Raw genomic sequence first — 144,179 nt, forward strand, 5'->3', positions numbered from 1 at the left:
CTGGACCATAAAGAAGGCTGATCGCCTAAGAATTGATGCTTTTGAATTCTGGTGCTGGAGGAGACTCTTGAGAGTCCCATGGACTGCAAGAAGATCAAACTTCTCCATTCTGAAGGAAATCAGCCCTGAGTGCTCACTGGAAGGACAGATCCTGAAGCTGAGGCTCCACTACTTTGGCCACCTCATGAGAAGAGAAGACTCCCTGGAAAAGACCCTGATGCTGGGAACGATGGAGGGCACAAGGAGAAGGGGACGACAGAGGACGAGATGGTTGGACAGTGTTCTCGAAGCTACAAACATGAGTCTGACCAAACTGCGGGAGGCAGTGGAAGACAGGAGTGCCTGGTGTGCTCTGGTCCAGGGGGTCACGAAGAGTTGGACACGACTAAACAACAACAACAAAAGATATCGTTTTGCATGGCTGTGCTGCCCGAGGCTAATGGGAGTGGTGGTCCAAAATATCTGGAGGACACTCGGTTGTTGAAGGCTGCTCGACCAGAGCTTTCCCCTTGCATTTCTAATTGTGAAAGTGCAATGAAACTATCCCTGAGACAACACAGGTGACTGTTAGGATATTTCCGTTCCACCTTAAAAGGGAGCAGGCTTTGAGAGTCACAGAGTCTGCGTATTTCCTGTTCACAGGATGTTTATGTTTCCTATTGCTTTCGTTTTCTCTGTGCTGGAGACACTGATGCAGGCAGTCATGTTTTTCTTTGTTCTGACCAACGCTGAATAAACTTGTAAATAATGCTCTCCTGAGTGCGACTTTTGCTGTGCATTATCTGCTGATAAGAGTGTGCATGAGCTCTGGAATGTGGCAAGATATTTTCTAGAAACTCATGTCGCTAATTGCTGATACTGCGTGCCTACGGGAGATCGATGGATCGTCCGGCAGACGGCTTGGGGCCATGATGGACTTTATCTCCCTGGCAGTATCCCAACAGTGACCAGATGTTCACATCACATGCTAATCCACCAGAGATGCTGGGGATCAAATGACTTTTTTGGTAGAAACTGCAAAGTAGCATGTGCTCTACCACTTTAGCCAAGTCCCCATTTGATTCTCCAGGTTGCTCAGCAGAGGAGGAAACTAGGAAGGTATCTCACACAGAACAGTGTGGAAAATAACTGAAGACTTTGTTCAATGCCATTAGTAAGACATGTTGTCTTTCACTGTTTTTTTTTTAAAAAAAGAACGCACTCTTTTTGCACAATTATTTTGGTTGTTGAACTGATGGTTGTCCACTCATTTTAAAGGGGATAGAAATGGCTGGTGATGCTCAATTTCTGCTGTTTAGATTTTATGCTCTGGTTTTGCATGGTGCATTTGGAATATTTCAGAAGTGTGACTGCAAGCTGTTGTAAAAATCCCGCAGGCTACCGGGACATAAATTTTAGTAATAAATAAACCCATCAAAGGGGCATCTTAAATGGCTGTTTAGCAGGTAGGAAACTTCCTTTTGAGGATTGTCAAACTGTTTCCTTCCTCACGTGATGCTAGTCCTTTCTATCTGAGCAACAAGTTTTTGAGGATTCTTGCGTTGATCGTCATTTCAGATACTGATAATGAAAATAGTTTTGATAGACTAAACTGTCCTGAAATAGAGTATTAAATGGATCATTTCCTTAACTGGATGTAGTAATGGTTAATCCCACTCTTCCCTATTATCAGTTTCACAATGTGAAACATTCCACCTGCTCTAGCAGTTGAAATAAATTAACAGGAGGACAAAATACTTGACCTTTTAATTAAGGGAACTGTTCTTTCTATAGATCATATCCAGCCTAAAGAATTGGTTGTCTTCTCTCTTACTTTTAAACAGTCAAATTTAAAGGGTTATTATCACACAGTATACTGTAAAACTATATTGCTTAAGAACTATGGAAACAGGTCACTGATTAACATTTTTATCTCCTGGTCCCCCCCCCCCCCGCCCCAAGCCACTGTTTAAAATATTGCCATTTTATTTTGAAAAGGGTTATTGCACTGAACTTCAATCTGTATGATAAATGAATTTGTAATTATAGGAAGCTCACAAGATTTAGCATATAATTGCTATTTGCCACTAGCCATTTATAAAAGCAAGATAGCATCTTCACTAACTTTCAAGACTATTTCCCCCTTTAGCATGGAGTGGGGAGTTAAATAAGAGAAGTCTTGGATCTCTGGAGAATGGCAGCTATTTTGCATTTGGGGAAATGATGGCAGATCTAAGAACATGTCAAAGAAAAATAGGTCAGCGACTAAGGGTACGTGAAGTGGTATGCTTCAATGACACACTGAACAGTTTTTCAGATATCAAAACGGTTAATGCTAAAAGCTTTAGGAGATTTTTTTTATATTTTAACCGTCAAAGTCGGGTTAATTATATTTTTTTGTATTCATGTTATTATAACTCTTATTCCAGACGGAATTCACTCTTCCATTGACTACAGTTAGTACCAAGTGGCAGAAGCTATAATAAAATTAGTTTCAGACTGTACACCTTTGATATCGGAAGGGGAATTAACATGCCTATTTTATATGAACTCCATTGGCTGCTGACTAGTTTTCAGGCTAAATTCAAAGTGCTGATGCTTACCTTTAAAGCCCTTTCTAATCAGAATCTGGTATATTTGAGGAAACTCAATTCTTGTTCAAGAGTGGAACTATTGTCTTAGGGCCCCCAGCCCTTTTAAGAACAAGATTCCCCCAGATATAGTCTTTAATCTCTGGAACAGACTCTTCACTAGAGTACCATAAAGGTAAAGGTAAAGGTACCCCTGCCCGAACGGGCCAGTCTTGACAGACTCTGGGGTTTGTGCGCCCATCTCACTCTATAGGCCGGGGGCCAGCGCTGTCCGGAGACACTTCCGGGTCACGTGGCCAGCATGACAAAGCTGCATCTGGCGAGCCAGCGCAGCACACGGAACGCCGTTTACCTTCTCGCTGGTAAGCGGTACCTATTTATCTACTTGCACCCGGGGGTGCTTTCGAACTGCTAGGTTGGCAGGCGCTGGGACCGAGCAGCGGGAGCGCACCCCGCCACGGGGATTCGAGCCGCCGACCTTTCGATCGGCAAGCCCTAGGCGCTGAGGCTTTTACCCACAGCGCCACCCGCGTCCCATACAATACTATAAAATGGGCACCTGTCTAGACAGTTAAAGAGTTTTCCTTTGGGGCAGGGTCTTCATAAACAATGCCCCTTTGCCTTTAGTTTTTTTATGGCTTTATGCTGCAATTTTTCATTTGTTCACACCGCTTTGGAGAACCTGGATTGAAAAGTGGATCCAAAGTAATCAAGTAAGAGAAAAAAAAAACTAATTTCCAGAAAGTATTTAATAAAAATGGTTTATCTGCATTTTAATTTGTGTTAACATCCGCAGGAACATTTTATTTACAAATATACAGACATTGCTCATGGTAAGATTCTTACTGAAGAACTGGTCAAAACGTAATTTACAAAACCCCCAAAGGCTTATTTTATCAAAAGGAAGTTTGACGTGGAAAAATCATTGAAGTTCCAATGAGATCTTCTGTACACAACAAGGATGTCAGCTCCTTGAACTCTGTTGTTGGGAACCACTGGAACCAAGTTTCCTTCTGTACACGGTATTCTGAAGAGTCCCTCCTTCTGGTCTCAGGAGGCACTAGTTGGGATGTTTTTGGAAGCTGCGAGCATTGCCCTCACCTTGGCCATAAGATCCTGCAACGAATACAGGAAACATTGAGAGCTTTTCAGAAAAGTCGTGCTGAGGATGTTTACATTGTACACAGCAAGAAAAGTCAATGTGGTGGCTCCCATAAGCCCCAACCAGCCGTCAGGGATGATGGGAGCTGGACTCCAGGAACATCTGGAGAGTAACATGTTAGCTACCTCTGATATAGAGACAGAAATTGCATGTGCCATACAAAAAAAGGAGATTTTCTCAATTGATAAAAGGCAAAATGTAGAAAAAGTAATACAAAGGGTGTTCCAGGCATTTTCCTGAACATACAAACCTGAATTTGTGAACAGGTCTTCCCTTTGTTGAGCGGGAAGGTCTGCTGGTGGCTTGTTCTTGTCTTTGCCTGAACACCAGCAGAACGCTGCACATGACTGGAGACCCTGATATATCAGGGCTCCCAATTCACGAGACGTCCTACATGAGTACCAGCCCCCTGCAGATCTTCCCCACTCAACACAGGGAAGCTGGGAACCTGAGTAGATGGGGACCACAAGTGTGGGTAAACTGATGGCAGGGCTTGTATGCGTGGCCCTAACCTTCCAACACCTGAACTTGCATACAGAATTTCTTGGCAAAGACACAGTTTCTAAATCCTGAGGCAAACAGGTGAAATGTGGAGGACTTAAAACGTCCACTGTAAAGTGAGCTATTCCAGGATGCCGAGAAGCATTTTCAAACAAATTTCTAAAGAAGCCAAAGGCACTGAATTGCAACTCAGTTTGCACTTTATGCAGGAGATAACCCAGAGCACAATGTAATCTTTTAGGTAAACTGAGAACTGTGGCAGTCTTAAATTACTTGCTATGGTCTGAAAGGTCTAAATTACTCACTATGGTTTGAAAGAGCCACACTTTTACTGAAGGCAAAGAAATGGGCTGCAGGACATGTATGCATGATGGTTTATTTCAGGGGTGAGGAACTTGTCTCTATGGGTAATACTGGCATGCTGGTGGAGTCCAATTTCTCTTTCTGCTCTCTCCCACCTGCCCCTTTAAATATCTGAACAAATGAGCAAGCAGGTGGCGGGTGGGGAAGACGAAAAAATATGCTGTACACTGAACCCCCCCACCCGCCTCCCTTCAGGGCTCTGCAAGTCTCCCCATGTTTCCCCTTTAAACCTCATAGGTTTAAAGAGGGAGTGTGGGGAGACTATGAAAGCCACGCAAGGCTCTCCAGGATCGGGCTGCATCTCCTTTAGAGGAGTTAATTCTCTTAATCAAAACTCCACCAAGTTCTATCCATTTAAGTATAAAATCTAACATCTAACAAAAACAGCAAGCAGAACGCTGCTTGTTCAATAATTGCACTCTTGAAAAATGACACAAATTATTAAAAGCACCAAACACAATTTCTCAAGACTAACATATTAAGAGAAATTCAAATATCCGTTTAGGAGCTATCCTGCCGAGTCAAATTAAATTTGCAATAAGCAAAACAAAAAGATGCATTTTTAAGACAAGTGAAACTGAACAGTGTGATCACAGAATTATTGTTTTCTTGACTATATTGCGTGAAGGAAATTGAACACATTCTATGCACTTTGCTTAGTGTGCCGAAGGCTAGATGTGATGATTCAAGGCACTGCACTAAAGCGGTGACCCACAACGAAGTAGGGGGTGCTCTTATTATACCCAGATCAGTAAACAAACCTCATTGTATCTTTTGACAGTGCAGTGGTTCTTGCACTGTTCTAGTTAACAACATATTATAATTATTTCCAAAGTACTCATCAGCTTTAATTAGAAATATTCTGTAAGTTTACAACTAGCAAAATGCTTATTACCATGATGAACGGGAGGGGGGGGGGGTCTGTGAAGTGATGTGTGTGCGATGCAAGGACTCACAGGGAGGGGTTGCAGCAAGCTGTGCCAGGTAGAGCTGGATTTGCCATGGTTGGGGAAAGAGAATTTTGTCCACGTGGTCTGCTTCTCCCAAGCAGGAGACTGGAAGCCACTTGCATATATGGGAAGAAGGGGTGCATGTGCTGGACACGGTTGGGGGGCTACACCCACTCTGTTTTCCTCCCCTCCCTGTGATCCAAGCCATTGATGATCAAGCTTACCTTGCTTTTGGGTCAAAACTACAGTGACACAAGAACCTTGGGAAAGAGGCTGTGGGGCTGGATACCCTTAACCGATGATCATTACAAAGACTTTGCTCTGTGTGTGTGTGTGTGTGCATGTGAGTGTTGGAGGGTATTTGTGGAAAAGCAAGGGTCTGTGGATGGGTTTGAAGCGGGGGTGGGGAGGGGAAGGGAAGGGAAGGGAAGGGGACACTATACAGTCGGGAGAGAATTCCAGGTGTAAGAGGCAGAAAAGGAGAATGGGAAGAGTCATTCAAGGGAGCAATACCAGAGACTACAGCTTTGTAACAAAACAGGTTTAAAATCTGGAAGCATATGCTGATTACATACCATTTGCAGTGCTCTTTTCAATACTGAAAACAGCAATTCAAACAAAATGCAATGTGAGCATTACAAAATTGAGACAATTTAGTAATCATTACTAAATGGAACGTTTCAAGTGGTACCTGAGTTATTTTACTCTGCACTGACGACACAATTGCTGAAGAGATCTGGCCGTCTTTTTCCAAAGAAACGCCCCTAAAAGAATTTTTAAAAGGGGGACATTCAGTCAAGACAATCAAGTAATAGACAATTAATGCACAGATATAATATATCCAAATACTTCAAACATGAAAAAATCCCCAAGTGAATGAAATGTATTGGCTAAGAGAATGAGCTTTAAGTTCAAATCTCAACTCTGCCATGAATTCAGCAGAAAGTCTTAACAAGCCCCTCAAAGCCTGTCATCCCACCGCCTCCCTGTCCCCGTACTGATGATACTGGTCTGCCTTCTAGGCTTCTTGTAAAGATTAATGAGACAATTGATGTGGGTACCTATGAGTAGTCAGGTTAAGGTTTAAGTAAGGCTAAACATAATTGGGTATCATCAAATGGAGGTGCCATGATTTAAAACATATCTAGATAAATGGAAGCCGTTCTGAGCTATGTGAATTCTCTCATCCTTGGTGTATTCTCATAAGCGGTTTATGACTGCAGTTGGTGCTAAGTTACCATTTTCCCCATGCACTTAAGAGATATGTTTTTATTTGTACATTGGGGTACTTTTATAGCTTTGTTTAGAGTATGTAATGTTTTAATAATATAAATGTTTTAAATCTTTTTTTACCAATTCAGTATATTTTCTTTTAATTGTCAAATAATTCTGTGTACATTGCGGCAGCCTTTGGCTATGTGCAATAAAACTGACTGACTGACTGACTGAATCCAGTGAGGTGGTTGTATTCACAGGACAGAGGCTAAGCATTTCATTCCTAAAATTAATGCAAGGAGAAGCTGCAGTTGCTTGGAAACAGTAGGTATAGATATGCTCTTGAAAAGTGAACTACAGGTATACCTTGGTTGCCGAATGCCTTGGAACTCGTACATTTCGGCTCCCGAATGATCGAAAACTGGAAGTGAGCGTTCCAGTTTTTGAATGATTTTCAGAAGCCAAATGTCTGGCGCAGCTTTTGATTGATTGGCTGCAGGACACTCCTGCAGCCAACTGGAAGCCGCGTCTTGGTTTTCGAACAGTTCTGCAAGTTGAACCGACTCCTGGAGCACATTCTGTTCAAGAACCAAGGTATGACTGTATTTGACTTCTGACTGAAGAAAATCCTTAATTAAATGCTATCATGCAAAAAATAAAAATTCTTGCAAGTAGAAAACTGGTACATCATGGAGAAGTGCTGGTTTTCCACTTGCAAGAAGTAGTCTGCTGTTGGAACTTTAAATGCAGGAGAGCTTCCAAAAATTATGACGCCTTGCCTGCTGCACAACATTATACAATCCTGCCTCATTTGCTGTGTGTATGAATCCTTCTGTATTATCCTGCTAAGAAGTAAAAAGGATCAAGTCACTGCCCTGGTTCCTCAAATTTCCCATCAACAGTCTAGCTGCAGTGTTTTGCATCAGGGAAGTGCCAGTGTATAGAATTTAGAAAGTGCTCATTACCCAGAACGTTCTTGGCTGGATCCCCTACTCTCCACAGGAGAGACACTGGCTGAATGGGTGGAGTTCTTATGTGCAGATTGTTTGCCTGGAGAGATGGATGGCGAATGAGACCTCGCTTTGGACTTGGTGTGGGAGTGAGATCTCCTTTTCTTCTTTTCATGAGGACTTCTGGGGGAAAAAGACAAAGTAATATATTGATTAATATAAAGCTGTGCCATCAGCTATAGAAAGAATGTAATTTTCCAGGTCTTTTCAGCTCCACCAAAACAGACACCCATTCTCGGCATCAAATACAACTCTTTTTTTAATGCCAACGTTAAAATATAGTGAGACCACAAAATATAACTTTAGTTTGGACCTTGAATAATTATTTACCCTTTTAACTTATATAATGAAAACTGCAATGATCATACCTAATCATCTACAAATATTTGGTTTTGCAGATGGCGAAAGAAACTGTAGCACAGAAACCAAAGCCTGTGGCAAGTAGCTGTATCAATAAGCAACTCCATCCCCTCCTGCTGCCTCCATATGGCACAACCCCCTGGTTTCCATGCCCTACTGCAGTGGTCTTCAACTGGACCACACCGAAGACCCACCTCTGACTCACAACCTGCAAGAGGGACCCACTTTCAAACTTTCGGTTTACACTTACTGGTGTTAACGCACTTTATCGATCTTAAAATGGCAATTCACAAAGCAATATACATAGTGTTACCTTAGCATTGCTTCTAAATAAAAACCCAGTGATTTTTATACTTTATCAAGAAGCAGTGACTTAAAAATAGACCCCCTCACAATTTCAGTGGGATGTCTATGTTCTCTAGATTTCATTCCGGAGAGTGGTGGTATTAGAAAGGCTAACTCCTATCCCCATTTCCTACAGCTAAACTCTGGGGCTTTTTTGTTTTGTTTTTACGGTCACCACTGTTGAGAAGTCTTGTTCACAAAGAGAGGTAGTACCAAATGGCAGCAGATGAATGGCAGCTTCCTGGGTATTCTTTACTAACAAAAATCCAGAACTTCAGTAATGTTAGCTGTTGAACTTGCACTTTTACACTTGTGTAACAAGACAGTTCAAGGAATTATTTCTGCAACTCAAAGCTTAATTCTAGTGACTCATGCACCCACAGTGAATCATGATCAGATCCGCTATAAATCTTCATACATCTTTTTGAGAGAAATAACATTTCTTTTGATAGAAGCAAAATTTACTGTTTGATCTTCATTTGAAACAACAGTGCAACAGTCAGAAACATGTCAAGGACATTTTCCAAATAGCACCTCAACCAAAGTCTCAGTATTTTTCTTTGAATGACTTAAAAAAATAAATAGCCCAAACTATAAAATTAGATTTGGACAGATCTGTGAGCAAAGTGGATGAGAACACTTCTTCTTCCTGTCATAGATGGAACAAAGTTTTCCTGCTCTTCAAAAACTAGTTGTCAATTTGTTGAAAAAATATCTCAAGTGGCTTGTTTGGAAAACGGGCACGCTTTGTTTCTAAATGCCTCAACAGCTTCGATCACTTTCATCTGCTGGCATCTTGCCACATTTCACACACCTTTAATAGTTCTGCCCTCTCTCTGCTCCCCTTTCAGTGATGCCTGTCTCTGATACAGAGCAAGAGGGCAAGTCATAATTATTATGTTTGTATTTTATTATAAAAATAATAATTTGAGGCATCCAACAGGATTCTGTGGTACAGTCATACCTCGGGTTAAGGTCACTTCAGGTTGAGCGTTTTCAGGTTACGCTCCATGGCAGCCCAGAAGTAACGGAACACATTACTTCCAGGTTTCGCCGTTCGCGCATGTGCTCAAAATGCCGTCACATGCATGCGCAAAAGCAGTGATGCAAACGGGGCTCCGGAACAGATCCCGTTCACATCCAGAGGTACCACTGTACAATGGGTCAGTGAATTTGGCTGTTAACCAGAAGATTGGTGATTCAAGCGCATCCAGGGCAGGATTCCTGCATTGAAGGGGGTTGGACTAAATGACACTTGGGGTCAGTTCCAACTCTACGATTCTATGAACTTTCCCTCATTTCCTGCATCTCCCCTTCCCTTCCATTTCTTTTGCCTCTGCCTTTCTTTCTCTCACTTTGCCCCTCCCTACCTCCTTGCACTTTTTGTCCTCTGTCACCTGTTCACACCTTCTCCCTTCTCTTTGCCTCCTTCTTGCATTCTCCCAGTCCCTTCTGTTGCCATTCTTGCCTTCTTTCACAATTCTCTACGCTCCAGCTGTCAGCCTGTTGCCTTTCTCTCTCTGCTGACATCTTATTCCACTTTCCCTTCCCACACATTTCAATCATTTCCTTCTCTCACCTTCTTCTACTTTCTTTCACCTGCTGTTGGATTCCTACAGGTATTCACAGCCATTCCGTTCCACTCCTGTGATTAGAACAGAGCCAGCTACAAATCTCTTTCCATCCTCTTCAACACACTAAAATATCCCTCTGACATACATTCACAGCTCTGTGCTCTTTCCTTCTAGCCCACCAGAATATATGAGACTGTCTGAAGTGGGCACAGCTGATACCTGCGCATTCTGGTCCCAGCATAGATTCCTATCAGAAGTTTACAAAGCTGTAGAACAGGGGTCAGCAAACTTTTCTAGCAGAGAGCTGGTCCACTGTCCCTCAGACCTTGGGGGGGGGACTGGACTATATTTTGAAAAAATAATAATGAATGAATTCCTATGCCCCACAAATAATCCAGAGATGCATTTTAAATAAAAGGGCACATTCTACTCAAGTAAAAACCTGCTGATTCCCGGACCGTCTGCGGGCCGGATTTAGAAGGCAATTGGGCTGGATCTGGCCCCCGGGCCTTAGTTTGCCTACCCATGCTGTAGAAGTTAGGGATAGGCAGAATATTGATATACCGCCCAAAACCGGTTTGAAGTCCAAATCGTGATTGCGGTTTCATAATTTTTGACCTGGCAATATATTGCGAATCATTGTGTGTGTATGTGTGTGTGTGTGTGTGTGTGTGTGTGTGTGTGTGTGTGTGAGAGAGAGAGAGAGAGAGAGAGAGACAATGTATGCTATGCAAAAATCGAAACATGGGGAAAACTGTGAAGCCAGCCAATGCATTTCTCAATTGCTCCAGCCCCTGTTAACTCTGCTGGCTCAGCTCTCGTCTGCCTGACATTCCTGTACATCCTAACCCTCTGGTTGAAGATCTATGTCTTACTGTAACCCAGTGTGAACTGAGCTTAAGTACATAAAACTAAAACAACTGCAAATTGCTTTCCTGTTTAGTCCTTGCCTCCCCTTCTCTGGTCTCCTCTGGGCTAAATTTGAAATTGTAAGCTCCTTGGGGTAGAGACCTTTCCCACTGCATATTGTAAAGTGCTATGCACACTTAAGGCACAATGGAAATTAAGAATAAATTTAGCAAGTGCAAACACCATGGCTTTTCAGTTTGACATGCTTCCAGGGTGGCTTATGATCAGTGAGTTATGAACAATGAATATAAAATAATAAAAACAATGAATTTAAAATAATAAAATTAACCAGTGCACAGTTGCCACCCAGAGAACACTGTTATTGAGCCGTATATAAATGCTGTCAAATAAGAAAGCAACTTCTTAATCAAAGTTCTAATCCAATAATGTAATGAAAAGACCCAGGCAGATTAAAATATATGTACCTGGAACTGGGTGGCATCTTTACAAGGGCAAGTCTTTTCTTTGGTTGTCAGACACCTAATCTATGAAGGCACCATCTGTGCCCCATTTTGGGGAACCCCCACACCTAGACAATATGGCCAACATGCAGACTTTGCAGTTTTGCTACACGTTGTGCACACTGTGTTTTTACATAAGATGGCCTCTTAAATCCAAGAAACACAGGCTTCTTCTTATAAAAAGCTTCCAAATAAAACAACATTTCGCATGGGAATATAAAAACACTAATTCAAACCATCTCGCTGCAGCAGTCAGCATGAGGTTGTTTTGAATTGGTAATGTAACTGGCAGACATAAGTGAAAATTGCTAGCATAGGAGGCAGAAGTTTTATGGTCACATAAAACCCTTTTTACTGTAGATTTAACAAAAGGACAAAACAAAGTACTCGGCAATCTATCACAGGGCTGAGACAGCTACCAGCCCTGTAGCATACAGCTTCCATGATAGTGTCTGTCTCCAAGGGATGACTCGTGCCACATACTCTTGGTGAAGTCCCAATTGCTTCATCAGGACATTCAACTCAGGGGCAGACCAGCATGCATTTCCTGATAAGGCAAGGGAAAGGCTAGCTCTGGCCAGGATGTGCAATTTCTTCTAGGTCCTGCCACCTACTGGACAGAGAGAAGACAACCCAGTATTCTGCACTACTGGTGGGCAATGAAGTAGCGAGAACCTCTAGATCAATGTTTCCCAAAATGGGCGATGCTGCTCCTTGGGCATGCTGAAACCCAAGGGGGGGCAGTAGTAGACTTAGGTGCAATAGGGGGACATTGAATAAAAATAAGGGGGTGGTGGAAACATAGAAAAAGAAGAGATTTTTTAGAAACCATTTGTACATGATTCATCTGGTGGCTTACCGCCAGGTCGGGCACCACTGTGGGACGACAACAACACCTCCCCTGGATACAGCAGTCATGCTGGAGGTGAGGGGTTTCCCATGCTTGGGTGAACACTTTTAGTCTTCACCCATGCCCAGGAACTGGACCACAGCCTGCCTGACTATTTGCCCAATGGCAGTTATAGTGAGGGAGAAAGAAGAAGAAGAGTTTGGATTTGATATCCCGCCTTTCACTCCCCTTCAGGAGTCTCAAAGCGGCTAACAATCTCCTTTCCCTTTCTCCCCCACAACAAACACTCTGTGAGATGAGTGGGGCTGAGAGACTTCACAGAAGTGTGACTGGCCCAAGGTCACCCAGCAGCTGCATGTGGAGGAGCGGAGACGCGAACCCGGTTACCCAGATTACGTGACTACCGCTCTTAACCACTACACCACACTGGCAGGGGATCTATTTGATCCCCTGCTAAATTTTCCCGTTTGCCCTCTGATGAAGAAATGACCAGTCCATAATTTTAATGGTAGGTTTATTGTAGCTGTGAGAGACAGAATAACAACAGGAAAACCCCCAGAAATAAACCTACCATTAAAATTATGAACTGGTCATTTCTTCGTCAGGGGGCAAATGGGCAAATTTAGCAGGGGATCAAATACTTTCCCCCCTCACTGCAGGCTGCGGTGCTGGCCCTGTGCCTGGGGTGGATCAGACTGAGCCAGAAAGCTTCACTTGGGTCCACCCCATGGGGCCTAGTCCCCATCCTCATCCAGCTTTGAAAAACCATGCGTACACAGGTAGAAATACAGATCCATAAAAGAACGCAACTTTGTCACTGCATTTTTCTGTTTGTTCGCTTAAAGAAGGTAAATTTGCAGGGGGGGCGCAGAGTATTTTTTTTCCTAAAAGGGGGGCGGTAGGCCCTATAAGTTTGGGGACCTCTGTTCCAGATATTGCACCTGAATTTCAAGTACCCTTTGAATGCCACGCTACAACAAATAGTAGCACAGCTAAAGGCTCAAGCATTTACAGGCGGGACCATGGCTGCAGTAGGCCTGAAGTTCAATCTCCTTGGCATCACCAGCACCACCACCTCAATTAATATGCACTTAAATAGGCTTCTGAGAGGTTTAAAAAGCAGGAACATAGAAAGCTGCCTTATAACTGAGTCATAGCATTAGAGGAACTGGTATCGTCTACACTGACCAGCAGTGGCTCTCCAGGGTTTCAGACAGCAGTACTCTCCCAGCCCTACATGCAGATGTTGGGGATAGAACCTGGAACTGTCTGCATGCAAACGAGATGATCTACTACTGACTTACATCACTTCCACAGCATAAAAGCCAGTTGTGTTTAAATATAACCACCCATAATTTAAATATAAAAAAATCAGCAAGAACTTTCTGACAGTAAGAGCTGTTCAACAGTGGAACGGACTCCCTTGGGAGGCTCTGAACTCTCCTTCATTGGAGATTTTTAAAGCAGAGATTGGGAAGTCACATCTGTCATGGATGCTTTAGCTGAGATTCCAGCATTGCAGAGGGTTGGACTAGATGACCCCCGGAGTCCCTTCCAACTCTACAATTCTATGATTCTATTGTTCGAATTCCACTCAAAAGATTTAAATTAACAGCCATATTTAAATACTTTTAAAAAACCTCAATCAATCATATTAAAAAATAGTACAGAAATGAAACAGGACACTCAGGTCAATAGGATACTGCGGGATTTGACATCTTTCCGCAGGGCCTGCAAGACGGAACTGTTCCGCTAGGCTTTTGGTCCAGGCCCAGTCCGACCCCCTTCATTCCATGAAACCCTGTATGTAAGTGGCCCCCTTGGCCCTTTCCATTGGCCCATATGGGACCAGCACGGGTGACCGGGCCTGGCGAATATTTAATATTCCTACCTTCATGGCTGTGATTCGTGGGTTGGCCACTTAATTTTATTCTGATTTTGAGCTGTGTTTTAATCAATTGTTTGATTTTGTGTTTTTAATGTATTATATATTTGGTGTTAACCGCCCTGAGTCCAGCTTTGGCCAGGGAGGGCAGGGTATAAATAAAAATTATTATTATTATTAGAGATGCAAGAGAAGACTGTGTAAACAGGCACATCTTCAAAAGTTGGTGGAATGCCAACAGAGATAAGAGCATAAGAATAGCTTGCTGGATCAGAACAACGGACCTGCTGATGCCCCTTGTATTTCAGCAGGGAGTGTAGTCATGAGGTCTCTATCTGAGATTCCGGGGAGCTGCTGCCAGTCAAAGCACGCAATACTGGGCTACATGCCCTAATATAGGAGTTCACAATGTGAACCTAGACCTGAAGGGGAAGAGCATCATTCACTCGTGCTCTCTTAAAGAGAAGCTGAAGAACCTGTCCTGGGAGCCAAGAGTGTCAACACTCCTTCTGGAGAAGTGGAACATGCATAATGATGCTCTAAATAAAACTAAACAGTAGCTCCTACACCAGAAACTCTGCAGGCTGACAGCACGCAACACAACCGTATTAGAGCTGCTTTAGCAATCCTGCTGTGACAGCTTCTTACACAGCCGGCTGATTGTGTACAGCTGCCACCACACGCAAGATTATAAGCAGGCTGTCTGAAAAATGGCATTTGTACCGATAAGGGGGAGAAAAGCCTGAATCTTGCACATGGTTGGCAGCTGCAGTTTCTTCTGTTGGTTTTCCAACACTTGCCCAGGTGCCCAACACATACCAGCTGCATAGACTTTTTACAGGCCACCCTGAGCTACCCAACAACTTGCCAGCATCAAATTACTTTTAATTAAGATTACCAGTTCAACCTTCTAAGCTGTAACTCGACACATTTACATTTCTCTTGCCTGCTGTGTTGTGCTTCCCCCCTTTTTTTACAAGTATGATGAACAACCCCAAGTATTAACCTTAGCTGTGGCAGCCAAGGTGCCTTGGCTCTAACCTTTTACAAGCTATACACTTGAGACAACTGTATGAGGTTGATTGCTTTAATGGTGCCCGCAAAAAACTGCGAAGTGTCATTTTCTAAATGTATTTGCGGCAGATGAAAGGAACCATCTCCATGGAATTGTCCCTCCTATTAAAATCCCAACTAATGAACTGTTTTAAAAGGCACTTGCTAACCAAAGGATCACCTTCAGTCTGAAAAGTCAGAGCTATCCATGGAGTGAGCATACCACCTCCTGCACATTTCTTTCTGAGCCACCCCAGTAGTTGCTACTGGAGAACAGAATAGTTTAAGGAACAAGCTAGATAAGCAAGTTTGCATAAGCTCCCGGTTTTTCTGAAAGTCACACCCACATCTTACCATTAAAGCACTAATAAGCCACTTTAACAGTAATGGCTTCCAGGGAACTGTCATTTTCAAACGTGCTGACAGTGAGGAGGCCCCGAATCCCATCACAGAGCTGCAATTCCCAGAGTGGTTTAAAAATCAATGCCTCTTCCCAGGGAACTCTGGATACTGTAGCTGAAGCATGGCCAAATTTGGCCCTCCAGCTGTTTTGGGACTACAATTCCCATCATCCCTGACCACTGGTCCTGTTAGCTAGGGTTGATGGGAGTTGTAGCCTCAAAACAGCTGGACGGCCAAGTTTGGCCATGCCTGCTGTAGCTCCAGGAGTGGAGCAGGAGTCTCCTAACAACTCTCCTTACATACTACATTGACCAGGATTCTTTGGGGGAAACCATGACTGTTCACATAGTATAGTGCTTTAAATATAAGGGGTAGATATGATTCAAGCGTTCGGAACATCACAACTGGACTTCTATAAGGCACTCTATGTGGGGCTTTGTTTAGGACTTGTTTGGACACTTGCAGCTGGTGCAGAAAGCTGCGCCATACTAAGCGTAGAATCTGGAGATGAACAAGTTGCACTTATGGTGAAGCAAGTGCACTTGCTACGGATGAGCTACTGGGCTGTGTTCAAGGTCGCGTTGCTATCATTTAAAACCGTAAACTCAGAAATAGGTCGCCTGAAGGCCCACCTGCTCCTGGAAAGAGAGATTTTATGAAGAAATTTTACTTGTGGCACCACAGAACATCATAGGGTGGTAACACAAAAACAAGGATTTTGGGCCACTGCCCTGCACTGTAACGATCTTCCCTCTACCATAAATGAAACATCATCCAGCAGTTGCCTCACTTGATTGGTAGGTTATTTTGCCTAGTCTTTTGCTGACTCGTAAGACTAGACTATTTTATAACTTGATTTCTGTTTTCTAATCTTTTTCTGTTCAAATGCTTGTATTTTTGTATACCACTTAAAGAGATATTAAATATTAAGAGGCTTGTAAATGCCTTTAAATAAATAATACTGCCTCTGATACTGGAGCTAGAGAAAACACCATTATGACGGGTAGCCACTGTTAAAGCCTTATCCTCCATGAATTTGTCAAAGTTCACTAACCAAGATGTACACAGAAGCAAGTACATTGGGAGGCCAAGTGGCTAATTAATAATAATGCTTCGCTACCCAGCTCACATTTCATTGGGAAAGCAACAGGAAAAAGTATATATAAGCCACAGGAAAGAACACTGCATTCCCCTCAACCTCTCAGCGGCTTCTGATACCATCAACCATGGTACCCTTCTGAAGCAGCCGTCAGTTAGGGGTTGGTAGAACCACTTTGCGGTAGTTCTGGTCCTACTTGGATGGATGTTTCCAGACGGGATTGCTTTGGGAGTGTTCTCCAGCGTCGTGAAGCTGTCAATGTGGGGTTTCTTGGGGTTCAATTTTACCCCCTATTGCTTTTAAACATCTACATGAAAACACTGAGTAGGGTTATCTGGAGTTTTGGAGTATGCTCTTCGTCTTACCTCAGTAATGGACTGGATGAGAGCCAAGAAACTGAAGCTCAATCCAGATGAGACAAAGATCCCCCCCCCCAGCCTCAATATAGTTTATTTTTTAGCCACCATTTGCTCCAATAAAAAAGTAACTTCAAAATATATTAACGTAAGATCATCACCTTTTTAAAGCTAGGCTTTCTATACCCTTTGCGTGTGATTTGGGCAGGGGCAAAGGAGGGGAAACAGGCAACAAGCACAGAACCCAAACAGGCCTACTTAAAATAAGTTGATTTCTTTGCTCAAGTGTGTCAGAAGCAACTTTCAAGAATGATATACCACATGCTGAGATGCAATGTCACATGAACAGAGAAAAGCAAACCAAGCACTAGCAGTACAGACAAGAAATATGCAGATAATTAGTCCATAATATACAGAAAAGGTTGAGGGAAGGAAATATTAATTCTGTTTCTATGGTGAATGTGATTTCAGCAGTATATGCTTACCATGGATGCCTGCTTGTAAAAACCCGTGGCATTTCTCAGAGATTACAGGGGGGAAGCCATTTTTGTTGTTGTTCATTTTCTTGCATGAAAAATTTAGCACTCTTACGATAGGGAAGCCAATCTAGGGCCTATGTGTGCCTTCTCCTCCTCCTTCGTCTGGATAGAAAGCCAAATATAATGCAATACAGTACCACGTTGAATCTCTAACAGGATATACAATCTCTATTGAAGAAAGAGACTATGAAAAATGGAGGGTTCTGGGAGATGAAGCTCAATATTAAAAAAAAACTAAGATCATGGCCACTGGTCCATCACCTCCTGGCAAATAGAAGGGGAATAAATGGAGGCAGTGAGAGGTTTTACTTTCTTGGGCTCCATGATCACTGCAGATGGTGACAGCAGCCACGAAATTAAAAGACGCCTGCTTCTTGGGAGAAAAGCAATGACAAACCTAGACAGCATCTTAAAAAGCAGAGACATCACCTTGCCAACAAAGGTCCGTATAGTTAAAGCTATGGTTTTCCCAGTAGTGATGTATGGAAGTGAGAGCTGGACCATAAAGAAGGCTGATCGCTGAAGAATTGATGCTTTTGAATTATGGTGCTGGAGGAGACTCTGGAGAGTCCCATGGACTGCAAGAAGATCACACCGATCCATTCTGAAGGAAATCAGCCCTGAGTGCTCATTGGAAGGACAGATCGTGAAGCTGAGGCTCCAATACTTTGGCCACCTCATGAGAAGAGAAGACTCCCTGAAAAATACCCTGATGTTGGGAAAGATTGAGGGCACAAGGAGAAGGGAACGACAGAGGACGCGATGGTTGGACAGTAGTTCTTGAAGCTATGAACATGAGTTTGACCAAACCGCGGGAGGCAGTGGAAGACAGGAGTGCCTGGCGTGCTCTGGTCCATGGGGTCACGAAGAGTCGGACACGACTAAACAACAACAATTGTGCCAGTTCACATATTATCCAAAGGCTTACCCTCTCTCAGAGTACAAAATGGTTCATGTTGGGGTATGTTGACAACCTAGCATGAAGAGAATGCATTCAAGTCTAACTTCTATTTGTTTTTAATGTCTAAGACAATTTACTGGCATTATGCTCAAAATGTGGATATTCTGTGAATGACACATTTATGTCTTAGATAAGACACATATTTATCCCGTCTGTTCCAGCTTGCTGCCAGTTAACTGGCAAGTGATTTCTGTAACTGAAAGCTTTCCAGAAAAAAAGAGACTGCTGGCAACCCACAAATACCTAGACATTGTCCAGAAAGCTGATAATGCAATGCACACAGAGTACTGGGATGGGTAGGCTCCTGCGTTATTAAGGACCCACAGCTATGTGTTCCTATGACCATGGTATTACCACTGCAGGATTTATTGTTTGGCCATTATTAATTATCCCCATTATCTCCTCAGCCATCAGCTTTGTGGCATGCATTTTGCTTGCCTCCATATCGGTCTTGTATGTACAATTAGAAAGATGAAAAAGGTAAAAGAATTTTTATTTACTTTCTGAGATCACAGAGCAAATCATGCAGTCACAATACAGCAGTTAGCAAAACTATAAAAGGGAAAGGACTTTTAAGCTGTCAGTGGCAGATGTCCCCAACAGATATAAAAATTAACAACTTGGAAAGTGGCAGTCTGCAACTTCAGGGGGAACCCCCCCCCAATTACTCACAACTCCACCACATACATAGACAGTGCTGGACTCTCAACAACACACTACTTTTACAATAGATCCAGTGCACAAGTTGTGTAACCAGGAAGTTGATAAGCCCAAGATGAATATAAAAACATAAGACCCTTTCTTCTGTTCAACTCTGCCAAGCAACTGTACATCCAGTTTGATAGTACTTTTTGCTTTTGTTGCACAGAAAAGACTATGAAGGCTGTGATGTTCCTTGTTACAAGGAACCACTCTGAAATTAGGAAGGTGCATTTGAAAGGAAGAAAACACTGTATTTTGTATTTAAGGTGATCCCCCCCCCCGATACTCTGGACTCCTAACTTCCAACATTTCCAGCCAGCATGCAAGCTGGAAATTAATGAAGAAAACCTCTAACATTCCGAAAGACAAACTTGTTTTAGAATGTTACAGCTAAATTTCTGTAATGGGGCTGCTGTTGCATTAATTCGTTTTTTAAAAGTTGCATGTTATGTAATTGCAATCTTCATACAAGGCTCCCTTGTATCTTTTTGTGCCCCCTGCATGACAGGTGTGGAGGACGGCAACACTCTCCCCCCCAGGGAGGTTCAGCTGGTGCCTTCATTACGTATCTTTAGGTACCAGGAAAAAAACATTCCTCTTCTTCTGGGCCTTTTGACTAATTAACCTACCCACGGCCTTTTAAGCTCTCTGTGTGTGGTGTGGTGTGGTGTGTTGTTGTTTTGTTTGTCATTATGTTATGGAACCTTGTGTTTTTATATTGTAAACCTCCCAATGATACCTGGTTGGAGGACGGCATATCAAACAAGCAAGCAATGCTGTAGGCCACTTTGCAAATAGGAATATTTTAAAGAAGTAAAAAGCCAAAAAAAGCCAGGGAAACCTTTAACTGAAACACAGCCTCATACCTGGAACGTGTGCGCCGCCTACTCATTCCTGGACTGTTGCTGACACGATATGCAGTTGGGACGCTCCTCTCCTCCCTGCGCCTTTCAGGTGTGTGAGCTCTTCTCCTGGGTGATCTTGAGCGAGACCTGAACAGGAGGCAGAAGAGGGAAATATTCAAAATCTGAGTGGGAAGGGATGGGCCTTAATTTCATTACCTGATTTCAGTAGGCGTGAATTATCTTCAAACCTCATTACAAGATGTACATCCTGTTACACCACAAATATATATATACATATATTTAAAGAACCAGCAGATAGGTGGCTCAGTTGGTTAGAGCGTGGTGCTGATAATGCCAAGGTCATCATGGGTTCCGATAACCCGTATGGGCCAGCTGATTATTCCTGCATTGCAGGGGGTTGGTCTGAACGATCCTCTGGGTCTCTTACAACTCTATAATTCTATGACAACATATTGTTCACTGGAGATACTGTCGGCTTCCTGAGGGTCCTTCTTCCACACACCCACACACATTTTGAGTTCTCAATTATTTGATTCCAAAGCCATATGCATTTTAAGATTTATAAGCAGTGATTTGATATGTTAAGTAGGTGAGCAAACGAAGCTGCCTTATACTGAATCAGACCACTGGTCTATCTAGCTCAAGACTGCCTACCCAGACTGGCAGCAGCACCCCAGAATTTCAGACACGGTTCTTTTGCAGTCCTAACCTAGAGGTGCTAAGAATTGGGGGGGGGGGGAGAGCTGCTATGTACTGCACTGCAGAGTGACTGCAGTTTCCCTTGAAAATCTGATCTTATCCCCGATCTTTCACAGAAGGACAGTGATAGCGGTAATAGTAAAGAGGGATAAAAACCAAGACTGAAGACGCTAGAGATCAGTCAGAACCTTGATGCTTTAGCAGGATTTTCCTCTAAAGGTTCAGCAGTCATCTCTTTGCACTAATGAAGCTGCCTGAGAGGTCTTGCACTCAGATGCTGCTCCCACTGATGGGCTGCTCAGCCATGGCTCCATGCTCTACATCCCTGCGGATTCTGGGATTAGATATGGATGCACACACTTCACCTTCATAATAATAGTAATAAATAGGCTGGTATGGGAAGTTAAGAAGGGTCACTAAAAGGGCTCAGATCCCTCAGCTGCAGCTGAATTTTTAAGGGAAGCGTGATTACAACTGTTTCAGCCTACAAGGGCTCAGACAAATAGGGAAGCTATTTGCTTAAACTACTTTGTCAGTAGCTGTGTCATGCTCTTTAATTTCAAGTGGTTCTGCTTTCTTCTGGGGGCACGCAGGGGTACACATACCCCTAAACATTTTGTGAATCTTTGTACTTTTGTCCATTTACTGTATTTATTTTCCCCGATTTGAACTATAAAATGGTGATTTTCTTGAGTCAAAATGAGAGTACTGTACCCCTAAACATTTTTATAGAAAAAAACCTCTATCTATCTGTCTGTCTGTCTGTCTGTCTGTCTGTCTAAAAACAAACACAGCTTTGACTATGGTACTTTCCCGCCCCACCCCACAGTATTAAATAGAGAAGAGCTGCTTTTACTAGCTTGAATAAAAGCCTTATTTTAACATGATAAATCGTAAGGATATTATTTGATAAGGTGTGAAATATTAATAAGGCCTTCCCTTTCAATTGTGTTGCTAAACAAGGTCTGTTTAAAGTTCTATTATGTTGGAAAGATTTGGCATATAATCCTACATCTTAAGGAGCAGCACTGGTGCGAAAAGATTTTGCCTCCAAGGGAAATGAATGGATTTTGAAGCAATGCAGCGCACAAATTTGCACCATTTTAACAAAGGGAAACCATTTTGCGCCCTAGCCTAGTTGATTCTTTGAAACTGAGACAATAAGCATGTTAACTTTACCTCTGCCAATCAGCTAATCTTAAAAGTAATCCTTTAATCATGCCTCTCTCTGCTAATTACTATACAGGGTTTGTTAGCTGGGTAAACAGAGTAGGTGGCTTAGCAAAGTAATCTATTAGTGAAACACATAAAGAAAATTAATGTGAAATGAAATTCTTGGCTCAACTGAAATGCAAACTTGGGAGTCTGACAATCCTCCACACCAATTTATCAGGAGCAGCCTGAGATAGATAGGCCCCCAGAACAAGTGTCGTATCCTTCTGTAGGTGGGACTTTGTGAACAAGTGGCCTGAGGATTTTCAGGTGTAAAATCTAACTGCAAAATTAAATCACTCACTGTGTAACCACTTATTTTTATGATCTTATCTCTGCCTCCACCCTTTGACATACAATGCCAACCTCATTCAACAAACTTTGTAAGCAAAAATAAAGAACATTTACATATTCATAATTAATATGTTCCTTATTTGTATTAACTGTGGGTTTTCTCAACCAGGATACCATGCATTAGGTATTCCAAGACTGACGATTCACAGCTACTAAACCACTGTAATGTTGAGATCCATTTTATGCTTATGTGTGAGGCCAACCAAGCAAACACAAGGATCAGGTGCTGGGTTCAGCTCAACAAAAGGGGCCCCAAAGTGATCATTTTTCCTATGTGTTAGGGGAAAAGATCCTCCACTGAGGCATGAGCCAATAGGGAAAAGCTGGAATGAGTCTAGAAAGCTGACAAGGAAAGAAAACTTGAGGTTTTCCTCACAGTAATGTATCTGAAACATATTAATATGGCCACCCAACAACAGGACATACTGATACTGTGGAGTATCTTGCCATGCTGAAATGCAGAAGGTTCACTTTACCAGCTGATGAAAGATAAGAGACATTTTTATTCCTGCAGGCTTTTTGCCTGCTAAGTATATTCTGTTTTATATAAAGGTTATGCTTTTATCTGTGGTCTGGCTGCATTTTTAATGCTGCCTTGCTAGCATACTTAATGTGTATTAAAATGTCTTTTATTGTTTTGTTATGACATTTTGATTTCAAATAGTTGTAAGCTGCCCTGAGTGGCGCTTCAGCACTATAAAGGCAGGACAAAAATTTCTACCGAAATGAATTCATATTTGCTATCCATGAATGGCTTTGCTATGCAGCAAAAATCTCTACAGGGAAAAGTTGATTAAAAAGGGTGCACGTATATGCTGCACATATGGCCTGATTTGCAGACCAGCACCTGGTCTTTGAGAAATCTGGTTAATATAAGATAGGAACCCAGAACCCCTCCCCCAATATCTTCCCGCTGGCAACAGGTCCAAATGGGAACAAGTGACTCAGCACTTGTACAGCCATTCCCTAGTCATGCTCTCTTTGTGTCTGGCCCTTTTAGGCAAATTTTCACACTTCTATCTACAGTGGTGCCCCGCAAGATGAATGCCTCGCAAGACGAAAAACTCGCTAGACGAAAGAGTTTTCTGTTTTGGAGAGTTTTCCGTTTTGGAGGTGCTTCGCAAAACGAATCTCCTATGGGCTTGCTTCGCAAGACGACAATGTCTTGCGAGTTCCTGCTGGTTTTTCCCCCCTCCCCCCTTTTTCTAAGCCGCTAAGCCGCTTATCAGCTGATCCGATCAGCAGATAAGCCGCTAAAAGCGCTAATAGTGCTAATCCGCTAATCTTTCAATGGTCTTGCTTCGCAAGACGAAAAAAACCGCTAGACGAAGAGAATCACAGAACGGATTCTTTTTGTCTTGCAAGGCACCACTGTACAATGGTGTGGTCCTTTAAAAGTTGTAACTATGGTTCTAAGCTAAGAGCTATCAGGTTTCCAAGGTGCATCTGAAGCTGCACGAGGTTTGACGAACCATTTGCTGCCAGAAGCCCTCTAGCCCCATATATGCTAGTGCTGGAACACAGGACGCTGCCTTTTATTAGGTTGGATTATTTGTCTGACCAGCTCAGGGCTGTGTACACTAGTCTTTCCCTCTAGATGTTTTGAACTACAACTCCCATCATCCCCGATCAAGATCCATGTTGGCCGTGACTGATGGGAGCTTTAGTCCAAAAACATGAAACACATCTATTTCAAGGGACCACAGAGTGGTAAATATATGCTGAGAACACACAAAGCTTTGCTAGGGCTCTGTTCTGCAAGGAATGCCCCTTGTTCCGAATAGCACCACATTCCCACACAACGTTGTTGGGTTTTTTTAGAACAAGACCATGCCTGCTTTCAAAACTGGCCTGGTAACTCAGCGAAGAAGAAGAAAAGGAGCAGCAGGATGCCCCTAGAAGGGCTCTGAATATCGCTTTGTGCAAGGTATGAATTGTGCAGTGCCATTTGTTCCAAAAGCCCTTTAATCTTCAGCTTTCAAACACACAGACTACCCGAACTTCAATTCATCTTCTCGAGGTAAATCAGTCCTAAAGGTTGTTTAATCAAATCAAAACAAAGTTTTAACACCAGTTCCTAACAAAATGTGTGCCAACTTATTAGAACAAAACCAAGTTAAGCTGTGCTCGTGAAAGTAAAAGCAAAACTGCTGGGTGGCTATGCTATGCCCAATTAAAAAAAGTTCAATATAGGTTAACACTCAGAATAGCTCAAGTACTGAGCTTCTGTAATCTTTATAGCAACCTGTTTTAATTCCCATATTACAATGCTAGAGGGTGGGGGTTTTTTTGGGTGGGGTGGGGAGGCTGAGAAATGGTGGCTTCTCTGAGGCCACAGAAGTAGTGCTTTATTTTAAAATGACACACCTTGCTTCCAAAACAGCATAAGGTGTGTGTGCCCCATGTGATCAGCTGCAGCTCTCTATAACCTTTTAATGTGTGGAAGACAGGGCACAAGTACAAAAATAAAACATGCATTTGCTTGAGAAATTACAGTTTTAGGCAATATATCATAAAGATCTAATCTGAACCTGGTGAATAAATAGCATGTATGGCAGCCTCACAAAGGCGGCACCTCCGAGGAAAAAGAAATGAGTGTAGAAAAGCACTTAACAATAACATCTGTTCAGAAAACCCACCTGGAATGCCGGACAGTTCTATAGGCAGTGGGAAGTGAGTGTTTGGCTTTTGAATGTGATCGAACCCTGGATTTAGACGAAGAGTGATATTTGGAAGGAGGTGACCTTGACCTTGACCGGGATCTTTTCTTGTGCTTTTTCTTCTTTTTCTCCCGCTCTTCTTCCCTGGGCAGATCTCTGCTTCTGCTTGAAGGCCTTTCAGGTGCCTTTGCTTCCAAGGTCGGCAATGTCCTGATGCCAGTCAACAGGGGACACTGCATGTTACCAACAGTCTGAAATAAAGCCAGGCAGGTTTTAGCATTGTGTCAATATGTACACAGTATTTACATTAGTTTGGAAGTCTAGGTTAAAATCGAAAACCCCCTCTGCAGTCCCTTGTTAATCTTTGGCCAGTTATTACCCTAAATCTCTTAACTGTAAAAAGGGATCATTAATGACCTATTGTACCATGGCTGCTCTGAGAATGGAGATGGAGGAAACATTTTGCATATTTAACAGTGATAAACTGAAGAAGTCAGCCCAGGATTTTTCAGTCAATCATGAATGAAGATGAGTTCCTGTGCTCATCAAATCAGACTCAATTCAACAATTTGGCCCATCACATGCCCTGTAAAGGAACACCAACTCAATGGTGTAATGTTATCGTTCCACAAGGGCTGACATTGATGCCAAAATCCAGCATCGCCTGAGCTCTGTGAGTGTAGCTTTCTCCCAATTGAAGTGCAGAGTGTTTGAGGACCAGGACATTCGCAGGGAAACCAAAATGCTTGTTTACAAAGCTACTGTACTACCAACTGTATGCTTGTGAAACATGGACTACATAAACCCCATCTCCAACACCTTGAAATATTCCATCAACGGCGTCTCCAAAAAATTTTTACACATCATTTGGGAAGACACGCAAACTAATGCCAGTGTACTGGAAGAAGCAAAGATCACCAGTGTTGAAGCAACTATTCTCCAACATCAATTTCTTCCAAAGCAATTACTCTATTCCGAGCTTAAAAATGGAAAGCATAATGCTGATGGTCAACAAGAGGTTTAAAGATTCTCAAGGCAAATCTTAAAAAATGTAGTATAAAACCAACAATTGGGAAACACTGGCCTGCGAGCGCTCCAATTGGAGAACAGCCTTTACCAAAGATGTCACGGACTTTGAAGACGCGCAAACTCAGGACGAAAGCAAGAATTGTTCCATGAGGAAGACACATTTGGCAAACCCTCACCATAATCAACACCTGCCCAGAAAGCTATGGCCTCATTGTGGAAGGACATGTAGATCCAGAATTGGCCTCCACAGTCACTTACGGACTCACTGTTAAAACCGTGTTCATGGAAGACAATCTTACTTGGCTACGAGTGATTGCCAAAGGTGAAAGAAAAGGAAGGCTTGTCACTAGCAATGAGCCCCATCATATTCAGCTTCCCACTTCGAAATCAAAAATATCCAGACAAGGAGTAACTACCATATTTTTCGCTCTATAGGACGCACTTTTTCCCCTCCAAAAATTAAGGGGAAATGTATGTGCGTCCTATGGAGCGAATGCAGGCTCCTTGGCTTCAGCGATAGCAACGCGAAGCCTCCGAAGCGCAGAGCAAGACTCTCCTGGCTTCAGTGAAAGGAACCCGAAGCCTTTGGAGCGTAGCGGGAACTCGCACTGTGCTCCAAAGGCTTCGGGTTCGTATTGCTGAAGCTGGGAGAGCAAGCCTCTCCTGGCTTCAGCAGAGAGGGGGAGCTGTGCAGCACCCCTTCAGCGAAGTGGGAGGAGAAATGGAAGGGGCTCCGTTTCTCCTGCCACTTCACTGAAGGGGCGCTGAGCAGAGAGGGGGACCCCCCCCGTTCTCCCCCTCGTATGGTCTGGTGTGTCCTATAGAGCGAAAAATACAGTAAGTAGGAACTGAATATGCTGAATCACTGGATGTCACCTGAGAGTTGGAACCCGGACGTGGGTCACACTTTGACCTAAGATGAGAGGAATAACACCAGTGTTGTATCTACAACTACTTCTCCTAACAAAAGTTTTCCATCCTTGTCAGAAGCGTAACTCAGCAGAGGTCCTAACAGGTAACGAACATGTTGCAAAACTTTACACCAGTGCACAAAAAAAAGTCAGTAGCTGACATCTCTCCACCCTTCCTACATTGTAGATCAGGGAAGTTTGTTGTAGTGACTTTGTACTGAAATGTGTGACTGGCTAGCTGAAGTTACTTTACAAAAAGAAGCAGAGGAGGTTTGCAATGGCAGATCTGGCATCTACTTTAGATATCTAGTTTCCAAACAAGAGTAGAGAGCAGAATGATTAAAGCGTTCTACTGCCTTCCTGCACATTCAACTTTCAACTGGAAATAAAGTGGGCACGAAGCTTAATCAGCACCTCCTGAAATCACATTTTTTCACCTATTACAGTTTCTTTCAGAATTCTGCTCAATGTATTGTTTCAGGATGCAAGCTGCCTTGGAATTTGTAAACGAGTGTATAATTGTTTTAAAGGAAATAAAATAAACAGTGCAGCCATCTTCCACTCTTTCAAACCCAAGGCCCATCTAGAACATCAAACTATAACATGGGATCCACATTTAATATTTTTACCCCACATTTCAACATGTTTTTGAGAGCTAGACAGACTAGAAGGAAAGGACCTTAATAACGTATAAAGTATTGGCAGGCAAGAATGAAAAGTTGTATTTGCTGAATTTTGATCTTTCATTGCTTCTTGACATTTTATGGGAAGAGACTCAAATACATAAAGAAACTGTCACAATTATTATTACTCTGTCTTTTTTTTGCATTTGGATGCTACTTTCTTCTCATTTTCTCAATCTTATTCTAACAAGGTCACTTTCTACAAGGGACTGAAGCGCAGCAACATTTATCTGCGACAGTAGTCTGCAAGGTTTGGGAAACTTGGACAATCTTGCTCAGAGCAAGAGCTGACCCAATAAAAAGGAATAATCTGTACTTTATGTGCTGGTTTTGATGAGACACCTCACGTCCAGCAAGACAGCATATAACTTTCTAATTTTCACAAGCATTGCATACATATTCAGCAGTAATTCCTCAGCCACATAAATGGTTTCATCTTCAGAAGCCTATGTGATTTCTCACCTGCCCCCCGCGTAAAAAAACACCACCAGGTTTCTCAACCACCCTTCACATTCAAATGGGATAGTAATGTAAAGTTATACTTGTTTCACAGTGCAGCTGACATATTGCTGATGAAAAAGTAAATTACATATAAAGCTTTTCTACAATGATTCAGACAGTCAGTACTGTCTACACTTGATGGTGGGCAGCTCTCCAGAGTTTCATAGAAGGGGCTTTCCCACTTCTACCTGGAGATGCTAATGATAAGCCTCTCCCCCATCCTGTCCACACATATGGACACCTGATGTTCAGCGAATGCAACAAGGTTAAACTTAAGACATAGTACTACCTCAGTCAAGTCACTGTTGCCACAATGATCCCCCAACATGAACCTGTGCTGGTACAAATATATAACAATATGTATGAGAGATACCCTAGAAATGGTTTTATCCAACCAACACCCATGTGAAGTTAAACATTCTAACATTCCTCACACTGGATGCACCGGCATTTCACACTAAACCGTGTTTTACTGCTAGTACACAAACTGGAATGAGTCCAATTTAAAAACCTAGGGTTTGGTCACTCCCCTCCCCCCCCCCATTCCTTCTGCGTGGCTGGGAGCAGCAATTCACTAGCATTTAGTCTCACTTTCCTCCGAAATTTTTCGTGAACCAAATCCAGGGCATATCACAAATTCTGGTTGGTTCAATAAGCCTGCTGATCAGAGACTGGCAAGAGTCTGGATTAAAACCATAGTCTCTGTTCATAGGCAGCAAGCCAATATTAACTGAAATGAAAGACTAGCCCAAGTTCTTATGCACACAGTGTAGGAGGAGGGAAAAGGAGCATGTGAGCCCGAGGTTTCAGTATGCCTTGTTCCAGTTTGTGCATGCAACTGATGTAGTGCTATGCGCAAACTGGACCATTAAGGAACACCAAAAACTGGTTTGTCACCGAACATCAACTTAAAGACCTGCAGACAATAACAGATCCCTGCCAAGTACACCTGTATAGCAACATGCATTTGTTGCATTCTCCCCTATATTTTTCATTTGTAAACTTAAAATAAAGAAGTGATAAAGTAATAAAATAAAGAAGTGTCCCTAAACTTCAGTCAATTTAATATAGCATAATGTACCAGGAAATTTGCAAAATGCCATTTTGTGCCTCTAGAAAGAAAGAAAGAAAGAAAGAAAGAAAGAAAGAAAGAAAAAGAAATCTAGCACCACAGGCCTTCCTCCTCCCCCAACAGCCACCTTCCATATGAAATGTTCCATTAAGATCTCATCTGCTATTTTAAGCTGGAGAAATTCTATGCATCTGCTATAAACCAGGACTGGGGAACATGTGGCCCCTTTAATTGTTGTTGGGGCTCCAGCAACCCCAGCCAGCCTGGACAACTGTCAGGGATGATGGGAGTTGCAGTCCAACATCAACTGGAGGGTCACTGGTTCCCAACTTTGCCTATCTTATCCTTGCATAACTTAACATGGAAAGGCTTAGAATAATTTTAGTAAGAATCTCTTACGATAAAGAAAACCAATTAAAAATGATGGCTCTAGGTTTGCCTCCTGCCTCTTCAACTGTGATTATGTTGGACAATACACAAAGGTAATGGAAAGCCAAATTTCAGATATGAGGGAGACACATCTCTCTTTGAGTGCTAATTGACAGTGGTTTTTTATGACCATGTTTGGGTCGTTGTACTACCACACAATAGTAAAGCTACCCTTTGGTAATTTTGCTTCAAGGACCATAAAGAATTTTACAGCATTGCCATGTGAATTAAATGCAACTATCCCCCTCATCTCAGGATGACTGGCTTACTGGAGGCTCCTAGCAAATAAAACAAGCAAAAATGGAAGGCACAAATGCTAGAAGCAATGAATCAGAACTGAAAGGGCTTCAGTGAAAAGAATATGAGATGCTGACAATGTAAACAGATAATTGAGACAGAAGCAGAATACACGGAATAAGTCCACTGGTGCACATATTATTTTTAGTAGTAACAAATGCTGAAGTTGTATTTGCATTTACACTTGTTTATAAATATCTGGATTGCTATTCATACAAAATTAGCAGAGCAGTTTGCAATAATCTTATATAAAACAATGTATTTTAAACTATATAAAGTAAGAGATTATCTATTACTTCTCATTCAGATGTTTTTTTCACTCTCAACCATATTTGTATCACCTCAAATGCTTTATATCCCCCTTTCAACTTCAGGATTCCCCCCCCCCCCCAATACTCTGTTTCAGTACACATCTTCCAAATCCAAATACAGTTGTACCTCAGAAGTTGAACAGAATCTGTTCTGGAAGAATGTTCAACTTCCAAAATGTTCTGAAACCAAGATGTGTCTAATTTGTGCTACTGCACTGGCCTGTTAAGCAATGCTCAGGATGAAGCGGGCAGGAAGACATGCTTGCTATTGCCAACCTTTTACTGTACACCTGTATCAAAGCAGGCACTCGTAACAACCTTAATACATCGCAAGACATCAGGAATTGCATCCAATGTTAGGCCTACTCAGAGAAGACCCCTGCAAAATAAATGCACACGGCCAACTTAGGTGGGTCACTGAGTATAACTTAGTTGGATAAAAAACCTCAGCTGATCTGCTGCGGCAAACTACTATTGAACAAAGTGCATTTAATATATTTATAAAATTTTACCCTGCATTTCCACTGATAGATTCCCCACCACGCGTAACATGTGATCTACAGCAGAACAGGAAATGGGTATAGCATTTATATACAAGGGAAGGGCTGTAACTCAGAGCTCCACCTTTGCATGCAGATGATCGCAGGTTCAATTCTTGGCATCTCCAGGTATGGCTGGAAGTGACTCCTGGGTCTGAAATCCCGGGGAGCAACTGCCAGCCAGTGTGCAGAATTCTAAGCTAGATGGATCAATGGTCTGATTCCATATAAGGGACTTCTCATGTTCCCCTGCAATGAGCTTGTGGTTTTTAAACATGGAAGGACTGCCTCAAACAAGGAAGCGAATAGGCTGCTTAAGCAAGGATTTTGATTCTGAGGAGTCATGCAGAACACGTAGCAGCAGAATTGGTCCTTCCAGACAACTGCCACCAAGCTGGGCAATAACAGAATGTTGTGGCTTAGCTTTAATATTCAGAGAATGGAAATGCTCTCCAAAGTCAACTGAAAAAGGGGGCTGATAGACAGTCTCTTGGTTTTCTAAGGTGACCTTTTCTAATCTAACACAAATGCAAACGTTCCTGCAATATTCACAAAAAGTGCTGACTTATTCTGATGCGAAAAATCTGAGGGTTGTCAGAAGGAGAACTTCAAAGCGGATATGCAATTTCCATTACTCTAGCTGTGCCCTGGAATTACTTCAGGCCTATGCTGAAATTCTACCCACTGGTGTGCCTTGAAGCTCTGCAAGACCTCTAAGGTACAGGATCAATAAGAAATTGTGTTTCAAAAAGCTGTAAGAGGACATGGTAATTGCTGGATGTATTGAACACTTCTAACTTTAGCCGCCTCTTAAGAGGTTCTTCTAGCACATCCCTACATTGAAAAAAAAGTGAAAGGTTCACCTTGCAAAGAAGGGTTAAAACCACAACTGCAAACACACAAAAAGATAACCATGTCATAGAAGAATTTAACAAATGTTCCATTTGGTTCTGCACAAGAGATGTGAATTGTTGCTATTATGTTTGCAGCCACAATCAATAATTTTTTTATTATTTAGTATTTCAAAGTCAGCAGGTGATTCTGAGTACCCCAGATAACTCAGTTGGGATGTATGCATCTTGGTTTTATGCGAAATATGAATGAGTCTCAGTGTAATGAGTCCCAAGACAGCATCCTGGAGGGGCTGTTTCAATGGGGGGCACCGGTGGGTTGAAGTGCCCAAAGATTACCCTGGGGAAGACCCCAGCAGGTTAAGGTAAGTCATATCGGGGCCCTAGGAGTCATCTGAGCTGTTAGGGAATTCGTTCGTGGGTGAGTAACTTGACCCTGAGGATGGGCCCACTAGATTGCCATGCTACTAGCCCCCACCAGCCTCTGCTGACAAGCCACCACCCACCCAGGAAGCACTCAATGTCCAGTATGAAACCTCTCCATCGTCTAGGATGCAAACACCAGTGTAAACAGACAGCCCAGCCCCTTAGATGGAGTTCCTGTTTGCAGGCACAAAGCCAGGTCCCACCTTGTTTGCTGTGCTAAAGTCGTGACCACCTCTCTCTATTACAGGAGCCCAGGGGTTGTGTCAACTGTTGGAACAATGTTTCAGCTCACCTGGTCACCTGTAACTGCTGTGTTGGTGATCCTTGCATTGATTTTGTACAGTACTGAGCAATCATACAGTAGTAAATGAGATCCGAGTTAAGAGTCGGATTTGCCAGAGAGCCCCTTCAGATATTGATATTGTAAGAAACTGGTCAAAGAGAACAGTCCTGAAAACAAAGTCAGATTTTAGAAACTTAAAAGGGCAGAAGACCAGAGAAATGGGAAGCTGAGATAAAGTGGTAGAGATTTTCGATATATGAAAGGAGCAGAAAAATTGACCCGTATTTTGAATGGCATTTTCTGAGGTTTCACAGCTGAATCTCAAGAAAGGCTGGGGCAGGGAATCAAAGTGGGTCCCCAGTGCTGAGATATCTGGCAGGGGAGCACAGAAGCTCTCATTAAAATGCCAAAATGTTCCCTGAAGTGTAGCTGATAGAACTGCACAAGAGACAAGTCAGGGCAGAGGAAGTATAAAACTGTGGGGGGGGGGCACAATAACAGAGTCACATAGAAGCTTTCCATTACTCCTACCACCTGTGGAAATTAGCTGTGACCAGAGTTATCTACGAGGAGAGGTGCCAAGGAATGCAAAGCAGCTATGTGAACAGTTGCCATGTTAACAAAATGCACAACTTGGTTGCTCTGTTAATACCTTTTCAATTTGATTTTCAGATTGCAGCAGAGAAATCAGGATTCATCCATATAAAAGTTCAGGGCACCCCCCCCCAAAGCCTTCATTTACCCCCCCCCACACAGCAGAATTCAGAAAATGCACTGTGATAAAACTTCTAAAGACAAAATGGAACCCTTCCCCACCTTATAATTTTCCTAGAGAAACTGATCTTATAAAGTATGAAAGAAAGTCACCCTTCATAGCAAAATCTGATTTTATAGGTTTTCCACTAGTGTGATGAGGCTTTACTGCCCCCCCCCAAAAAGAAACTGGTGCTGAGGTTGGGAGAGACAGCACAACAGCAGGCTGCGGAAAGAGAGAGGGGATTGTTCCATATGGCAAGATGAAATGTTTTTTGCTGACAGAGCAACTGCCCTAGGGCTACACTGATCCCCCCCCCCCAATATCTGAAGTTCAAATTGGGTCTAGCTATAATGGTCAATAGTCAGAGAGGGTGGGACTTGTCATTCAAAACATCAGGTTGTGGAAGCCTGGTTCCCACCAACTGGGGGGTTTCAGACAGGAGTTTTTCCAAGCCCTACTTAAGAGACTCTGTGGTTTAAACCTTGGACCTTTTGCATGCAAAGCATGTACTCTTCCACTAAGACATCCACTCCTCCTACAATTTATAATGCAGAGCAAAGTTCCTATTGAGGGGGCAAGGAGTATATTTGAGAGTCAATCTTGAATTGTGGACAGCAATAAAGGCCATCAAGAATACTAGCCCCACTTTCTAAGATTAGGGAGCAAGTCTTTCAGATGGGGTGGGGCTTCCAGACAAAGTCAAGTCTCAGCACCATTTACAGTTAGTACCTACGGTACTCCAAACTTAGTTTTTGCCACTCTTATTTGGAGTTCACTTTAGTAGAAGTTTGACAATACAGTAATGACTTGGAAATAAAGTAGCCTAAAAAAAATTGCTGCAGCCCTCTTAAAGCCTTGGTTTCAGCTTCTAGTGTAAACAATATATATTTTTTCCTGAGCAGGGGAGCAGGAAAGGCCTACTGTTGACAAAAATGTGGTGACAGCAAAAGCAAAAACCCAACTATTTTGTTTGGGAAATATTGTTTCAGGCAAGTAGTCCTGAAAATGTCAGAAACTAGAGCACAGAAACATTTTTATCAGTCGTCTCAGTGGAATCAATATTTTGTTTGAAGGCATAAAAATATTTGACACAGTTCAAACGCAAACAACGCTAGTTTTAGTTCAGTAATACTGTGGTAAGATCTGATAAGAAGTGCTTCATTTTGGCACCTTTCCACACAGCTGTGACATGCGTACCTTTTCGCCACATCTGGTGATTTAGAGTTGGGAGAAGTTATGGGTTAAAAAAAAGTGTCAAAACTATATGGAGTCCAAGAAGAAGCCGGATAGTTTTCATATTATAAATTCTTTCTCTCTCTCTCTCTCTCTCTGTGTGTAAGACAGACAGACAGACAGCCACTAAGAATGGATGGGAAGAAGAGAAAGGGATGAGCAATTAGCAATTACATAATTAGCAAGTAAGTTAGCGACAGGATTTCTGAGATAACTCCAATGTACTGCTTAGAACATAACTTCTGCTGCTTGCTATGTTAAAAGTGCAATTTTTAAAAAAAAATCTCCATTCACATGGAGCCATAGTGTACCACAAGCAGACCTAGACTGTTTCAGGTACCACTGCAAATTGACTGAACATGTGCTTGTGTACACACACATACATGGCCACACTGAAAATCAGGATTTTGTGAAGACACAGTTTCTAAGGATGAGGAAATGGGAAGCTGTAGCCACCAGAGTCCAGACGGACAACAGTAAGGATGAACTGAAAACTATTTACGGTTCCCAACCCTAATCCTGCTGAAAGCCATCTAATTAGATTTTAATTTGATCCTGACTTGTTTTTAGGAGGTAATTTAATTATTGTTTGATTTTATACCAATGTTATATATTTGGTGTTAGCCGCCCTGAGCCCAATCTCGGCTGGGGAAGTCGGGGTATAAATAAAAGTTGTATTATTATATCATCATCATCATCATCATCATCATCTCAGAGAGGTTAATGAAAAGCAAACACCAGAGAAGCGATAAAATAAAAGGAAGAAAGTTCCAAGGCTGCCCCATACTTCTGCACAAATATCTTACAAGAGTTATTTCAACAGAAAGTCAGGGGACAGATCTCTACTGAGCTCTTAGAGGCATTTATTTAATCAGTTCTCCTCCTCTGAATGTCAATTATTCCTCCTTTATGAGGAATGCAGGCTTTGCTCCAATGCCTATTATGGGCAGAAGCCATTTACTGTGGTCTAGTTATCGACGTACCTAGTTGATATACAGTGAATGGAAAGTGTAAGCTAAGCCTCAGATGTGAAGCAGGGTAAGTGCATACTAACATTTATAAACCTGTAGCAAATCAGGTTTATTATGACAGACCATTACTATATTAGAAAATACAAAAGACAAGTTGATAACAAAGACTCCCCCCCCCAAACAAAACAAAACAAACAGATGGTGTAAAGTTTATCCACTGCTGATGTTGGAATTTTAATTCGCTGGGTTGATAAGGCAATTGAATACCCTTCCAGAAATAACTGTTCCGGGCCAGGATCAGTTCCTGACACAGCAGCATATCATGACGAGTAAAGGGATTAAATCCAGCATACACCCTGTGGGTGGTAACAAAGACTACCATTATGAAGGAATACTGAAGGGTGGCAGGTCAAGTCTCTTGTCTACCTTCTCAAAGTGCCTTCTCAGAGAAGTTATGCACTGAATAGCATCAGCCTATAAAGATTGCAGCTGTTGGTGCATGCGGATACACACAGTCCTGCTTGGTGTTCACAGCTTTCTGTCTCATAACAATGAACTTTTATAAACCTGTTCCAATTCTGAAGGACAAGACCAACGCTCCAGTTCTTAGGGCAAGCATGTTAAAGGGTGTTGGGTACCGCATAACCAACGAAAGGCTTTAATCTGCCTAGGAGGATGGATGTACAAGCAAAATGCTTGGGGAGAGAGAAGTGAAATGGACTACATTCTTTCCCTCCAGCAAATGTGGTGCAAGGTGCCGTGGGCCACAACCTCTTCTTTTGCAGTGGAGAGAAACCCCCCACTACTTTCCTGCCTTCGAAAACTCCCTCACTCCCTGAAGCAACTGCTTTCACTAGAAAAAACTTCGATTCATAGAAGAGGAATGTACATAAGCAAGGAGCCTTGCATTGGGCCACTGCATCCCAATGACCCCCCCCCCCACAATAGTCTTTGAACAATATCTGGTAGAGATGGATACAGGGTGTTCTGCTTTCACCATGCAGCTTGCTAATCGCCTGTACCTTTTAAGGAAATTTTTAATGAATGTCACTACTATACTTTTAAAAAATTATATTAAGCAGAACAAAAAATTGTAACACATGCATCCTTTAGATGTTTCAAACTGCTCAATTTGATATCTGCAAATCATACTAGTAAGTCTGATTTTGCCAGATAAAGCCAGTGCTTTTTATCTCAATTTTCAAAGCCATTCCCACCTTGGAGAACAAGGTGGACTTGACTCCTTCATAATCATAAGTCCACTTAGGTCTTCATCAGGATGCAGCTTTGCTTGACTGTGTCAGATACATCATGTATCATTCACCCAAAAGCAGAAAGAGAACCAGAAAGATCACAGTGTGGGTACTGCTGAACTGGGTGATCAAGGAATAAGCTCTCAAAGTACTTTGGAACAAAGCAAAATTTCAGAACGGGGGGAGAACTTGAGAGTCGCTGGTGGCTAATAATATACAATTTGCAATGTCATTCACAGCAACCAATTTAATTACAAGTATTGTTGTTCGGGAGCAATTGAAGATATTCATTGTCTAACTTTAAATTTGCATTTCCATGTGCTCATTAATAACCATGAACAGTGCTATTAAAAAAACAAAAGCTATTAAGAAAGATTTAAAACAAAGACATCTCATTTGTATACAATTCCAGTTATTTTTAGCTCAGGCATGGAACATTTCTGAAGTCTCATTCATAGGACTAATTTTTCGTGGGGGTGGGGAGCTGAGCACTTAAGGCAACCTTTCCCAACCTGGTGCCATCTGTTCTGGTTGGAGCTGATGGGAGTTGTAGCCTACAACATCTGGCACCAAGCTGGGTAAAGCTGCCTTGCTTGGAACCGTTACTTGGCTAGGGCATTAACACAAGTCCCAGTTCAGTGGACACATAAGTGCTATGTAACTGGCTGTCACAGATACACCTCTCTTCCCACAGTTCAAATATTTTAGTCTCTTTTCTCCCAGGCCATTCACTCTTAAAAGTGAACGGTAACCTCAGGGATGCGTGAACAGTTTCTTGGAGAGACAAAGACACATTTATTCCCTTCCTATCTGTTAGCTGATTGAGTCAGGGATCACAGTGCCAGTCTTCTGCCATCTCAAGAGTTCTCTTTCATGCTAGAGGGAAATAAGACATCTCTCTCCAGCCCTCCCCCCTGCCCCAAAGCTTTATGCTTCCATTGTAAGCTCTATCCTCCTAGGCACAATAAGGTATACTTATGGGCTCCTGTGAGAACTCAAGAATGTGAGAGCTACCGATTAAGAACTAAAGTGAGCATTGGCTGTCTTATATACTTCAATTGTACTTCTAGTGTATTGGAACACTTTTGTAAACAGCTAGCTATTCCACATAAAATATGCAGTAGGTCACAAGGAAAGGAGGGGCAACAGCTTCATTCTCTGCAGGGTGATGCTGTGTTTTAACAAGGAATATATCCATGGGGTTCAAGGTCCCAACAGGTTAAAAATAAGCAAATACCCCTTTAACATGGGCTAGGGCAGAGCTTTCCAAACTTTTCATGTTGGTGACACTTTTCAGACATGCATCATTTCATGACAAAGTAATTCAGTTTTACTAGCAAACTGGAGGTTAAACTAGCTGCAGCCGACACACTAACATGTCATGACACACAGTTTGGAAAGCTCTGGGCTAGGGCTACGCTTTTAACCCTGATAACTCAGCTCTGAGTTAAGCATGGAGATTAGTGAAAAGGATTCATGCAGGGCTGGCATTTCTCTCTCCTAATAAAGAGCTACAAGAGGAGGGAGATGGTGCTAGGGAAAGGAGAAGGTATGGCTGAGCAAGGGGAATAGAGGTGGCCAATATCAGAATGTATATAGTTAATTTACTGCTTATTTCCAGGAAGGCTTAATCTGATTTGTAGACCGTAGCCTAAATAACTGTAAAATGCCATTGTGTTTGTCTTCCAACTTCACCTTCGTTCCGCAAGTTGACATTACTAAGCAATAAAAGAGTGTCTCCATTTTCCTTGACCCGTAGGTGGCTTCTGTGAGACTTGAATGCTGGCTGGTAGGCACCCTGAACAGAAGCACTCCCAGGTCCCACTTGTGATCAAAACACACTTTTCTAGGATTCTACAAGCAGCCCGTAAAACAAGAGGACTAAAAATGTGTGTGCTGAGTAGCAAGAGCAGAACCTAGCAGTAAGGAAATTCCACAAACATTGAAGGAAGCTCTTTTTCTAGAGCATAAAGAAGTGTTAGGAGCTTTCGACCAGCATATGATCGTGCCATAGGAGACAAAGCAGAACCGAAGAGCAGAGAACCCTATGACAAGAAGCCGAACGCTAAACATTTGTCGTATTTTTTACCATCATACCATCATACTTCCAAAGAAGCCAAGAATTCCTCCCTATTAAGGCTAACCTGATTTGTCAGAAAAAAGCAGGTGGGTCAGTGTTTTCCAGACACAGACTTGGGGGGGGGGGGGAGGGACCCAAAGGAAACCTTGTGAACAAAGGCCCAACAGGAGCCTAAAACCTTTGCTTCAAACCCAACAGATTAAGTGACTGCACATGGGTACAAATAAGGAGATATGCCTGTGTTTGCAAGTATGCAGACTGTGGCATTATCAGGCACCACAAGGCATGTGTTTACACTGCCACAGCTTCTTCTAATGAATGCTTGGAGTTACAGTTCTGCAAGCGTGTCAGGCACCTCTTAGGAACTCTCCTCTGCGCCTATGGGAAGTGCAAGAAGGGAAACCATAATACCACCCACACCAGCTGCATGCACATCCTTCATCCTCACCACCTACAGCCATCTCCCGCCTGTGAAAAGCAGAATGGGAAAGGGCATGTGTGAGCCTGAGCTGCGGTTTTGATCAGTCCTCAGAAGAAATCCCATGTAAAAATACATCTGGACAGCCCACTGCCTTCAATTATGAGACAGGAGCTGCCCTAGATAAAGAGAAGTGACATCCTATGGAAAAGGTAGCTTCCACCCCCGCTGTGCTTGCTAGTTAATGTAAGAGAAACACAAAGGTAGTCTACGGACTCTGCCTCAGAAGTATAATTCTCTGAGGCAGCTCATTAATAATTTTCATCCTTCAGCAAGAAAAGCAACTCTGGTTTAGGTGAATACAAGAAGGGAAGAGAAAGGTTTTCGAAAAAGATTCCTTGGCATTACCGTATTTTTCGCCCCATAAGACGCACCGGCCCATAAGACGCACCTAGATTTTTTGGGGGGAAATAAAGGGAAAAAAATTTATTTCCCCCCCAGGTGCGCTGCGCTACACCAGGAGCTTGGGGCGTGCGGAGCTCAGCGCGCCCCAAGCTTCTGCGTGCCGGCAAGCAGTCCGCTAGCCTTGGGAGAGCCGCGGGGCTCTCCGAGGGCTAGCGGATCGCTGCGCTACACCAGGAGCTTGGGGCGTGCTGAGCTCAGCGCGCCCCAAGCTTCTAGGTGCGCGGGAGCAGTCCGCTGCCGCCCCAAGCCTCGCGCACCCGGTGGGACCTCCTGCCGGGTGCGCGAGGCTTGCAGACACTCGCCCGAAGCAGGGGGAGCCCTCCCGAGGGCTCCCCGTGTTTCGGGCGACAGGCTGCCGCCCCAAGCCTCGCGCACCCGGCGGGACCTCCTGCCGGGTGCGCGAGGCTTGCAGACACTCGCCCGAAGCAGGGGGAGCCCTCCCGAGGGCTCCCCGTGTTTCGGGCGACAGGCTGCCGCCCCAAGCCTCGCGCACCCGCGAGACCTTCTGCCGGGTGCGCGAGGCTTGCAGACACTCGCCCGAAGCAGGGGGAGCCCTCCCGAGGGCTCCCCGTGTTTCGGGCGACAGGCTGCCGCCCCAAGCTTCGCGCACCCGGTGGGACCTCCTGCCGGGCGCGCGAGGCTTGCAGGCATTCGCCCCATAAGACGCACCCCGATTTCCCCTTCATTTTTGGAGGGGAAAAAGTGCGTCTTATGGGGCGAAAAATACGGTAATTAAAGACTTAAAAGCTACTGAACATACATTGTACGGACACAATTAGCAAATTAAAGTGGAAGGAAATTCACTAGCATACAATGGTTTCCTTCATTTAAGATAAAACGGCAATACCAGTAATAGTGAGCAATTTTTAAAAGAACTTTAGAGTGTTCAAAACACTTTATACATGTATCTTCCCCATGTTACAGATGTCTAACTGTCTTTAGTCAGAAGTGGGGCATTTATTATTGCCAGACCTACATTATAAACACTCTTGAAGCAGAGACTGGTTTTGACTTGTGTCTCTTGAAGGCTTTTTTATGTTGGCGTGCCTTTATTATTACCCCCGTATTGCATAGGGAAGATTCAAACCCAGGGAATTCCTTATTTGTACTACAGCCTCTATGCTACATGAGTTTACAAAGGTACAACTGAAAGTTTAATTTTCCATCACAGAAATATGTCAGGGTTTTGGCACAGCTCTACCTTCATTATTGTGAAATACAAGCTTGCAGTACAGATTTTCCAGCAACGAATCCCATAAGCATCACATTCTGTCCAAAATGATGTTTACTTCTCCATGATGGCAAAAAATCACTATACCTCAAGGACCGCCTCTCGCCATATGAACCCCTGCCTGGACCCTGACATCATCCACTGTGGCCATTCTGCATGTGCCTCCTCCGCTAGAGCTCCAGAGAATAGCAAAAAGAGAACGGGCCTTTTCTGCTGTGGCTCCCAGTTTGTGGAATCGTCTCTCCAGGGAGGTTCAGCTGGTGCCTTCTTTACATACTTTTAGGTGCTAGGTGAAAACGCACTTCTTTAACCAGCCCTTTGGCTGATTGGCATTTAATGCCCTTTTAAATGTATTGTGGAAAGGGGGGTTATTGAGTTGTCTTTGTTGATATTGTAATTTTATGTTGTAAACCACCCTGAGTTCTACGGGTGTAGGGCATTAAATAAATAATAAAATAAAAATTAAATTATATTTTGACTGAACCAGCTCAAGACATCCTTATCAAAAAGGCATACTGGTAGCTTCACCATTTTCTACATTAAAGAAAAAAAGGGGGGTAAACTATGCCACCAACAGAATGACTAAAAAAGAGAGGGGCAATATTAAAGAGTAGCTGTAGATTAAATAAGTGCTAGATTATGCCACTGCTGCAACCAGTATTTCATGAAATTGAATTACAGAAATTCTTTACTATTGATTTATAGGGCTGTTATTTCAAAATACGTCAGAACTAAAAATATACCTGTACAGCTGTAGACCCCTTTTTTTAGGAGATCATATACTATTTTAAAATCAATAAACCAGACGACGATCTGATTTAGCATAGTACACATGCTAAAATACAACACATACTTTCAACACAGGCAAGTGTTTAAAGCTATTTTTGCACAAAAGATTTTAGGAAAGCAAATGAAATAAACTGGGAATAAAATTATCCCCAAACTGGGTATGGTCAGCAAGATATCACAAAAGGTTTTAGGAGTATTGATCACAAGAAATTCTTTCAATATGGTCCATTAACTACAAGGAAGCTGGCTGTGGCAGCCGCCTGTAAAAATTGTTTAATGATTCAGTTTTAATTGCAGTGTGGTAGTTCTAATAATCATCATGTTCAGTAATAGAAGACAACTGCCCTTCTAGAAGACAACTGCCCCTCATTTCACTGACCCATAGTCGCTTAAAAGAGTAAATTGCCACACCTGTTTTACTGCCCAGAGTTATCATTTTCAAATTCTTGTTCAGTACTGCAAACATGTGCAGAATACTGAAAATATATCCCCCCAAATAAACAGGATTCTAGAAGCTGCCAGAAATTCTGATGTGTACTTCTGATGTGTACTTGCTTAAGTACTTAGAACAAGAATTTAGAATACAGTGGTACCTCGGGTTACATACGCTTCAGGTTACATACACTTCAGGTTACAGACTCCGCTAACCCAGAAATAGTACCTCAGGTTAAGAACTTTGCTTCAGGATGAGAACAGAAATCATGCTCTGGCAGCACAGCGGCAGCAGGAGGCCCCATTAGCTAAAGTGGTGCTTCAGGTTAAGAACAGTTTCAGGTTAAGAATGGACCTCCGGAACGAATTAAGTACTTAACCCGAGGTACCACTGTACCTTTTAAACCAGGCTTATAAATAAGCCCATAGTCTGCATCTGTATTTGAGCTATTTAAAATTTTTGTTATTGTTTTACATTTATTTTATGGTTGTGATAGTTTTGTTTATAGTTGCATACTTTATTGCTGCAACCCATCCTGGGACGTTGTGGTGAAGGGTGCATAAGAAATCTAGTAAAATAAATTAAATAAACGTTACTAGCCTCAAAAGCAAGAACAATAAACCTTAATTGCCTGTTGGGAGGGGATGTCGGCTCTGTTCCCTCCTCCAACAACCTGCCACATTTCTATGAGGGATATGGTGGACAACTTGGGAAGCCCAAGGTATTTCCTTGCTCAATACGAAGACAGTGTTTAGAGTTTAAAAAAACAACAGCAATATAGTATCCTAGATTTTTAAATAAATATTCCCATTCAATCTTTACTGAGTAAGACCAACCATCTATCTGCAGGGCTTGAGACCGGGAATCTTTCCCAGCCCAACCTGGAGATGCTGTGGATTGAACCTAGATGCAAAGCAGATGCTCTATCTCTGGACCACAACCCCATTACCTTACGGAGGAGGAGGGGCCATAGCTCAGAATATGCTTTGCATCGGAGGACCCCAGGTATAAACTCTGCTCTCTCTGGTCAAAGCAGATCAGGAAACTGGGTTGTGCAACGTATTTGCATGAAGACCGTGGGAGAACTGACTCACCTTACCCCACTTGCAACTTCTAAAGGAACTGGATCCCACACTTCATTAATATTTTGATTGGGCAAACCATGTGTCACAGGTGGAAGATGCTGACACTTACTGGTCAACACTCTCCCCACCCTATAAGTGGTGATAAACAGCTTGAAAACAGCTTGACCTACCACAGTAATGGCCTTTGCATCTGAGCCCACAAATGTCCTTCCACACAAATCCTTACATTTCCCCTCACCATAATGTTTTTTAAAAAGATATTCTCGAAATGATCACTTCTGTGTCAGATGCTGAGCTTCATGTATGCATAATTAGATACACCGTCCATGAGGAATACTCAGAGGAATCTCCTCTTCCCCACAACCTATTGATCTTAGTTATAAAACTGTTTCCTTCCTTCCTGTTTTCTCCTTCTTCAAACAGAAGCCCTTGGATGGCTGCTGCTAGCCATCCAATATTCACTTGCTCCAAAGACTGAGCAATATGCAGTTTCATCTTCTTACTAATTTAATTTGACTTTGCTAAATTTTTTGCCACATGCTTCCAACTTTCACCAGCTAGGCCTGCTCCAGCCCATCGGATATTTCAACTCCCAAGGATCTTCTGAGGTTGCTCCTGGCAACCTAGTACATTTAAGTGCTCATCCTTTGCCACTATCTCAAATATTATTTATTTCATTTAAGAGCCACCCAAACACAATAGTTCTCTGGGTGACACACCAATTTATTTTTTAAATACATTTTTAAAAACTCAACAAAAATTAGAGCAACAAACACTTTAATGATACAAAAAACCCATTTTGAAGCAGATATATCAAGATTGAAACATCACACACAATTAATACAGAGTCAAAGCACTAAATTTCACACAGCTGTAGAAGCATGCTAAAACCACAGTGTAATGCAAAGATTAAACGTTTAGAGATTTAAATCTAAAGATTTAAAAGGGCTGAGAAAATAAAAAGGCCTTTGCCTAGTACCAAGAAGACATTAAGGTGGGCACCAAGTGGAACTCTTGTGAGTACTCTGTACAAACAACCTTGGCAGATAAAAGTAATTAATAAAACAAAAGCCAGATGCTTACACTCCTGAATGCACAGACACTACTGAAATCAAATAATGTGCAACTGGCAGAGTGACTGCACCCCCATAGCCTCTCAGACAGCCCCCCTCTCTCACACTACTTGCCTAGGGCCAACTGTGTCCTTATCCTTGTCCAGAAACACCAGCAAAAGCTTGCATTTTGCCTTAAATGCCTTGATTCTGATAAAAGCACTTCTGAATCTTGAATTTAAGTGAAGCCTGAAGGAATTGGGTGTGTGTGTGTGTGTGTCTCACAACATTTGTAGCTTTTAAAAAGAGAGATTCACATAAAATATTCAGTTATACAACAATGTGAAATCTCAAGTTATTCAGGTACCATTTAGTTATTTGCGGGAGGGTGTTTTTTTTTGGGGGGGGGCACAAACTTATTTTAAACTACATCAGAATTTCAAATGCTAGCTCTAACGTGAGCTAGCCTTATTTTATGACACATGAGCATCCACCGTAGTGGTTAGAGCTCTGGACAAGGGAGAGCAGAGTTCAAATCCCTGCTCAGTCATGAAGCTCATTGGATGACTTCAGGTGAGTCAATATCCAGCTGAAGTTGAACTACAGGATTATTGTAAGGAAAAAATAGAATAGCCCCAAAATGAGCTCCATGGTCGAAGGGTGGGGTACAAATGTTAAAGAGAATGAGAAATTAACCATGGGTGTGATTCGCGTCAGAACACAAGATGCAAAAGATATACACATGGAATCTGGGGGTGCCACTGCTGAAACTTCAAAGGATGTATAGTGAAGGATGGGGAAGCAAACTTATCACTCTTTTAAAAAAGGGGGAACACTGGAAACAGAGAATATTGGCCCAATTTAATATTTCTTTTATATCATTTCAGCTACTTTGATGTAGCCCAACATGCTATTAATTTCAGATCTATTTTCCCTCTGGAAAAAGCTTTCATTTAAGTCTAATAAATACTAACATTTCAAGCAATGCTGGCTTCTCTCTCCTACCCTGCCCCAAGCAAAGTTCTTTGCAGTATATGCTACTATGGTTAAAAACACCTTTGCTTTGCTCACCTCTATATTGAAGGCATGCTCCTCCATTTTCTCAACCTCTGCATCTGCCAGGGGATTCTTCAGGTTCTGCAAGAACAGTGCTGCTTTTCGTTTTCGTTCCGCCTGAAGCTGCTTTTCTTTCGATTCCTTGGAGGCTTGGGCTAGCTTTTCCCTTGCCGCCGCCGCTAATCTGTCCTCTAGTTTCTGCTTTGCTAGGGGAAAAAGGGATACAGAATGTGGAGTTTACAAGGAGGTAACTTGCTTATCACATTAGGAGGTCAACAGTTTTTTAGCCTGAGCTGCACCCTTGAGTCTAGAAAATGCACATCTATGTAGCTCCTAAAGAGCACCTTGGGATATATATATGCCTTAAAATGCAGTAGAAGCTGTACAAAATGAAAGCAGAGGGGAGAAACCATTTGGTTGGGAGAGATTAAAAGACAAAGCAATGTAAGATTATGAACACTGGATTAGGAAGGAAGAAAGAAAAGATGAGTTTTGTAATAGAGTGCAACAGAAACTGAGAGTTCAGTTCACCAAGAGAGAGAAGTCACAGAAATGAACAACAGAACAGGAGAGGAGGTTTAATAGGAATGTCAGGACCACTGGCTCACCTAACTCAGAAATGTCTATAAAGACAAGCAACAACTATTCAGGGTTTCAGACAGGGATTCTTCCCAGTTCTATGTAGATACCAGAGAATGGCTTTTCAAATGTAAAGAACTGAACTACAAGCCTTAAATTAGTGTCTGATGAATGGAGAGACTGAGATGGGGAACAGGGAGCATGCAACATAGATAGATAAGAAGGCACAAGACCATGGCGAGACTTAAAGGTTAAAAGGAAGAAATTGAAACTTAATACAAAACAATAGAGGAAGCCAGTGGAGTGGAACATATAGAGAGTAACATGATTTAAGTAAGAAGAAGAAAAAGTTAACAGCCTGAGAAATCCTTTTGGATAAAGGTGCATGCTGCAAAATTTTGTGGGGTGCATTCATGCTTAGGAATAAATAAGACTGGACGTGATTTGCTCTGGATGGGGTCACACTCCCTCAGAAGCAGCCAATACATAGTGCACCCTTCTGGACAGGGACAGCCTTACCTCCACTGTCTATGCCCTGGTAACCACTAGGTTGAATTACTGCAATGTGTTATAGGTTAGGTTGCCTTTTAAAACAGTTCAAAAAGTACAGCTGAAGCACAATTTGGCAGCTAGACTGCTGGCGGGGGCAAGGCTGTCTGAAAATACAACACCATTTCTGGCCCAACTTGTTTCGGGGCTAATTTGAGGTGCTGGTTTTGACTGACAAGAGCTGTATGCAGCTCAGGCCATTTCAGTGGTGGCACTATGTTTGTGGAAGGGAGGCACAACTGGTGCCATCTTTATATCTTTTTAGGTATCCAGAAACAACTTTTTTCTTTACCTGGGCTTTTGGCCCTTGATTTGAGATCTACTTGTATATAATTTCATGCCCACTGACTCTCCCCGACTACCTAATCAAGATGGTTGGACAGGAATGTGGAGGGGGCTGTCCACACAGAGTTTGCAGTGTGTATGTATAAGCCACATGGTTCTAGAAATGTACCTGATGAATTAGCCTGGAAACCAATCATTTCAGAGCACAGATTTCTCAAAGCATTGATAAAACCTATCTCTTGCATTATGCAATAGTATTCTGTAATTCCTCAGTGTATACAGAGGCACCTAAATTCTTCACTCTTGAGTATCGTACAGACCATATGGCTGCAACAGCTTCAATACATCACCACTGGCATTTCAGAATTATGAGAAAGAGCAGCAGCATGTAAGTGCACCTGGAGACTTGCCACAAGTTAGGTTATAGAATTCCTTGTGGAAATGCTAGCCTTTTGCGTCCCCCAACCATTTTCATTTCTTTTTCAGGATCATCTCTGCATTGAAGGTGCCCATGGATAAAATTATCAGCTCCAAAATCCTTTAACTGAATTAAGACATCTCCCACATTTTGCGCATGTGTCTGCTGTTACCATCCCCCAGGAATAATTACATCCCTGGTTTATACCTGCACTGTTTACCCCTGCTTCTGCTCTGTCTGTTGTGCTTTTCATTAAACTCTTATCTTGGCTACTTTTAAATGTGCTTAATGTAATTTGTGACTATGCCAAATGCTTGCTGACATGAGGAGGACAAGAGAATAGCAAACTCTCCCCCGCCCCCGGAACTATTTCCAAACCCAGCAAAGAGAAGTCTCTATAGGAGTAGTTCCCAAAGTGTACTCCATCAGCTTCATTCAGGTGGTCTGCAGTGGTGACTAAGTTTTAGCATATATTGTTATAATTGATAAAGGAAAGGTAGAAAAATCATTAAGTGATCCATTAAGAGCCTCAGCAACTTTGAAGTGGTGGAGGTTAGGGGTTGGGAATACCCAAAACTGAAAATATGAGTAACTGGAACAAGATGTTCAGAATTACTGATGGACAAGAGATTACAGTGGGAGGGACAATGTGGTAATTTAGCCACTTGAACAATGGAATACCTGGAACTGTGGGCGGTGAATCCCAAGCTGTAAAGAGGTAATTGGTCAAATTCAAACCACATGCCAATGAACTTGAACTTCTAATGCCTTAAATCCCACTATTAGCTGAATGAAATAGCTTAATTGATTTGTGGATTATATGTTTCTTGGATTGTGGATCATGCTACTATGGATTAATGGGATTGCTCTTTTACACTAATTTACATGGGAATAAGCTCCAATGAATTGAATGGGACTGAACATATATGCCTAGGATGTGCAGTTACAGAATAATGATGTCTTCAGTAGAGTAAACTTTAACATGTTCCATGGATTAACAGCTCACGTGTACACATTTTCACAGAGGAACAATCATTAACGCCCCAGCAAATAAAACTGAACAAGGAGTAAGGGAAGTGTTTTCAGAAATGCACTGGGAACAGAGCTATTACCCTACATCCTAGCATTACTTTAAAAGCAAGAAGCACATTTTTACACAAGAACCCAACGCAAGAGCAGTAAAATATTTCTAATTCTGTGGCACCACCATCAACATTTCTAAGCAGCTAAATTCCTTCAAGCTCATCATTAAAGTTTCAAATATCACATTTTTCAGCATTTCACACTTTTGATTCTATAATGCTCAGCTGTGACTAATCAGAAGTATATTATGTCTGTTTCAATTTTCTCATTTCAAGTTTGGGCAAATGCTCACACCTTTTGGGATTTATATACATATTTAAAATGTATTTAATATGAGCATTATATATAAAAAAGAAACCACTAAATAGTTCTTTATTCACGAAGACCTACCATTTAACCTTGAAAACTAAACATACAGCTTTCCTGACTGTTAGTTCTCTTTCAAGAATGTTATAAAAAGTTTTTACAAAAGATTAGCAAATATATTTAAATATATTATAGATCCATTTTCAGAATGAGAAACATTCCTCCTTTAATTTGATGTTTAGCAGTTGTTTTTTTACCTGCAGACATGAAATAATGAATTCATAGTTAACTATAGAACCTGACACTCCAAAAGATACTTCCTGTAGGAGAATTTTTAATAAATAATTCTATTTGGAAGTGACTTAATTTTTTTTATTAAAAATCATATCTTTGCATCTCAGTTAGATGCCTATTTATAAGATCTGAAAGGCAACATATTCTCTGCAGCGACATTATGAATTCTTCATCAAATTAAACTTTTATATTTTACTGAATTAAGATGCACAGATGCAGATTAAAAGTATAATCCAATTCAACATAAGGTTTTCAGAAAATTACTGAAAATGAGTAAACAAATTCCCTTTCCCCCAGCTGCTTCCATTATTTGATTTCTAATAAATCAAATGTCAAAGTCTGGAGAAGGTAACAAAATTTACCAGCCAGAACTTTATAAGAATTTTGTTTGTTTGTTAAAAAAACAAAACAGTCTATGCTAAAACAGAGAATTAATATAATGCAAGCTTTGTTTGGCAGGGGCTTGTTTCTTTCTGTATGTGCTATACACACAAAAATATTATGCAACACAAGGTTACAGGAAAGAAATTAAAAGGTGAAGAAATTTCAAAGGGGTCAAGCATTGTAATCTGACAAAACTTGATATAGACACCTCTGGCTGCTGCCAATGAAATCTTAAGCATCCATGATGAGCAACAACAGGACCAGAAGCACCCTAGGGCTTTTTAGCCAAAACACCATCTATAATGTGCTTGTGTTTCCCAGATCACAAAGCATGATGACATTATGTCAGCCCCTTCAGTTCAGAATTGTGTTCTCCAACCACGTTAATGGGAAGCGTGCAAGTAGGACATGAGCACAACAGCAATTCTGTGGAGAAACACAGTGCTTGGTATTCAAAGATATACTGCCTCCAGCACTGGAGATAGTACAAAGCCATCACAGCCTCCATGAATCTGTCTAATTCTAAATTTTGTTGGGGGGACCCATATTTCAAGATCCGAAGGGGGATTCTGATCATCTTCTTGCTACTGCATTAATGTCTAAATCAGACCAAATCAGTCCAAACAGAGTTCATAATTCTATCCAGTCTTATCTTGCTGTTTCCACATCACATCTTGTTCATATATTTTCTCTTTTTTCTTTATGATCTCTTCTGATAGTCTCCTTAAGCCGATAAACACCAATATTAATCCTGTGTGAATTTTTCCGTTCTTCCAATCCTCAAATCGAGATGGTTTCCATATATCATCACCTTCATAGATAACATCGCTAAAAATTTAAAATTCGGCTTTGTAATTCGGAATTTATGTGATGTGCTTTGATTTAATTTGATTTGATTGGCCGGTTAATAAAAATTATTTTTTTAAAAAATGAATCTGTCTAATTCTGTTTTAACGCTACCCAACTTCGTACCATCCTGTGGCAGTAAATTCCAGTTTAACTTAGTGTTGTATGAAGAAGTACTTTCTTTTGCCTGTTCTGAATCTCCTCATCTTCAGTTTCACTGGATGACGAAAACTTCTCCTTAGCCACTGCCTCATACTCTGCAAAGTTTTGCTTTGCTTTTTAAATACACCTCTCTCATATCTCCCTCTACTTTTTTCCCTAAGCTAAAAATACCTTCACATATGAATCTTTCATTCACCTGCATCCAGTACCTGCTATGGACAAACTCTCACCAGCAGCATCAGGATCAAATTAAAGGCTTTCACAGTAAGGCTGCAACGTGCCCTTATTTTTAAAGTTTCAATATGACGTATATTGCCTCATTTTTCAAGGATTTACTTCCTTTAAGTCAAATTCATTTCCAGTAATCCTGGAATGGCTAGATTCCAACCCCTGCCCTTGAAAGAGCTCTATTGAATGAATTATCAATAATGACCCATTAGACCCAGGATGATATTCACATGCTGCTGATTGCTGAAAAGTGGGCAGAGAAGACCCAGGTCTCTATAGCAGAAGGCCAAGGACACTGCCCTCATCAACAATTTATTTGCCCACAAGTTGAGCATCTCCTCCACATAGCTCAGTCCCACCATTTATGTGGCATGTAGATTCGGAAAAGACAAAATGTAAGCATACCAGAGTATACTGCTTGAGCCATTACATGATTATGTTCTTCTTCTATGAAGCATTAAAGCAAATAGCGTTGGAGTACAAAGCACAAGGGCAAGGCCATAGATGGCCGCACCAGGAAATATACTCGCCAATTCAGGGTCTCTAAATTAAGTGGTATGAGCTAGAATTTTCAGCATGTAAACAGGATGTGCTACCCTGCTGACCAGATGGCTAGGGTCTTTGTAGTTTTGCCAGGTTTGGCCAAGTAGAGGCTTCATACTCTGAGGCCTGAGTGTGCAATGTTCACAGCTGCCAGGTTAACTCACAATGTCAGAAGTTCCTAACATTCTTAAATGAAGCACTGAGCACTTGCAGGGAGAACCTACCACCTGACCTAGTTGCTGAAGGAATAGCACCTAGCCAGGAGAATAATACACTAATTGAGTCTGTGCATCCACAACTCCATTGTATTTCATATCAGCCTGGGATGCAGTACATCCCTGGCCTTACAGATGAGTCCTCCAAAATTTAAAACGCACTAAGCACTGCCTCAGAATATTTCAAGACTTTGAAGAAATATGAAGTCTGCATTTTTAAGTTGTGTACCGATGGCTATAGTAATAGAGAGTCTCTGAAGTTATGCTGCCAAAGTGATGGTGGTAATGCATTTTGTGACAGCTACTATTCCAGACCTGAAGGAGCAATTAAAACTCAATTTGTTTAATTATAAGAACATTACAACACATATAAAATAGTTGAGTAGGAGTTTACAGACCAATTCTTAAATGTGCTTCCCTAGCACCACACACTAGATGCATGACTAAAACTACAGCTACTTTGACAATCAGCATCTCTGAAACACAATCCATTTTTAGTAAAGAAAAAAAAAATGAATGAGAAGCCATTATGGTCCAACTCAGCTCAAAGCTTGCAGTGCACGCTGTGGCCAATTCACAGTGGTCCTGCGGCCTTTGTACACCACTGCTGACAAGCCCCTGAGCATGAAATACAACATTTCAATGACATTTCAATGATTACATTTAGTTGGTATACTGTGGATAATTTTATTCACCTCAGAACGTCAGCAATTTATTTGTATCAGCCATAGGCCACTGTAGTTTACAAAAGAGTTCCGGAATTCAAGATTTTTTAAAAAATCAAATCATAACTATAAGACATAACAAAAAGTAGCAACTCCCTGGTTTTTTGTTTACTATCCATTTCCTTTCCTTTAAGTCCACCCTCAAAACAAGAAGTCTGTCAACAGTACACATTTACAAGCTCCAAACATTTCCTCTCCTCTCCACAATGCTGATCCATTTACCTTGTTTGGCTTCCAGCTCCTCCTGTGTCAGCTGAGGCCTCTTCTCTTCAGCAGCCCCACTGGACATGGCAAATGCTGAATGGCTGTTTGAGGTGCTACTGGCATTCTCTTGGCCTTCCTTGCCTTCTTCCCCCTCCTCGTCGCTGTCATCATCAAGTTTCACACGGTTTTTCTCCAAGGGGAGCATGTCATTTTCTTTGGCCCTGATTGCAAAGCTTATTGGTGCAAAGGATGCTATTAAAAAGGAAGTGACAACTAGTGAGATATTGTTGACTAGGCAATCTATGAATCATTTTGCAATGAAAACAGCTGCACCTGTACAGAAGAGGGGAAGTAGCAGTAGGCTAGAGACAACTCCCAAGATGTGCAGAGAACAACAAATACTTAGCTAACTTTCTCAACTGAAGACCCCCCCCCCCCGAGGCTCAGTGAAAACTGGCTTTGCTCAGTGGTACAGAATGCTATTTGCGGGGTGGGGCAGAATAGAGTAACCAGAAAGCAGGCACAACTGGCTGGCTTGAAACCTGAACAGGAGCATTCTACACTGCAACATGTTGCCCTGGGTCCCATCTGTGCTACATTGTGCAGCTGGTGTAGCTTTCTAACAGAGGCTGTTCATCGTCGCTTATGTAATAATAATTAATAATAATAATAATAATAATAATAATAATAATAATAATAATAATTATACCCCGCCCATCTGGCTGAGTTTCCCCAGCCACTCTGGGCGGCCTCCAATCAAGTGTTAAAAACAATACAGTATTATGGTTTTATCTCATTGTTTGTCTCTTTGTGGATCTTTATGGCTTAAAAGAGGATTTCAAATATTAAACAGAACAAATATTGAAACTAATAGTCTGCTATTTACTTCTATAGTTGTCTTAACAATCAAAACCACTGATAAGAAGGGTGGGGGAAGGATTGATTACAGGCTAGGAACTTGGTTTTAGTTCACTCTTGTCTCTGGAGAAAAGAAAAGAAATAATTTGCAGTGCCCTGACTTCTTGCTCCTTTTCTTCCCCCCTGCAGACTGAATGTTCTGTAAAGCACATTCTTTTGAGGCTGAAAATCATCCTGCTGAACAGGATGGAAGAGCCCGCATGTAAACCAGCACCAAAACATCTCTCTCCACCACATTTAAATGGTCCCGTAAAAACAGTGGAAAAACAAATGATCCCCTTAAGTTGGTGGTAGTGAGGGGAATCATTACCTTACCCTCATGGTTAAAGGGTAAATTCTGATCTGAAGATTTGGAACTACTACAAAAGCCTTTTAGAAGGCAGGGATAGAATGATGCTCGCTTTTAAAAGATAATGTCACCTGCCCCTCCTTGTATGCATGCAAGCAGTTGAAGCTTTCCTTATAAGCATTTGTGCTTTGAGCCCCAGCCAAATATAGGCAGCCTGCCTTTGTGTTTTGGAAAAAGAATTATGAACGGACACAAAGCATTTAGAATGGAAACTTTATAGAAGCCTTAACCGTGGAGGCCGCTAGGGCTAGCTCTATCACTCATTTATATAGCAGTCCTAACGGGCAACTGCTTAAAAAGCTTTGCCTTGTTCAGTCTTGGTAACGATTCTCAGGCAATTGGTAAAATGGAGCTGACAGAGAGATAAACTGGCCGTGAATGCCTGTAATGCTGTTCTGCTGCTGAAGCTTAAGCAATTCTGGCCCATCAAACTGCTTGGATGGGAGACTCCCTGGGAACCGTACTTAAGGTATTTGAGCTTTTTGGAAGGAAAACAAGGTATAAAGGTAGTAAGCTGACCCAGAATATGAAACCAGGTTTTCTAGATTCGTCTTTGATAGTCTAAAGAGATCTAGCCACACGTAACTCCTGCTTTATGCAACCTCTACCATTACTGATTTGGAGAGGGCATATACATCAGTGATAACAGAACCTCAATTGCATGTAGAACGTCCAAGGTTCACTCCTTGGCTCTCTAGTTAACAATATGTCAGGTAGCAAATCATAGAAATAACATTTTTCTGCTGGGGAGCCCGGAGAGCCATTCCCGGTCAGAATAGAAGATATCGGGCTAATTGGGCAAATAGTCTAACCTGGTATATGGCAACTTCATACATTCCTAATCCTCAAACCTGGATTCATCAGTTGAACTCCCCCCCGCTCCCGCTAATGCTACAAACAATGTAATTCAATTTTTGGCCCTTTGTGGTTTATTATCTTTTCAAAAGGCCATTTTCAAACCTGACCTCTTAATTAGCTTAACCCACTTGCAACTTTAAAAAAACAAAATACTTTTTCACCTTTCCCCCACTAAATCTGACATCAAGAGGATTTGCTAGCTCACCCAATGGTACTTGGAAGATTTCATTTAATACCAGCCTACAAAAAAATAATTACTTTGAGGAATTAATTGCATTGCAGCACAGCAGAAAGAAAGGCGAAGCCTATGCATTTCCTCCTATCTACAGCATTTCACAGCTTGCCTTGCAACTGGCAGAAACTCTTGTCGTATTGGAACATTTGTTCCCAACCTCTACCGGAAATGAAAACTGATGAACGACTCCTCCATCACTATGACCCCCCCCCCACCAAAAAGAAGCCAAACCATTTTACACAGCTATCGTCTGGCAGCAGCTTCCTCTAAATTAAACACGTGCAAGGGATTGCCTACACAAATTTCTTTCAGTTTAACTGCTGCCTGCTGCGAAAAGCTCCTGAAATTCAAAGGTTTGATTTTATTGGAACAAAGAATACAGGAGTTTCGTCTGGCAAGCGTTCTGCTACTTATCAAAATAGAGTTTCCAGCTCTGTGGTGCTGCAATCTAATCACTGGTCACATGAATACTTGATGCTTCATTGAACCAAGTCAGGCCATTGCCCCCCCACCCCCCACCCCAGGACTTAACAGAAGTTCTCTTGCGTTCCAGGCAGAAAGAAACCAATAATTTCCCAGCCTCGCTATACAACTCTTTACAAGGACTGAACTTGGGACCTTCTATTCCATCAGCAGCTGAGCTATGAGCCTCCGCTAAGCAGCTACACTACAGCCAATTCTCAAGCAGTCACGCTGCACTTGGGGAAATCGTTCTCTGGAATAGCTTCGATAAAGAACTGAACTAATCCAATCTGGTGCCCTACCTATTTTTTGGACTACAACTCCCATCAAACCCTGCTAGCACTGCACCAGGCTGAGGAAGGCTGCTCTCTATCAGCCTTGAATGAAAGACGAGAGATCTTTCAAGCAGGTATGTTGTATTAAGTTGTATGATATTGAGAGAGCATCAAGACACAAATTTGGATCCATTACTCAGTTCAGAGTTTTCCCTCCACCCTTCAGATGAGTGAAACATTCTTTAATGCTACTTATGGATGTATTTATTCATTACACACACACACACACGGTGTCGGGGGGTGTGTGTCTCTGGTTCCCACACCTACAGGCATACCTTTTATCAGTTTGCCATCATTGGAAATTTTAATGGCCAGTGCATCTTGTTTATCATTTCCTTGGGCAGCAGATTCTACATCTTCAGACATGTTGTCAGTGGGAAACTGGGCTTCTCCAGGTTCGGTGTTGGCAGTATCAGCAGGGACATCCTCCGATAAAGTTGCTACCTGCTTAAAGGCGGGAAAATACAAGACAACCTCACTTTCCAGCTAAAAATGAAAGCCTATGGAATACAATTAAAATGGATGGCATTTTTAAAAAGCCACAAAGTGGCACCTCTTGGACAGAACAGCACACAAAGCTCATAAAGAACTAGGCTTCAAGCATACAACCGAACATACCACATGAAATCTAGAATATGACATCCCTTTACATTTCATTCAGGTTTCTATGTATTCTCAATTGAAAAGAACACATCCCTGGGCTATTTTAAGTACTTCATAACTTTAAAGCACCTTTGTAAGAGGTCATTTACATGTTCAGAAGCAGCGCAAAGTAGTCCTTCAAGATCCTGTACTATAAAGCAGTACCATCATAGGAGTATGAAACTAGATGCTTCTTCCTGAGCAGTCCCTGGAAAAAGAGTAAGGTTGCAATCCTACATTTACTTATCTTGGAGTAAGCCTCACTGAAGTTAATGAAGCTTACTTCTGAGTTGACATGATAGGATTGCACAGCACACAGAATTCCTATTGTGGGGTAAGGCAACAAAAATACCTCACAGATAAAGGACCCCCTGACCATTAGGTCTGGTCATGACCGACTCTAGGGTTGCGGCGCTCATCTTGCTTTATTGGCCGAGGGAGCTGGCCTACAGCTTCTGGGTCATGTGGCATGACTAAGCCTAGTATGCAGTGCAGACTAAGTCTGCACTGCATACTAGGTTCCATATTTGATCTTATAAATTTCAAAGCTGTCTCTGTACATCACAATGAGACTGCTTTACATGTTACAGCCCCAATTTCTTATGCCAGCAAAATGAGGCCAAACATGCAATGTATGAGAGTGTATGATGTTACTGAACTACAACTCCCATTAGTTCCAGCAAACAAGACCAATGGCTAAAGGAATTGTAGTTCAGCAACATCTGGAGGACCAAAGGTTTCCCCACACCCAATGAAGAGAATACTATATTGGCTACAAACAATGACCTGACATGTGCAAATCAGAGACATGGAATTTGATTCTCTCCTATCACAGTCAAAAATGATCTAACAACTGCAACACAGTGGCTTCAGTTCTTCGTAATACAGCCTTTACCAAACTGATACTAGCTGACCTGCCCATTTACTTGCTGTGAAACTTTCATTTTATGTACCAGTTATTAATGAGCTTGGAGATTTTTAAGAAAGCATAGCAGCAGACCAAAAAGCTTGCGATGATTCAAGTATATTTGACATTGCTATTTCATGCCCATTATGGTAGTCAAGAGAGTCATTAAAAAGCACTGTACTAACAGCTTTGTAATAAGAATGTACAATGAAAGTCTAATATACAAAATGGCTAAGCGTAAAGTTTTTCTTTTCTTAAAAAAATGCTGAAATCTTTAAGGAACAATCTTAAAGTTTAGTTTCACTTATTGGCTGCAGCTAATGATACCAATAAAATCTAAGAGTATTTTTGGCATGGAGTTTTAAGCGTTAGCAACTACCACTGTTAGAAAAAAAAAGATGAACACATAATAAAACTTCAGTAGTAAGAATTTATCTTCAGAAGAGAAAGGGGCACTTGAGTTAATTGGTCTAATTTATTCATGGCAGAGCAGACTTATGCCAGAGATTGTTTAGTGTGTAAAAAAAAACTCCCAAACGTATGATTTGTGAAACACAGGCAATGGAAGCAATTTAAAACTGATTCTGAAAGGGAGTGGGGGGGGGAATGTGAATATTGCACAGACCCCTATCGTTTACTCTAACTGACAGCAGCTCTCAAAGGTTTCAGGCCAAAAGCTGGGAAAGTGCTGTTATGCTCAGTTCCTGTTTATAAGCATTCCCATGGACAGCATCGTAGGTCTCTGCTGCTCCTAGCAGCCTATTTCATCTGTTCACTGAGTAGATTCCTCTAATTTTAGCTGAATATTCAGAGTCCACCTCAAACTGTGCTTCCTTTGCTGCATGCAGGAGAGCTTATAAGCCAGACCTTTTATAATGCCCTGAAAACCTGCCAGCGTCATACGCTGGTAAATCACTTGCTGGTTGGCCTCACACTGCAAAATTCTCTACATAACGGGCACATTAGTCATTGCACAAAAAAATAATTTATGGTGCTCCCACCCTTTAAGGGGGTTGTATGTAAACTTCCCGGCTCGGTTATCCTGCCTGGAACCATTACAGAGGAACAGCCCAAGTTTATAAACTAATTTAAATAAATGCCTGCAGAATTTATTCATCTACAGATTAATATCCTCTAAATTCAGACCAAGCCTCTCACTGGCTATTGCACACTCATCATCCATTCCTGCACTGAAACCTCCCAGCACAATCATCAAGAGATGTTGGGAAGCATTGGTTAATCAATTTTAAATGAGATTCTAGGGCAGGGGTCAGCAACCTTTTTCAGCTGTGGGCCGGTCCACTGTCCCTCAGACCATGTGGTGGGCTGAACTATATTTGGGGGGGGAAATATGAACCAATTTCTACGCCCCACAAATAACCCAGAGATGCATTTTAAATAAAAGGACAAATTGTACTCATGTAAAAACATGCTGATGGAGGCCAGATTGAGAAGGTGACTGGGCCGCATCTGGCCCCCGGGCCTCAGGTTGCCTACCCCTGCTCTAGGGAGCCCCATATTGTATACTGAAATTATGATCTTTATAGAGTCTCTAGGCAGGACATACATATTTATGCAAATTGATTCAGATTCCCTATGTCTTTTCAGGTGGATAAAGCAAGATGAACTGGATTCAGTTACCTGCATATCTACACTTAAACTACTAACCGCCCCTAGAATAAGGCCACCTCTACTTTTTCCTTTCTTGCAAGAACCAATAAAGTGCTAAATCCCAGTAGCTCAATTTCTGGAGCCTAAGACCCCTGTAAACCAATTAACTGAAATTGGGGAAAACTTAAAAAAGCCAAAACCCCAGATCCTTCGACTTGTAACCCCACCCTGAGATAATCTGTGACAACAATTTTAATGATATTCTTTGGGGGCCAAAGCATATCTTTTATGCCACCTGAGAAGGCTGGAATGTTTTCTTTGATTGTGCTAGAGAGTACTGGAATGGAGAGTACTGCTCCAGAGAAGCGGACACGGAGCAATGGATCCAAACTACAAGAAAGAAGATTCCACCTAAACATTAGGAAGAACTTCCTGACAGTAAGAGCTGTTCGACAGTGGAATTCGCTGCCAAGGAATGTGGTGGAGTCTCCTTCTTTGGAGGTCTTTAAGCAGAGGCTTGACCACCATATGTCAGGAGTGCTCTGATGGTGTTTCCTGCTTGGCAGGGGGTTGGACTCGATGGCCCTTGTGGTCTCTTCCAACTCTATGATTCTATGATTCTATTCTATGATTCTATGAAGCAGATGGATTCAAGACTGGCCCTGTGATTTGCTACTCCCACCTAATATTCGCTGGATGAGTTTATCCCCTCAAAAATGAGGTAACTCACTAATGGAAAACAGCAAGGTGAACTCTGCAGGTTTGTAAATCACAGGTGTTTGAGCTTTGAGAAATGCCTGAAGTCAATGGTGTAAGTGAAATCATTACCAACATACTTTACTAACAAAACTGGAACCCTCTTTCTTAGGAACAATGAATATGAGCCATCAATGGTATTTTAGAACCTTAAAATGTTTTGAAAGTTCTCAATGGAAAGCCCTGTTATAAGAGGCAATAGTGGTTTTACTGTCACTTCAACAAGACTGGTGGAGAAATAAAGCGACTAAGAACCATTTGATTACCACAATGCACTGCTCAGAAAAGGCTCTCAGAAACTAAAAAGTTCAAGAATTGATGTACGAATTGAAAACTGTACTTTAGAAAAAGTAATGTTCCTTTCTTTAAAAGGTTCTTTGACTGCCTCTAAGTAGCGATTAAAAAAAAAATCTTCTACAAACAAGGTTTGAGGATTTTCAATTATGGAGAGGGGCTCATATTACAGGATTTCAGATTGTAGGCACTTAAACAATAATAATTTAAAGAACAGAATAAGCAGAATGCTTAGTTTTGAAGCTCCTGAAAGTGTTTAAATGACAGAAAGAAGGCAGCTCATGTTGGCCAGCACCTGGCAGTCAGCAGAAGCAATATTTTGAATGGAGCAACAACTGAAGTATCAAAAACACTGGCTTTGCCAATAAAACCCACTTCTGTGATTGATGATGGTGGTGATGATGATAATTTTATTATGTATACCCCACCCATCTGACTCGGTTGCCCCAACCACTCTGGGTTGCTTCCAACATATATAAAAACTTAATGAAACATAACACATTAAAAGGCTTCCCTACACAGGGTTGCTTTTAGAGGTCTTCTAAAGGTTATAGTGCTACTCATCTCCTTGACATCTGATGGGAGGGCATTCCACAGGGCGGGTGCCAATGCCAAGAAGGCCCTACTTTTTGTAGTGAGAGAACTGCCAGAAGGCCCTTGGCACTGGACCTCAGTGTCCAGGCTGAATGAAGGGGGTGGAGACGCACCTTCAGGTATACAGGGCCAAAGCAGTTTAGGGCTTTAAAGGTGAGCACCAAGACTTTGAATTGTGCTCAGAAACATACTGGGAGCAAGGAAACACACTGGCAAAAGGGTTCTTTAACCCCATCATGCACCTCACCTGCTTACTCTTCAGAATCTGCCAAATAGGGCAAATGGGAACAAGCAACTTGAGGAGAACAAGAGTGCAGAGGCTCTGCCAATATATATGGTTACAGGAGGGGAGAAGGAAGCTGTGTAGAAGCTGTCTAGCTGATAGGCTGCACAACAGAAAGCTGCTATGCACAAACCAAGGAGAAGGCAGTTGTGGTCACTAGGATTTATATTGAGCTCCCAGGCTCTGTCTCCAGCTTAGAGACAGAGAAAATCAAATAAATGCATATAAAATTTCAGAAGTATTTTGATATGTCACTGTGGTTTAAGTTGCCTTAAAAACAAGCCTGCCAGCTGTTTGTGTGTGTTCACTAGGGATCAACCAGTGTGTCTCCACCAGTTCCTCAACCATTTGGTGAGAGGCACGGCCAGGGCTTTGCATTCTCACCCTGCGGCTTAAAGAAGGTGAAAAAATACAAGAAGCCTCTCATAGTGTTCTCATCCAAAATCTCAGCATAGGTGAGAGTAAGGCATTACCTCTCTGCACATGCTAGAGGGTCTGGCTTGTGCTGGGCTATGGAGAATAAAAGAGCCACAGGAGTCTCCCTACCCCTCCTCATCTTTTCCATACCCCAGCACAAAAAAGAGAAACCTTCGCCTCCTCCACAAGCCCTCTATGTGTTTCAGAGAACTTGGAGTGGAAAGCCAAAACTGAAGCCACATCAATGATAGTGGACCTCAGCAAATTCTCTATTCAATTTCAAGGAGAATGGGCTCATTAATGGCTATCAGTTTAGAGTTGCCATATTTCAAAAAGTAAAAACCACGACACTCTGGAAGACCCCCCAAATTGTTGAGCCTTTTTGCTTTGAAAAAAACCAAAGGTTTTCGAAATCCCAGTAATGTCTGGGAAAATCCGGACGTATGACAGCCCTATATTAATTTTGATAGCTATATAGAATTCTGTCTGTCTCTTAGTGGAGCTGCAGATCATTGAGCCTGAACTTCCACAGCTGCCACCCACCATGAACCACCATTGGCAGGATTGGCAACAGCAGCAGCAGGTATGTACTATGCCTATGCTAATGTTTTATGCTCTTGTTAATAATGCTGTCTTAAATGTGCATTTTATAGTTGACTTCCTTTAGTAACATTTTCTTTTGGAATGTTTAAGATAATTTTTTTGTTAACTTTGCTGTGTTAAATGTGCATTCTGTAGTTGACCTCCTCTGTAATCTTTTATTTTGAAACCTTTAAGATATTATTTCAGTTTCTGTTAATTACCGTATGTTGCTTTGAATGTGTTGTTGCTATTGCTTAGATGTTTAGTTGTGTCCAACTCTTCATGACCCCATGAACAAGAGCATGCCAGGCATTCCTGTCTTCCGCTGCCTCCCGCAGTTTGGTCAAAATCATGTTAGTAGCTTCGAGAACACTGTCCAACCATCTCATCCTCTGTTGTCCCCTTCACCTTGTGCCCTCAATCTTTCCCAATATCAGGGTCTTTTCCAGAGAGTCTTTTCATGAGGTGGCCAAAGTATTGGAGCCTCAGCTTCAGGATCTGTCCTTCCAGTGAGCAACTACAGTGGTACCTCAGGTTAAGAACTTAAATTGTTCTGGAGGTCCATTCTTAACCTGAAACCATTCTTATCCTGAGGTACCACTTTAGCTAACGGGGACTCCCGCCGCCGTGTTATTTCTGTTCTCATCCTGAAGCAAAGTTCTTAACCCGAGGTACTATTTCTGGGTTAGCGGAGTCTGTAACCTGAAGCGTCTGTAACCCAAGGTACCACTGTATTTGACTTTCTTCAGTAATGTTTTATTCTGGATATTTTCTTGTTTTAGAGATATTTTTCTTAAAAATGTAGAGTGGTACAGAAATGAAATGAATAATAATAATAAAATTCCATGTTTCGAGGGAGTGTGCTAGTTGCTGGGGAAAGTTACAGCAGGAAAAAAGCTTTTGTCTTGACATTCTGCCTGTGGCATTTTGAAGGACTGATTGGCTACCATATGAAACAGGATCTTCAAGCAGAGGGTCAATCAAGTGAAGATGATCAGTCCCCTGATGGTATTATCCACCAGCACTTCTCAATTTCTTAAATCAGGAAGCCTCTTTGCCTAGTGCATAGAGACATTTGTTGAATTGCTACAGGTAACAAACTATTTGCAAGTCTGGCCTAAATCCGCCCTGAGCCCTCTGGCACCTGGCCGTTAGACCTTCCTGATCATGTACTAGCACCCTTTAGTCAACAGAAAATAAAATTCAGGTGGAAACTAAATAGAGGATTTTTAAAAAGATCAACATGATTAAGTGAAAAATATATTAACTATATTTCATATGAAAACATGAAGAGTTGTTATACACAGCACTTAAGTAGTGAAACTGTGTAACCCACTACTAATTTATTAGGACACCCACTACTAATTTCAAAACAAACCTCATCCACATTATGGGAAAATGTGTAAAATGGTTTCCTAGCAACTTTAGTCTGCTTTATAAACATGAACTATTCAATCCAAATAAACTGAAAATACAAAGGTAACTCATGCACAGGTTTCATTTAATGGAACTCTTTGTGTCGGTATGCCACTTCAAAATGCTACCTAGAAAAAGGTTATGCTGGGTATCTTTTCAGAGGGCAGAGAGACAACTTGGGCAAATTTTTAGCCTTGAATACAATTTTATAGACTAAAACACCACATCTTTGCTGGAAGGGCATATGCAGTTTATTTCAACTGGTGGTTTGCATGGCATCTGTGAGAACATGGAGAGTTAATCATCAGTAGTACATAAGACACCAGGAGAAGCTAGTATAACTCTGCTCCAGCTGCCCCGCAATTTGAGTTTACAAGTGGACACTTCACTCAGAGTGGACAATTGAATCCATCCTACATCTGCTACAGAACAGGTGGAACAATTCTCATATTCATCCTAGAGTACAGCAGTACCCTTTGAGCTTCTAAGGCACCAGCTATCTGTCCCTAATAAACAGGCACCCATCCAAACATTCCCCTATGGCCCAAAGTATGGGACATTTCTGACTTTGTGTTTTCTTTGTGTACAGTATTGTGCAATCCCAGTGGAGCTTTCAAATCAATAGAAGGGCTATTTGTATGGGTTTCTATCTTTATCTGCTGCTAACCCATGACTCCAGTTGCTGCTCTTTTAGCGCCAAACCTCTCAACAGCTATAGGCCAGAAAAACCTGCCACAGAGATATCCAATATCTACATATCTGACTTCTATCATAAGCCACTTTGGGGAAAATTTTTGGCTGAAAAGAGTAGCTATAAACAAAGTGAAACAAAAACATGTCAAGGAATTAAACAGGCTTAACATCTCAATTGCAGCATGTTTCATTTTTGACCCGTACATTGCAATATTTAATTCTCTTTGATTTAAGATGACCAACACCTGATTTACAATCACCAGCTTGGATTTATGCAATCACATACTAAAGTTTCTGAGTTACGATTTTCTTGTTGTGTCTGGCTTCTATTTATTTACAGAATTTATATCCCCTCCAACAGAGTGCTCAAGGTGGCTTTACTGTACAATAAAAGCAATACAAAAATACGATTAAAACTAAATCACAGCGGAACAAGAACACCCCACCTGGAAGGCAAAAAAAAACATCTAAAGATGAGGCAAGTCAAATGGTTCCTATAAAGAAAGGTGACTGTTCCACAGTCTGGGTGTTGTTACAGGGAAGGTACTTTCTTTTGCTTCACACTAGCTGTAGCTCAGCTGGTGATGGAACATGCAACAGGAGATGGTATTTATTGTCTAAACCACAGGGTCTAGGGCTTGCCGCTCAGAAGGTCGGCGGTACAAATCCCCGCGACGGGGTGAGCTCTAGCTGTTCGGTCCCTGCTCCTGCCAACCTAGCAGTTTGAAAGCACGTCAAAGTGCAAGTAGATAAATAGGTAACGCTCTGGCGGGAAGGTAAATGGCGTTTCCATGCGCTGCTCTGGTTCGCCAGAAGTGGCTTTGTCATGCTGGCCACATGACCCGGAAGCCGTCTGCGGACAAAACGCCAGCTCCCTCAGCCAGTAAAGTGAGATAAGCGCCGCAACCCCAAAGTTGTCCGCAACTGTACTGATTGTTAAATTGATTTAACTGATTGTTAAATCAGGGGTCCCTTTACCTTTACTCCTAAATCTATTTAGGGTGTTTAAAAGGTAATGACGAGCATCTTATATACACATGCAAACAATCCAGCATTGAGTAAAGATGACACAGAAACAAAGTAATATGCTGCTTAAAATTTGCTTTGATCTACAGCATTTTGTTTTTTAACAATTTTAAAACATGTTCATGGAGGAAGGGCTAGTAACAGCTGCTACCCATGATAACCAAGCTTTGCCTCAACAGTTGGAGGCAGCACCCATCTTAAAAGCCAGTTGCTGGGAATCACAAATGAAGAGTGTGTTGCTGCACTCAGGTGTGCCTTTTGGGCTTCCCAGAGGCACCTGGTTGCTGGACTAGATGGGCCTGCAGGCTCTTCTTATGTTCTTAATGGCAGACCCGCATAAAATGAATTGAAGCAACTTAGCCTTTATTACTGGGTTCATAGTTGCATGTTGCTAGCTCCTGCAAGTTGTTTGGCAAGGAAAAGTGGGATATAATTTTTTAAAAATAAATTTACTAGAGGTGGTTTCTCTGTTCCTGGCTGCTCTAGTCAGGTTCCTATGTACGTAGCATATAAAGCAAGATGTCCCACAGTTGCTTCCTACTCTTAGAAGCCTACCTTTGAGCTGTCACTGGCCTCTTTCTGAAGGAAAAACTGTTTCTTAAATTCATAGTAGGCATTATACTGGTGCCAAGGTTGCAGGAACTCAAACCTGTTAAGGAACAAAAATGCAATTTGTGGAAAAACACACCACAACATAGCAAACACCAACCATCATTTAATATTCCAGTACCCCAAGCACTGAAAAGCTGTCTGATATTCTGAAATAGAATAATTTATGCCTAAATGCCCAGAAGGTATACATTCAGAAGCACAAGCTTCAAGATTCTTAGGCAATAATGCTTTATCATTAACTTCAAGTAGTCCCTTGAATTTTAATAAAACAAATTACAACACATTACACTCAACAGCTTTCTTTGCAAAACAGACTGTCAATAAGAGAGGGACAAGCTGCTCACTTACACCACATCATAAAATGAAGTAATTAAGAAAAAAGGCACTTGCACTCACCTTAGATCATTCTTGGCACGGACACTGGTCTCAAATTTAATCCCATTCCTAGCAACATATTCAGCTAACTTGTCAATCACGGGCTGGATGTCTGGGGGTGGGGGGATGATGGTAACCACAGAAGGAATTGTGCTGAAAAAATTAGCACTTTATTATTTACATAGGCAGAGAACATAACATGCAGCCCTATTAAGCCAGAGGCGGCACTTACTTTTTAAAAATCACCACTGATTTTTAAGTTATGAAATATTTGATCCCCCAAAACGAGCTTATTAAAGAAGCCAGAGCTATCTCTTTGGAATTAGAAAAATCCAGGCAAACATTTAAAACTTTTTATAATCTGCCTAACATCACTTTATTTGAACAGGTCATTTTGGGGCACCAAGATTTATGGCTTTACAAGGTTTAAAAAGTTTTTCAACTGCAGTGCCGGGCAGAACGAGTGAGAGAAATCTGAAGGCCTCTTTAAAACCATTCCAATTTCACAACTTTCATCAGAAAACAGCTGTATACGTGAAAGTTTCCTGTGCAATCATAAAGGCCAGCAACTAACTTCAGTCCAAAATATTTTCATACAAGCTGGTTTGCACCATTTATACAATCCTGATCCCATTTTACAATACTATCATTTTTAATATATTCCACTGTTATAACATGGTAAGGCATTCAGAGAACCTTGACAATAAACAGGAATAACAACAGAAGTGTTGGAACACCTTTTACAGAAGTACTGGCATAACCACTGGTAGATTGTAAGTTGATGAGAATCTAAACAAAAGCCCACTCCTACTTGCGTAATGTGCTCTTAATGTCACACAGCTTATTGTTTTGCTAAATTAACACATTGACCAAGCAGAGATCAATTTCAAACAAGAAAACATTAGTGCTTGGAACAGATTTCAGACAACGATTAACTAGCTGAGGATTTATAATGGGGCCACAGCTACAATGAACTGAACAAACAAAGCTACAAGCCACTGCGGTCAAGGAAAAAAAATGTTTATGTGTACTGAAAAGATTAATTTGAGAACTAATAAACATAGAAAACACCCCTGAGTATGCCATGCATGAACCAAAGCAAGACAGCAAGGGTATGCTGACCATTTGGTGCTTTTTTCCTTAGACACATACCAAAGCCCAAACTTCTTAAGGCAGCAGGGAGACATCCTTACTTCCAGTGCACATCAATTAACTGCTATAATTCCCGGGGTTCTGTGTGAGGAGGGATTGTTAAACAACTCTGGGAACTGTAACCCTGGGAAGTAAATAGCGGTCTCCAAAACCACTGAGCCTTTGGGCTTGCCAATCAAAAGGTTGGTGGCTCAAATCCCTGAGATGGGGTGAGCTCCCATTGCTCTTTCTCAGCTCCTGCAAACCTAGCAGTTTGAAAGCATGCCAAAAAGTGCAAGTAGATTAATAGGTACCACTCCAGCAGGAAGGTAAACGGTGTTTCCGTGCGCTGCTCTGATGTCAGTGTTCTGTTGCGCCAGAAGCGGCTTAGTCATGCTGGCCACATGACCCAGAAAAACTGTCTGCGGAGTGGACAAACACCTGCTACTTTGGCCTGTAAAGCGAGATGAACGCCACAACCCCAGAGTTGATCACAACTGGACTTAACTGTCAGGGGTCCCTTTACCTTTACCCCTTAATGAGCTACAGCTCCTGGAATTCCATAATGGTGTAAAGTGGCATCACAGTGCTGTAAATGTGTGGTGTCAATGTGGCCTTTGTTGAACATGACCTGGGGTTACCAGAAACCATAGGAAATGCTTTTGCTCAAAGCCAAACTCAAAGGGACAGGCAAAAAATAGGATACCTTGTTGAAGTAGTCGTGGCAGGCATTACACCACTGGTGTCATCAGTTGCTTCTGAAGATGGTGGTGGTGTAGTGCCAGGAGGAGGTGGTGCTGTCATTGTGGCTACTCCTGTAGTGCTAGACACAGTCACCCCTGCTGGTAGTGCATTGTAATAAGTTGCCATGTCAATTCCTGGGGGTGGAGGGGCGAGGCAATATGATCCATCTGGCAGCATGTAGTAACTGTAATACATGGCTGCCACAGTTGCTGTAAAAAAAAAGGTTTATGATCAATATTTCAGGCAGTTTGAAGAGGGAGCAAAAAAAAAAAAAATCAAAAATGTCCCACAGCCCATCCCCTGCACTGTTGCTACCACAAGTGGAACATAGCTTATGTTAAAATTTCCAACTTCCTAATGCGTTATCCATTTTTCTTGTGCAGAAAATGAGAAATAGCATTTTGTCAACACATTCGGGTGAAATGAGGCAGACACATCCAAGGCCAAATGGAAACAGCACTGTAGTGAATGAGGAAGTGGAGAGACGTGCAAAGAATCTAAAGAAATTGCCATCTCCCCCCTTCACAACTTAATTCACTTTCGTGTGCCCTTTTAGGTATATTAAAGCCATGCTTGCATGATTAAAATTAGGAAAATGTAGTAGCTTTCTTTCTGACCGTATAAAGTTATACAGCTAGGATTTGGACTTTTCAGCATCATTAAAATTCTGCACCAAGTAAAGGTACAATTTGCATACATTGCCCAATGTGAACAATTTTGCATATAATCCAGTATGTGTCTATTCTGGAGCCCTGTATTCAACCACTAGAACTCTCCCCAGCATTAATTTCAGAAGGCCTTTCAAGCATGCCTGCACAGTGCTCAAAACTTGCTTTGTATATGCTTATCTCCTATATATTTGTTATGCATTTGGATACCTCTTAAAGGTTCAAACAAAATTTTGCAGGTTGCTTCCTAAGATAAAAAAGCAGGACCACACTGATTTGGGGTGAGGTTCTTAGAATTCCTGAACCATGTTAGGTACAATGCCGCTAATACATAAAGGAATCCAAAATTACTACACAGTTTTTATTACTACTTTCAATTAATCAACAATACAGAAATGTAGTAGCTACTCTTGTCAAACCTAGTGATTACCCAAGGGACGGTTATGATCCCAGCCCCCATCTGAAAAAAGGAAAGGAAAGGAAAAAGAACAAAAAGATTTTGGGTAGCTACTCCCAGCCAACAGGAGAATAAGTTAATAATAGAATAAGTTAAGAATAAGTTAATAAGTAACAAGTGTTAACAGCCAGCCCTTTCTGTTTAGACATGAATGTTTTTTAGGTGAGCATTTAGGATGATTAAGAGAGGACCTAGAGAAGTAATCAGATTGGGCAGAATAAGGAGTGGGTTAAGAAACAAAAAAGGTGACAGTGCAGGGATTTGAAACCCACTACTATAGTAACTTTAACATTGGCACTGCAAACTGGTTTTGACATGAGTTGGCCACCTTAATGCAAAACAAATTTTGGGAACCCTTTTCATGGATGTCAAAGTCAATTTTGCTAAAATGTCAAGAATGAAATTATAAAAGTGCACTATTCAGTCACTTTGGAACCAGCAAGAATTTCCAAATAATCCTCCCTTCCTCGTCTATCATGTCCAGACTTGTATGCATACTCTGATTCCATGCAGGCACATAAAAAGTGCAGGATTCATTGTTCTAAAAATCTCAGACTTCCCTTAGCTTTCCAGCCCTTGTGGTTGCCAAAAAATAAAATAAATAAAAATTAAGATGCATGGGATGTGCTTTCCAAACTCTCCAAAGCCAGAGGGATGGCTGATTAACTATTCTTGTTTTGTGGGTGGAGCCCTGGTGCCCTGCCCTGCTTCCTGCCCCCCTTCTCATCTCTAGCAAAACCAGACTAACATATGCAAAATAGCAACTGCTCCAAGATAAGTAACCAAACCTAAGTAATGACTACGTAGGTGGGTAAAATACATTAGAATCATACATTAAACAGGCTGACTTTTTGTTGTTTGACTTCGGTACCAGGCATGCCTACTGTACAACTGTTTCTTCTGACATTAATATTGGTTTGATAAAAGCTAGGTGGCTGAAGCCCTATGATTTGAATCACCAGGAATCATGTAAGGTATAGTACCTCTCACTAGAAACTTAATTTTCATCCCATGTTGGCTTGTATCCTCAACTTGCAAAAGCAGCTGATACTGGTGTTAGTTGTTGTTTCCCTCTTTTCCCACAGGGCAGCTGATTGTGATTTTGTCAGTAAGACAGAAAGTTACCTGTCAAGTTGGTTTGAAAATGTGTTATTCAACTTAGCTTAAGCTAGATTGCTTAGAAGTCAGAGTGGGAAAATGTTTGATTTCTTCCTAAAAGCCTTGCAATTTTGATGCATCAGCTCTGGATGGTTCTGAAACATGTATTTTATTTTTATGGCTTCCAGGTACCCTTTGTTTGCTTAAAATTCTCATGGAAACCTCACAGATTGGAGAAAGCTTGCTTAACAAGCAATAAGATATGTCATAAGCTGCCATGGGAGAAATTTGATGAAGGGCATCTAGAAATACTTTAAATAAAAATAGGTAAGTGTGTCAGGTTTGTTGTTGGCATATATAGCCTTTCTGTGCTATGGCTGCTAGCTTTACTTCAAGGAAAACTGGTTCCCCTGGAATCCAGTAGTTAAAGCATGAAGCCTCATCCTTTCCAGGCAGAAGTTGTAGCATTATTACATTTTGGGACAAATTGTTTTTGTCTGCATCTTTCCTTGACAAGCTTGTGAGCATAACAGCTGAAGGCTGACCTTTTTCTCATCTCTTAAAATGAAGTTTCTAGATGACTTGGTACTGGTAAATTCAATTCATTTTAAGATGCTGGGCATGGATCAGTCTCTTGTGACTCCACATTGCTTACTTTAAAGGAATGTGGTAGAAATGTGATTATCTTTGAGCAGGGAAATCCTTAAGCAGCAATTGGGCTGTTCAGATAAGACAGTTTTGAGTGGGAAACTCATCACACTCGATATATGAAAGATAGATAATGTCAGAGTGCACACAGAAGTTTTAGGTTTCCTGCAGGATCATTTTTCAGTAACTTGAGTTATATTTGGGTAAAGGATATACTCCTAAAACCCACCTCCCCCCCCAAAAAAAAAGAACAGCTGCAGCAAAAATTATCATTTGGTAGAAAAAGAGATGTTTGGGTTTTTTAAATGACCAATATGTGGAGAAGTGCTGGGGGCAACAGTCACAAAATGGCTGTGATGGGGAGCATGGCATAATACAAAATCAGAGAGACAGCAACCCATGATGAATTCTGGGCACCACAATTTGAGAAGGATATTGACAAGCTGGAACATGAACAAAGAGAGGGTGACCAAGATGAAAAAGCGTCCAGAAACCAAGCATCGTGAGGTTGAGGGAACCTGGGTAGGTTTAGTCTAGTAAAGAAGAGTCTGAGAGGAGATTATAGTATCATAGAGTTGGAAAAGACCACAAGGATCATCTAGTGCAACCTCCTGAAACACAGGAATCTTTCGCCAAACATGGGGTTCGAACCCTGAGATTAAGAGTCTCATGCTCTACTGATTGATCTTTCATGATAGCCATCTTCAAATATCGAAAGTGTTTGTCACATGGAGGATGGAGCATCTTGTTTACTCCTGCTGCAGAGGCTAGGACCAAAACCATTGGATTCAAGTTATGAGAAAGGAGATTCTAACTAAACACCAGGAAGAACTTCCTGACAGCTGTTCAACAATGGAACAGACTCTCACAAGAGAAGATGGACTCTTGTTTCTTGGAGGTTTTAAAGCAGAGATTGAAGGGCCACCTGTCATGTATGATCTAGCTGAGATTCCTAAATTGCAGGGGGTTGGACTAGAGGACCTGTTAGCTGCCCTGAGCCCGGCCTCGGCTGGGGAGGGCAGCATATAAATTAAAAAAATATTTTTATTATTATTATTATTACAATTCTGTGATTCTATGAACCTTATACTTATCGTAGGAAGTCAGCTATGTCCTGATAACATAAAATTGATTTTACACGCACGCACGCACGCACACACACGCACACACACACTTGCTGTAATTGTGTTGTTGCCTTAATAGCAACACGGAGCTTCCACACAACCAGGATAACCACATCACACTCATTCTCATTTCACAGAAATCACTTAGAAGGTACCTGCACATTTCTTTAGGGGCTAGAGATTTACTTTAATAATAAAATAAAAAGAAAGCTTAGGGTCTGGAGCCCCTGCCCATGAGCAGAAGTAAAAGCCTTTGTGGGTCCCATTGCATCTATGGGCACTGGGTTGGTGACCCCTGATCTAATCCACTCTCCCTGGACTTTGACTTTATCTGCCTGTGATTATGATTAACTGGAGATCCCAGGACTGGGCCTGGGACCTTCTGTGTGCAAAGCATGTATTCTGCCACTGAGAGATGGCTTTGTCATGTCAAGTGACAACGGATTGTGAATTGATATTTGCTGAATGACTTATTTTAATCGGGAAACTTTTTTTTTAAAAAAAAAGCCTTTGAGTTAATGTTTGTTTGCAGTGGCAGAGTATTGGCTGTGTAAGTTATTTAAAAACTGTAGTCTGTTCTCTCTCTGCTACCAACATTCAGTTTTATTGAATAACTCAGTGTTACTGTGTTTGCACTATAGATGCCAAAGTAGCCGACTCACCATACAAAATTCTACTTTTTCCAGCAAGAACAATATTTTGTTAGAGATTCATTGTCTCTATTCTTGCAACACTTATACTGCTGTGTGCTCAGTTGTACAGGTATCTCACATCTTACGCTTATTTAACTTGCATGATGACAGCTTACATGGATGGGCGGAAAATAATTAAATGAATGGAGGGTGGAAGAAACCCATTCTCCATTTACTTGTTTCCACATGCCCCTACAAAGCTGCGATCTTAGGCTTACCCAGCTTAGGGAAGTCAGTGCAAGGGCTCTGGCAGGGTGCCACAGCCCTTGTGCCTCCTTCCCAAAGCTGGGGAAGTGCTTAAAAGACTTTGGAAAGGTGGGAGGACTCCAGGACGCTGCCAGAGCCTTTACGAATTCTCTCCCAAGCTGAGCATGTGCCTTCCCGAAGCCAGCTAAGCAGCCCTCCTTGCTGGGGGTGGGCAGGGTGGTTCTGCAGGTTTCTGTCTTTAGGCATTTTTGCGAATATGCGTGGCTTCCCAAAAGCAAATGCTCACATAAGATGGAAATTACCTGTACTCTGTTGGTTGTGTTTTTCCAATGGTTGTATTTGTTAACTCAGGAGCGTAATTTCTAGGGGGGTGGGGTGTCTCCCTGTTGCCCAGTTTGAGAAGCTATAGTTCAAAGGAATCAATTTCCACGAGCAACAACTGATTTCAGTGACATACTAGTTCACAAATGAGGAATTCCTACATGCATATTTAATTGAATAGCACGTTAACAGCTGTGAACTTAAAGGTCCTTTCTTTGTCTCAGGAGGGTACAAACCTTCATTTCTTTTGTGCCTGTAAAATGCCTGAATTATGCAGACCTTTTGCTACACATGACAGCAGGGAGATTATTCCATAAACAGCTGGGCTATCGTATATTGGCGTTCCTGTAACAGGTAGCAGTGATGATAAAATAACAAAATGTTTGCAAACATGGACATTTTAGTCATGTCAAGCTTTGACACTGGGCTCATTTGTACTTTCCCATCCTGTTTGCCTTCCATCTTGTGGAGTCCTGAGATGCAGCTGCATTTAATTCACCAGGAGTGCGTTAGCTATGCATTTTGTTTTGGAGGTGTATAGTTTCAAATTTCTAGGAATTCTGGGTGAACTCCTAGAGCCAGATTGCTTGATGAAAGAACAGCAATGAAAACCTGTGGCCCTTAATACTTTTTTCCTATAGTGCTTAGTTCTAGGGAAATACTGGACATTTTCTAGAGAGTACACCAGTAGAGCCCAACTTGCCTGGCTGTCATCCCACACAAATTGGGAGTACAACCTTGATCACCTTCAGAATCCTTGACAGTGTAAACTGTGTTATAGTTTAAACTTTTTGTATGATTGAAAGTTTTATGGCTTGCTAAGTCTTCTTTTATTAAATATGCATATATGATGTGGCCTAGTTACAATTTTTTTTTTACACCAAAGCATGTGTTAATTGCTCCTTAAAACTACAGGTTTTAAGTTTAAACCCAGATTTCAAGCAGGATTCCTTTACTGCGGCACACTCTCTATTCCCACCCTCTTTGCTGAAGAATTTTAAGACTGAGAAGGTGCCACATGAAAGAGATTGAAGTGTTACAATTTAAGATTCATTTCAGTTTCCTATTTGCCATTGAGCAATATTCTCTTAAGTCACTTTTTAAATAGTTTTTGTTTTGTTATTTTAAAAAAATGCAGCTTGAACAGAGTGATTACTGGAAGATCCCTTGTACTAGGTCAGACTATTAGTCATTCTAGTCCAGGGTTGTCTACACTGACCACCAGCAACACTTCCAAGTCTGAGGCGGAGGAAGGATCATTCCCATAGTTTGCAGCCTGATCCTTCTACTGGAGGTGCCTGAGACTTACACTAGTACCTTCTGCATGGAAAGCAGGTGATTTACCACTGAATTATGGCCTCTCTGTTGAAAACACATGCCTTTTGTACAATTCACCATGAATGTTACAGTGTTCCTGATGAAGATGGGTGTGTGCACACGCACAAGAGCTAAGAACACACCCATTTAATTAGGTGCTCTAAGCAAAACAATTCGCTAGTATGTATACAAAGGCTTTGTTCCCAAAATACAGCATGGTGTCAAGCTAAGCTCCGCAGAGTTAACAGTAGAAGGCAATCTCATGCTGTGCCATGTTGACAAACCTACATCTGCTGAGTTCTGATAAAAATGAAGTCTCAGAAGCAAAATAATTTTCAAAGAGAGAGAGAAAAAATCCCCCTTTGGGCTAAAGTGTGCCATACTTCTAATAGTAAGAAAAAGGTGAACACTGGACAAGAAGCCTTTTACAGGCAACAACATACACCAGCAATGAGTTATTGGCACTCGAATGCAACTCTGGGCTGTGAATGATTAGAGACAAAAGGAACTAACAAACACTTATTTGCCCTTTTAAGAGGAGGCGCACAACTTAATTTTCAGTGCTTTCATCAAGGAAATCATCAGGGTAAATTGGTTTGAGTACAGCATACTTTAACACCCCATCAAATCCAGTAAGACATCACCAAAATGTTAACTGAATCCACATAGCAAGTCTATCAAAATCATCTTCTTTGGCAATCCGTAGCCGAGTAAGATTGTCTTCCATAAACACAGTTTTAACAATGAGTCCGTAAGACTGTGGAGGCCAATTCTGGATCTATCAAAATATTACCATTAGGAAGGGGAGATGTTGTAACTTGTATCTGTGTTTGTATTTTGTTTTCCCCTCTCTCTCCTTTTTCATTTGGTGACATCTCTTTCAGATTTAACTCTGAGGGAAGGCACTGTTTGCTTTCTATTGATTTCAACTTTTTATTAATTTCATCCAGGGAAAACTTTGAAGCAGTGTTTCTCAAACTTGGATCCCCAGCTGTTGTTGGACTACAACTCTTATCATCCATAGCTAGCAGGACCAGTGGTCAGAGATGATGTAGTCCAACAACAGTTGGGGACCCAAGTTTGAGAAACACTGTTTTAAATAAATGAAGCTATTTGAACCATCAGACTGTTTACAGACTGTGTAAATGAACCAATATTGCTGCTTGAAAGAGTGGGCAAAGCATCAAAAGCATGTTAGCAAAAGCGAGTGAGTGCTTCTTGCTGGGACCAGCAAGTTTCTCATCTGCACTTGAAACTGAAGAAAGGTGTGGAGAAGGTGAAGGACCAGCCAGAGCTTAAGGAAAGGTAAAACTGAATGACCTGGCAGTAGCGACAGTACTCCAAATCTTCTGCTATTTTGGCCAAAGTACGAGCAAGGCATTTATAATTTGGGGGGTTGGGGGGGATAACATATACCTCAGTTTCATGGTACCTCACACTGTACTTGTGAATGCGCTCTGACTGGCTGCACACCTTCAGAACAACCATTAAATTTAGGAGAGGGGCAAATATTTGACCTCTACAAGTTTGGAATGCAAAAAAACACATTAGAATTTCTAGACAAAAGAAAATACAAGTTCAGCCCTCTAAATAAATGGTCAAATGTGAATCACACCCATAAGCTTTTATAGTTAAAAGAATTCAGTGTAGGAATACACAGTAGCCTGGAAATTAGAGAAAAGCACCTCTTTGGTTATCCAAATTGGTATTCCAAATGCATAACATATTCCAGTTATGCGCTGTTAGAAGAATTCTTAGTTTTAAGTCAATCTGAAGAAAATCATATGTTGTATTTATTATTGTGACAAATGATGCATATTTATTACCATCAATCCAAAGAGTGTGGAGTTTGCTTTCTATCTCATGGAGAAACATTGATCATTACCACCTGTTGCTTCTGGAAATTTCAACAAACCAACTCTGTACTGAAATGTAGCCCTTGTCTGTACTGAAGTGGTCCAGATTAATGTATTTGGCAAGTGTACAGAGAACCAAAACAGAAATCCATTAATTTCAGCTGCCCTGTTCATCTTCAGGTATAAAGCATTAGCGCAAAAGCCATGTAGGTTTTGTTTTTTGATTGAGTTCCTAGGTAGTGTTAAGGAACAAAAAGTCTTGTGATAAAAGAAAATGTACGCTGGCATTCCAGTGCATTATAATACATTCACAAAAATTTATGTCTGAATACATCTATTTAGTATTTAAGGTACGGTATGACAATGCTGTTTTTGATGCAACAGCCTAACATGGCCATTCCTCCAGAATTTAGTAGAAACGATTTACAGTTGTACCTTGGAAGTCGAACAGAATCCGTTCCAGAAGTCCATTCTGACTTCGAAAACCAAAGCACGGCTTCTGACTGGAAGCCATGGAAGCCCCGTCGGACGTTTGGCTTCCCAAAATAGTTCATAAACCGGAACACTCACTTCCGGGTTTGTGGTGTTTGGGAGCCAAAATGTTTGAGAACCAAGCTGTTCGAAAACCAAGGTACGTTTGGTTCCCAAAGGTACACTTGTACCTTGGTTCTCAAACAGAATGCGTTCCGGGAGTCCGTTGACTACCAGAACCTTTCGAAAACCAAGGCGTGGCTTCAGATTGGCTGCAGGAGCATCTTGCAGCAAACTGGAAGCCGTGCCAGACATTCAGCTTCTGAAAATCATTCAAAAACTAGAACACTCACTTCCAGTTTTTGATCGTTCAGGAGCCAAAATGTATGAGTTTTAAGACGTTCAGCACCCAAGGTACAACTGTAGTTACAAACCAGAATGTTTTGACTGCTGTAACCACAAATATACCCTTGCTTGTCAAGGAACAAAGTAGGAAGTTTTATTCAAACTGTTGATTTAAAAATACTCCTTTTCCTTGATTATCTTAATCCCCCTCCTTAGAGAGACAGAGAATGTTGCTCACTAGTGGTTTCAAGGGAGGCCAACCGTTCCCAAAAGAGTAAGTATCAATACATGTGCATATGAGTACAGGGGGAAGAGATATGAGAAGGGAAAACAGGAATTTAAATACTTATCATCTTTCATATCTGAATTACTATATTTGCAAAAACAGCATATGAAGGACTACTTATGCTGACAGACATGTTCAACATGCCAGAAATAGCCATGGGAAAGGGGCTCCAGTATGTGAGCCTAAAACTGCAAACCAAGCTTGTGGGGAATATTCAATATTTGACTCCATACACAATAGCATTACATGATTAAAAATGCATAAGACCCTATTTGCATGTTTAATTTATCATCTGGTGCTGACTGAATCATATTAGATTGCATCTGAAGTTTTTGCCGAGAGTGAGTTGCAGACTGAATTATACAACAGAGTCTGGCAGGGTTCAGACCGGCAGTTTCCTATCAAATAACACTGGTCTTAGGCACTGGTTCTGGTAGGAAGAATTTGGACCTTGTTTTGCTTAGTGGCGGTTAAGATAACCTAAACCAAATAGAGTGATATACCCTGTAATAGTTGGGAGTGTGTGGAAATTGCTCTGTATTATGAGTAATTCAATATGCAGAATTTAGCATTATGGGAATCTTAGCTACCATATGCTTTTTAAGCCCTCTAGTATGGGGTCATTCACTACATACAGTGAATGGTCAAAAACCAAAGAATGATGGGTGCTTACTTATCACTGGGTGGATTTTCAGTGGCTCATGGTATATCCATTATGAGAATGGACCATAGCTCATTGGTAGAGTGTGAGCTTTACATGTTTACTCCCCAGCTCTCCAATTACAGTGGTGCCTCGCAAGATGAAATTAATCCGTTCCACAAGTCTCTTCGTCTAGCGGTTTTTTCGTCTTGCGAAGCAACCCTATTAGCGGCTTAGCGGATTAGGGCTATTAGCAGTTTAGCGGCTATTAAAGGCTTAGCGGCTTAGAAAAAGGGGGGGGGAGCGAAAAAAATCGCAAGACTTGCAAGACGTTTTCGTCCTGCGAAGCAAGCCCATAGAGAAATTCATCTTGCGAAGCGCAACAAAAAACGGAAAACCCTTTCGTCTAGCGGGTTTTTCGTCTTGTGGGGCACCACTGTACTAGATACAAGAAAGTAATGGGAAGTGCCTCTGGTGGAGACACTGGAGATCTAACAGACACTACTGGGCTAGATGAGCTGATCCCCATCATGGGCAACTTGAAGCCCATCAATGCACTTCCCATGGTCACCTAGAAATACTAAACTAAATAGACCCTTGGTCTGATCTTAAACGGCTCTTATCTTCTTAATAGGCAAACCTACTATAAGGTTTCCTATGACTTTTCAGTGTCTGCATGTACAAATAGCAAACATCTCCAACCATTTTGATCTTCAAGCAAAAAATTGTTAAAGCCTTGAAAACCAAATGTTCACAAACCCACACAAAATACAACTCAATTCTCTACAATGTAGACTGGCATACTGAAATTAAAATATATGCTTTGTGGTGATTAGACTACATTTTCCCATTCTGTCTTTCAGATACCACTTTCATTTTATTATGTCTTCAGGGATTTTTTATCAATGCTGTAGGAAATTAGCATAACTAAGAAAATTAGGTTTAGGCAAAATGATAGAGGAATCACTTATTAAGACAACTATTTGGTGATTAGCATTACGACCTTCATTCATTTGGCCCTTAACTCACTATAATATTTAATATGCAGTAAACGACTATGCCACTGATAATACAGAACAGATAGAAATAACATGGTCACATTAGTTATTCCTTTGAGAAAACTATAAACACAAGAAACTCTTTCTTTGTCTTTACTTAAATCAATATCCTTCTCAATGGAAACAAATGCAAACAATAAAGAGAGCAAAAGACACATTCTTCACTTGAAAGAAGACTGTAAGAAAAGGAGTAAGACTCCAGGGAAATGCATCTATCATTTCATGCTTTACTCTCAAAATGATAGCACCTATATGGTATATTATATGAAGATTATGGATATTTAAAATTTCTTGCTGAATAGCCAACTTTTAGGAAAACAATCTGTATATGCTCTGAAGATTAACACATTACAAATACAATACACAGAGTGGATGCTCCTGGTCTAGAACAATAGAGTACACTCGAACAGTTCCTTGTTTTCATGAGTTTTCTTATCACAGGGTCACAGCTATATCACGAAAACCTTTAAATGCAACAAATCTGCACCCAGCCTTCCTTTCTATAGAAGAAATGGCATCCTAAACATCAATGCTTCAGAAAGAAACAAGAATGAACTATGAACTAGAAGATTGATTTTAAAATGCCCAGGACTAAACTGTAATGCAGTGACTGCCAAATTTACTGGGCCCATGGGGTCATCTACAAACTGCAGAAAACGCAGTGAGCACCACCACCACCACAATTCCCTGCAACCTACTTTACCGGTTACAATTTGATGCATCTTTCAAGTATCAACATAATTTCAGCAAGAGGTAGGCAGGGTATCCTGTGGGCAGCACGAACTACCTTTCTAGGCACACTGCATTTGAACCCCTGCTATAAAAGGGCACTTACAATTAATAAAAGTTACAGAAACCTTTTAAACAGCAATACTGTTAATGTAAACATATCCCCATAAAACTGATGTAACAGGAACTAACACTAATTAGTAAACTTTTGTAACCACATTTGTGTTTGAAGTCCAGAGTCATTTCTGCAGAGCAATGGACCAATATTTAAATCATTGCAGTCAACACTAGTTAATCATTTTTGTTGATTATCATTTTAAACATATGGGCTTAAAGCAGACCTAAAGGAGGGGCAACTACCTATCTTTGTTGGACTCAATTCCAAATTTCTGCTGAGTCTAGGGAAGGATTTAAAAAACTTGACAGTTTACTCCATTTCCCATGCAATCTCCACTTATTTAATATAACAAGATGCCATATTATTTCCTGCACATCATGCCCAAAGATGCATCACAACAGACATTACTACAAACAGCAGTATCTGCGAAGCCAATTCCTTCTGTGGCTGCAAGTAGAGATGAAAATACCATGTGTAAATGGGACATTGCCTGTCACTACTATAGGAAATTCTTCACTGTGTCATCCTGTTCTCACTGAAGCCAATGAGAAATTTACTATTCGTTGCAAATCACAGCAATTTTGTTAAAGGCCTGGAGAGACAGCCTTGTGGATTATGCTACATGCTTTTAAAAGACCGATTTGCAGGTTGACATTCCCCCCCCCAACTGAACTCTTCCATTTGTCTCGAAATATCAGCTGCAAGCACTTTCTCAATTGATTTATCCATTTCCCAAGGTTATCTTGTCTTACTGTAACGTGCAAGTTTGTCTAGAAGTATTATCTACAAAAATGCTAGGCTGTTACTTCCAACCAAGAGCAACGTTCCATGAGTATAAAAATACACACCTGTATATCACATTATCCTAGATACTTTATCCTTTCCTCAGTTAAACTGCTCAACTTATTTATAATATAATCACTTACACAGTATTACAGGCCAGAGAATGTACATTTTTGAACAAACAGGTTTTTTTTCAGAGGGAGGTGTATGTGTGAGAAGACCGCACTTTGAAATCATTGATAGGTTCTGAATAGTTTTGAGATTAATTTTCTATCTTTATTTCCAAGCTGCCCAACTCTTCCATGTTTTAAAATACATATTGATTAGTTATTTAAATGAGACGCAAGTACTTTCAATGAGGCTACTCATTGAAACAGGGTCATGTGTACTTCATAGTGCCGTGCAAGTGGAAATTTGGTACTAAATGGCACCCAGAGTATATCAGTTTTTTTTCTTTTTATAATATTGCAAGTTTGCAACCTATAAAAGATCAAGTATCTGTATTAGGCACAGCACACCAAGTAGGATGGACGTGACATTCATTTACTCTTGTATTTATTTACTACCGTTCCTCTGTGATGGATCCGAGGACAGTTGTTCTTACTATAAAAGGTATTTCACTGTGAATGTACAAAGGGCACCACGTGGGTTGTGTTTTGCACCGAGTTTGTCCTCTCCCTCCTGACTTCCATTGCCAAACCTAGGGACTTACTGTTTGTACATCCCATTTAGAGACCTCTTACATCCACAGGTGGAAGAGGCATTGTATTCAGAACCATCCCTGCATAGCTTCAGCTGCATCATACACCATATGAGTATAAGAAGAGGCCTGCTAGATCTAGTCCAGAATTTCATAACAAGCCCATGTGAAGTCCACAAACAGGACTTGAGTGCCACAGCACTCTCCCCACTTGAGATTCCCAGTGACTGACATTCAGAGGCATACGGTCTCCAGCAGTGTATGCGATCCATACAAAAACTGTTTTGCATATAATTTGACAGAGTGTAATTTCATCTTGTTAAAAGACAAAGAATAGAAGATCTCTGGTAAAGGGATGAAGGCTCAAATGGTAGTGGGGCCATACCTTTTCGTTCCAGGCCATAGGTATTCTTCTCTATGGAGTGGACAGAACTTTGAGATGGAAGGAGTAAGGTGAATTGCCATGTTCTACCTCCACTGTTGGGAGACTGTATGCTTGTAGCCATTCACCTCAATCCTCCCACCTCAGAGTCCTATCCACTCCACAGAGAAGAACTGAGCTGAATGGGTAATGTCATGACCTGGGACTTAAACTGCAGATCAGCTGCAGATGACTGTCCAACACCTATGGCCTGGAACGAAAATGTATGACCAATGCATTGCAAAGCAGCAGCAATGGCTGTAAGTATACCAAGAACATACAGTCATCAAGCAACAGGGTTTCAGGACCCTATGTAGCCCCTTACCACCCCACTACCATTCGGTTAACTTATGTAGGCTACATCGTTGTGATTTATGGCACTCAAGTCATAATGCCTTAGCTAAACTGAACTATTGTCTATACAAGCACAGTACTGTATCTGCAGATCAGCATGATTAGTAACCAGAAATTACAACCTTCAGTTACTATTTTTTTTTAAGAAGAAAAAGAAAAGAACACCACTGAGCAAAGGAAAGGCAATGCATGAACCTTTGAGCCTTCATCCCTTTATCAAAGATCTTCTATTCTTCATCTTTTAACAAGATGAAATTACACTCAAATTATCTGCGGAACAATTTTTGTATGGATTGCATAATTAGAATCAGCAGCATATAAGCTGAGTTTGCACTCTTCAAATCACTTTGAAATCGTCCTATTGACTACAGTGAAATAACTCCAGAATTGCAATATTGAAGCACTTTAGCCAACTGCAGCCTCACCAATAAAGCATTTTTGCTACTGTGTCACTACCAAGATTCCACAGAAACCCCTGAGCCTCAATTTCTGACATCTGATTGAATGTTTGCCGGAAAGTATATTTTTGTGTACATTAAAAACAATCATTCAAGCAAGCTCTCTTCCTTGCAGCAACAGTCAACCTGAACACGCAGTACTGAAATTTATGTGCTGTTCAGAACAATTGCATGTTTTATTCTCTAGCTGCAGATCAGAAACATACTTTGAAAAGGAGGTCAGAATTGTTTTTCTGACGGTCTGACCAGTTTTGTTTTTCATAATGTGCTCATGAGATAACCATGCCAACTTTTATCAATGACTGTCTACTGTCGCAAGACAAGCATGTTTCTTGAGAGCTACTTTGATGAAAGTATTCCTTCTAGCTGACCTCTGCATGGTGAAAATGAAAGACTGTAAACTCCCTCGCAACCTCTCTTCTAATGTGCAGGGAAGGCAATAACTAAAGTACAAGAACTACACATTTATTTTATTCAAAATAAATGTCGGACCGCATGATTCAACCACTGCTTTCCACACCGGGTGAAAGCATGCAAAACAGGGGGGTGGGGGCGGAGAGACACCATGCGGTATTGATCGTTATTCAATTCCAATATACAGATAGTGACACCATCGTGAGATATTAACAATGCACCAAAATTGCATCATGCAACTAACTGATACATAGGGGAATCCTGAAATAGCACTATTGGCCAGAGCGCACAATCCCATTTCTAGGCACTGGCTGACTGACTGGGCAAAGGGTACGGTCAGATACTAGAAAGCAATATTGAGTCCCATATCCAGGGGCTCTGAAGAGGTGCCTGCCTTTATCTGGGATCTCATCAAGAAAACATGCTTTCATTTGAGTGTATAAGGCCTCCTATTTCAACCTATTTTTAAAAAATTACCACACATGCCCATGGAATCCAAAGTCTGGTACACATAGCCCAAGGTTTCTTGAACAAGTTAGGAACAGAAAACTAAATTATGCTCTTGAGGAAGAAAGAGTTTGGATTTGATATCCCGCTTTATCACTACCCGAAGGAGTGTCAAAGCGGCTAACAATCTCCTTTTCCTTCCTCCCCCACAACAAACACTCTGTGAGGTGAGTGGGGCTGAGAGACTTCAAAGAAGTGTGACTAGCCCAAGGTCACCCAGCAGCTGCATGTGGAGGAGCGGAGATGCGAACCCGGTTCACCAGATTACGAGTCCACCGCTCCTAAGCACTAAACCACACTGGCTATCCATTTTTGCTAAAGTTTCAAAGCCAGCAACACCTCTTTCATGCCTTCAAGCACAATCTGAAAACACTCATCATTCAATCAAATGTTAATTTTGTCTTTCACTGAATACATTAACCACGGCGTTACCTACTTCGCCCTACATGCCTGAATACATTTTCATACAGATCAAATATCCAAGTCACTCTGAACCTCTCGGAAAACTGGGAATATATATTCCCAAAGGAAAATTGTCAGTGTCTCCAAAGCAAGCATCAGTTTGATCTTATACACAATGGGCACCTATGCTCCTGCTGAAAACAAAAACTGGCCTTTAAAATGCAACTTTGCAGAGCAGACAGCAGATCAATTAGAAACGACAAGAGAATTCTATTCATGTCTCCAAACCTGACAGATACATTAAGGGAGCTTGACTGAACATGTGAAGGAAAAACTGTTGAGCCAACAATGGCACATCTACTAAATACTATTTAGTGATTATTAGTACTGCCTCTCCTAGCTCCTGTTAATAAATAAAAACCTTCTCACATGTTTAATCCGCTTATCCCAATGTACTTACGATCTGAAGAATATTCTATTTGTGACGACTGAACAGCTGCTCCTTCAGCTGGCTGTGGGGCAGCCAAGTTATTGTCAGCCTGAGCCTTGCGAACAAGCACTGCCAGTGGGTGATCAGGGTCCACCACCTTTAAAGGCTGATGGGAGAGGAAAGCAAAGCATGAAAAGTTCAGAATTTCTTTCTCGTTGCCCCCACCCCACCCAATTCCTTGCCACTAATTTACCACATTGGAATTTTAAAAGGTTGAAAAAGGGGCACTTAAACTTTATATGCCTCGAATTGGTTTCAAAAGGCTTTGTAGAGTTGTGAATGTGATTATTATGAATTTGCAATAAAAGCTGTGAAGTTTATTATTCCCCATTAATACAATGCTTTAAAATTAAAATTGGCACAATCTTTGCCCAACCCATCCTACAAAGCACATCCCAGTTATGCTTTACAAATTGGATAACAGGACAAGTGCAAGCACAAATCCGTACTAACAAAAAGGTCACAAAGATGTCAGCAAGCTTTCAAGTTCATTAAAATGCTTCATCAGACTGGACTTTAAGAAAAAATGGGAAGGAAGAAAAAACATGTTGTTGGGCAAATCTTTTAAAAAGCCAAGTGTCTGCAAAACAAACGTGAAGCAGTGAGTGGGACAGACCATAACATCTAATTCTATTTTAAGACTATTGCAAGCTGCAGACTTCTCCATTTTTGGTTTGTTTTTTAAATTGCTTAAGACTGAGCAAGAGTTCCGGAATACTTGAAAGTTTGCTCACTAGCATTTTAGTTAGTCCTACTACCATGTATTTATCCATTAGTGGATTTTCTAATGGAGTAACATGCCTATCTGCAATTTTTGTCTACTTTAGAGGAACAGTAATTTCAAAAGGCCACAAACCGTGGATTTAAGCCTGTCCTCAACAATATATGTCCCATTGTATTTGATCCAGGTCTACTATACGTATCCTAGAAATAGTGCAACTGAGGGATGGGTTCTTTCACTGACATCTTAGTCCACAGAAGCTCAAAGATGAAATCATACTATTTTGCAAAGGTGAATTACACACTGGCTCTATATACACATGTATCTTACTGCACTTGATTGATCAATATAAATGTTTTTTTAACTCAGTCATTCTAATCAAGAAGAACCTTCTGTTTGACCTTGTGATTTATGACAACATCTGAGTCAATGAAATTATTTAAACAGCTATTTTATTTAAATATGTTTAATTAAAATAAAAAGTTTCTGATGGCAGCTAGAAAACACTGTGTTATCACTAGTCAAGATTCTAAAAGCTACACAACTCATTAAAGAACTTGTTACACAACCCAAGTTAGGCTTTCAGGGCTTGTATATTCTAAAAAACATTTCCCCAAGCTGCATGGAAAACCCACTTGGGAATTTCAGAAACAGCTTGTAATACACTATGGGGAGCTATAATTCAGAGTATAAAATTCCAACTTAGGATTCGGGGAACTACTCTGTTTGTGAACACCTATCAACTGAGATGTCTCACAAAGAAAACAGGTGCTCAGCAAGATATAAAACACTAAAATGAAATTTTGCATGCCGAAATACCTTCATAAGCTCTTCAAGTCTACTGTGCTTTTTAGAAGCAAAGAGGCTTGGGTGCAGGTAGTTATCTCCATCGTAGTCATCATCTTCATCATCAGTACCTCCTGCATCTGTTTAAAAATTGTATGGTTGTGTTTTATCATTTCAGAGATATGGAAGGGAGTGACTTGCAGGATGTTAAAATGCATAGGCTATAGGTTTTATAAGGAAATCAATAATTATATCAAATTCATTCCGTAAGCCCTATATCTAAATCTTTCCAACGTATGCATTAGAAAAGTTGCACAGGAATGAAGTGTGGAATCCAAGGCTGCTGTCCTGCTCATGGAACAGCTTTTGTTCCAGTAAAGGCACCTGCTAATGTAAGAGAGGATAAATAATTCTCTCCTATTCCCCCTTCCCAATGCAGCTTCCTCTGCTCTATGAAAAAATCTGTTCCAGAGGATTAGAGGGCTGCCCAGAACAGCACAGAAGGAGGAGTGGAGAGCTGCAGGAAATGCAATATTTCTTCTGAGAACAAACCTAGCCTGCAAATAGGAGGGTTACATTAGATTTCCCTCAAAAGCCTTTTAGACATTTGAATAGTGTGCATCTTATTTATGCCACCACAAGTGGCCATAGCTGTGCATCCATATTTGCTCCTTGCATAACTTGCTTCCTGTATGAGTCCTAATGGGTCTGCAATGATGTAGCCATGCAGAACAGAATGAATGCACAGTATTCTCAACATTATTATTTTAGAACTACATATTACATACATTTGCCATGTTATTTAAATGATCTAACTTAGTTTTCTAACTGGAGTGTCAAGTACAATGCTCCCTGAAGGCACGCTTTCTTATACCTTTAGGGGAGCAACATCAAACAGGTAAAGACTGAAGTTACTACTTTAGGTATTTTCAGAACAGATTTAAATTAAAAAGCAGCTTAGCTGAATATTAGGCTATGCCCTGGAAGCCCATTATTCTAACATACTTAAACTTCTCATAATTATCTGCCAGCAAGATACATAGCCTTTGGTAACTACATGTAATATTTACAACAATAATTAAGAGAACACTTCTCTTATCCATCAAGATGCTAGAATGATTTAGAAAGAAATGCATAAGCTGCTGCACAGCCAATGCCATTTTTAAAAAGTACTAAACTTACTTTTTTCCTCCTCTTTTTTCTTTTCTGAAGTGGCAGCATATCGCCCCTCCTTCATAGCTTTCTGAATAAACTTGTAGTAAGGGTTGAGGTAGTGGTCAAACCGCAAAAAGTCAAACTGAGAGTTCCGAGCTTGTTTTGCCTTCAGCATAATCTCAAACTGAGCCCCCTGCTTGCAGACGAAATTTGCTGTCCGTTCTATGATTGCATGCATTTTGGCTGTCGGTGGCTAGAAGAAGAAGTGAAAATGATAAACTTGTGCAGTTTATATTTTAGAGAATCTGTCCACAGTTTCCCCACCCCTACTGAAGCAAACACACTCTAAATCAGAAGGATGTATCCCCACTTTTGAGAGCTTCACCACTTGAGATGAAAATAGCTAGTCCATTTTCTTAAACTCTAATACAAAGGCGAACATACGGTTTACAACTTAAGCTACTGGTGCCCACAGTATCTAGTAGCATTTAGAATTTCTGACTTACCAAACCTACTGGACACATACAAGCAATCATATTTCAGCTTAAATAGAGTGAACCTTATTTTGCCAGAGGCAACCAATCTGAAACAAGCCAGGATAGTTTCTGGGTTTGGGTGTACAGTGGTACCTCGGATTACATACGCTTCAGGTTATAGACTCCGCTAACCCAGAAATAGTACCTCGGGTTAAGAACTTTGCTTCAGGATGAGAACAAAAATCGTGCTCCGGTGGCGAGATGGCAGCGGGAGGCCCCATTAGCTAAAGTGGTGCTTCAGGTTAAGAACAGTTTTAGGTTAAGAATGGACCTCCGGAACGAATTAAGTACTTTACCCGAGGTACCACTGTAATGGGATGTTTTCTGGCATGTTTCCCAAATAGGGTGAAGGGAGGAGCAAATGAAACACATTGTTATCTCAATTTATTAAGGCATTATCCAAACTATTAAAAAAAAAGGTATGGTAAAGGACCCCTGGACAGTTAAGTCCAGTCAAAGACAATTATGGGGCGCTGCGCTCATCTCGCTTCAGGCTGAGGGAGCCAGTATTTGTGCAGAGACAGCTTTCCAGGTCATGTGGCCAGCATGAATAAACCACTTCTGGTGCAACGAAACACAGTGACAGAAGTCAGAGAGCACGGAAATGCCAAATCATCCAAACTATGTTATTGAGGACTGGTAGAGACTCAAAACTCCTATCTACCTAGCACTGCAGAAATTCTACTTAATACACGGATGGTGGACCATGTTCAGCTTGGGGAGTGACAAGCTGCACAATACCTTTCAAACAATGCTCCTAGACCTCATTTTACAAAATCTAGATTAGAAAGCTTGGGTAACTGCAAATGCCAACTGCTCAGAAAGCAATCAAGATGCTCAAATTAATCACATTATTCATTTTTCTACACCCATTTTGGCTCCAGCATGCTTTCCCTCAACAATAAACAACTATGATTCTTTTCCAATACAGGCACAGCTACTATCTAAATGAACTTCATAAGGACATACTTTCTGATGAGCAGTATTTATAGCAGAACATTAGTTTCAGAGCTGCCCATCATCTGCATGCCATGCACAGAGATGAACAATTAGAAGCATAATGCATGTATATCCTAGACCCTCCTTAAATGGAGAAGAGAATGACTGCACTACTATCCACTATTGCTGACTATGACAACTTAGCCTTCTAAGAACTAAACCATTCAAAGAAATGTGTCATTTAAGAGCTTTAAGAGCTCTACGGCAGTACACTGCTCTGAGTTTTTGTTTAATTTTCCACTTCACTAGCTCTGTTTTCCTTAATTACTTACACAAGATGCATTTTCATCCTCCTCTTTTTTTAAAAAAATAAAACACCTCCATAATTCTAAAATGATGCATTGCTACTGAAATCAGCCTTTTGCACAATTTCTTTTACACAGTTGGCATCAGATTTTATATCGACAGCTTCATGTGTTTCTTATGTAACAACTCAGCATAACTCCAATTGTGTGGTTATTTTAAAAAGCAACAGGGGAACAATATTTGAGGAAAAGAATTACAAGATGATGAATCCATACTGACAAATCTAACTCAAGGACATGTGCAATAGTTGAAAAGACCTTAAAACACACATTTTTGTGATATATACCTGCTTTTGTGGCAAGATTAAGAAGAAAAAACCCCCCAGTAAATAGTCCGGATATTGACTGAAAGACATTACAGGTTGTCTTATATGGCAGGTATGATTGCTAGCACTACTGATACATCAGTGAAAAATGACCTGTAAAAAATGCTTTTGGATGCAACTACAGATATGGCAGAAGCCTACACACTACAACCTAATGCTGATTATCCCTGAACAGTACTGGGGACTTTGGCAGTTCCTAATGTCTACAGGAAACACACTGTCTTCAGATTTTTAAGATGGTGAAGCATAGCATTATTAAGCTGTGCTAAAACATTTGCACAGTCTACACACATAAATATGACCAAACAGCAAAACTATTTCCTGCAATTTATCGGAGTTAAAAACCACATTGTTCAGGCCTATTCATGTTGGACTTCACATGTGTAGGCACCATCCAAACACTGCATCCAATGTATGGGTGATCAGATTTGCAATAGGTGCTGAAAGACAGTAGGTGGGCAAAGACACAGAAATGACCTGATTTCATTGCCTACCTCTGCATTCTTTCAGCAAAATCTGCATCAATAGGACACTGAAGAATTTCCAAAGAAAAACATGATTAGATATGTTTGCTGAAGCACATCTATTGTTGTTATCTATATTAAAAAAGAAATCTTCAGCTCCTGCCTGTTCTACCCTAAGATACCTAATAGCAAATGTCTGTTCAGTTAAATTGTGGAACCAAGTATACTGCTGTTGTTTTTTCAATTTAAAGTTGTTAATCCATTCCATGCTGTTAATCAGCTTCACGCTGTTAAGGGAGCAATCCTGACAGCAGGTTAACACTTTTAGTGTTGGATTTGTCAAGAATCCACTTTGCAAGGTGTTTAATATACTGGAATTCATAAATGTGTATTTTACATTATTTCAGCTGTTCAATAAATATGCTAGACCAGCATTTCCCAAATTTAGGAAACTCTAAATTAACATGGACTTTTGGTTCATTTAACCCTCCAGGAAAGTCTGGAGTGTGTAAAGAATTACTCAACACTTGAGAAACAACGGAGAACCTTTTCCAGCCTGGTGCTCTATTTCCCATCCTGGTCAGCCTTCCCAGAGCTGCAAATATCCCCAACTGAAAACCTGGAGGGCTGCTGCCAGCAACGGTACACAATACTGAGATAGATGGAACAATGGGTCTGACTCAGTGCAAGGCAACTTCCCATATAGCAATATAGCAAGCAGCAGCCTCTACTGCGGACTCGGTGCAACACAAGTACTCCCCGCTCCTAGCACACTAATGTTTCCCCAGGAGACAGTTTAGGAATTAATACGTGAAACATTTAACAGCCAGATTCTGTGCATATTTACTTGGGAGCAGGTCACCCAGTGTTCAATGAGGAATACTGCCAGGTGTGTATATGATTTTATTTCTGCTGATTTCAATTAAGACCAAGCACTGAGCAGCATGACCTCTGATAAGATTCTTAGAAAGATTTTACAATACATTTTTTTAGAATTGGTTGCCAAACTCTTTCTGCATAACAAGTAATTCCAGAAAAACAAAAACTCAGTCATTTCAAAAATGTTTCAGATATGACATTGAAACACATACACATACGACACTTACCAGCTCCACGTCAGAAGGTACATTCAGTCCCAAAGGAGCAACAAATGGTTCTTCATTTTCCTCTACATGTTCTGCCTTGGCCGCAGCAGCTATTAATAAGAAAATGATATAACAGCTAGTTTTGCAATCTGAACACAACACACATAAACCATAGCATAAGCATTCTTAACATGTTTGACAGTCCATTTTTTCCTACATATTTTAATGCTTTTTATAATTCCAATTTTTGTTTCATAGTTTCTATTTGGTTGGCCTATCCTTGCCACCAAATTGTTTATGTACAGCAAATAAAGTCAGATTGTCAGGGTTTATTTACAACAGAAACATTCAAACCACCCAGGAACTTCATAGCAATTCCCACTCCATCCTCCACAAACGGCAGATAATCTAACTAAAAATCCACATGTGTTGCAGACAGTCTACTACATATATTGTCTTTGGGGTTCTTTTTTCTTGACTGTAATTAAGCTCTCAACCTCACCACCTGAAATACACACACCTTTACAAAGAAGGATGGCGGAAATTATATCTCTTTGTATCTCAAAGCAAAGCAATCACAGCAAGTCTGTGTTTCCTGGAACTGACATAGAACACCTGCAATGAAGTGACATTCCAGCATACATGGTTCATGGGATCAGAACCAATTAATAAGAGAAAAATGTTCTCTTCAAAGTGTATATGCAACCATATTATTTCAAAATGGCTAGAAATAAATCTTTTGTGAGAATCTTGATACAATCCACCTTCTGGCTTTTAAACTGATTGTTCTCCCTGCCCTCTGCCTCTTCCTATCCTACAATTCTCATTCCTTTCAACTCAATTAGTATCAGTAAACAGAGAGGCTCACCAGTACAATGGCACCTAGTCCTTTAATGCATGTAATCTTAAAGCATTCTTAAGAATACAACAAAAAGCACAGAGGTGCAGTTAATAAATAATGCCATTAAACTTCACCCAATGTTTACTATACTTCAAGCCAGATCTGCACTGGTTTTCACTTGCTTTTCTTTTTAAAGACACTTGCTCCCTCCCCTGCCCCCCTCCCCATCATCTGAAAGGCTTCTCCAGAGGGCGGGGGACCCTCCTGAGCCAGCATAGGATGGGCACAGAGGGCTGCAGAGGAACAAGAGGAAAAGTCTCTTTAAATCAAGCAAAGGCAACCTGTGTGAGTGCTTTTGTGACAACCTAAAACCACAGTGGGGACACATAGTTTTAACAACCTGAGTTCCTAACACAGAATTGATATGTCACCCCTTTGTGAATTCTCGCAGCCATAATTAACACCAATCCCACTCAACCAGAGTTTGGAGCTATCTAATAAGGACACAAAAGGATGCCAAACTTGACAACAAAAGAATTTCATTGAAATGTTTTTGACATTTCTATATCGTTCTAATACACATATGACTTTTCATTTGCTATAGAGTCAGATATGCCTCCATTTTACAAAATGGCTTCTACTGACAGATGGTATAGGTCAGTGTTCCCCAACCTTGGGCCTCCAGCTGTTTCTGGACTACAATTCCCATCATCCTTGACCACTGGTCTTGCTAGCGAGGGTTGATGGGAGTTGTAGTCCAAAAACAGCTGGAGGCCCAAGGTTGGGGAACACTGGTATAGGTCATATGATTATGATACACAAAATCAATGGGATCAGGAACACCTCAGAATAGGATGCCCTGGGATGGCACAGCTGAAAGGCATCACATTGGCCAGGGAACCAAGGAAGAACATAAAGGAAAGAGACAGCTCAACCAGCCCCATCCACTAGCCAGAGATAAAAACAGATGCAGGGAGCTTGTTTTCCACACCCAGAAATAACTCAATTCATTCAACTGCCAGTTGCACAGAGGCTGCAGAAACATGGGGAATGGGCACATGGGTCCCATCTATCAGCCAAAAGGAACAAGAACCTGTTGCTATTCAAATGAGAACTCAAGCAAGGGGGAAATCGTCCTGGGCTCATATGGCTACATGCCTGCTTACAGCATACTATGTAATTCTAAGTTGTGAAGAAGAGAGTTCCCTCTATCCTTTCCCATGACTCCCCTTCCCTTATGTGCCTTGTCCTTTTAATTTGTTAGCCTGATGGCCAGGCCTGATTATTTTGCTTTATTATTGATGTAAACCACTTTGGGACACAATTGTCAGAAAAGCTGGAGAAAGATAAAGCAGATAAACAATGAGATTTCTGCTTAAATTGTAGAATTCTGTACTGCACTGACAACTATTATGGTACAACACAAGCCAAAAGAGCTGGGAAGTGTTGAGTCTGCTTTTTGTCCTAAATCTGTAGGGACTGCAAGACATGGAGCAGATGAAGATACTTAACCTCCCTACACTTCTCCAATATTTTCAACAGTTTTCTGCAAAACTACTGTTCTACCTCCTGTTTAGGAAGACACTTTGAGACAACTAAGTTCACTACAGGGAGCCTGCTTTAATGATCTGCCTTAAGAACATGTTTCACTCCAGTGGTGCTAAAAACTCTAGAAGTGTGTTGTAAGATTTGACACAACAGTGAGTCTTGCCATTACTAAGTGTTAAAAGCATTTTGAGTTTCCCAAAGAGCATCTAGGGAGGGAAACCAAACATGTTAATTGAACAAGAAAACACCTACTTCTTTGCCCTTTAAAATTCTGACTCGCTATTCTCAAATAGGATTTAGATAACCTGAACAACCTGGGCCATAACTAACTAACTAACTGTCAGCTCCCCTTCCACAGGCAGTTTTGGCAACAACAAAAGCAGAACTTTTACCAAAAGCTGACAATCACTACAGAGTTCTCTTGTTTCTGACTGCACAGAAAATTCCTCAGTGTGTTTGTAAAAGAATACTGAGCTTCTGTACTGAATCAAAGCAATTCTCTCTTAGGAGAGGGTATTTAAAATAACCACACATTTGATATTCTATGACAAGGCAGAATCCTTCCAGAAAGCTTTTGCAGCCTTGAATAATTTCATTTCAGTTTGTCCATGTGTCTCCATTGATTAACATAAGTAAACATAGTCAACTATAACAAAAAATGAAATACTGAAGAAGGGAATTGTAATTCTTAAAGCAAACATTATACATTTGATAGATCTTGATTAATATGAGGTTTTCTGTTTTCGTATTTTATTACTTTTAGAGGCCAGTTGTTGTTTTTTTAAAAAAATACAACCTTCAAATTTCTAGGATGAATGTGTTAATTACATGTTATACAATTAACAAGCCCCTTTCCCAACTTTAAATAATTCTTGTCCAGCTGAAGTTCCCAGAAAAGAAACACAAAGGGAAATAAAAAACTTTGTGTTGAGGTTCATGCATGACTCTTTGATAATCACCAAAAGATTTTAAAAACTACTAAATAAATAAAGACAAGCAAGGTGAACTATTTAAAAAAAAGGCTTCAGAATGAAGTTCATGCCTTCCTTTGCAACTACATGTCTTTCCTCAAATCAGGATGGAGTATCAGTTGCCATCCAAATGCTGCTGAACTACAACTCCAAGCTCCTCTGATCACTGGCTATGTTGGCTGGGACTGATCACTGGAGTTCAACAACCTTTGAATAGGCACAGGTTTCTCATTCCTGCTTTAGAGGGACATCTCTGGCATCCATAACATTGGAGTCCCCAGGAAACACAGAAAATAACAGTTTGCCTATTTGCATAATGACAAAACTCCCAGTTTGCTCAGATAGTTTTACAAATGGCATGGGATGATAATGCATCTTCAACAAGATCTCTCATACAGTTCACATGCTGAGCTTGAAAGTATTTTTTCTGAAGAAAAATACTCCCTAATAATCCATAGAATCTTACCTTTTGCTTTTGAAGGCTGTTCTTCCTCCTCAGTGGGCTCCGAAGGATCATAATAATCACTACTGTAAGTGAATCCCACTGCATTATAGGTACCGTCTTCTGCCAAAGCTTCACTCAGTCTCTTATATTCTTCCTCTTGAATAAAAATGCAAAATTCAATTAAAAAATGAACACAAAACTCCCACAAGACTTTTATTTTTTCAAAGTATGTTAATGGTTTGAAACCTAACATTCAACCACAACCATTTACAGCAAATGCACCACACAGGTCATCTGTGGTCACTGAGACTTGTGTCAGCCCCAGGGGGCAGAAGGCATATGCTTTTTTTGGTTTTGTCTGGATGATCGGTTTTCTCCTGCTGAGATAAGTGTCTTAAGAGTTAAATCATTCTACTTAAAACAAAGACAAAGACATGAACTTTTTAATTGATACAATACTGTTAAAGAAGAACAGTTAAAAGTGTCTCAATTCTCAGCCTGCCCTCAAAACTTGGGCAAATTCTGTGTGGCTCTACATATAAACTATCCTGAGGTCCTCTCAGATACGCAAAGACGCTTGCTTTTCGAATCCACTGGGTACTGTCAAAATAATATCAGAAAGAGTGAGTATATAATGAGTGGGAACGAATTTTTTAAAAAGTTATTTTCAATTAAATGTGTTCTAACTCAGGAAGTTGTCCTTGAGCAATACCTTGCCTTGCCTCCTCCTCAAGCAAGTCCGTACGCAAGGCTAAATACCTCTCTTCATCACAGAGGGCTTCTATTCTAGCCTCCTCTTCAGACAACTGGTAATCTCTGTTCCATGTGGAATATTCAGCATCATATTCAGAAAGGTCATGCAGGTGACCACGCCCATCATACCTGCAACATGAAAGATATGGTCAATGGAAGAACTTTGGGCTTTAGTTTCTGCCACAATACAAATACTTACCACACACATTTGAAAAAGAAGAAGATTTAATATGAATTAAATCAGTATTTTAATCTGACTAATCACTTCTCACCCACTACAATTTTTTTTTAATATAGGTTTCAAATCCCCCTTTAAGACTATTACAAAATATCTCACTAGTTAAAAAAGAACCAATTCCTCCATTGTTCTTACCGTTTATGGTTCAACCATTCAACACCCTTGATAAAATACATATTTTTTGTGGAAAGGCAATATGTTACATTTACACAAACCCAAATACATAAATACCTATCCGTAAGAACCAAACGGTCGCAATTTCCTCGCTTCTTTCTGCTAGTCTCGAACTCTCAGGAGAAATCTTCACCAAAGAAACTTGCGTCCATTGGAGGTAAAATCATGGCTAGGCTCGGCCCCTAGCCATTTGGCTGAGGAAAGAAGTGCTGATTATGTGATAGAGAGACACACATATATAGGAACAGTAACATATGTGCAATTTAAGGAGGTTCTCTACAGAAGGTACTAAAAATACCATAATGCTCAAGAGATACAGAAGTCTCCTTAAATACAGCTAAATGGTTTATTTTGGGCTTGTAAACAGCTTTTCATTTAGTCACCTTTGGCAAGTAAGAATCACCCTCAGGCAATCAAATATATTTTTGTAAACTGAAATGTGTGCTATAAATGTATGATTGGCAAGTAACTTAGTAAGCATTTTTATTGTCTAATAATTTCTGTGGAATTATTTGTGCAACATTGGTTTAGCTTAGTTTATTGAAGAAGGTTAGTAATAATCCAATGGTTTCCATGTGATTTGGAAAAAGTGAGTTGACACAGCAATGAATTCCACCAGTCCGAGATGGACACTGCATAAAAGTCTGAACCAGCTTAAAATAAAAAATATCACAACAAGCAACAGATTACCAAAAGCATTTTCCCACAGGAATTTTGGCCTTGAATATCTCAATACCAATTTTATTTCATCTTCTGATGAAGATGAACAATTTTGGACTGCTCAAGGTAAAAATGAGGATTCCTAGAAAAATATAAAAATTTTCCTGCCCATCTGAAAGCTATTTTGTATTACAATTGTGTGTATGTTTGTCAAACCTCCTTAATTTACAAATGTAGATTGTTTACTTTATAGGCCATGAGCATATGCTACAATTTGCTCCCACCGTTCTTCACAGCTGATTCATTCCAGACTACAAGCTGCCCAATAAGTGTGTGTGTCCGCATCCCTAACCCTACTGAAAATTCCACCAGCACATAAGACACTTGAATTTACACTGCTATTCAATTTGCTTAGCATAGAACCGAATTCCAACCAATAATCAATTTATCACTTCATCACCAATCCTTCAAATTAAAAACACTTGTTTGGTTGTGTACCTGGAAAAAGAAACTTTATTATCTAGTATCTATAGAGGTTTTCTGTATACAATTCATTTTCAGTCTTTACTGGCATACAATGGTCCTTTACAGAAATTCCCACGGAAAGTAATTTGTCATGTGCTTTGCCTAGGTTCAAGAGTGCTATCACTTTGGGATTATTTATCATAACTTAAAAATTAGTTTTCAATTTGGGGCTTTGTGTGAAATTGAAACGGAAGGAGCAAACATTTACAATATGCCATGTGCCCCTTTTCAAACCAAAGTCATCCAGACTTTCCTGTGCTGAGTGTTATGGGGAATTCATCACTACTTAAAAATCTGGTTCAGTCTCCTTGTGTATTAGTATTCGTGAAAAAGTCCCTAAATAACCATCCACTAAAAGCACAGGCGGAAAATCCTCCAACACTGAGACTATCCAACCAGACACAAAGCTCCATTTAGAAGGTTTTGTTCAAAATTGAAAGAACTACCAAGCGTAAGGAAGACATACAAAGACTGCAGAAGCCATTACTTAAACATTGCAATCAGAAAGGTTTCCACAAGTCAAAAATCACTATCAGATTCTAATCCTACCAGTGCACCTCCAATCAGCAACATAATGAACCAAATTAGATAAACAGCAACATATGTAGCAGCTGCTTAAACATTTGCTGGCACATGCCAGAAGCAATACTAGATGTAAATGTTAAGAAGAAGTGATTGCAGGTTTGGGGTCCCTGTTGAGCTATGATGCTCATTCACTACAAAGCTATCACTATTCACCAACTTAACCTGCCTCACATGAGGTGTTGCAAAGATGTCACCTAGACAGCAGTGAAGGAAGAGTGAAACAGAAATAAGCTAAACAACAGAAGAGGCAGAATCTCAACAGTGATCTAGGGAAGAGGTCTTTTATTTTAGGGCTGACACATCACCAACAGCTGAGTCCATCAGTCTACAGGTCTTGCTGGAAGTTAGGATGGAAAGGCATTTTCCATACAAAACATTCCAGGTACCATCACAAAACGTTCCAGCCAACAACACAATACCAAAAGGGATACATTCCAAAATTAGGCTACTTGAAAACCCAAGGGAAAAGGAGACAAGTTATTTTGTTTATTTTCCAGTACACAAACAAAAAAGCTCGTCTTCGTTCAGTTCATAGGAGAAGCCATTATGAAGTTTGGTTTGAAAAGGAGATTATTCCCACCCCAGCATATATAAATATATATAACCATACACAACCCTCCTACAAGGGGGAGGGGGGCATTATATGTTAACCCTCTGCCAGGAAGGAAGTGAACATTGGGGGAGGCCAGAGGCTTCTAGAATTACCAAGTGTTATCAAAAGGCAAGCCTGAATCCTATGTCGCAAGGAAGCACTTCTACCTAAGACTGCCCACTCCCCCCCCCAACTGAGTCCTGTGTCATCGTCCCCATCACTTCTATGGATCATGTATGATCACTGCCACCACCAAATCCAGAGGGGTAGCCACGTTGGTCTGCCACATCAACCACAGTAAGGAGCCCAGTGGCACCTTAAAGGTGAACAATTTTATTGTAGGTAGACATCCATGGGCTTGAGCCCAAATATATAAAATGCTAGCCTCAGCTAGCAATGTGCTGTTGTTTTAACTTTAACCTAGTTGTTATTAATGGTTTTGTTCTTTTTAAATGCTGCTTTGGTCAAAAAAGATAAAGATCCAAAATTAAATACATGCACACACACACACAAATTCAGATATATATGGAAATTTGTCATTATCTGCCAAATGAGGACAAAGTGGGCTCCAGCCCATGGATGTTTATGCCTTGATAAATCTGTTCAACTTTAAAGTTAATTCCCTACTCCTTTTGGCATCACAACCAAATGACAGAAAGGAAGATTTTGCACCCACCCAAAAGTAAAATAAGGGCAACAGGCTAGGAACTAAAGAACACTACTCTCTTTTAACTGCTCCCTTAGTATAACCCTACACGTTTACTCAGAAGCAAGCACCACTGTACTTGATAGGTGCATAGTCCCAGATAATTCAGTGTGCAAAGGATCAGAGCCTTAATAAAGACACTGAGCCAGAGGTGGGGAAGGTGTAGCCTTCCCAAGATATTGCTGGGCTCAAACTGCATGGTCAGCAGTCAAGAACGATGGGATTTATAGTCCCAAAAACATTTTTTTGGTGGGGGCAACATGCAGATTCCCCACTCCTGCCTTACTGTTAACTTTTGGGGGTGTTTTATCTCCTCCTTCCCTCGGTCGCTTTCTTAAACAGACCAACACAACTGCCTGCAAAATTGGGTGGTGAGAGTAAAACAATACTCTTCTTGTTCAATAAATAAAACGAAGCAAAATACAGGTGCCACATAATACCCATTCGTTTAGTGTGGCAGCACATGCCTATTGAGAATCAAGCAGACACCTCCTTTTCACTGTACATTTTTCAGCGCCTGATGGAAACATTCCTGTTTAGACAAGTCTGCCCAGGTGCTTAGAAAGCAGAGGTGAATCTTAATACATGTAGTATTTTAACTTCTGGCACAGCTGTGATTCCCGCCCCCCCTTTCTTTTTCCTGTTTTATCTTTCTGTACACTGTTTTGAGGTACTTTTTAAAAATTCAAGCGGTGCATTAAATGAAAATAGTCCTTCATAGTGTATGTATATATGTATATATGTGTGTGTGTGTCGCCTTTTCCCTCTCTCTCCCCTAACCCCGCCCCCGGTCTCCCTTTATTGATCCTGCTTGGCAGAGGGTCGTTGAAAGCGTGACACGCAAGATACACGCATACACACACGCGCATACACACACACCAAAAACCACGACAGAAAAGGAAGAAGCGATAGGCGGGCGGGGGGTTGGCTTGCACCGACCTATCGATCATGATGGAGGGCTCTCCCATCCAAGGGATGAGGTGGCGGCCTTGCTCCTGCTGAAGGGCCTTCTCGTCGTCGCGGAACAGCTTGCACGCGTAGCCGAAGACGAGGAGCTCCACGCGGCCTCCTCCTCCTCCTCCTCCGTCGCTGCTGCTGCTGCTGCCACCGCCGCCACTCGGACCCGCAGCCGCGGCCGCAGCAGGGCGCGACGCCGCCCCGCCGACCGACAGGATGGTCCGCGGCGCCGGCCCGGCCTCCGCCACGCTGCCCCGTCCCACGTACATCGCCGAGGCCTAGTCTTGCTCCCGCCCGAACCAAGGGGGAGGGCGGGGGAGAAGTTAGCTCGCCCGCCCGGTTTCCCCTTATCTCCCCGGACTCACGACGACGACGACTCCATCCCCCCTGACAGGCTCCTCTCAAGGCCCTGCAGCGTCGCCATTGCCCGAGACAAAATGGCGGCTGGGACGCTTCCGGCGGCTGAGGCGAACGCCGAGAGGGCAAAAAAAGAGAGAGAAGGAAGTCAGGCTTCGGCAGATTCGTCAGTTGGACGATGCTTTCGAAGCCACAGCAAGAGGGGGTGGTTGCTTGAGGGGATGCTTGTCGTGCGGAGGGGGTGAGGGAGAAAAGCGTGAATCCGTACAGTACATTGTTAAAAGGAGCAGAGAGGGAGAGTGGTGGCGAAAGTGCCGTCTTGAAAACGGGGTTTAAGAAAAGGGGTAAGAGAGTAGAAAAGGTAAAGAGAGCTCCGGCGCGAGCCCGATGTTGTTGGACTACAGTTCCCAGCATGCCTGGCTGTTGGACATTGCTGGCTGGGGCTGATGGGAGTTGGAGTACAGGCATATCTGGCGGTCCATAAATTGCCGTCCTTGTTACAAAGCAGAGATGCCAATGTGGGGTTGTTGTTTGGCGCAGTATATTCTCCCCCCCGTGTTTATTTTTTATATATATTAATTTCTACTGTAAATAAATGGAGCAACGGAAAGGGGGATTTATTTTATTTTATTTTATAAATGTTGCCATCTTTCATCCAAAGATCACAGGGTAGTTTGTAATTGCAGCAGAAAAAATACGGGAATGGGAACTTTTCTACTGCAAAGCCTGCTATACGTTAAAAAATAATTTTATGAAAATGATATATAGGTGGTATTTGACGCCGAGCAACTTAGCAAAAAAGTGTAAATCAGAATCAGGTATTTGCTGGAAATGTCAAGAAACAGGGGGAACATTTTACCCTATGTGGTGGACATGTGAATTAGTTAAGGACTTCTGGGAGATTACATATAATGAAATGAAAAAAATGTTCAAAAGGTGTTTTGTAAAAAGACCAGAAGCCTTGCTTTTAGGAATAGTAGGATCAGATGCCCACAGAGATCGAAAGAATTCGTTTCTCTATGCAACCACGGCAGCCCAGATGAAAATATGCTCAGAAATGGAGGGAGGGAACAGTACCAACGAGGGATGGGTAGCAGGTGAAACTGATGGAGTATGTAGAATTCACAAACCTAACTCGTAGTGAGGCATCAGGCATAAGCCTGCATTTTATTAATGTTTGATCAGGACTTGTATATTAAAGAGAGAGCTTAGATTTTCAAAAGTTTCAAGCCAGCAGTTTACAACCTTGGTAATGTTTATTCTCCTAGACAAGGGCCCCTTTGATTGATAGCAGAAAACAATTCTCAAAGTCGTAAAAGCTGGAATTACAGACTGAGTGAGGACACTGACCCTATATGTTACAGAAGATAAAAAAGGCAGAAATAAATAATTAGGAATGAGTAAATAGTAAAATAATGCCAATGTGCCTCCCAGTAAAATGAGCCAGATCTTCTTTCCAAGGTTAAAGACCAAATGGAGAAGCATCTGGCTGGCAAGTCTTTTTTTAAAGCTGTTTCTTTCTTAAACTGAAGAGAGTTAAAAGGGCAACCACTGTGCCTCTCATTTATAAATGTTGGGAAGAGCTAATGGGAAAAGCAGCTGGCTGGAGAAGGGGGGAGGGAATGTAAACTGGAGAGGCTTCTTTTAAAGCGGTTTTTTACTGTGTTCCTTTTTACTAAGTTCCTTTTCTACTTTATAAAGGCCTTATTCCTTTTAAAAGGCTACCTATGTTATGTATTAAATATATTGTCTTAAATGTAATTATGCAAAGGATTTAAGAAATGCTAGATTTCATATAGTTGTAAGAGTTAAATTAAGTCAGCCACCAGCCTAGCCCTGCCAGACAAGAAGACGCCATCCGAGCAGTCCTGATATATTAGTTGTCAGACATTTGTTTATGTGAAACTCAAGATCCTTGACATATGTTTAAGATAAAAATTTAAGATTAACCATTTGTTTTAGAAGGCAATAGGGCAAGGAGGGCAAGAGGTGAGCTGGTAATTAAGATGCCTTGTTGAGACACATGTAAGATATATTACTACTTATTTGTCATTTATAGATGTAACAATATATAGCTCTTTGTGTTCCATATAAGGACAGGAGGATATGGGTGTATCTTCTAGGATTGGTTCTAGCAATCAGCCAATAGGAAATTCAACCAGGCTGATTGGACAGAGGTAGCCACAGGAGGAGCAAAGGGGGCTGGATTAAGGGAATATAAGTGCTGGCCATAATGGCAGGAGGCCAGGCCAGAGCTTGGTAACCATATACCACTGTGCCTCTCATTTATTTGTCTGACAAATAAATAATTATTTTAATTTCTCTATTGCTGCGTTGAATATTTCATTCCAGCTAAGCGTTAACCACAAGCAGGGTGCTACAGTAGAATAAGAGAACAGGAAGAAAGAATTTTCAGAGAAGATTGGAAAATGCTTGTAGAATATCTGAAGAATTATTGCAAACAGGTTAAAAGGTTAGCAGGGTTAGAGTAATTTCAGGAGTATCAGTTAAGCAAAGGTATACTAATGAGAAAGGGGGAAAATATGGAGTAATCAGAATGTGCAGTAATACTGGATAATTAAAAATGAACCATGTAAGGGGGAAGGGAATTTGATGACTAATCAATGGTTGTATTGGTTAATGTTTGGTGTGAAAATTTGAAAAAAAAAATTTAAATAAAATTTTAAAATAGATAAAACAGCTGTAGTCAGTCCAGTCCCTGTCCTATATTGACGACGTACTGGGATCCTGACAGAGCAAGTGAAAACAATCCCCCATGGCAAGATGGAGAACACTGCGCCCAACCTTCTCCAGGACCACAGCATTGCTGCCTGAAGTGAAAAAACTAGGAGGTGACTGGCCATGGGTCCAAATGAGTTTGGGAATGGGAAGAACCAGTGGGTGGTAGTTCCAGACTCTTTGGGTTTGGGGGGAGTTATTGTTTAGTTTTTTACCTTTGTTGCAGGTGGTGGGGGAGAGAGAGCATTAGGATGGTGACTTGAGTAGAGCTCCTATCAACTGAACCAAGTTTGTCCAGCTGGAGAATCTCCCCCACCCCCAAAGACTGCCCACAGCTGGCCATGCCTCTCCTGTCCCATTTGAGTCCCGGCAGTGATAGCTTCCTATGACCAGAGCGCTAACCCTTGAAAAAGTGTACCCAGAAGTCATAGAGGAGGGAACACCTGTGTGCAGCTTATTTGTGCTAGATTTCCTCCCCGCTCCCTTATTTTCTGTTACGCGAAACCAGTGGCGTTATCTGCTGAGTTCATACAAAACAATAGCTGGGAAGAGTAAGCAATAGCAAGTGAAGAAATGAAACAAGCCACCTGTTATGTACTGAGTTGAATAGGATCCAAAATTCAGAAGTCTGATTGGTCCTGGAACAATAGGACCCAGAATGCAGCAGTCTGATTGGTCCACAGGAGCCAGCCACCCAATCCAGCTCCAGGTGGAAGTGAATCCGCAACCTGACTGGCCTACAGGAGAATCCTGGAATTAGCCAATCAGGTGGGGCCCATTGTGTAAATAATGTACAGTGGTACCTCGGGTTACATACGCTTCAGGTTACACATGCTTCAGGTTACAGACTATGCTAACCCAGAAATAGTGCTTCAGGTTAAGAACTTTGCTTCAGGATGAGAACAGAAATCGTGCTCCAGCGGCAGCGGGAGGCCCCATTAGCTAAAGTGGTGCTTCAGGTGAAGAACAGTTTCAGGTTAAGTACGGACCTCCGGAACCAATTAAGTACTTTACCTGAGGTACCACTGTATGCAAAGCAGACATTCTGGGGGAACTTCCATTCCTCCTCACCATTATGAGCTGAATAAAGAGCATGAAATCCATTCTCGACTCCAAGTATATTTCACCACCCCTGTAACAAGACACCTGAAGCAAATAATTGATGATGCTTCACATATATGGCAGAGGGAAGGACATTCCCGAGTGCAGAGGCAATGGTAGAAAATATCCAGGTTTAGAGGGGTTGGAGCACTGTCTTGTGATACTAGACCTCCAGCTGAGTTCTATGGAGCCAATAATTTTGCACAAGTGTCCTAGGGATGGAAATCGGCTACTCATATCACGTCGCCCCTTCGCTAGGGTAGCTGCACTTTCCCTTGTCGCTGAAGGACTTCATTCTTTATTTAAGGATTGTAGGATTAGGTGATTTGCAAACATTGGCAGAGAGCTGGGGCAACGATGCCTCTTTGCATTAAGGAATCCTGCCAAAACTATGCGTTTACTTAAGAATAAATCAACGTTTGCCCTTGGGCCTTTCATTTGCTGCTCGTGTCATATGCTGAAGAATATTGCCTTCCACTTTGGTAAACATACCATGTTTGGTATGTGGGCGGACTAGTTCAACCTCCAGGGCATCTGAGGATGAAATATATCCATATAGTGTTTTTCAGTTCCCCACTTTCCTGAGCAAGAAGAAATTCCGAGGGGATGCAGACCAGTGATGGGCGAGGCCTCCTGGCTCAAACTGGAATTTTTCACAAATAAAACCAAGCTGTTTCCTCCAAAGCCAGGGAAGAGATCATCTTATTTCTGAACCAATCCGTATTCAGATTTGTTATGTACTGAGTTGAATAGGATCCAAACTGAAGCAGTCTGATTGGTCCTAGAACAATAGGATCCAAATTGCAGCAGTCTGATTAGTCCTAGAACAATAGGATTCAGAATGCAGCAGTCTGATTGGTCCTAGAACAATGCAGCAGTATGATTGGTTGGCAGGAACCACCCAATCCTGCTCCAGATAGAAGTGAATCCACAACCTGATTGGCTTACAGTAGAATTCCGGAATTAGCCAGTCATGTGCAGCCCATTGTGTAAATAATGTATATAAAGCAGATACTGTGAGGGGACTTTCATTCATTCCTCCTCACCACTATGAGCTGAATAAAGAGCATGAAATCACTTTGCGACTCTGAGCATATTTCAAGATTTGAAGCCACTCCCCAGCACTGAGAGTCCCCACATCCCTGCTTTCCCTCTCGATCTACTCCTTCCAACACCACTTGAGTCTGCTGGACTGGGGAATCTCAGACCTGGGGGCCAAATGTGGTTCTCCAGGCCTCTCCATTTGGTTCTCGAGACTCTTCCCAGGCCACAACCCTTTCCCAGCGACACTCCTGCCCCCATCTCCAGTTGCCAAACTAAAAGCACCCCATAAATAATAGAGACCAGTCCTTTAGTACCTCTAATTCAACACAATAGATTCGAAATTAGTCAGAGATCTACTAATCTTAACACCCAAGAGGTGTCGAGCAATACATCCCATCAACTTTTATAAATGTTGCTATGGAAAGAAATGAATAAATTTAAAATTACCATAGGAGTTTGCAGTTGGATTTGTTGATAATATCTGTTGTGCTTTGTGCGATGGGTTTATATATTCCCCCCCCCCCAAGATATTAAGAGCCCACAAGAGGAGTTCTGTTGTTTCCCTGTAAACAAAAGCACAAAGCTCTCACTTCATAATTAAATATTTTCAGTTTGGGCTTTGTCTTTCCCCTCTGATGCTCTGTTGCCATAGAGACATTCAAACCTTGTGTCCCACAAAATGCAAACTCCATATGGAGCTCTTCTGAAATAACGCAAAGGAATTTTCTGTGTTGCATCAAGCTGACTAAAAATAAAGGAAGCAGTTTGTCTCTGAATACCAGCTGCTGACATTCACAGAAGGTGGAAGTGCTCATGTGCTTGAAACCTGCCTATCACGCCTATCAACAACTGCCCGTCGATGATGCCACCGCTGAAGCCCAGACGATCGTCACCCACCGAGGGGCATTCCGTTGCTGCCGGTTGCAGTTCGGGGTGAGTGTGGCTCCTGGCATCTTCCAAAGCCTTATGGAGCGTCTCCTGCAAGGGCTTCCGGGTGTGGTACCATATTTTGATGACGTCTTGGTGTCCGCAGACTCACACCAGCAGCTGTTCGAGCGCCTCCGTGCCATGCTGACCAGGTTCCAGGAGGCTGGGCTCAAGGTAAAGAGGGAGAAGTGCCAGATAGCCATTCCACGGGTGGAGTTCCTGGGCTATCTTATCGACGCCTCTGGCCTTCACCCGACCACATCCAAGATCCGCGCTATCCAGCAGGCCCCCATCCCAAAGAACAAGACGGAGTTGCAGGCGTTCCTGGGACTGCTGAACTTTTATAACAGGTTCCTGGCCCCACAAAGCCACGGTGGCTGAGCTCCTTCACCGACTCCTCAGCACAAAGACAGCCGGGCAAATAATAAATAATAATAATAATAATGGCCATAATAATAATAATAATAATAATAATAATGGCCATCACAAGATGAAAGATGAAAAAAATCTTTTTTAATAATTCCAGTAATTTAGCTTTAGTATGTATAATGGGACATGAATCCAATATCTCCATTCAGACCAGGGCTGTCCATAGTTTTTAGTTTGGTAATGAGTTGTAATTCAGCAACTTCTCTTTCAAGTGTATTTCTAAAATTCTTCTGCAATAAGACAGCTACTTTAAGATCTTGTATAGAATGCAATTAGAAGCTAATTTTGGTCATCTATCCCTTTAAGAATCCCTTGCCCTTCCCTGTGGAACCAACTGGCCATAACAGTCCTCAACAGTTATAAGGCTGAAGTATCTGACAAAGTGTGTATTACACACGAAAGCTCATACCTTGAAAACTTATATTGAGTTGATCTTTAAGGTGCCACTGGAATTATTAAAAAAGATTTTTTCATCTTGTTGTTTATTATGACTATGACAGATCAACATGGCCTTCCACCTGAATCTGGTGTCCCACGCACACTGTCATAGGCGACTTATTCCAGTTTTCAACTTCAGCTTTTGATCTCGAAACGTTCTGTTTACCACAGGTGATTCCTCTGTTCGTCTTGATTGGAATCGGAGGGACCGGCCTGTGCACCATGCGCCTTGCTCTTCGCAACCCTGATGTCAGGTAAGTGCCACCCCTCAGGGCAGGATCAGCCCTTGGCATGGTGCTGACAACTGCCATCCCCGCAAAACCACGTCACGTGCTCCCTGCCTCCCAGTGGCCCCTGGGTGTCATTCACTGATGGATGCCAGGCAGCGCTTTTGAATGGGACCTCAGCTGGACTCCCATCCGTGGCAGCTGCCCACTACTTTACGCAACTCAGAATTAGCCCCAGGGATCCATGGCCTGAGAGGATGGGAGTGAGCTTGGCTTCTTTTCAGAAGCGACACTGCCACTGAAGAGCGTCTGGGGACCCAGTGGCAGGGACTGGTGGCCTGGCTGGGCCAGGCTGATAAGCACCCTTCCAAGCTCCTTGGGGGCAGAGCTTTTGCCACTTCTTTAAGTGTTGCCATCCTAAAGCGCCACCTGTGGCCTGCTGTGCTCCAGAGGTAGAATAATAATAATAGTTATAAAACAAATTATAAAACCACAGTAAAACATGAGCGTCAGCTTCTTAGCTTTAGAGTAAGAAAACCAACCATATAAGCATTGCCATTCCTCAGCCAAGTTGTATCCAAGGAATTGCAGTGAGCGGTGCAGCATAGCTAAAAGGGTATTTGGGAAGAGTGTAAAGGAGCACCCAGATATCTGAAGAGCAAATGAATCTGGGAGCTATAGTTTGGGTCTTTGGGTTTGATGCATTTGTAACTGGATCTGTAATGGCTTATAGTAAAATACAATAAATGATTGATTGATTGATTGATTGATTGACTGACTGACTGACTGATTGGTGAAAAAGTGCTTTTTTTACTGAGATGCTAACTTTCTCTCTGCATGCCATTCCTTGAACAGCAAAGATAAGGCTTGCTTTCACATTGCTCTGTTCATTTGTGCATTTGACTAGTGTTATGTGGAGGGAAATGCAGCCCCTGGGCTGAAAAATGCCCCCCTCCTGCCCCCTTGGGTGTCCGGTGTGGCCTTCACAGATATAGACACAGCTTGGGGAAGGGTGTTTTGGCTGCTGAGCTGCCCCCCCCCCATTGTGAGGGCTGAGGGTGTGATAGTGATGCCTCCCCATCTGCTGCCATTGTCTGTGGGTTGACTGTGATGCCACAAAAAACATTTGGCAGGTGAGTGGGTATAAATGTGGGCCAAGGCGCAAGCCTTGGCAATTGCCCTCTCCAGAGAGAAATGCCGTGAGGCTACGCTGGCAGAGATGGATGCAAAGTGGTTTGGAAGCCTTGTTTGTTAACAGGCAGCCAAACAGAGGAGGAGTCTGGGGGGACGCTGTTGGATGGGGGCCATCCCACTCACCTGTTTGCCTTTGCCTTACAGGGATGTCCGGAGCCGGTGAGGTTTTCCCCAAGTCCAAAGTCATGAAGAGAACCGCAGGACGTCCCTATTTACGTTGGAGAAATGAACGTGAAATACTGGGAACGAACAATGGACAAGGCCGTGGCCGTATCTGAGAGAAGGAACTTTGAAGGAAGACTGCATGCGGACATCTGCTGCATTGCAAGTGATGGGGCAGTGGGGAGAGAAAAGAAAATGAGGGAGGAAACATTAGGCCACCTTAGTCCATTGGAAGTGCTATGAAGACGCTTTGAACAGGAATGGCTTCCCCTCAGGGATTCTCGGAACTGTAGGTGGTTAAGGGGACAGAGAGTTGCTAGGCGGGTTAGGCTTAGGCTTAGGGTAGGGGTAGAGGTAGTGTTAGGAGTAGGGGTTGAGTTGAGTTGGGGTAGGGGTAGGGTTCCCTTCTTGTCAGGGAACTTTGGGAATTGTAGCTCTAGTTAAGGGTTAAGGGTTAGCGTTAGAGATAGAGTTAGCGTCAGGGGTATGGGTAGGGGTAGGTTTCCCTTCTTTTCAGGGAACTCCGGGAATTGTAGCTTTGGTTAGGGGGTAGGGTTGGGGTTCCCTTCTTGCCAGGGAACTCTGGGAATTGTAGCTCTAGTTAAGGGTTAGAGTTAGGGTTAGCGTCAGGGGTAGGGGTAGAGTTCCCTTTTTGCCAGGGAACTCGGGGAATTGTAGCTCTGGGAGGGGAACAGGGGGTCTCCTAACAACTCTCTTCCCCCTTTTCAAACTATAGCTCCCAGATTCTTTGGGGGAAGAAGCCATGAGTGTTTAAAGCGGCTTCATAGCACATGAAATGGTGTGGATGTGGCCCTGGCCTCCCTCACCCCACTGCCCCTTATTGTTGAGGATCAAAAAGATTTCCCCATGCAAATCTCTCGGAAACAATGTACCGTATTTTTCACTCTATAACACGCAGATTTTTTCTCCTAAAAAGGAAGGGGAAATGTCTGTGCGTGTTATGCAGCGAATGTGTGGTCGCTGGAGCCGAAAAATAAGGCAAAAATCAAACCGCGCTTCAGGGAGAAGGGAGCTCCGTGAGACAGGAAGTTGCTGCTTTCCTGCATTCTGCCTCAGGGTCTTACTGCCCTCCCTGCTCTGTTTCGTTACTGTGTTTGCTCAAACGGAACAAAGAGCAGGGAAAGCCCCTCCCCTCCAGGCAAGTAGAGAGGAAAGCAGAGCGTCGCTCTATCCTGTCCCTGCTCCGGAGGGAACAATGTTTGTGAAGGGAAGAGAGATTACAGGTTCGGCTTAAAATTCTGATTTGACTTCCTGCTTTTTGTTTTTGGAGACACACAGCATTCAAATATGCTTTCTTCCATTTAAAAGGATGAAATCCTTAAACAGTGGCTGGCTTGTGTGGGTGGGTGGGGGGAAACTTTTGCCTTCCTTTCCTCACGTTATAGCCCTCTCCTGCATTCTTAGCCTTCTGTGTTTTTCCTTCCCTCCCCACTTAAAATGTGGTTACAAAGCATGGATCCACATGGATCCTCAGGATCTTTGCATTGGGTCACCCCAAATTCACCATCAGAGCACACAGCATGTCCATGGCTACAGCCTGCCCCCCCCAAAATCACACACCCATTGTTGCCTGGGGCTGCAATGGTGCAAAAACGTGGTTAAAAAGTATGGGTACACATGGATCCTCAGGAACTTTGCATTGGGTCAGCCAAAATTCACCATCAGAGCACATAGCATGTCCATGGCTACAGCCTGCCCCCCCCCAAAAAAAATCACGCACCCACTGTTGCCTGGGGCTGCAATGGTGCAAAAACGTGGTTACAAAGCATGGATCCACAGGGATTCTCAGGATTTTTGCATTGGGTCACCCCAAATTCACCATCAGATCACATGTCTGTGGCCACAGCATGAAGCACAAAAATGATACGTCCACTGTTTCATTCAGAATATTTTTTCCCTTGTTTTCCTCCTCTAAAAACGATGTGCGTGTTATGGTCAGGTGCGTGTTATAGAGCGAAAAATACGGTATTTCATCTGGAAAACTATTTAATAAAGATTACTTTTTATTAAAACCTTTGAATGTGTTTGAACTGTGGGTGTTAAGTTGCGGGTGAACATATCAGACGACACAGCGATTCTTCAAACAGCTCTTGTTTATTCACAGGCCAGAACAGAACTGAACTGAAGGGTTCAGTCAGCCTGCTTATATAGAGCTCCAGTACAACATTACTGTAACAACTTTCTAAAACTATCCAATCACTGAACGTCACTTTCATTCCCTTAGTTGCATAGTGGCCCAGGGGGAGAACTTCAGTACATAACACTCCTCCCCACCAAGATAAGGCGTTAGTTACAATCGTAATGGTTTCCTTATATACAGCACTACACGTAATGGTTCAATTAGGCACAAAAGCATATTGGTTACATTTCACATACTTCCACATACTTAGACCAACAGTGTTACATGTCCAGCAACATAGTTCTTTAAATAAGTTGGGCGCTTAGAAACTCTGCCAGACTGCAGGGGACCAGTACCCAAGTCCGGGGGACCGTCCAATTCTTGCTGAGGCTGTGGCGCAACCCTAGGTAGCATTGAAACCAAGGCCCCTGGATCCGCTGCTGTGGGTGGAACCTCCGGAAGTGGAGTTGCCGGAATGTCAGGCATGGCAGTGGTCTGAGTCAGTGGGAAGTCCGGCAGACCCTCTGAAGTGGCTTGGTTTGGCTCCACCCCCGCAGTTTGTGAGAGAGGTGTAGGTGGATCCTCACCATCTGTAAGTGTCTGTTCCGGAGCCACGAGCGCAGTTGGGGGCACCACGGTAGTGTCCAAGTCCCCAACCCTGTGCCTAAGCTGGTCTATGTGCCGGCGCCACAAGCGTCTGTCTTCGAGCGCCACCTGATATGAGCGAGGTCCAGTGACTCCCACTACTGTGGCTGGCACCCAAGGAATGCCCCCCACAAAGTTCCTGCAAAGTCCTGGTTTCCTGGAACAAATGACCGTGGCGCGTTGGCACAGCCTGGGGGTTCGGCCACGGCAAAGTCTGGGTGCAGCCGGTCGAGCAGGGACCTGAGGCGGCAGCCCATAAGCAGTTCGGCAGGACTCCACCTTGTGGCCGCATGAGGTGGTGATTTGCTGCACGAACAAGTATTTGGCGACCCGCTCATGCCAGTCTCCCAGGTCCAGGTGCGCCAGTGCCTCTTTTGCCGAGTGCACCATTCTCTCTGCTTGCCCGTTGCTGGATGGATGAAATGGTGCCGTTGGGGCATGGTGGATGCCCAGTCCCAAAAGGTACCGCTCAAAAGCGCCTGAGGTGAACTGCGGTCCGTTGTCGGAGACAAGGACATCAGGACACCCGTGAGTCGCAAAGAGGCCTTGCAGCACCCGGATGATGGCCTCGGTAGTGGTGGAGGGCAACAGGGCCACTTCCAGCCATTTGGAATAGGCGTCCACCACTACCATAAAGGTCTGGCCGTGAAAGGGGCCTGTCAGATCGATGTGCACCCTTGACCAGGATGTCTTGGGCATCTCCCAGGTGTGTCCCTTAGCTGCCGGTGGTGCAGGCCTCAATTCTTGGCACGCTTGACAGGTGGAAACCCAGGCAGTGATGGCATCATCCATGTTAGGCCACCAGACGTAACACCGAGCCAACGCCTTCATTTTGACGATTCCCGGGTGGCCAATGTGCAGAGCCTCAAGGACACGTTGACAGAGTCTTTGGGGAATATCAATGCGGTCTCCCCACAGCAGACAGCCGCGATGAGCCGAGAGTTCATGTTGTCTGGTTGCAAACGGCTGGAACTCCAATACAAAAGGCCCTTGTGGCCACCCCCAGTTGAGCACACGGCTGATGGTGCGATCCTGGGCAGATGCAGAGGCTACAGTGGCAGCTGATACAGGCGCTGCCGGAAGATCCTCAATCAGGAGGAGCGATGAAGCAGAAGCCATGTCTTCCACAAACACTGGAAGAGGGCAACGTCTGAGGGCGTCGGCATGGTCCATCGATTTCCCCGGGCGATGGACGAGCCAGTAGTGTTAGGCAGCCAAGAAAACAGCCCATCGCCGCATGTGCGGCGAGAGGACCGGTGGAGTTGGTCAATCACCAGCGAGGAGGCCCAGGAGCAGCTTGTGGTCGGTGATGAGGTCAAAAGTCCTGCCGTAGAAGTATTCATGGAACCTCTTCACTCCAGCCACAAGTGCCAGTGCCTCCTTGTCGAGCTGGCTGTAATTCCGTTCAGTTGGAGATAGCGTCCTGGAAAAGTAGGCAAGCGGTGCTTCTCTTCCGTCTGGAAAACGGTGACTAAGGGCAGCGCCAATGCCAAAAGGTGAGGCTTCGCAGGCAAGGACCAGCGGCCTGGCTTCACTGTACTGTACCAGCACACTGTCCGATGAAAGGAGAGCCTTGACCGCGTTGAAGGCCGCCGTCTCCTGATGACCCCAGGACCAGGGTTACAATGCTGTAACCTTGATAGGCACGCTTCCTAGGCACACTTCCCATAGGCATTTGGTTGTCTACAGGGAAACACCTGACCTGGACTGGAAGGGCCATTGGCTTTTCTTACGATTTCCCACCCACCCCTCCTGTTATGAGTGGGGGTTACAGCTCAGTGACAGAGCAGTTGTGCAGCGCAGAGCAGAAGTCTAGTGTCTGGATCAAGGGAAGTACAGTGGTACCTTGGTTCTCAAACTTAATCCATTCCGGAAGTCCGTTCCAAAACCAAAGCGTTCCAAAACCAAGACGTGCTTTCCCATAGAAAGTAATACAAAATGCATTACAGACTTATAAAAACAACCCCTAAAGCAGCAACTTAACATGAATTTTACTACCTAACGAGACCATCGATCCATAAAATGAAAGCAATAAACAATGTACTGTAATCACACAATCAGTCAGTAGCTGAACTGGGTTACAAAAACAAAAAGAGCTGCCAAAACAAAAACGCAAGGCAAATAGCAAAATCAGACGGACCTCAGCGTAACACTTAAAACAGAAGTGTTGCCCTCAGAACAGAAGTGTGGCACTCAAACTGGAAGCATAATACTCAAAACCGAGCATGTTTGGCTTCCGAAAAAGGTTTGCAAAGCAGAACACTTACTTCTGGGTTTGCAGTGTTTGGGTTCCAAGTTGTTTGAGTACCAAGGCATTTGAGAACCATGTTACCACTGTAATAGTACCACTACTCTGCCTTGGCCAGACCACACCTGGAATACTATGTCCAGTTCTGGGTACCACAGTTGAAGAAGGATGTTGACAAGCTGGAACACGTGCAGAGGAGGGTGACTAACATGTTCAAGGGTCTGGAAACCAAGCGTTATGAGGATTTCCAGACTCGGACTAGATGGAGCCAATGCGGTATCATCTTGATGCTCTTTGACGACAACTCCCATGGTTATTGACCATTGGCCACGCTGGCTGATGTGCACTGTAGACCCAACAGCATCTGCAGAGGCCCACAATGGCTACTCTGATGATCAGGGCTGGCCCAAGACATTTTGGCACCTGAGGCGGACCCCAAAATAGCGCACAAACCCTCCCTGCCAGGGAATAAGGGGTGAGGGGAGCTCTACTTCAGGAACAGGAGCAGGAAGGAAGATTGATATTGGAATCTGCTGCCTTCTGTGGACCCTGCTGCCTCAGGTAGTTGCTTCACCTTGCCACATGGGTGGGCCAGCCATGCCAATGTTGACAGTTAATAAACACTGCCTGCCTCCAGCCTGCCCCTTGGATCCATAAGGAGTAACAGTTTCTGAACACTAAAATAAATCCCTTTCATTCATTAATGAAAAGTCAATCTATGGCATATGTTGCTGCAAGCTCTGATATATCTCCGGGGACAGTAATCTGTAAGCAGTTACTCAACTGGCTAATTAACTGACCAAATAATATAACTCTGCCTGTTTGTAAATGTCATTTTGCCAGACCATAAAGTAGCAAAGCCCCTCTGCAGGCATTACGATTTCATATGCCCTTAGCACTTGTGATGATGTACAAGATTATAAGATGCACAAGATTAACCCCACATTAAAGATGGGGGTGTAAATTCTTATTATTTTTTTTAAAAAAGGGCCCTGCATGGGGCAGACCCTCCAAATGTCCCTATTTTTCAGGGAAAGTCACAGATTCACAGAAGCTGTCCCAGTTTCTGATTTGATCCTGGAACGTCCCTCTTTTCCTTAGGATGTCCCTATTTTCATTGGAGAAACGTTGGAGGGTATGGAGTTATGCAACCCCAAGTCAAGGAGATAGGTAAATTACAACCTTTATAAAACATCTGAAGGCAGCCCTGTATAGAAAGGGTTTTTTAAAAAAATGTTTAATTTTTTAAAAATTATGTTTTAATATAATTATGTTTTAATATATGTTGGAAGCCACCCAGAGTGGCTGGGCATCACAGTCAGATGGGTGAGGTGTTGTTGTTGTTGTTGTTGTTGTTGTTGTTGTTGTTGTTACTACTACTACTATTATTGAATAGGACGTCCCTATATTCATTGGAGAAATGTTGGAGGGTATGGGGGTGTGGTTAATTAGGCCATGTCTGGGGAAACTTTCCTAGTCCCAGGACCGCATTTCCTTCTGGGGATCACATGCCAGTGGTGGATGGGGCCAAAGTCAAAAGTGAGTAGGGTCATTAATGCATATTTTACTGCTGTAGACGTGAGCTTGCTGCACACACCCTGCTTCCTCATCCAGGCAAGCAAGAGGCGTCATCAGAATCGAGGACACATTCCAGCCAGGCAGAAACACTTGAGGAAGGTGCAAAGCAAGGCAGCCTGGGGAAAAGTCTCAAAGGCCAAGCAGAGAAGGCTCCCTGGCTCAAGGTCGCCAACCCCTCAAGAACGGAGAAGAGGAACTAGCATTGGCTACTGACTTATGAATGAGATCTGGGTTTCGGATTTAGGCACGGCAGGCTGACCTGTCTGTCCAGATGGGAGCCCAGAGGGCAAATAGCTGCAACCACCAAATTCGTAATGGCAATGTTTGCTTCCCTGGTTTTGGGGGGGGGGTGTTGGAGCTTGAAACTATTCCTTCAGCAATAAAGCAGCTCAGACTGGGCGATTAGGGAGGAGAAGGAGGCTCCACCCATTCCTGGATCTCAGCCAAGTCCTGGCTCACCATCTCCTGTGGTCCAAGGGGAGATGAAGGAGGGGGTCAGAGAACTGCCCAAGAACCCAGGCAGCTGCTGTGGTCTTGGGACAGAGAGGTCCCAATCAAAGAGCTCTTCGCATATAAGAGTGTTTTGGTTTTGGCTAAGTCCAGGCCCACTGGGTCCTCCTGGACAGGAACAAGGCTTCCTGGCCCAGTTGAGCATTGCTCAAGTACTAAGGTCTTTCTGAACTCTGGTATGTTCCTGCCTGTTTGGCTAGTCTTTGAACTTTAACTACTGGCTTGACCCTTGACTCTGCCTCCTAGTTCATCTTTCAACCCTGCCTTGGCTATTCCAACATCTCCTGGTCCCTGGCTCAACTATTCTGCTACCCCAGGGATGGCCAACAGTTGGATCGTGATCTACTGGTAGATCATGGGGTGTCTGTGGTAGATCGCCCTCCAACCCTTCCTCAAAAAAAGTTCAACAACTTTGATTTCCCCCCAAAAGTTTGACAACTTTGGTCAATCCAGTGGGTAGATTAGTGGGAGTAGATTGCAGTCTTTTGGAAGTTGGGCAAGCCTGTGCCACTCTAACTCACCTGGCTGTTACCGATGGCCCAGAATTGCTGCGCTCGTACCTGTTAAGGCACGAGCGTCTTCTACCACCTGAAGTCTCGGGACAGTTTTCAAAGGCATAAAGCATATTGCAAAAGTCTTAATTTGGAGTGGCTTATGAAATTTGAAACTTTGGGGAGCCAGCTTTCACCCCTTTTTGTTTTTGAAGACGACTAAATGAAGTGACGCGGGTGGCGCTGTGGGTAAAACCTCAGTGCCTAGGACTTGCCAATCGTATGGTCGGCGGTTCGAATCCCCGCGGCGGGGTGAGCTCCCGTCGTTCGGTCCCAGCTCCTGCCCACCTAGCAGTTCGAAAGCACCCTTAAGTGCAAGTAGATAAATAGGTACCGCTTTATAGCAGGAAGGTAAACGGCGTTTCCGTGCGCTGCATTGGTGCTGGCTCGCCAGAGCAGCTTTCTCACGCTGGCCACGTGACCCGGAAGTGTCTTCGGACAGTGCTGGCTCCCGGCCTCTTAAGCGAGATGAGCACGCAACCCCAGAGTCGGTCACGACTGGCCCGTACGGGCAGGGGTACCTTTACCTTTTTTAATGAAGTGAATCGATAAAATGTGGTTCAGTGGAGATCTCCCAGGCTAAATGGAAAAGCAGTCCTGATCCCTGCCTTTCGTTTAAAATAAATGGAAGCTACGCCATTTCCCTTCGCGCCCCGCTTTCTTCGCCCCCTTGCTCTAGATTCTCAAGAGTCTTCCAATTGTCGGGCAAAACAATTATGGCTGCATTTAATGATCTTATTAATGAGCAGGAAAAATGACAATGGGAAATGGGTATTCAGTAGGCTGTGTAGCTGAAGTGTCTTGGTTGCAGGCCATTCATTTTCCACTCAGTGATTTTTCTTTTCTTTTTTGGGAATAACAAGTGAGGTCTGGTGTACGGGAGACAAGAAAGGGTGACGGAAGCTACAGTCAAAGCCATCAAAGCAGGAGGCACATTTCTCGGCGGTCATATGTTGCCTGGCAAAGTTCTGACAAATGAATAATGGCATTTCCCCCTCCATAGTCTACAGGGTTTGCAGCCTGAATTTATTACAATGCTAATGGAGAAAGCTCATCTTCAAATGTGCTCGCATTGGATTAATTGAAGTGGGTGCCTAATAAGCATCTCTTTCCAATGGGAGCAAGTTTGGGGATAATTTAGTGGTGGCATCATTAGAGAGGAGCGTATTAGGTGAGGATACCCCCCCATTTTTTAATATATTTTTGACGATGGCATGGGAGAAGTAATGGATGGTGCCTCTGGATGTGAAAGCGCAGTACTGATTCATTGGGCTTCCTTAGGTACAATAAAGAAAAGAATTGATGGCCTGGAAGCATGGCTGCCACATCCCTTTGGAGAATTCTTACCCCTTACCCCTTTCATTACTGTGGCACCTGAAGGGGCCACTAGGTAAGCTGAATTAGTTGGAGGAACCATGGATGGTCCTATCATTAGGCAAAGGGAGGCAGCTAGTGGAACCACTGTTAGATTTTCTACGCTCACACCCTCAAAATATGGCCTCCCCCATGGCTTTGCACCTTTCTTCTGCACTTACAGCTGCAAAATTCAGGTTTATTTTTTTCAGCTATTTATACACTTGACACGGTGCTAGTTTAGATAGGGCAATGGAAATGTCCACAAGATGGATTGTGCTTGGAGTGAACCCTGGGACATGCCCAGAAACCTATGCGACACAGGGGGTTGTGCTAGACACCTTTAAAGTTGCTTTTAGAGATGAGAGAACTGTAGAGGAGTCTCTTTCCTGCCCCAAAGCACTGGAATCGAAGAGTCTGAGCAGAGTCATTTCAGTCCTCTCAGTCACAATGGAGCCACATCTCCACCTTGGCATTTACTTTATTTGGTAAGGTTAGAGACAGTGGCGTCACAATGGGGGGCGGGCAGTGCGCCCCGGGTGCCATGTCGGGGGTGTGTGTGACAAGAAGGCACCCTGTGGGGACTCACCCCGCAGCAGCGGCGCAAACAGACATCGCGCCACCACAGCTGCATATGAAGGCTCCTCCATTTGCGGCTGCAGCCTCAAGCAGAGGATCCCAGCGCGGGCAGCAAACCGCTACGTACAGCACATGTGCAGCATCGCACACATGCGCTGTATGTAATGATGCCGCACATGCGCTGTACATAGCGGTTTGCTGCTATGTACATGTAGCCACATGTAGATGGTCCTCCGTTCACAGCTGCAGCCACGAGCAGAGGATCCCGGCACAGTCCGTACGGTGCTGGAGTGGCGCCGCCAGCAAACCGCTATGTACAGCGTATGTGCGGCGTCGCTATGTACGGCACATGCGTCGTACGTAGAGACGCCGCACATGCGCCCTATGTAGCAGCGCCCCATCCCAGGTGTCACGACGCCTTCGTTTGCCCCAGTTAGAGATCTTAGTTTCGCTTTTAAGAGATCACTTTTTTTTGCATTCAAGCCACCCAGGTGTCACAAAATGCTTCAAGAGAAATTGTTGTGCCTTAGCAAACCTTGTAGAGATCCCTCTTTGGCACGGATAAATACAGAACCCCTCCAAAACACTGCTTCAGCTTGGGATTTGACTGGAGCTGCTTCACACCCCTAGTATAAACCCTGAAAAGCATCCATCTAGGTCTATGCTAGTGTAGCAGAGAGGCATAAGCCATTTTTTTTTTAAAAAAACACCCCAAACCAAAACAATAAGAACTTGAACAGATTTTGTTCCACTGTTTAGGAGTCAATACAGAGGAGAAAGAAACTCACCAAGAGAAGGAGGTCTTTATTAATCCCATCAGCAACACGCAGGAGGAAAATCTCCTGCTTGTGTAGCGCTGGGGAAATCAATTGAAACATCAAACAAGATAGCTGTGTAATCCCTCATCAAGAGCTTTGAAAGCTGTGACTGGTGGCTGTCCTCAAGCCCCTAATACAGTACAAATGGCAAGTCTTTGACAAATTGTATTGTTTTCAATTTTGAAAAAGCTCTGGGCCATGAAACCAGAAGCTTCCTGTCTATATAGTGTGGGGAAGTTTTCTCTGCCCCACCCCACGATCCCCACTGAGGTGACTTGTATATTCCACATTTTACTATGGTATCGGATAAGATACCTCGTATTCCTGAAGGGCATTTGGACCCTCACATTGCCTCATCTCTGTAATCAGGTTACCCACTTCATTTTCTTCCCTGTCTTCCTCCCAGGCTTCATACCTCCTGCGATAAACAGAAGAAAAACAACAGGAGTCCTTGAGTTTGTCTTGTAGTGATACATGCCTGGTTTCCATAGCTTAGAAAGAGCCATGGGTGCTACAAAACTGAACCAGTATGAAGCTTGAGCTACCGCCAGAGCCATGAAACAGGGTGGAGGAAATTGTTAAGTACGGCTGAGTTAAGAGTTCTAAAAAGAAAATGTTCAGTGTGAGTTTGGGGAAATGGTATTTTGCCTTTTGGCATGGCCCAATTTCAAGGAAAGGGCACTGGCGGAGGAAGGGGGGTGCAGTGGGTGTGATCCACTCTGGGTGACATCCCTGGGGGGGTGGCATTGTGATGCCCCCCTGGGGCAGCAAGCATCCCAGGGATGCTCGCCCCACCCCCTGGAGCGACTAGCCCCGCCCCCAGGTGCACAGCATATGTGCCGGAACAGCTAGCTCTGGTGCCGGAACAGCTAGCTCTGCCTCTGGGAAAGGGCAACTGGGGTTGTTTTTAGATAGGGACATCATAGAATCCTAACAAAAAACAGAGATGGAGTGTTCTAGTTAAAGATAGGTAGCCATGTCTGCCATAGTCGAAACAAAATTTAAAAAATCTTTCCAGTAGCACCTTAGAGACCATCTAAGTTTGTTATTGGTATGAGCTTTCATGTGCATGCACACTTCTTCAGATACCTGAAGAATACTACAGATATCTATACAGTCATACCTCATGTCGCGTCCGCTTCAGGTTGCATTTTTTTGGGTTGCGGAATGCCGAAACCAGCAAGTACCGGAATGGGTTACTTCCAGGTTTTGGCAGTCACACATGCGCAGAAGCGCTAAATCGCGCTTTGTGCATGTGCAGAAGTGCTGAATCACAACCCGTGTGTGCGCAGACACAGGTTGCGAACGCTGCAGGTTGCAAATGTGCATCCCGCATGGATCACGTTCGCAACCTGAGCGTCCGCTCTACTTCTTCAGGTATCTGAAGAAGTGTGCATGCACACAAAAGCTCATACCAATAACAAACTTAGTTGGTCTCTACTGGAAGAGATGGAGTGGAAATCACTGATGTTTGCTTGTTCGTCCCATGTCTGGAGTGGGCAGTGTGTTGTAGTGGTTAGAGTGTCAGACTAGGACCTGGGAGAACAGGGTTCGAATCCTGACTCAGCTAAGAAGCTCACTGGGTGGTTTTGAGCCAATCACTGCCTCTCATCCTAACCTACCTCCCAGGGCTGTTGTGAGGATTAAATGATGAGCGGGAGAACCATGTATACTCCCTTGAGTTCCTTGGAGAAAAAAGGTGTATAAATGTAATAAATAAATAAATCCAGTGAGTATAATTGGTATTTGTTGTTGCTGCTTTCAGCCCACAAACGATATGTAATTGATTACGCCTCCTCCCCACTGGCCTTGCGTTGCCTCGCATTAACATGAATGGTGGTGGTGGTGGTGGGGATAATGTAATGACAGTGTGATATGTAAATCATGTAATTGATTATATAAGTTACATAGTTTTGCCACAGTGGACAGCGAGATGAATAACACAGTCTTTGGTGGAAGATGAACTGCAGCAGAAAAGAAACAGAGCTGTGTGTGACGAATGCGGGGTGGAACAGGGTAGAACTTACATCCCTGCTTCCAGATGCTTAATGGGCCTTCATTTCTATTAGTTTGTGGAGAGATTAGTCAATACAGCTTTAGACATGTGTTATCCACACATTCCAGTACATTTCTCCATCACTTATTGCAAAAAGTCTAATTGTTGGGGGGAGCAAGCTTGTTCTGCCAGAGGTCTAGCTTTAGTTGCCCAGTCTGAATTTCCCAGGATACGATTGATTCCCATAACAAAACAGTGGACCACCTGGAAGCACCCTAAAATGATCAGGGGGCTAGAGCAACTATCTAATGAGGAAAGGTTGCAACATTCAGGTCTTTTTATTTTAGGGAAAAAATGCAAGTGAGTGGGGGACATGATAAATGGGTATAAAATTGTGGATGATGTACCAGATGTGGATCAAGCGTTTTTCTCCCTCCCTTAAATTACTAGAATCTGTAGACAGCAAATCAAGCTGGATGTTGGGAAATTCAGGACAGACAAAAGGATAGATTTATTAAAGTATGGAATTCACTGCCACAATATGTATGTAGTTATGGGCATCAATGTGGGTGGTAACTGGAGAAATTAATAGCAGACAAGGCTGTCAGTGGCTTTGAGTTCTCATAACTGTGGATGATGATGATGATAATTTATTTATACCCCACCCATCTGGTTGGGTTTCCCCAGCCACTCTGGGCAGCCCCCAACATAATAATAATAATAATAATAATAATAATAATAATGCGATAAAACATAAAAACTTCCCTAAACAGGGCTGCCTTCAGATGTCTTCTAAAAGTAAGATACAGTGGTACCTCGGGTTACAGATGCTTCATGTTACAGACGCTTCAGGTTACAGACTCCGCTAACCCAAAAACGGTACCTCAGGTTAAGAACTTTGCTTCAGGATGAGAACAGATATCACGCGGTGGCGGTGCGGCAGCAGTGTGAGGCCCCATTAGCTAAAGTGGTGCTTTAGGTTAAGAACAGTTTCGGGTTAAGATCGGACCTCTGGAACGAATTAAGTTCTCAAGTCGAGGTACCACTGTAGTTGTTTATTTCCCTGACGTCTGCTGGGAGGGCGTTCCACAGGGCGGGTGCCACTACCGAGAAGGCCCTCTGCCTGGTTCCCTGTAGCTTCACTTCTCGCAGTGAGGGAACTGCCAGAAGGTCCTCGGAGCTGGACCTCATGGGGGTAGAGAGGGATTATGTCACTAAATACCAGTTGGTGGGTACTGCACCTGTGTCTTCTCTGTGGGCTTCTAATGGGCATCTGGTCGGGCGTTATGAGAAGTTTATGCTGAACTAGATGTGCCTTTGGCCAGTAGGGCCAACAGTGTGACGCGGCAGCTAAAAAAGCCAATGCAATTCTGGGCTGCATCAATAGGAGTATAGCATCTAGATCAAGGGAAGTAATAGTGCCACTGTATTCTGCTCTGGTCAGACCTCACCTGGAGTACTGTGTCCAGTTCTGGGCACCACAATTCAAGAAGGACACTGACAAAGAAGAAGAAGAAGAAGAGTTTGGATTTGATATCCCGCCTTTCACTCCCCTTCAGGAGTCTCAAAGCGGCTAACAATCTCCTTTCCCTTCCTCCCCCACAACAAACACTCTGTGAGGTGAGTGGGGCTGAGAGACTTCACAGAAGTGTGACTGGCCCAAGGTCACCCAGCAGCTGCATGTGGAGGAGCGGAGACGCGAACCCGGTTACCCAGATTACGTGACTACCGCTCTTAACCACTACACCACACTGGCTCTCAAACTGGAACGTGTCCAGAGGAGGGCAACCAAAATGGTCAAAGGCCTGGAAACGATGCCTTATGAGGAACGGCTAAGGGAGCTGGGCATGTTTAGCCTGGAGAAGAGGAGGTTAAGGGGTGATATGATAGCCATGTTCAAATATATAAAAGGATGTCACATAGAGAAGAAGAAGAAGAAGAGTTTGGATTTGATATCCCGCCTTTCACTCCCCTTCAGGAGTCTCAAAGCGGCTAACAATCTCCTTTCCCTTCCTCCCCCACAACAAACACTCTGTGAGGTGAGTGGGGCTGAGAGACTTCAAAGAAGTGTGACTGGCCCAAGGTCACCCAGCAGCTGCATGTGGAGGAGCGGAGACGCGAACCCGGTTACCCAGATTATGTGACTACCGCTCTTAACCACTACACCACACTGGCTCTAGAGGAGGGAGAAAGGTTGTTTTCTGCTGCTCCAGAGAAGCGGACACGGACCAATGGATTTAAGCTACAAGAAAGAAGATTCCACCTAAACATTAGGAAGAACTTCCTGACAGTAAGAGCTGTTTGACAGTGGAATTTGCTGCCAAGGAGTGTGGTGGGGTCTCCTACTTTGGAGGTCTTTAAGTAGAGGCTTGACAACCATATGTCAGGAGTGCTCTGATGGTGTTTCCTGCTTGGCAGAGGGTTGGACTCGATGGCCCTTGTGGTCTCTTCCAACTCTGATTCTATTCTATGATTCTATTCTATGATTCTATTCTATGATTCTATTCTATTCTATTCTATTCTATTCTATTCTATTCTATTCTATTCTATTCTATTCTATTCTATTCTAGGGCTCCTTTTATGCTCTCCAAGATCACTACACCCCAAGCAACGTGAAAGTAAGGATGTGTTCCTGGTTCATTCATCAGCAGACTTATTTGGTGGCAAATTTCATTACTCTCATTCTGGCTTTATGAGATCGAGAAACTGTGACGCCACTGGGGAATTCATAGGAAGTATTTGTCAATTTCCTCAAAGCTAATTCCATTATTGTGATTTAGCGCAGAGAATTTCTGACTGCTTGCCATCAAGTTGGACAGCTTCAGAGCACTTTCCCAATTTGATACCTTCAGCTGCGGGTGGCAGTGACCAAATGTATGAACCAGAGTTGTTTTTGTTGACTACAGTGGTACCTCGGGTTACACATGCTTCAGGTTACATACGCTTCAGGTTACAGACTCCGCCAACCCAGAAATATTACCTCAGGTTAAGAACTGTGCTTCAGGATGGGAACAGAAATCGTGCTCCAGCAGCACGGCAGCAGCAGGAGGCCCCATTAGCTAAAGTGGTGCTTCAGGTTAAGAACAGTTTCAGGTTAAGAACGGACCTCCAGAACGAATTAAATTCTTAACCTGAGGTACCACTGTACGAAGCTTTGCTTTCTAAGTGAAGAACAGCCTTTCCCAATCTTGTGCCCTCCAGATGTTGATGGACTCCCTCAGTCCCAGCCAGCATGGTTAAAGATTACAGGAGTTGCAATCCAAACATCTGGTAGGCGCTGGGTTGGAGAACATTAGCATAGACTCATTGCCCCATAGCAATGGATGAATGTGTCAAAAATACAACTGCTGGACCACAAACATATTGAGACCATGTTATGCATGGAACAATAATGTTGCTTTCTGACTTTAATTTCATAAGAAGTTAGCTCAGTGGTTCTCAAAGGGTGTGGCGTCCCACACTGGCGTGACAAGTGTGTCAGGAAGATTGAAGGACAGGGCTGGAGGACCATAAAGAAAGGAAGAACAGAGCATTGCAAAGTGCCTTGACGGTGTGTTAGATTAGATGGTTTTGTGGGGGTGGTTTTTTTAGCTGGCTTTCTCTGCTGTGGGAAACTTCTCACACATTTTGCAAAAGGACAGTGATTTCTGCACACATCACAATGGAAACATATCATTGCAACAGAAGGAGGTTAGCACGTTGTTGAATGTGCCTGTTCCCTAGTAACAAGGAATTGGCTATGATTCCTTTTTGTTAAAGCTGTTTAACTGATGAAAGCTTTTATGGAAACAAGTATTCCCATCTTCCTCTTTCTCACTCCGCTTTAGTTGTGGGAGAATGCAACCATGATCTCTTGCGGATTCACCATAACCAATCATTTCTCAATTGTCCTTTCTTATTTTGAAAGAGGCATGAGTGAGTGGACCCAATCAGTGCCGGATTTACATATAAGCTAAACAAGCTATAGCTTAGGGCCCCACTCTCTTGCCCCCCCCCATTCACTATTAATATACTTCTTCTTAATTGTATTTCAGTTCAACAATTTGATAAAATACATATTTTGTTATGTGCAAATGGCTTTAGATACCTATTAGGTCCATAAATTACCATATAGCATATACAGTCATACCTCAGGTTGAAGTAGCTTCGGGATGAATATTTTCGGGTTGCGCTCCACGGCGACCTGGAAGTAACGGAGTGCGTTACTTCTGGGTTTCGCTGCTCGCGCATGCACAGATACTCAAAATGACATCACGCACATGCACAGAAGTGGCGAATCGTGACCCGCGCACAGCAGACGTGGGTTGCGTTCGCTTCAGGATGCGAACGGGGCTCCGGAACGGATCCTGTTCGCATCCAGAGGTAGCACTGTATTCAACACACACACAAAAAACAGTGACAATTTGTTGTTGACAAAGGACAGCTGGACAAATAAATGGCCCCATTACCTTCAGTAGCTTAGGGCCTCATCAAACCTAAATCTGGCCCTGCCAGGAATGTTTAATTAGATTATTCCTCAGTGTAAAGAAGGGGTAGGGAACCTCAGGCTGAATCTGGCCCACCAGACCATTCTGTCTGGTCCCTGTAACTGTCCTAAGGCCACACTTGTCCTTGTTTTTCCACCCCCAGGGTTTTTGCTTGGCTGGAATGCATCTTTAAACTACTTTAATACTTCTTGCTTGTCTGGATGGAAGATAGAAAAGGGGAATGCAGGGCTTGGGGGAATGGATATTTGCGTGTTGAGTCCCACAATTGCCACCCCAAAAAAATCACACTTCACACATCAATTTTTGTTTAGGTTTTTGGCATAATTTTGGCCACAACTTTTTTCAAATACAAAAAATGTGGGTGGTTGCTTAGGCATTGGTTATGACTATCTGTCCATGCCCTCAGGGACAGAGCTGGCATTCCGGACACCAACGGAAGCCAGTGTGGGAAACAAGTATTGGGTGAGAAAGTGAAGCTGGGCATCAGTCTCACACTACTCACCCTCATGTTCCGGTGGGGCTTGCATGGCCGCAGGTCCGACTCCGGGGACAAGGACAAATTGTATGGCAAGCCCCTGGATTCCTTTAACGGAATTCCCTTCGCATCATTTGGAGGGGTAGGCACTTACCCCTCCAAGCACCAATTTAACCAATGCCTAACCGCCAACCTTACAAGTTGTGACGATTTGCTACGCAGTAGGCAAAAACCAAATGGCACCAGCCAATCAGCCAGATGGCAAAATTCCTACCAGGCCCCCGCACCAAGGCGGATGACCCCATGACAGGCATAGCAAGGTCAAGCGAACAAGAAAAGAACCCTATTAAAGGGAGGGAGGGCGGGTGATCCGATGCAAAACGGCCAAGAGGAAGTCCAATGTCTGGCCCCTGTATTTAAAGACTCTAACCCCTCCTCCAAATTTGGCAACAACAAAACTGCCCCAGCAACCCAATCTTAACCCCTTAGGAGGCTTGGGTCTCTCACAAATCTGCCTAGTCATGGCAAGGTAGCTTGTTACCCCAACCGCAACACGTGCTCTCTGTTAGGGAGAACACGCTTTGTAGAAATTAGCCTGCTGTACCACAGTAACATTTACATTTGTTGCTCTCCCAGTTTTTTCCTTGGGAACTGCCCACCCCTGGCATGTGGCCTCTGGAAGGTTGCTTGGAAGAAAATGTGGCCCTCAGGCTTAAAAGTGTTCCTCACACCTGGGACTATACAGTTTCAAATAAAGCGTTTTAAGTGTGTTGTAGTTTGACCATGGGTGGCGCAGGGGGTTAAACCGCAGAACCTAGGACTTGCCAATCAGAAGGTCGGCGGTTCGAATCCCCACGACGGGGTGAGCTCCTGTTGTTCAGTCCCTGCTCCTGCCAACCTAGCAGTTCAAAAGCATGCCAGTGCAAGTAGATAAATAGGTATCGCTGCAGCGGGAAGGTAAATGGTGTTTCCGTGTGCTCTGGCTCTCGGCATGGTGTCCCATTCCGCCAGAAGTGGTTTAGTCATGCTGGCCACATGACCCAGAAAGCTATCTGTAGACAAATGCCGGCTCCCTCAGCCTGAAAGCAAGATGAGCGCTGCAACCCCATAGTCATCTTTGACTGGACTTAACTGCCCAGAGGTCCTTTACATTTTGCCTTTACCTGGAGATGCCAGGGTTGAACCTGGGGTTCTCAACATACAGATGCTCTTTCACTGAGCTATGCCCTTTAATAATAATAATAATAATAATAATAATAATAATAATAATAATAATAAATTTTATCTATACCCCAGCCAAGAGCAGGTTCAGAGCGGCTAACAACCGATATAAAAACAAACTGATCGAAATACAACTTAAAAAACAAGATTAAAATACAGCATTAAAACATTAAAACATTAAAATGCAGCCTCATTTCAATGGAAACTCAAATCAAAACATTTTTTGGGGGGATGAAAACGTCCAGTCTTTACCATCTTCAGACTGTAAAGTTGCCCTTAATTTGTTTCAAGTCCCAACACACTTCAAGGAATGATCCAGACCTGTGTGGCTCTGGATTAACTCAATATGGGTCATGCATCTTTGAATTGGGAAGGGCTTATCATTTCTGATGCCCCAGCCCGCAATCAAATGCTCGCTCCATCCCTGCTTTGGGGGCATGGTTAAAACCGTAAAACAATTGCAGTTCTCATGAATGTACTTTAGTCTATCTTCACATCTAAGCCAGGCTTGCAGGCTCATTTAATCACGGGATCAACATGAGTCTTAAATCAAAGAGCACCGATTTATCTGGACTGGACTGCAAGAAAGGGAGGCTTGCTGCTTCAAACAAAATTGCTCTGTGAGATTTTAGATTTCATTCTTCCATCAAGGGGGGGGGAAAAGTAATTTCCTTGATGTCTCTTTCCTTTTTCTCTCCCCTCACCCTGATCTTTGATTTATGTTCTGTCTTTTAATATGATCTGACCTACTCAGCACCCTTTCTCGCTGGCATTTGTTCATCTTTGGTTTCGGCTGCTGCATATTGCAATTTCAGATGCTTGTCCTTTCGGTGATTTGAATCAGCACTGTTGCCATTAACATGAATAGTTCAATGCCACTTTTGCAACAACCAAAGACATATCTTTTCGTGGCTAGCAGTCCCACTTTCCTTAGCAGGAAGTTCCAAGGTAGCTCCTTGAGAGGAGAGGTCAGGGGAGATAAGGCTTATCCTTCCATCCCTATCACTTCTGGATTGGTATGGTAGAATGCAGGGAGCCTAGCGGTAAATGGAGTAGCCATGGGTAGATATTGTTGTTGTTGTTGTTTAGTCGTGTCCGACTCTTCATGACCCCATGGACCAGAGCGCGCCAGGCACTCCTGTCTTCCACTACCCCCCGCAGTTTGGTCAAACTCATGTTGGTAGCTTCGAGAACATTGCCCAACCATCTCGTCCTCTGTCGTCCCCTTCTCCTTGTGTCCTCCATCTTTCCCAACATCAGGGTCTTTTTTAGGAATTCTTCTCTTCTCATGAGGTGGCCAAAGTATTGGAGCCTCAGCTTCAGGATCTGTCCTTCCAGTGAGCACTCAGGGCTGATTTCCTTCAGAATGGAGAGGTTTGATCTTCTTGCAGTCCATGGGACTCTCAAGAGTCTCCTCCAGCACCTTAATTCAAAAGCATCAATTCTTTGACGATCAGCTTTCTTTATGGTCCAGCTCTCACTTCCATACAGCACTACTGGGAAAACCATAGCTTTAACTATATGGACCTTTGTTGGCAAGGTGATGTCTCTGCTTTTTAAGATGCTGTCTAGGTTTGTCATCGCTTTTCTCCCAAGAAGCAGGCGTCTTAATTTTGTGACTGCTGTCACCATCTGCAGTGATCATGGAGCTGAAGAAAGTAAAACCTCTCACTGCCTCCATTTCTTCCCCTTCTATTTGCCAGGAGGTGATGGGACCAGTGGCCATGATCTTAGTTTTTTTTGATGTTGAGCTTTAGACCATATTTTGCGCTCTCCTCTTTCACCCTCATTAAAAGGTTCTTTAATTCCCCCTCACTTTCTGCCATTAAAGTTGTGTCATCTGCATATCTGAGGTTGTTGATATTTCTTCTAGCAATCTTAATTCTGGCTTGGATGGGTAGATGTTGTTTAGTCGTTTAGTCATGTCCGACTCTTCATGACCCCATGGACCAGAGCACGCCAGGCACTCCTGGATGGGTAGATAGAGCCATGGGTAGATAGAGCCAGCCAATTCTAATTTCATCCCCATCCTCTTGTCTGCTGAGTTCTAAAAGGGGCAACAATGAGACTAAGAAAAAAGTTGACAGGTCACCCCCTGGACTGGTTTGTAAGCAAGGCTGAGGTTTTCCCTTATTTGCTCTAATGGACCAACCTTCACTGCTTGTTTAGCTTCAGCAAGGTGGATGCATCATGAGTCTTCAGACTGTAAGCCTAAAGAAAGTTCAAACAGAACATTAATACATAAAGAACATTCTGATGCCTTATTACTTGCCATTAAGGCATCACCAGCTCCTTTTTGAGAAATAATCTAGAAACCTACAGAAGATCTTTCCCCTACTGCATTAGACTAAGATGGCACGTGATGATATACATACTGCATAAAGGTAAAGGGACCCCTGACCATTAGGTCCAGTCATGGCCAACTCTGCGGTTGCGGTGCTCATCTCGCTTTCTTGGCTGAGGGAGCCGGCGTACAGCTTCCATGTCATGTGGCTAGCATGACTAAGCCACTTGTGGCGAACCAGAGCAGCGCACGGAAACGCCGTTTACCTTCCCGCCGGAGCGGTACTTATTTATCTACTTGCACTTTGACGTGCTTTTGAACTGCTAGGTTGGCAGGAACAGGGACCGAGCAATGGGAGCTCACCCCGTTGCGGGGATTCGAACTGCTGACCTTCTGATCGGCAAGCCCTAGGCTCTGTGGTTTAACCCACAGCGCCACCCGTGTCCCTTATATATACTGCATACACTCCTGTAATTAATAATTAGATCAATATTTTTTTCTTAATATAGACTTGGACATACATACTTTTTGCATCAGTTCAGTCCATGCATTTAAAGCATGGTGGTACCACTTTAAACAGTCTTGGTTTCAGCCAAAGAATCTTGGGATCTTCAGCAGTGGTGTCAGGGGACCCTGCCTGTTCCTCAAGATCCCCAATCTGTGTGGTGTCTGGTTCATCCTCCAAGGACTCAGTGTCTGGCACCAGATCAGGGCTCGGAATGACACCAACTTCTGTTCTCTGCGGCCATCAGCCATGTGGTCCGAGGCTGATGGAGGCTGGAGTCCAAAATGGAAACAGAATTGCTAGATCCAAAAATCAAGAATTTGTCAAGAATGTATAACTTGCTGTTGAAATGGAACACTCAGGATGAAATGGTGAAATCAGCTATGATTAAATGGGCACAAGATGTTGGACATAACATAATGATGGCTGACTGGGAACAGTTATGGACCACAGGTATGAAATTCACGGCATGTAATGCCTTAAGAGAAAATTTAATGAAAATGATTTATAGGTGGTACATGACACCAGTCAAGCTTGCAAAAATTTACCATTTGCCCGACAATAAATGTTGGAAATGTAATGAGACTGAAGGTACATTCTTTCACCTTTGGTGGACATGCCCAAAGATTAAGACATTCTGGGAGATGATTTATAATGAAATGAAAAAGATATTTAAATATACTTTCCTGAAGAAACCAGAGGCCTTTCTCCTGGGCATGGTCGGCCAAATGGTGCCAAAGAAGGATAGAACATTTTTTATGTATGCAACAACAGCAGCAAGAATGCTTATTGCAAAGTATTGGAAGACACAAGATTTACCCACCCGGGAAGAATGGCAGATGAAGTTGATGGACTATATGGAACTGGCGGAAATGACTGGCAGAATCCGAGACCAGGGAGAAGAGTTGGTGGAAGAAGATTGGAAAAAGTTTAAAGACTGTTTACAGAAATACTGTAAAATTAATGAATGTTAGAAAAATGTTGGAATGAAGTTATATGGCTTTAGTAGAAATGTTATAAGGAACTAAGTATAAATAGATTAATAGAGTATTAAAGGAAAAAATAAGGTTAGAATGTGCCAAGATAATTATAGGATAGAAAACAGAGGAAGATGGAAAGGAATTGCTGAAACAATTAACAGAAGTGGAATACAAAAAAGGAGGTGTGAGGAGGTCGTTGAAATAAGTGAATGAAAGATAAGATATTGAAATTGTTTGATGTGTTTTAAACGGTTTTTGTTTTGTTTTGTTAGTTTAATGTGTTAGTGTTAAGTAGTGTCTTTGTATTGTATTGTTTTGTCTTTTTTTGGTGTTTAAATTGTTGGAAAAGTAATAAATATTTTTTTTTTTTAAGAGGCTGGAGTCCAACAAGTCACAGGTTGGGTAAGGCTGGTTGAGGACTTTCAGTGCCCAAGCCAACACTTTAAACTGGCTGCTGCCACAAGGAGGTAGTATGAATGATGCACAGAACAGGTGCAATGTGATCTGATTTTTTTTTTGGCACTGTGCAAATAGTCCTGCACCTGCTTTGTGGGGCAGCAGTGAACTTGTTAAACCCACACTCTGGCTGGCCATGAGACAGTATAGATATGCACAGAGCCCCAGAAATTTGCTGGAGCAAGAGCTTTCCTTAATTGCCCTCACCAGCTTTCTCTATCCTTTTCACTTTGGTTCAGGACAAAAAAAAGATCATGCCTCATTCTACATTTTCTCCCCAGTGGATCAGAGGGGCAGAGGGAGGGAGGGACGGAGGGAAAGAATACAAGATGGAACGCTGACACCAGGATAAGAATGTGTCAAGCAAGCACTTTAGTGAATTTAAGAAAACGCTTACGCCATTAGGAAATGCTGCAGCTCGTGGTTCTCCTGTATACACAAATTGGCTCTAGCAATTAGAAGGGAACCTGAGCATGGGGAAAGTGCCTTTAAGTTCCCACTGGGTAACCAGAGCCAACAGGGATTGTGGGCAAAGCTTCTAGGACAGAAGGCATGTCTTCCCGCTTCTTCCTATTTAGAAATCAGCCTCTCCTATCCAGTGGTGCAGTTAGGTAACTTTTAGACCATGGTACAGCAACCAGTGGCCCTTCAGCTGTTGCCGGACTCCAACTCCCATCAGCCTCGACCAACACAACCCTTGGGATGATGGGACTTGGAGTCTGAAAATAGCTGGAGGGCCACAGGTTCCCCAGCCCTGCCATACACCGTTCAAGTTAATGTGAGGCAGAGAGCGAGAAAAATAAAGTTTTCCCCATCATCACAAATCACTCTCTTATGTTTCATTTTTAATAACCCAAAATCTCTCTCTAGGCAAAATATGAGACTTTGCAGCCTTGGCAATGCACATCGGCAAAATCCTCCTCATTATTCTTCTAAGAATCAGCAGCCACCATAGGTAATTAGGAAGGGAATGGAAGAGCAGTTTCTGACGTGAATGTTTGTCATGCAGCCACAGAAGCACAGTGACACCAGAAGTACATGGCAGTGTGTGTGTGTTTTATTTATTTATTGCTCCTCCACTCCCACCCTTCTGACTGTTTGTGCTAGGACTGGAGGAGCAAAATCTCTGTGCTGAGCACATTAGGGTGTGCACCCCACCCTTGGAATTACTACTACTACAGTGATACTTTGGGTTACATACGCTTCAGGTTACATACGCTTCAGGTTAGACTCCGCTAACCCAGAAATAGTACCTCGGGTTAAGAACTTTGCTTCAGGATGAGAACAGAAATTGTGCTCCAGCGGCACGGCAGCAGTGCCCATTAGCTAAAGTGGTCTTCAGGTTAAGAACAGTTTCAGGTTAAGAACAGACCTCCGGAATGAATTAAGTACTTAACCCGAGGTACCACTGTATTATTATTTTCAACAAAGGAAGGAAGGAAGGAAGGAAGGAGGGAAATGACAAGACAAACAAATAAGGACAAGGAAAAGGCAAGGAGGCAAAAAGCTAACAAAACAATTGCAACAAAAGTGGCCAAGAAGACGAAACAAGAGATTCTCCCTGCAGAGCAAAAGACCCATGCCAAGCTGACCAGAGGCCAGGGGGTTTAGTAGGACCAAGGGCAGGCTAGATCCTCCTCCTCCTCCTTGCTTGTGTGCTATGAAAGCAGTTGCTCATCTCTACAGATCTCTCTCCAGAAAGGGTGGCAAGCAGAGCTCAGATAGAGACCAAACCATGACACAGAGGCAGCTGCAGGCAGAAGAAAAAGGCTGGCCTTTGGTCCAGTATACCTGAAGGAGCGTCTCCACCCCCATCGTTCTACCCGGACACTGAGGTCCAGCTCTGAGGGCCTTCTGGCGGTTCCCTCACTGCGAGAGGCCAAGTTGCAGGGAACCAGGCAGAGGGCCTTCTCGGTAGTGGCGCCTTCCCTGTGGAACGTCCTCCTACCAGATGTCAAAGAGAAGAACAACTACCAGACTTTTAGAAGACATCTGAAGGCAGCCCTGTTTCGGGAAGCTTTTAATGTTTGATGTATTATAGTATTTTAATATTCTTTTGGAAGCCGCCCAGAGTGGCTGGGGAAGCCCAGCCAGATGGGCGGGGTATAAATAATAAATGATGATGATGATGATGATGATGATGATGTAATGGACCTGCAGCTTCTGCTTGCAATGGTGGGGTGATGGGCTCCAGCGGCAGCAGCAAGGGTGGAGGTGGGAGTTACTGCTGCTGCTGCAGCCAATCACTGTGCAGCTTCTTCCAGAAACAGAGGTACCACTGCAAATCCATCACAACCTTTTAATCCTGCTTGTGCCCCTCTCTGTCTGCTTCTCTTCTCCTCCCTTCCACCTTTGTCTCTCCGCTCTGCTATTTCCTTGCAGGTTGAGGCAGCTGAGAAAGCTGGATTGCTGCTCCACACACTCTCCTCCTCACCACATTCCCCAGTTTTTAAAACATTAGGCTATGTCTGGGCACATCTAGCACACATGCCTACGGCTGAGTAAAAGCAAAGTCCACTCTGTTAAGAGATGAATATTGGGGAACGAGCTAAGCCATATGTTTTAGCTCTTTTTTTTTTAAACATGGGTTGTTCAAAGCTTCTGGTTTCTCCCAAAGCATGGGGGATACGTGGTGGTCAAGGAAGGAGGCAGTTGCCCTCTGGATGAACCATAATCTCCATATCCCCAGCTAAAAAAATAAATAAATACAGCAATATTCTAGCATTTGTAGAACCTAACATATGAGGCAAAATGTAAAGGGACTATTCTTTTGTTTTTGTTTTGTTTGTTTGTTTGTGAGAAATTAGTTTGCTTTTGTTTCTGCATTTTACTCTCCCACTCCACCCCAGAAAAAATTGTACAGATGCACATGCCCCAAAGGCAAAAATAAGAGACAATATTCCTTCTGTAGCAGCAGCACCCAGGCACAAGAGGAAGCTGATGAGAGGCGTTGGGGAAACACCAGATTTAATCCCTTAAAGGGTCTGTGAAACAGCCCATTCAGGGCCGTGTGCTTCCAGTGGCTGTGAAACACTGAGTGACTGTTTTATTTGGGGGTGAGGGGAAAGGGATGGTAAATGACTGTAGCTGGGATCCTGAACATGGTGCCCTCCATACTGCAATGTTGGTGGGGCTGGCGGGTGGGCAGAGTTTGATTCAGCTTGTGTTTAAAGGGAAACCCACCTAATCTCCCTTTCCAAAACAATACACAAACCTAAACACAGCTGTGCTCCAAATTCTGCAATGCAATTCTCCACCGAAGCAAATGCATATGTGAAAATAGCATACAAAAATGTGTTGTATTAGGGGGAAATGGCTTTTTCGAAAATGTGTATATGAGGGGGAACTGCATATAAAAGGGGGAAATTCACACGGAAATGCTGATGGATCTGCACAACAATTTCTTTATTTTTTAAAGTAGCAGACTGATGAGGAAATGTGGGGAGCTGAACATAAGAATGGAAAAATGAGACATGGAGAGAAACCGAAATTGACAGGTTTGCCTGTCCCTGCCTGTTGGTATAATGATTTACCACAGACAGGGACCAGGAAATATAGATGGTCCCTGGCCAAGAGGATTGGCTGCAGCATGCCGAAATGTTGGGGATTTATGCAAAACGTGCAGCTGGTTTACTCACTTGCTCTTCCCAAGCAGCTGTTCTGAGACACCCCTGCAGTAATAAATCTCGGCACCCGTGGCAGCGGCAGCAAGTTGCCTTCTTTCCCCCTCCACTATGGAGTAGGGCTCCCTTTCCTATTGAGGAAATCTGATGCACTGTGCCGCTTATGAAAATAGGCCCTAATGCATGGGTAGGCAAACTAAGGTCCCGGGGGCCGGATGTGGCCCAATCGCCTTCTAAATCTGGCCCGCGGACGGTCTGGGAATCAGCGTGTTTTTACATGAGTAGAATGTGTGCTTTTATTTAAAATGCATCTCTGGGTTATTTGTGGGGCATAGGAATTCGTCCTTTTTTCTTCTTCTCCAAAATATAGTCCGGCCCCCCACAAGGTCTGGGGGACAGTGGACCGGCCCCCTGCTGAAAAGGTTTCCTGACTCCTGTCCTACTGGAATGACTCCATACATGCCTGATTAATGCAGACCTTAAGCAGAGCTACCAATGGACCCACGGCTCACTGCTTCCTTAGGAGCTTTGCTGGATCGGAGCCACCGCACCCCTCCAGTTTTTCACATTTGTATGTCCCTGTGGCATTGCCACTCTTATTTGTTAAATTTAGGCTCATTTTTCATGATGTGTGTGCATGTGTTTGCATACTCTCCAACATTTTCCCAAGGAAAATAGGAGAGTCCTATTCCATAACAGTAACAACAATAATTTTATTATTTATACCCCATCCATCTGACTGGGTTGCCCCAGCCACTCTGCCCAGCTTCCAACATATAGAAAAACTCATTCATTCATTCATTCATTGTTTTATATACCACCCTATACCCGGTGGTCTCAGGGTAGTTCACATAAAAAGGTTACAGTATATAAAATAAAAATAAAAGCAATAACCCAATAATACCCCCCTCCCCCAAAAGCCACATTTTTAAAGGGTATGGGATGTCGATCAGGTCAACCAAAGGCCTGGTTAAAAAGGAATGTTTTTGCCTGGCGCCTAAAGGTGTGTATTGAAGGCGCCAGGCAGATTTCCCTGGGGAGAGCATTCCGCAAACAGGGAGCAGCTGCAGAGAAGGCCCCGTTCTCATGTTGCCCCACATGGATCACACTCGCAACCCGAGGTTCCACTGTATTTTTAATGAAATTTGTGAAAAACTACTCTTCCCAACTTAGGCTGCCATCCATCGACCTCTGGATGAGAGGCTGGTGGAATGTCCTCCTCTGCTCCAAGGGAGAAGGCAAGCATCTGACAGAAGCCAGAGGCTGAACAGACCCATAGGAAAGTGTTTCCAAGCAACGGAGATCAAGGTATGCTGCTGCATTTTTGGGCGAAAAGTGTGAACGCAGGTTGATTAATTCCCTGGTTCACGGGGGAGCTGCGTTGGAAAAATACAGCTCCGGGAGAAAGGCCTGCAGCTTGGAAGCTGAAGCCTGCATTCCACAAATTCCTGTGGTTAAGATAAGAAGTCCTGAATGCACTCTTGAGTGGAAAGTTACAGGCTACGCAGCTGCATTGTGAGGCTGGGAAAGCGAAACTAAGCCATGGAATGTTTTGGCTACAAGCTTTAAGAGCTCTTGGAGGGACTTTCCAAAGCTGCCAGGTGCTAAAAGCATAAACAACTTGCAGTTTTGCCTGCCTGACTGAGAGAGGAAAAAACAACTGTTGGATTTTACAGTTTGTTTGAGAGTGTGAGCTGGAGGCTTGGCTTCAAGATGGATGCCAAGAAAGCAGGAGGTTTGCCTTACCCACCTCCCTTAGACAATGACAATTATTCATCTTGGTCTGTAAAGATGAAGGCCCTGCTGCAGAATCAGAGGCTTTTTGATGTAATTGAAAACCCCATCCCTGCAGCACCAACCGGAGGTTGGGAGTCACGGAACGTGAGGGCCAGGACTGCTATAATTCTATGTGTCTCAGATCAGCAGTTGGTGCATATCCAGCATTTAGAAAATGCGAAAGAGGTTTGGGACACGCTGCGTACAACGCATCAGAGAGATGCTGGTTCTTCAGCGTTGCTGTATTTTGAGATGTTGACCAATCTGAGACTTGCGCCTGATGGAGATGTTCAAGCGCACCTGACAGAGATGAAGTTTCTGCGTCAACAGATGGTGGAACGCAATTTCCGTCTTCAGGAGGAAGTGTTTTGCTTCATGATGATAAACAGCCTTAATCGCACCTACAAGGTTGTTGCCAGTCAGCTTGGTTCCCTACCGGCCGCGCAGCTAACCGCAGAGAGAGTGTGTGCCGTCGTCCTGAACGAACATGACAGACTTGCTGCACTGGAAGTGAAGGACAGGGGGAGGGAAGAACAGAGTTTGAATCTTCCCACTGCTGATGCTACTGGAGAGCATGGAGTAGCATTGAGTGCTGTCCGATGCCACAATTGTGGACAGACTGGGCATCTACAGCGGAACTGTAGAAAGCCACGCCAGTCAAGAGGAGCAAAGAGCAGCTCTACGAAGCCTGAGGCATCAGGCAAAAGCCGTACCAAGTGCCAGGTGAAACCTGCAAAGGCTATGATGGCGAAAGGAACCACGCCAGATGTTGGGAACGCCTTTATAATCGACACTGGATGTACAAAACATTTATGCCCGCACAGACGACTGTTTTCGACGTTGAGGAAGCAAAGCTTCACTGTGAAACAAGCCAACGGTCAAGAGTTGGAAGCAACCGGAATTGGGACTGTGTATCTTGAGAGTCTGAACTTGACTATAAGCCATGTTTACCTGGTTCCAGAACTGAGATTTAATCTGCTGAGCGTGTCGCAGATTGCAAAGAAAGGACTGAAACTGTCCTATGATGCTAAAAGCTGCAAGATCTACAAAGATGGAGAACTGTTTCTTACTGCCAAAGAGAAAGATGGACTGTATTTGTTGACTTTTGATCAAAGTGATTACATGAAATGTAATTCTTCTGATTCTAACGTAATCTCTCTTGCAGGTGTGACCAAGAGCGCCCGGAAGGTGCCGAAGGTCGACAGAGCGTTTCAGCGGGTGTATGCTGATGTGATTGGTCCTCTAGAACCATCTAGGGGCAATGCACGATATTACCTTTTGTGTGTGGATTGTTTCACTAATTATTCTTGGGTTTATATGATGGAGAAACCGCAAGAAACTTTAGAAAAGTTTCAGGAGTTTTGTGACAAGGTTAAAAGTATGCATGATGCTAACATTGATTGTCTTTTCACAGATGACAAGCAAGTTTTTCTGTTACAGAAGTTTCAGAAGTTCCTGGATGGAGAAGGGATAGACCACAAAGTTGCTGTTTCGACCGAAGCGTGGAACAGGGGGGTCTGTGTTAGGGTGAACAAAGAATTGCAAAAGGGGATGAATGCGCAATTGCTGAGTTCACATTTGCCACATGAATATTGGGCCGAATCGCTAGCGTCCTATCTTCATGTGTGGTTGAGAAAGGTCTCAACAGAGTTGGGATGTTCTCCTTTTGAGAAGCTGTTCAATAGAAAACCTTCTGTTGCCTATTTTAAGGTTTTCGGGTCTCATGTGAGAACAGAAGCTCTAGGTGGAGTAAAGAATGCCAGAGGCATTTTTGTGGGATATGAAAAGGGTCTCTACAGAGTAATTTTGTCTGAATCTGGTCAAGTGATTCTCACAAAGTTCCTAGAGAGTGCTCCTGAACGAGAGCGGGTTGTAGAACAAACATTTCCCACAGGAAACGATTCTGATGATGATGATAATTTTTCTGATGTCACAGATTACAGTGGTACTGACGATGACACTGATAGCTCAGAGAGTTCAGTTGTAACAGTCATTGAGAGGAAATCTCACACAATGGATAGACCTTCACAAATGAAGGAAGAACCACTGATTGCTACTGGTTCTCAACAAAGTCCAGAGGTTGAACCAGTGAGCACAGAGGATCAGAACCTCATACGCAGGTCTGAGAGAGTCACAAAGGGTGTACCACCAAAGAGGTACTCAAAAGAGTTTGCTAACTTAGCTGTTGCATGTGTTGCTATTGTTAACAACTCAAAGAAGGTTAAAGCAGTGTCTAAGTCAGAGACAAAGACACAACAGAGAGTAGCTAACCAAGGTAATGCAGAAGCACTCATTCCTTGGAAGCCAGACAACCAGAGAGGTACACTGGTGAAACCAGTGGTGGGAAGTTCCAAGGGTGGAACTGAAACAACAGGGGACTGTTATATGTATAAAAACTGTTTGTTTTCTTCTCTGGATCATGTTTTGCCAATTGATGCTTTTGGGGGAGGTTGTCAGGAAAAAGCACCAAGGCAAAAGCCAGCTCCAGATGGCTGGAATGCAAAACAGGATGTTATGTTTTGCAGATGTACTGTTGGAGAAAATGTGGAGCCTATTCTCTGTACTGAGCACCGGATGTTAGCTCAGTGTGTCATATGACCTGTGCTGGAAGTACAGAGGAGTAGTTGTGACTCTTCTGATGGAGTCTGAAGGGAACAGACACATTTCTATGTACTGTTGAGTGACAGGAATAAAACATGTAGAAAGGACTCCTGTCTGTCTCATTTCTCCTCCCTGGGAGAATGCAGGGAGGGAGAGAGAAGCAGAGTAGCGGAGGGTGTGTTCTTCACGTCTGATTGATGAGGAGAATCGCCGGAGTTATGACCTAGCCTGCCGGGAGACGCAGCGGAGAGGTCATCAAGTATCCAGCTTAATTGCCCCGGGGGAGGCCAGGTACCTCTGCCTGTAAGCTGAGATACTAACAGTTTTACCCATGATTTGTTGATTATTCTACATGATTTGTGTTGCATTTGTTCTATCATGCTATTGTTATTTATTTTTGTAAACCTCTTCAGGCTTCATTTGAATGTAAAGCAGCATAGAAATATAATTATAAATCAATTTGAATAAAAACTTAGTTAATGAAACTATTTTAGCTCCACTAACCAAACTGACTAGTTGGCAGCACATTGCACATTGCTGTCGTTCTTACTCCTTCTGCCGCCAGTTATTTCAAGAGGTGGCTGTGCAGAGGGATTGGGGGCAACATGTCTGAATCATTCAGCCAGGGGTGGCAAATCTTTAGCCCTCCAGATGTTGCTAGTTTCCAACGCTCATCAGGCCCAGCCATCAGGGCCAGTAGGCAGGGATGATGGAGTCTGGAAGGCCACAGGTCTTCTGTTCTTCCATCACGCCTCTCACCTTGGAGATCAACCTGTGAACTGATGAAGCTACTTTAACAAATTCGTTCCATTTAATGAAGCCCAAGCTGATGGATAATATTCAAATTGATTCTGACAGCAGGCAATTGGGGGAGAAGCACAAACAGATGAATTGTGTGAGCTGCATGAAGCACCGGAAAAAGATGAGCTTCAATTGCAGTTACAAATATTTTTGTTATTACAGTTCCTTTATCATGCCAGTGCAATATTGCCTGTCCACAAGTTCATTTAATTATGCAAGACATTTTAAATTAGGATTTCTTTAAAGCATGATGAAGTTAAGGCAGGCTATTTTCTTGCTTTCGAGATCCCAGCACCTTGGAGCCAGTTCCCTCAGGGTTTTGTTTGCACAAACATGTTCTATACCAGGGGCAGGGAACTTGTGGCCCCCCAAGGCTAGTAAAAGCTAACATGATAAAAGTGTATACAATCATACATGTGGATTGTTGGCATCCCATCTGTCTCGAGAGACAGTGGAGTGTATCTCTGGGGGGTAAAGTCAAACTGCTGCGTTAGCAACACTGAAGTGACCTTCCCAGAGTGAAAGCTTGGGCAGTGTGCATGGAGATTCTGGACTGCCCAGACAACAAGATCCCTCCTCCCTGGCCTTACTGTGGTCCAAAGGCAAGCAGAACAATATGTTGGGCACCAGCCTGATTGCAGGAGTTGCCGAAAGGAGGTGTACAAGGCGTCATCCAACTGTCTTAGGGACTCTACTCCAGATATGTATACAGTTTACTCCTTAGACTTTTCTTCTCCTGAAAATATCCCACAAGGTAGAGGAGTTGAGGAGCAGAGTTTTATTTTCCTGAATGAGTTATCTTCCCAGGTGGACAAGCTCCACCTGCCCCTCACTTCCCTCTACAGAAAACACCTTCTGGTCCAGACGGTCCGTAGGACACACTCTTGGTCTTCACATACAGGGGAAGTCCCTAACTCACCTAGGGTATGAGACCCATCGGCTACCCTCACCTGGTTTTGCCACCCAGTTGAAGCCATTTCCTGGGCTGTGGTTGCTGTTGCATGCTGGCAGGGAGTCACAGGTGAGAGCTGAGTGCAGGGTGGGGACCAAAGGTGGACAAACTACCCCCAAAGGAGCACGAGGTGTCATCCACCAGAGGTACTGGCCCTCCCCTAACACCCCATATACCCCAAGTGGATAGAGGAACATTTTCCTCCATCTCTCATAACACTATGGGTCAGGGACATCCCATGGACCTGGCTGTTGGAGGATTCAGGACAGACAAAAGAAAGGACTTCTTTATTCAATGCATGGAACTTGCTCCCATAGATGGCCACCAACATGGATGGCTTTAAAAGAAGATTAGACAAATCCATGGAGGGCAATGCTATCAGGGGCTGCCAATCCTGTTGTCTGTGTTCTGCTTCCACAGACAGGTGGTTTGCTGATGAATACCAGTTGCTGGAGGGGACAGTTCTGTTGTTCACAGATTCTGTTTGTGCCTTTCCCATGAGCATCTGCTCAGTCACTGTGAGAAAAGGATGTTGGATTACATGAGCCTTTGGCCTGACCCCACAGGGCTCTCCTTATGTTCCGATGGGAGACATTCTCATGATGTATCCAAGGAACCTGAAGGCAGACTCCTGATACCTTACTGTGGTGAACCTGTGATCCTCCACATGCTTCTGGACTCAAATTTCCACCCCTCCTGTGCTGTCTGGGTCTGATGGGTATCATTGTCCCTCAACTCTGTCTTATTCCCTACTCCCCTGAAGCAGCCAAAGGGAGCTATTGGCTCCATTCTTGCTATACTACAGCACCACCCAGGTGGTGGCCAGAGATGGCCCAGGTAGGCTTTGAAAGTAAACCTGGTCCTTCTGAAGAACCTGGGACCTTCTGCGTGCAAAGCATGTCCTTAACCATTGCAATAGGAACATAGGAATCTTCCTTATACCAAATCAGACCATTAGTCCATCTAGCTCAGGATTGTGTGCACCACCCAGGTGGTGGCCAGAGATGGCCCAGGTAGGCTTTGAAAGCAAACCTGGTCCTTCTGAAGAACCTGGGACCTTCTGCATGCAAAGCATGTCCTCAACCATTGCAGTAGGAACATAGGAATCTGCCTTATACTGAATCAGACCATTAGTCCATCTAGCTCAGGATTGTGTGCACTGACCAGCAGTGTCTCTCTGGGGCTTCAGATGGGGGTCACCCCCAGCCCTACCTGGAGATGTTGAAAGTAAAATCTGGACCCATCAGTGTGCAAAGCAGATGCTCTACCACTGAGCTACAACAGTTCTTCAACTACAGTCCTTTTCTCTAATATAACTATTTTTTCAGGCTTTGCTCCTCACTTAGAGCAAAGTGTTAGACTGAAAGGTTCTCCAGAGATTACATTGCCTTGTGGAAATCTCACGGCCTGTTTGCATGCACCAGATTGCATCTTCTGCATCTGGCTATCCTTCAAACAGACACTTGTTGTCCTCAGGATTTTATGTGCTGCCTGTCTTGGACCATGCTGCCTGGCTGTCATCCTGACACATCCCTGGCTAGGGATGGTTAAGAGGTCCCCGCCCCCCCTGAATTTTTAAGCCAGTTGACGTAATTCACATCTGACAGGTGGCACACTTCTCTGTTCTTGATGAAGCTTTCAATTCCAAAAGTCTCTCTCTGTGTGTGCCCACAACCATGTATGTTACTTAGAGATAATGTATGCAAAACTGCAAGTTGGGGTGTGTGTGTTGCAAAATGTGTATTTTAGAGAGAAATGCATACAATGTCAATGAATTTTTTGATATTGATATAGAACATGGGATAGAATGTACTTATGACTGAATGATGCAACATGGTCTGGAATTAGATTGATACACCTGTGTCTATACCTGGACTGCATCAGAGCATTTCCCTGCCTCTCCCACTACCCCCCATCCCCACAGCTTCCTTCTTTCTCTGTTTAAAATGTATTTGGGGCAAAAATAAAAAAGCCCCACTCCTTTCTTCTTCTTCTTCTTCTTCTTCTTCTTCTTCTTCTTCTTCTTCTTCTTCTTCTTCTTCTTCCAAAGTTGGCAATATTCCCCAAAGCCATCTGCATTGCTCTCTCTTGCTCTTCTATCAGTTGGCGATGTTTGCCCTTAGTAGATGGTACCATCACAAACATTACAAAATCTGATTGGCATTGTGACATTTTCTCATTTGCTACATGTCCCTGGGATTTCCTATGTGACTCATTCTGGAAGAAGAAGGTGTGGGGGAAGTTACAGCAGGGCAGGCCTGGCCAAACCTGGCCCTCCAGCTGCTTTGGGACTACAATTCCCATCATCCCTGACCACTTGTCCTGTTAGCTAGGGATGATGGGAGCTGTAGTCCCAAAACAGCTGGAGGGCCAGGTTTGGCCATGCCTGCAGTAGGGGAAACAAAAGCAACAATCAGGATAATGGTGTGTTCGCCGAATATCTATATTGCTACAATCAAAGTGTGTGTGTTTTGTCGGTAAAGAAATGGACTATTTTCCACCAGAAAATTTAAATGGGAGAGTATTTGGCACATTTTAAAAAAAGTAAATACTTAAAAAGTAGTGGCAGAAAAAGAGATATACCTGTAGCTATGCACCAATTCAGGCACGGTCTTGAGCAAGTTCTCCACCTGCACGAACAATTTATCTCTCCTGACCTTGTACAACATATGCTTGTTTAATTAACTGGGAAGGTGAGTTTAAAGCTCAGCTGTGACACAATATTCCACCCCTCTCTCTTTCACACACACACACAGAATCCCAAGGCTCATCCAAGCTCAGACAGTCTGCATTTGTTAAGCCTAGTGACACCTACAAATAAATTAACTTCTCTCAGAGTGAGCTGTGCATATATTAGCTCATTCAGCGCAGATTCTAAATCTCCAAGATCAGAAGCCTCCAAAGAGCTCTCAAAGGGTTGTCGGTGAGATGAAGGATATACTGCAGCTGCTTATGTTCAAGATTTTCTTGTTCTTCCTCACAGCTGAAGCAGCACGTCATTGTCTTGAAGGCTGCTGTGTGAAAGGTACTGTAGCTACAATTACTGTGATCACCAAAATGAGCAGTTTTACAGATCAGGGATAGCCCACTGGCTAACCTCAGCACCCTGCTAAGGTGACCTTACTAAATTTGAATCAAGGGGTGCTAAAATGTTGTCCACCATTTTTCTTACGAGAAGAAATCCACGCATGCTGATCAGGTACCCATGGAGACCAATGAAAGCCGTTGCTTGCAGCACCATGGATGGATCCAAATGAGGTCCTCCTCCAACCTACCCTTCCCAGACTCAACCCCCTCAGCCAAAAGATTGTGGTTCTTAAGGGGCTAGTCCCCCTGACCCAAAGATGACCACATCTTCCTCTTTCTGTGGCCTCCTACCTGGTGCCTCTTTGCACTGTTGTAGAGGTGTTGTCATAGTTTCCAGAAAGGCATTGGTCTTGAAATACTGCTGAGGGCTGGATCAAGAGGGCTGCATTCAGCTTGTGGGTTCGAGGTTCCCCTACTATGACTTGACACTTTCCCCAGCTACCATTTCAGCGCTCCAAATACACTCCAAGTGGATTTACTGGCCCCTAACCCAGGGACTGCGGGTGGCACTGTGGGTTAAACCACAGACCCTAGGACTTGCCGATCAGAAGGTCGGCGGTTCGAATCCCCGCAATGGGGTGAGCTCCCATTGCTCGGTCCCTGCTCCTGCCAACCTAGCAGTTCGAAAGCACATCAAGTGCAAGTAGATAAATAGGTACCGCTCCAGCGGGAAGGTAAACGGTGT

General features: G+C 42.8%; 1 protein-coding gene across 5 annotated transcripts; it reads right to left on the reverse strand.

Moving 5' to 3' along the window:
- Nucleotides 1-3,317: 3,317 nt before the first annotated feature.
- Nucleotides 3,318-99,656, reverse strand: SFSWAP (splicing factor SWAP). Of its 5 annotated transcripts, none has more exons than XM_082204121.1 (18): nt 99,193-99,656; nt 94,733-94,902; nt 94,042-94,176; nt 90,237-90,325; nt 86,528-86,753; nt 85,379-85,485; nt 83,809-83,944; nt 67,237-67,483; nt 65,421-65,552; nt 64,968-65,061; nt 55,467-55,635; nt 52,053-52,286; nt 45,229-45,419; nt 25,038-25,309; nt 20,134-20,259; nt 7,727-7,894; nt 6,238-6,310; nt 3,318-3,686 (listed from the first exon to the last, which is right to left on the reverse strand). In XM_082204121.1, the coding sequence occupies exons 1-18, from the start codon at nt 99,477-99,479 to the stop codon at nt 3,621-3,623; spliced, it is 2,922 nt and encodes a 973-aa protein (XP_082060247.1). In that variant the 5' UTR covers nt 99,480-99,656; the 3' UTR covers nt 3,318-3,620. The 5 variants fall into 5 exon arrangements, with proteins under 5 accessions (XP_082060247.1, XP_082060246.1, XP_082060250.1 ...); XM_082204120.1 differs by having other exon boundaries at nt 55,467-55,638; XM_082204124.1 differs by lacking the exon at nt 99,193-99,656 and adding an exon at nt 95,243-98,937 and having other exon boundaries at nt 55,467-55,638; nt 94,780-94,902.
- Nucleotides 99,657-144,179: the final 44,523 nt, after the last annotated feature.

The sequence above is a fragment of the Podarcis vaucheri genome (genome assembly GCF_965113315.1).
Source record: "Podarcis vaucheri genome assembly, chromosome: 16".
Taxonomy (NCBI): Eukaryota; Metazoa; Chordata; class Lepidosauria; order Squamata; family Lacertidae; genus Podarcis; species Podarcis vaucheri.

What these genes read in the sequence shown, in the direction of transcription:
- SFSWAP (XM_082204120.1), bottom strand. Translation starts at nt 99,479, where the DNA reads ATGTACGTGGGACGGGGCAGCGTGGCGGAGGCCGGGCCGGCGCCGCGG. An exon ending in AGAACTGTCCGGCATTCCAG is followed by an intron (nt 20,260 to 25,037) that starts GTGGGTTTTCTG and finishes CCTCCTGTTCAG; the next exon opens with GTCTCGCTCAAGATCACCCA. An exon ending in AGGCGGCGCACACGTTCCAG is followed by an intron (nt 7,895 to 20,133) that starts GTATGAGGCTGT and finishes TTTTTCCCCCAG; the next exon opens with AAGTCCTCATGAAAAGAAGA.